Consider the following 144,179-nt stretch of genomic DNA (forward strand, 5'->3'; position numbering starts at 1 on the left):
TACAACCAGACTACAGAGCAGCTTCTTCCCTCAGGCTGTGAGACTACTAAATGCACCATCTACAATCAATTAATCAATCAAGAGGGAATCACACTTTAATTTCATTATTCAACCTGTTGTATAATGACAAATAAACTTCCTTGTATCCTTGTATCCTTGTAGTATTTGCTATAAGGCCAACGTCATATTTGTGGGTCGCCCACAATGTTTCTGGGACTCCCTTAAGTGCAGGATGGTAATTTTGTAGAGAGTGCGGGTCAACTTGAGCAAACATAAAATAATCAGGCTCAGCCAAATGTACTGTTCTTTGTGCAATAAATACAGAAGTATAAGGATACCATTCAGCCTCAAAAAGATTGCTAGTTCTGATGCCTGTTTCAGTATCTGTATACCAATCCATGAAATTCCATGAAAAATTACAGTTGTACTGTGAGGGACCAGGCAGGCATGCACAAGGACTTGCAAGTTACTTAAAAAAAAAAAAAGGTATTTATTTAGCCAAAATATAAAGAAAAATCCATAATTGGTGCAATAACACAAAAAAGCAAAGATACTTAACAAAAAGTTCTAGGCCTTAAAATGAGGCAAACTAAACAGAACTCAACTCAGACAGAATGGCAACTTAACCTGAACTGAACAAAAGATGAACTGACCTAACAACTAGACACACAGGGTGAACTTAAATACTGGTTGATCAGACCAATAACACAAAAGGGGGTAGATCAAGACAAACTAACTAAACAAAAGTGCATCAAACAAATGTTCAGGTTTTAAGAAAATACAGAAAATAATTAATAACAAATTATACTATATAATAAAAATCAACTTAAAGGCGACATGCTGTACACTTTTCCAGGGTTTTATTTTAACTGTTGATATCCCCAGCAGTGGTTTGAGTACCTGTGGTCCGCTAAATATGGTTTTACAGCTCCTCTTGCTTGCCTTTCTCCTGGAGCTCTGGCAGCACGGTTCGTTTAGCCAATCAGAAGAGAATCAGCAATTCTCCACTGATTGGCTGACTGTTTTCTGAGTGACATATGGATACAAGGATACAAGGATACAAGGAAGTTTATTGGTCATTATACAACAGGATGTATAATGAAATTAAAATGTGGTTCCCTCTTGACTGATTAATTGATTGTATAAAAAATAAAATTATTAAACATGGAGGAGTGCAGATGGTGCATTTAGTAGTCTCACAGCCTGAGGGAAGAAGCTGCTCTGTAGTCTGGTGGTATGGCAGCAGATACTTCTGTATCTTTTGCCTGACGGCAGCAGGGTGAACAGGCTGTGGCTGGGCTGGGTGTTGTCTTTTAGGATCCTTTTGGCTCTGCACAGGCACCTCACCTCCCCGATATCACTGATGCTTGGTAGATGGGTACCAATGATGTTTTGGGCAGTTTTAATCACTCGTTGCAGAGTCTTCCTGTCCTGGGCCGTGCACATCCCATGCCAGTTTGTGATGTTTCCATTCAGGATGCTTTGCTCCTTTGTAGAAGTTGACAAGAACTTGGCGTGGGAATTTTGCTTTCTTAAGTTTCCTTAAGAAATACAGCCGTTTCTGAGCTTTTTTAACCAGGGCAGAGATATGTGAAGTCCATGTCAGGTTCTCTGTGATGTTGATTCCCAGGAACTTGAAACTGCTCACCTTGCTCCACCTCAGCTCCATTGATGTAGACAGGGTTGTGTCTTTGCCTCCTTTTTTCTAAAATCAACTATCAGCTCTTTGGATTTGCTGACGTTGAGCAGTAAGTTGTTTTCTGTGCACCATTCTGCAAGATGGTTGATTTCCTCCCGATATGAAAACTCATCATTGTTGGAAATCTGTCCGATAATGGTGGTGTCATCCGCAAACTTCACAATAGAGTTCTCTCCATGTCAGGGGTTGCAGTCATGGGTGTACAGCGTGAACAGGAGGGGGCTGAGCATACAGCCCTGGGGCGCTCCGGTGTTGAGCACTAGAGTGGAGGAGGAGAGACTGCCAATCCGAACTGACTGGGGTCTGTTTGTGAGGAAGTCCAGTATCCAGTTGCAGGGAGTGGTACTGATGCCCAGAGTGTTCAGTTTTCCAATCAGCTTCATGGGGGAGATTGTGTTGAAAGCTGAGCTGAAATCAACAAACAGCATTCTGGTGTAGGTGCTGCTTTTCTCAAGGTGAGTGAAGACTGAGTGGAGAGCAGTGGAGATGGCATCCTCTGTGGATTTGTTGGTTCTGAATGCAAACTGCTGAGGGTCCAGACTGGCAGGGATGTTGTTCTTTATGTGCTGGAGAACCAGTTTCTCAAAGCACTTCATCAGGATGGGGGTGAGTGCCACAGGGCGGTAGTCATTTAGATCAGACACTGCAGACTTTTTAGGCACAGGTGGCTGTCTGGTGGCTGTCTTGAAGCAGGTGGGAACAGTCTCCTGTGACAGCGATATGTTGAAAATGTCAGTAATGACATCTACTAGCTGGTTGGCACATGTTTTTAGTACACGGCCAGGGATGTTATCAGGCCCAGCAGCTTTACTCATATTCACTTTCAGCAGGACTTTCCTCACATCCACTGTGGATACTGACAGTGGCCGGTCCTCTGGAGGCGGAGTAGACTTTACAGCTGACACTCTGCTGAGGAGGTCAAAGCGTGCATAAAATGTGTTTAGCTCGTCTGGTAACATGGCCTCACACATGATGGGAGCGCTCCTGCTTTTGTAGCCTGTCACACTTTTGTCCGCCTGCCACAAGTCTTTGCTGTTGTTGGTGTTGAGGTCTCTCTCCAGTCTCTGCTGATGCCTTCGCTTTGCCTCCTTGATGCCAGCTTTCAGTTTTACTCTGGCAGTGTTGTAGGCTTCTTTGTTGTAGCTTTTTTGGCTCTACATAGAGCTCTCACCTCTCCATTCATCCAGGCTTTCTCATTAGGGAATGATTTAACTGTCCTTATTTTTACCACATCATCAGCACATTTGCTGATGATGGTCGGGCCAATCACAAGCAAGTAACTGAAACCTACGTTGCTCAGCGGAGCTCAACGGTGCTCACCGTTAAACAGGAATTATCATCTTATATGGATGTATATTATGTATGATTGTCATGGGTACCGCTGAGCGTGATGTTACAGACCTGTTAACAGCCTACATCATCGATAAGCTGCGTGTGCAGTTTGGTAACAGAAGTACTACTATTTTGCCCCAGCCGGACAAGTTAACAGTGCTAAATAATACCATCAGCGGCATCAAAATGTTAGGTCGTTGTGTGTACAGTTGTCAAAATCGGTATTCTAAAAGACTCAGGTTCTATAGGATACCTACCGGATCACGACCATTTCAAAGCAACCAAAGGTGGCTGTGGCTTCAAGCTATCATGTAGCTGCTTGTAGACTGGACTGAGGACACGATCAAAAATGCTTGCGTATGCGGTGCCCATTTTATATCAGGTAAGGTTATGTGTCTACTCTCTGATTTCACTAGAAAGCCTGGTTTGCATAAACACCAATAAGTATCTTTTAATCGACTTCCGGTTATGGCGAAGAGCTAGACAGTCACGAATTTTTGAGCTCTGCTGCTAGCTTGTAATAAATCCTACAAAACTAACCAGAACTTGAATTAAACTTAAATAATGTGAATACCAGTGTACTTGGACGTACAAATGCCAAGAAAGGACAAGAAAAAAGACAAACAAATGCCTCAACAAGGAGACGAACACTCGGAGGGAGAAGAAATGAGCGACACCATGTCACTCGTGGAAGATGACATTCAGGGAAAAGACGCCGGCGAATCCCAATCAGACGAGAAAACCAACGACGATATCATGAAAGCCATAATTTCATTGAAAAGTGGTCTTTACAAGAAAATCGACGTTGTGCAACTAACAATCACCGATGTGAAAAAGCAGGTGCAGGAATGCACGGGGCACATTGCACATGCTGAACAACGGATTTCAGATGCAGAAGATAACGTTAATGAGCTACTAACTAAAGTCAGCACACTGGAAAGCACCGTGAAAACCCTCACCAACAAAGTTGACGATTTGGAATGTAGAAGCAGACGCAACAACGTAAGATTGGTGGGCTTACCGGAGAAAGCAGAGGGCCAAGATACCGCTGCGTTTCTGGAGAGGTGGTTGCCCGGGGCCCTGGGGCTGGAGCCGCGGGAGGCTCCGGTAATTGAACGGGTGCACAGAATTGGCACTCTTCCTTCTAACTCAAGCACGGGATGTCCAAGGACTCTCATAATGAAATTCTTGAATTTCAGAGACAAGGAGCAAGTGCTGAAGGCAGCACGGATCAAAGGGAAAATCCTTTATGCCAACGAGCAAGTTCGTTTTCACCCGGATCTCTCCGCTGGAGTGCGCAAAATGCAGCGCAGCTACGATGAGGTGTGAAAGAAGCTGCGCGACAAGGGGATCAATAAACACAGGATCATCTTCCCAGCGCGGCTCCTGGTGACGCATGATGATAGATCTCACCTTTTCCAAACTCCGGCTGAAGCAGACAACTTTCTCCAGTCTCTGAGGAGTTAGAACCAGAGGATGGGGTCTCTTGTTTATTTATTTCTTTTTTTTTATGGCTGTTATATTTGTTTATCCCTGTTGTGAAAGACTGGAATTAAAACGAACTGTAGGAAAAAAGAAGAAAAAAGAAAAGACTGATGCAGCTAAGTATTTAGTTACTTGAGAAATTTACCCATCCTCACTGATGAATAACAGGTATGTGACAGCAAACATTATTGCTCACGTTCTGTCAGTTAGTTTAATTGCATTATTCAAAATAAGAAATAGAGTTTAAATGGTTAGTATTTCACTGTAGTTACAAGCAGTAAGAGTTTAAAAAAAGAGTACAGAGAGATAGCTGGTCTTACGTTTGGACCAATTTTCATAAGTGGTTGTTAAAGAAGAAAGGGAGGAGAGGAGATGTTTCCTTGGCAGCATGGGGGGGGGAGTTCTTTTTTTTATGTACTTTATTTTCTTTTTTATTATGCTTCCTCTGGGGATGTTTTCTCAAATGCACTATCAGTACAAACAAAATAACTCATGACGGATAGTTTTAAGCTAAAAATCACCTCATGGAACTGTAGAGGCTTGAATAAAATTGCAAAGATAAAGCAAATAATGAGCAGGATAAAATTTTTACAATCAAAAATAATCTTCCTGCAAGAAACTCATCTGCTAAGTGGGGACACCTCTAAGATAAAAAGAAGATGGCAGGGCCAGGTGTTTTCTGCTCCTTATACTACTCATGCTAGAGGAGTTATGATATTGATCCATAAGTCAGTCCCCTTCCAAATTCATAATGTTATAAGGGATCCTGGTGGTAGATATATCATGGTCCAAGGTACTCTGTTATATGAAAAGATAAATTTGATAAATCTTTATGGGCCAAACGAAGATGACCCCAAATTCTATAACAATTTATTCCTGACAATTTCAAATCTCTCTAGACACTATGTAGTAGCTGGTGACTTCAATTGCACACTAGAGCCGTCTAAGAATAGATCATCAGGCTTTGATAACACTCATACCAGGTCAAGGAAGACAATATATAATTTTATGAAAGAATTAAATCTATTGGATATATGGAGATATGGAAATCCAGACGCGATGGAGTACTCCTGCTATTCTGGCACTCATAAAACTCATTCACGAATAGACTTTTTTCTAGTCTCAGCACTACTTGCCTCCAAAATTAAGGAGTGCCAGTATAGCAGCATAGTTCTATCTGACCATGCAGCAGTATCCTTGATATATGAAGATGTTAAGCTTGTAAGAGACCCCCCAAGATGGCGCTTTCAACCACAATGGCTTATGGATCCTGAATTTGTAGATTTCATAGCTAAACAAATTGACCTGTATTTTGAATGTAACACTTCTGAAACTTCGGCTAGCATAAGGTGGGAGGCATTTAAGGCCTTCATTAGAGGTCAAATCATTTGTTTCATTAGTTCTAAAAAAAAAAAAAAGAGAGCACAGCTTGAAATGAGGACGCTAGAAGGGAAAATTAAAAAACTTGAAATTGATCTCTATCAAAATAAATCTAGCTCACCAGAAAAGCATACAGAACTTCTTGCTCTCAGATCTCAGTATAATGAACTATCAGCTAACAAAGTAGCTGCCAACTTATTGAAACTCAAACAATCATACTACGAACAAGGGGAAAAATCTGGGAAGATATTAGCATGGCGCATTAAACAACAACAAACAGAAAGGTCAATTAACTGTATAGAAGCTCCAAATGGGGAAACTATTGTGAATCCTGAAGAAATTAGTGAGTCTTTCAGAGTTTTCTATGAGAGACTGTATAGCTCTGAATGTTCTCCCGATCTGGATGGACAGACAAAATTTTTGAATGACCTTAATATCCCTAAACTCTCTGAAGAGGAGAGTAGGACATTAGATGAAAGAATAACAAAACAAGAGATAGCAGATGCAATAGGCTCTATGAAGGCTGGAAAAGCAGCAGGCCTTGACGGTATTCCCATAGATCTATATAAAACATTCCAGTCCAAATTACTGACACTCTTATTGGAGATGTTTCAGGAAGCCCTCAGGAATGGTCTCCTTCCCACTTCCATGAGGGTTGCCCTAATTACATTGCTTCCAAAACTGGGAAAACCAAATACAAAATGTGAAAATATGCGGCCAATTAGCCTCCTAAATTCAGATACAAAAATATTATGCAAATTTCTTGCAAGAAGATTAGAAGGCCAGCTCCCTCGGCTGGTGGGACGAGACCAGAATGGATTTATCCAAGGTAGACAAGGATTTCATAATGTCAGGCGAGTACTGAATATTTTACACAGTCAAAGAGCGGCGAAGAACACAGCCTTGCTTTCACTTGATGCGGAGAAAGCCTTCGACCGAGTCGAATGGCCTTATCTGTTCGAAGTGCTTACTTCTTTGGAGACAGATTTTGCAAATGGGTCAGACTGCTTTGCACAGAACTCACTGCAGAAGTCTTAACCAACAATGTGGTCTCTAAACCCTTTAATATTTCTAGAAGTTGCCCACAGGGAAGTCCTCTATCCCCATTATTGTTTATTCTTGCAATAGAACCACTTGACATAGCAATTAGGACAAGAACAGATATTTACGGAATTTTGGAGGGTCAGGTGGAGCATAAGATAGCACTTTTTGCTGATGACGTAATTTTGTTCCTTAAAAATTTGAATAGTTCCATTCCAGCGCTTGTAGGTCTTATTGAAAACTTTGGGAAAATATCTGGATATAAAATTAACTAGTCAAAATCTTCTATAATGTTACTTAATGAATCAGATAGGATAAAAGACAGTGTTCATGTCTCTCCCTTTAACTCCACAGATAATTTTACTTATTTGGGCATAAAAATTCTTCCTGAGGTGAACAAAATTTCTCAAATCAACTATGACTCACTGCAGGAAATTACAACCTCATCTCTAGAACGCTGGACATCATTACCAATTTCAATGATTGGCAGGATAAATATCCTAAAAATGAACATTCTTCCTAAATTCCTTTATTTATTCCAAAATATTCCCCTACCCCCTCCCTCTTCCTTGTTTACCAGAATTAGAAAATTGTTTACCAACTTTATTTGGCAAAACAAACGTCCAAGATTACGTTTATCTTTAATATATCTACCATATGATCGAGGAGGCCTTCAGTGCCCAAACATCCAGTGTTACTACTGGGCAACTCAACTGCGATCCATTATGTTTTACTTCTCCTCTGAAAACATCCCTGCTTGGATAGACTTAGAATCCTGTTCGGTGAGGCCTAGCTTACCACTGAACTTGTTTTTGTATTCAGGAGATCGGAAAAGTCTGAGGAAAAATACAGACAACCCTATTGTATTGAATATGATTGATATTTGGTTTGATACTTGTAAATATTTGAACATCAATCCGTCTTGGTCTCGTCTTAGCCCTATTTGGGGTAATGCCAATTTCAAACCAGGGAGTAATGATCCAGGATTTCGAACATGGGCTGAAAAGGGATTAAGGAAAGTACAAGATATGTACAGAAAAGATGATGTATTTATGTCCTTTGCAGAAATATCAACCAAATATAACATCCCCAAAACGCATTTCTTTAAATACCTTCAAATTAGGAATTTTATATCGTCCTCTCAAAACCATAAATTGGACATACCTAGTACTTCCTCTTTAGAGAAAGCAATTATAGGACATTGTTATGATAAAGGTTTAATTTCATCCCTGTATGATTTACTCATATCCAGGTCTGATGAATCTTCAAAACATAAATTGAGACTGTGGATGGAAGATATAGGTGATGAAATATCACTACAAGACTGGAAAGCGGCATGCAAGAAAGCTCAGAAACAAACAATTAACAGTAATCTGAAACTTATTCAATATAAATGGCTGATGCGTACATACATAACCCCGGTCAAACTACACAAGTTTAATAATGACATCCCTGATACATGTATTAAGTGCAATGAAACAAGAGGAACGATGTACCACTGCATATGGGAGTGTGTGAAAGTAAAAACCTTCTGGCAAGATATTATTAACACGATCGATAAAATATTAGCTAAGAAGTTACCACTGGACCCCAAGCTATTCCTTCTGGGCATATATCCAACTAACCCATACTTACAAAGTAAAGAATCTAGATTTGTAGATATGTGTATATTACAAGCTAAACGTGTCATTTCCCTCAATTGGAAAAATGTTGATGCACCAAGAATTGGAAGATGGATTAAAGAGATGGCATCAAACATGATATTGGAAAGGGTTACATACATTATTAAACGGAAACAACGTGTTTTTGATGACATCTGGAGACCTTTTATGAGTTTTTTAAGATATGATGTTGATATTGGTAACTTGCTCCAGCAAGAGGAGGCTATGAGGGAGTAGAATGTCCATGCAGTATGATATAATGTCCTGAGAAACACCCTTGAAATCCACCAATGTTATAACTGTTATAAGTATTTGTCTTTTTTTTTTTTTTTTTTTTTTTTTTTTTAATTTATTTATTTTTATAGTTTTAACATATTTTAGCTATTAGATGTGGGGAAGAGGGGAAGGGAGGGAGAATGAGGAGAAAAAGTTTGCACTGTTTGTTGCATGTAATGTATGTTTGATTTACTGTACTTTGCAAACAAAAAACTAATAAACACATGTTAAAAGAAAAAGTATCTTTTAATGTTATGACCAGGCTTGCAATTAACACTTGCTCTGTCTCACTTTTGTAAATGACTAACATGTTTATAACTTCTAAATTAATAAACATTTTAGCATGTATCAAAGCGCAATCAGGTCTTAGGTGCAAATAAAAATTACTGGCTTCTGAAATTATGACCAAATTGCCACTATGTAAAGATTATGAAAAGTTAGCGGACCGTACATGTTTGAGCCCGACACAGATCCCGAACCACAGACGGCAGGAGACACCGAACCACCTTAAATCCATTTATTACAGGATGTTACTGTCTTGATGAGACAGAGAAAAAAAATCACGTACCAGTTGCGGAGTTGACGTTGGTCCAGACAATGTGGGGACAGCAGTGTCCATTTCCTGTAGTGTCTTCACGAAACCGGCATTGTATATTGTGTTTGGTTGATTAAACTGTTGGCACTGAACAGACGAGCAAATTTGGACTAAAATCCTGTGGGACCCGGAGAAAAATTGACATCAGCCACTGGTCTCTAACGTATGTTTCTTTTGGAAGAGTGTGCAGTGAAACATAAGTCTTCTTGCATTCGTCTGTGGTGTAGCAATGTTTCTTCGGCATGTTGCTAACTTGTTAGCTTGTTATCTGGGGAGCGGAGGTGGGCTAGCTGCACTTCCTGCACTTCCGCCTCTTTATGACATCATAAAGAGGCGGAAGTGCAGGAAGTACAATCCGCTTGTTTTACAGGGAGAGTTTCAAAGAACAGGCTGTGTGCACTTCTCCGTTTATCACAGGTTTAATAGGTTCCTCTTTTCCTGCCTGGACCACACACCAAGAACTAAAAGGTAAGTCAAAGGCAACAGAAAAATAAACAGAACAAATGCTTTAACATTGACATTCACAAGTAACTAAAATGTGCACGCTAACAAAATAGAAACTGTGTAATGTCAAATATTAATAAAGCTATGAGTGTGATGTAGTACTGGGCGATATGACCAAAAATTTATATCATGGTATAAATTGCATCCCTCACGGTAACGGTATATATTGCGGTATAAATGTTGCAGTGTAAAACTTATCATGGAAGTGTTTCTAAATGGGTTTTTTAGACCTTTTGCAAGGCTAAATTGTTTTAAAAACAATAACAACAAAAAAGCAAAGATATAATGTAATTTTTTGAGCATTTATTGTGCAAAAGAACAAGAGAGGTACGGATTTAGAAGTACAAAAATTCTCACAAAAATAAAGTGAATATTGTAAACTGTTCTCTTGTGCAAAAAGTGTCACAGAACATTTGGTTTAATATTTAAAATTAGCTGCAAACATAAACACTGAACTTTGGTTCCTCTAGTCCAAAGTGCAAAATTTTGGACTAGAGGACTTTGGGGGGTTACGACGGATCTTTTGTAGCACAGAGGAGATATGTTGCTCGGTATGTAGTATTATGAGTTGTAGAACATAATTAATTATCTTGAAGGAGTAGATGTTTACCAGTAAACTTAACAATACACTATATTGCCAAAAGTATTCGCTCGGCTGCCTTCACACACATATGAACATGAGTGACATCCCATTCTTAAACCATAGGATTTAATATGATGGGGGCCCATCCTTTGCAGCTATAACAGCTTCAACTCTTCTAGGAAGGCTTTCCACAAGGTTTAGGAGTGTGTTTATGGGAATTTTTGACCATTCTTCCAGAAGTGCATTTGTGAGGTCAAACACTGATGTTGGACAAGAAGGCCTGGCTCTCAGTCTCCGCTCTAATTCATCCCAAAGGTGTCCTCTCGGGTTGAGGTCAGGACTCTGTGCAGGCCAGTCAAGTTCATCCACACCAAACTCGCTTATCCATGTCTTTATGGACCTTGCTTTGTGCACTGGTGCACAGTCGTGTTGGAACAGGAAGGGCCATCTCCAAACTGTTCCCACAAAGTTGGGAGCATGAAATTGTCCAAAATGTCTTTGTATGCTGAAGCATTCAAAGTTCCTTTCACTGGAACTAAGGGGCCGAGCCCAACGTCCGAAAAACAAGCCCACACCATAATCCCCCCTCCACCAAACTTTACACTTGGCACAATGCAGTCAGACAAGTACCGTTCTCTTGGCAACCACTGAACCCAGACTCGTCCATCAGATTGCCAGACGGAGAAGCGTGACTCGTCACTGCAGAGAACACGTGTCCACTGCTCTAGAGTCCAGTGGCGGTGTGCTTTACACCGCTGCATCCGATGCTTTGCATTGTGCTTGGTGATGTAAGGCTTGGATGCAGCTGCTCGGCCATGGAAACCCATTCCATGAAGCTCTGTACGCACTGCTCTTGAGCTAATCTGAAGATCACATGAAGTTTAAAGGTCTCAAGCTATTGACTCTGCAGAAAGTTGGCGTCCTCTGCGCACTATGCGTCTCAGCATCCGCTGACCCCGCTCTGTGATTTTACGTGGCCTACCACTCCGTGGCTGAGTTGCTGTCGTTCCCAATCGCTTCTACTTTGTTATAGTACCACTAACAGTTGATTGTGGAATATTTAGTAGCGAGGAAGTTTCACAACTGGACTTACTGCACAGGTGGCATCCTATTACATTACTATTACAGCACCATGCTGGAATTCTCTGAGCTCCTGAGAGCGACCCATTCTTTCACAAATGTTTGTAGAAGTAGTCTGCATGCCTAGGTGCTTGATTTTATACACCTGTGGTCATGGAAGTGATTGGAACACCTGAATTCAATGATTTGGATAGATGAGCGAATACTTTTGGCAATATAGTGTATGTTAAATTATTATTTGTTTTAAAAATGTAAATTACTTGTCAAACAGACCTAACAATTCAACTATGAATGAATGAGCAGTAGTATGCCTGTGATAACACAGATTGAATATGAAAAATAAGCCGAAGTGATACTGCTTCTTTGAATAGACAAGCTAAGCCAGTGTGCTGCTGTTAGCCAGTGAAACTAGAGCGGAGTGGCACCTCTTCGCTTTGTTACACAATCTATGTCAGTGCGCTGCTGTAGCCTGGAAATTTTCTTTGCCTTTTGGCTCGCACGGTGCCGGTGCAGTTGTTATTATGTCAAAAAAAAAAAAAAACATTGGATCTGCACGATTCACACAAGTCACCCAAATGGCCACGAAAAAAGCGAGTTGCGCTTTTCGGCGCGCTGTTTGCATCCCTGTTAAACCCGAACCACGTCCATATCACGGATGTGGCACCGTTTTTTTTGACCAGCTCCTCCCTCTCCGCTGTCACTGTGCTTGCGGCCATTTTCACACAGTGGCAGATGCGATGACGTCATTGACGATACCACGGTAGAGCACAAATCTCTACCGTGGCTCAATTTATATAGTTTCTACCGTCATACCGTGTATAGCGCGCAGCACTAGTGTGATGTATGAACAAAAATATGTGTCATGTCATTTATCTGTTTACTATATCTATGTGCATGGTGACTGCAAAAATGTGCACAAGCTAAATGAAACAGAAATGAAGTGGTCAAAAAAGGTCTGTGGAAAAGGCAGTGTGGTGTAGGGATACTTAGAATTTGTGTGGCAGCACAGTACCCAACAGGAAACACCACTTTGGCCACAAGAGTGATTTTCAGTCGCGTAAAACAACATGGACATAGCTAACTGTATTTGCAGTTTGCACGTTATGGCAGAGCTTTATACATATAAAATGTGCAATTCAGTCAGCTTTTGGCTGTTTTTGTTGGCATGCAAAAGAGTCCTATATTAGTTAGCTGCCTAGTGTTACAATCGTTAGCATAACTAGTTACTTAAATCTCATGCTTTCTTCAATTCGATGTGCTATTTTTGAAGCTTGAGATTTCTATCTGTCTATGCCTGTCAGACTGTGGCTTTATGTGATTGACTGTGGCTTAATGTGATTCTTTAAAATGGGTGGCTTTGCAATTTTTTTGCCGTTGCGCTAGACTTTTTTCCCTTTCTTTTTCTTTTTCTTTTGCTTCTTCTTTGTCTCGTGGCCCAGCCCATCGGCCCACCAGGGAAATCCCCGGTTTCCCCATAAGCCAGTCCACCCTTGGTTTCTAGTGATTAAACAGATGTTGTCTTTCATGCTCTAAGTCACTAATGAGCTAAATATCATGCCCGGTGTCAACTCCTTGGTTGCCACAAAAACCAGCACCAGGCAACCAGCCTGCCTTTACTCTGCACTGTTAAGGACACAAACACAGGCTGCAAAAAAAAAAAAAAGTCTCATCCTCACTGTTCAAATTTTGTTTTTTCTTGAAATAAAATATTTTTTTTAAAAAAACTGCCACTGGGATGAGATACTCCCACTTGTTTCCAATGCAAATCCAAGCCAATGTTTCCTGAATTTTCTTGAATCAAGTGTAATTTTCTTGATCCTATTGGGCTGATCTGCCTTATTCTGTTACAACATATTTAAACCTGTTCCCAGAAAAAAAGAAAAAAAAAAAAAAACATTGAGCAAGTGAAACTACATTGGAAACAAGTGTGATTATCACATCCCACTGGCAGATTGTTGTTTGAAGAAAAACATGACTTCAAAACTCAAACTCACATTTAGTCTCAGAAGAGACTAAATGTAATTACTTATTACTTAAATTTCTTAATTACGTTTAGTGGAATGTATTTTGCTATGAATTATGTTTGTTTCTGATGTAACATATTTAATCAATTTATCTGCTTTCTGTAACAAAAATGGATTTTCAAACAAGACGTGCTGGGCTCTCTGGCATTTAGAATGTGTCAGTGTCACATGGTTAGGTTTAGGTTGAGGGTAGCAGTAGGTTTATATAAGGCTAGGTTTGTCTCACTTTTGTAACATAATGGTAACTAAAAAAAAAATAACACCACTCTCACTAAACATGGGAATCAAACTCAAGCTATCCACCCACAAGGTTATTATCTTTAACAAAAACTAATAAAATCACAAAAACTAGGTGTGACAAAAACATTTTCATCACCTGACATAAAAATAAAAACAAAGCCGTTCTAAAAATCAATAACTAACTGAAACTGTATTGCAAGTTTACAAAACTAACTAAAATAACCTAAAAGTATGAATGCCTTTAGTTTTCATCTTTCTCATCTTATTTCATACATAAGCCTGATATTTTGGGTGGTGCCAGTTGTTGAGCAGTTTTACACAATGAAGGGCTAATGTCCTCCTGTTGGCATAGTTGGACAAGCGAGCACCTGAGTCCGTCCACACCTGGCATCATGACAGTGCCAATGCAAAACTGTAATAACATTGTCCACCACTCCGCCTTCCCCTATATTATCTATCTATCTTCAGTGCATTCAGATAGTATTCAGACCCCCTTCACTTTTTTCACTTTTATTATATTGCAGCCTGATGCTACAATCTTTTAAATTAATTTTTCTCTCATTTTCTCTCATTAATCTACTCTCAGTACCCCATAATGACAATGTGAAAAGAGAATTGAAGAAATTTTTGTAAATTTATAAAAAAGAAAAAACTGAAATATCACATTGACACAAATATTCAGACTCTTTACTCAGAACTTAGTCGAAGCACCTTTGGCAGCAATTACAGCCTCGAATGGGTATGATGCAACAAGCTTTGCACACCTGGATTGGGGGATTTCTGCCATTCTTCTTTGCAAATCCTCTCAGTCTCGGTCAGGTTGGAATGTGGACCGTTGGTGGACAGCCATTTTCAGGTCTCCCCAGAAATGTGGGATAGGGTTCAATTCAGAGCTCTGGCTGGGCCACTTTAGGACATTCACAGAGTTGTCCCTAAGCCACTCGTTCGTTGTCTTGGCTGTGTGCTTAGGGTCACTGTCCTGTTGGAAAGTGAACCTTCGGCCCAGTCTGAGGTCCTGAACACTGTGGAACAGGTTTTCATTGAGGATATCCCTGTACTTTGCTCCATTCAGCTTTCCCACAACCCTGACCAGCCTCCCAGTCCCTGCTACTGAAAAACACCCCACAGCATGATGCTGTCACCACCATGCTTCACTGCTGGGATGGTATTGGGCAGGTGATGAGCGGTGCCTGCTTTCCTTCAGACATAATGTTTGGAATTGAGGCCAAACAGTTCAATCTTAGTTTCATCAGACCAGGGAATCTTGTTTCTCACAATCTTAGAGTCCTTCAGGTGACTGATGGATGATGACTGAGGTAGTTCCTTTGACCTCATGGCTTGGCTTTTGCTCTGATGCGAATTGTCAGCTATGGGGCCTTCTATAGAGAGGTGTGTGCCTTTCCAAATCATGTCCAATCAATTTAATTTAGCACAGGTGGCCTCCAATCAAGGTGTAGAAACATCTCAGCAACTATCAAGAGAAATGGGAGGCACCTGAGCTAAATTTCAAGTGTTGTCTGAATACTTGTGTCAGTGTGATATTTCAGTTTTCCCGTTTTAATAAATTTGCAAAAAATTCAAAAATTCTGTTTTCATTTTGTCATTATGGGGTACTGAGCGTAGATTAATGAAGGGGGTCTGAATACTATGTGAATGCACTGCTAGTTAGCTAGGTAGCTAGATAGATAGCTATCTGTCTATTTCTCTCTCTCTCTCTCTCTCCAAATATATATGTATGTATATATACAGACACACCTCATTCAATGCGTTTTCTTTATTTTCATGACTATTTACATTGTAGATTCTAACTGAAGGAATCAAAACTATGAATGAACACATGTGGAGTTATGTACTTAACAAAAAAAGGTGAAATAACTCAAAACATGTTTTATATTCTAGTTTCTTCAAAATAGCCACCCTTTGCTCTGATTACTGCTTTGCACACTCTTGGCATTCTCTCCATGAGCTTCAAGAGGTAGTCACCTGAAATGGTTTTCCAACAGTCTTGAAGGAGTTCCCAGAGGTGTTTAGCACTTGTTGGCCCCTTTGCCTTCACTCTGCGGTCCAGCTCACCTCAAACCATCTGGATTGGGTTCAGGTCCAGTGACTGTGGAGGCCAGGTCATCTGCCGCAGCACTCCATCACTCTCCTTCTTGGTCAAATAGCCCTTACACAGCCTGGAGGTGTGTTTGGGCTCATTGTCCTGTTGAAAAATAAATGATGGTCCAACTAAACACAAACCGGATGGGATGGCATGTCGCTGCAGGATGCTGTGGTAGCCATGCTGGTTCAGTGTGCCTTCAATTTTGAATAAATCCCCAACAGTGTCACCAGCAAAACACCCCCACACCATCACACCTCCTCCTCCATGCTTCACAGTGGGAACCAGGCATGTGGAATCCATCCGTTCACCTTTTCTGCGTCTCACAAAGACACGGCGGTTGGAACCAAAGATCTCAAATTTGGACTCATCAGACCAAAGCACAGATTTCCACTGGTCTAATGTCCATTCCTTGTGTTTCTTGGCCCAAACAAATCTCTTCTGCTTGTTGCCTCTCCTTAGCAGTGGTTTCCTAGCAGCTATTTGACCATGAAGGCCTGATTGGCGCAGTCTCCTCTTAACAGTTGTTCTAGAGATGGGTCGGCTGCTAGAACTCTGTGTGGCATTTATCTGGTCTCTGATCTGAGCTGCTGTTAACTTGTGATTTCTGAGGCTGGTGACTCGGATGAACTTGTCCTCAGAAGCAGAGGTGACTCTTGGTCTTCCTTTCCTGGGTCGGTCCTCATGTGTGCCAGTTTCGTTGTAGCGCTTGATGGTTTTTGTGACTCCACTTGGGGACACATTTAAAGTTTTTGCAATTTTCCGGACTGACTGACCTTCATTTCTTAAAGTAATGATGGCCACTCTTTTTTCTTTAGTTAGCTGATTGGTTCTTGCCATAATATGAATTTTAACAGTTGTCCAATAGGGCTGTCGGCTGTGTAGTAACCTGACTTCTGCACAACACAACTGATGGTCCCAACCCCATTGATAAAGCAAGAAATTCCACTAATTAACCCTGATAAGGCACACCTGTGAAGTGAAAACCATTTCAGGTGACTACCTCTTGAAGCTCATGGAGAGAATGCCAAGAGTGTGCAAAGCAGTAATCAGAGCAAAGGGTGGCTATTATGAAGAAACTAGAATATAAAACATGTTTTCAGTTATTTCACCTTTTTTTGTTAAGTACATAACTCCACATGTGTTCATACATAGTTTTGATTCCTTCAGTTAGAATCTACAATGCAAATAGTCATGAAATTAAAGAAAACGCATTGAATGAGAAGGTGTGTCTAAACTTTTGGCCTGTAATGTATGTGTATATACACACATATCTATATCTATATCTATATCTATCTATCTGTCTATCTATCTATCTATCTGTATCTATATCTATATATAGATATAGATATATATGTGTGTGTGTGTGTGTGTGTGTGTATTTATATATGTATGTATATATATGTGTGTTTATGTGTGTGTGTGTGTGTGTGTATCTGTATATATAAATGTATACTTTGTACTGATTACAAATGTATATGTGATACATCTCAAACAAACATAACTTGCAACAAATAAAATTTCCCTCAAAATGTAATTGAAAATTCAGTTTAGTTGGGATGGGAGCATATTTTTGGGGACCGGGTTGGGAAATTGTCAAACTTGGAGGTTTTCACAATACTGGCAACATCAGAGAGGCAGCTGGTGCGACACAAGTACCCAGAGGGCTTTGTGCTTATCTACAGAACAACATCTGTTGTTGTACTGACAGTCATTGACAATAATAATAATAATGATAATGATGATGATGATGATGATGTCATTCTGTTCCTGTAGGTGCTGTAACCACCAGATGCTGAATCCTAACCTTGTCACCGGGGACTGAACATACACACATAGAGGGCTGGTCTCACCCTTAGCCAACATGGCGTCGGACCTGCCCATTAGGACAGAGCAGGAGGAGTTACAGAGGAAAGCCAGTCAGGTCACAGATGATGTAAGTGAGTGTTTTCAGGCTGCGGGCCAGGTTATTAAATGTTACCTCTCAACCAAAACCTGAAAATCCTCAGTATCTTTTCCTGTGTATTCTTCAAAATATCACACCACAAAATAGAGGCAGTGCGTCTCGCACTGTAAACTGGAGTATTTACACATAAAAATGATCATTGCACAGGATGATTGCACAGAGAAATGTACAAAATACAGTTTTTAATAGAGCATAGAGGATTAGAGGTTGGAATCACCACGATACAATATTATCTCGATAAGTAAGTCACAATATTATAGTATTTTGATTTTAACCCTTTATAGGGCAAGTGACTATTTTTGGTAATTTCAGAAATTTTACATATCAGGCCCACCCCCTGTCTCAGTTAGTTCAATAATCATTCAGTCTTCACCCAGCCAATCAGCAAAGATCGCTCTACATCCCAGGTCACATGATTGTGGCATTTGACCAATCTCAATGCCTTTGATTTTCTATTACAAAATGAAAATTTTAGAAATATTTTATAGAAGTAATAAAGTCCTGTCATGTTCTCTAATAACAGTCTAGGGTTGTTTTTTTGAATTTCAAAGTATTTCAATGAGTGCCCTATAAAGGGTTAAACATTTTGCCATATGCTAGAATATTGCAATAACATGTATCGCAATATTTTGGGATTTATTATCTTTTTTCAACTGCAAATTATGTCCCCAAAGAGGAAGCTTTGTCAACATCAGTTTTATCTAATAAGATGTAGTTTTCATTCTGTTCATCTCACTTCAAACATCAATACTTCACAATACAATATTGATACTTGCTGGACGTGTGTTGATACAATATTGACACACAAAATATCACAATACTATGCTGTATCACCCCCCCCCCCCCACGCACACCGCTATTAAAGATATAGTTGGAAGGATGTTGGAACTATACAAGGTGTTCTGACTCCTGTCAGTAGTTGAAAGGGAAAGAAAGTTAAGTTTTCCCCCTGGTGGTGGTTTTAGGTTACTGTGGCTTTAAGGTTTTTCCAGTGTTCATGTATAGGCTACACTTGTCTCATCACAGAGTTGGTTGTCTGTGCCTTGGAGAGGAACCAACAGTAAGTTTATTGCCATTTTATCCAAATTCATTGCATCATTTAATGCATTAACGTTAGGCTGACCAACATTACATTCGCTGGCGGAGCTAAAGCTACCTCCTGGAACTTTGCCTTACTGCCCGTACCAAGCCACCGCCAGTATGTGGAGGTAGCTACGATGTAAATAAAGCTAACGCTAGCTTGGTGGTGCTCGTCTCACCCACAGCATCCTCACAGTTGAAAGCAAACTTCTCGTCAATATTTTGTTTATTGATGGTTTGTTTACTAGTACTACATCGTTTAAACTGGCACCGTTAATGTTATGTGTTGAAGCAAGTGTTATTGTAAACGGCAGTGCCTTATATTGTTTACAGAGAAAGGTTTTTGTCAAAGTGTCAAAATTTGGTTGTTAATCTATTTTGAAAGCATTTCTGAGCATAATAAGAACAAATCATATACAGTGTGTTGATTTCCATTGCTTATAAGTGGCTCCAGTCTGCAGTTAGTTAAGTTTTATTAAGAGGATGTTGAGAAGGTAGCCAAATTAATTTCCACCTATTGACTGAAAACAATAGTTGACAAGTGTGATGCTTGTGATTTTTGGGACCATCTGCATGGTTGCAGTTTATTTCCTTTCATGCTCCGTCAAATTGCCATATGAGGAAAGTGATGTAGACTGCACTTCAGTTTCACGTTGCATGTATTGTACTGTAATATCTCCTGTATTTACATTGTCTTGCAGTTTTACAAAAAAAAAGAAGATTCAGTAAAGGAACTTCTGTTAAATCTACTGGGTCTTTTGTTCGCTATCTGTCAGCTAGGACAGAATACAAGGATACAAGGATACAAGGAAGTTTATTGGTCATTATACAACAGGTTGAATAATTAAATTAAAATGTGGTTCCCTCTTGATTGATTAATTGAATGTATAAAAAAATAAAATGATCAAACATGGAGGAGTGCAGATGGTGCATTAAGTAGTCTCTCAGCCTGAGGGAAGAAGCTGCTCTGTAGTCTGGTGGTACGGCAGCGGATACTTCTGTATCTTTTGCCTGATGGCAGCAGGGTGAACAGGCTGTGGCTGGGGTGGGTGTTGTCTTTTAGGATCCTTTTGGCTCTGCGCAGACACCTCACCTCCCCGATATCATTGATGCTTGGTAGATGAGTACCAATGATGATACGGCTTTATAGAAAAAAGTTCAGAATATACACAACAGCTCATAGCCTAATCATCATCGTTAGAAAAACTATTTACTGGATTATTTTATTTTCAGACAAATTCTAAACATGTAAACTGATGGCATGTGAACAAATCGACCTGTGTGGAAAATAAAACATTGCATCTGTTTTGGATTTGAGCAACACAGAAATAAAATGAAATTATGTTGTCATGTTGGAATGTGTTCAAATATAGGCCATCATAATGTTCTACATCTTACGCACACCTTACAAATTAAAAAAAAAAATGAATAGGTGCCTAGGTAGTAAACACAATGTTTATTGCAGATTTATGACTATAATAATTTGACACACAGTGCGATCTCAAATCAATCTTCTGGATTCCAGCTTTCAGATGATGAATACCACCTCTATTTGGGATCCAGTGTTGACCTTAAGATCCCATGTTCCCTCACTAAAACTGGTCTAAGAAAGGGCCAGAATGGTAAGGGTGTATGTATTGAGGAAAAAAATACAGCTTTGTAATACTTGATTGAGACTCGAATACAAATATGCTTCATACTGTAACTGTTTGGGCCAGCTGCACCTGCCCATGTTTAAAGAATATGTGAATATATATATGTACCTGTATGAATGTATTAGTCCACGAAGGGAAACGTCAACACAAACTCTGAACATCCTTAAAATGTTTCACCTTACACAAAATGTTACAATTAAAACATGTTGTCAGGCAGAGGCTTGTGTGACAGAAACCACCTGACCTGGACAACCACAGCACAGAGGAGAACGCAGTGTGTGTGTGTGTGTGTGTGTGTGTGTGAGGGGAATGTCCCTTTAAGGATACCTGGCTTACCTGGCCATCATGGAGACAGCTGGTCTCCCGGGCAACTGTCTGAAGAGAGACGCCAGGAATCGATGAGCTCACACACACACACACACACACACACACACACACACACACACACACTCCCAGCGTAAAGGTTACTGCAGGTCAAAGCCATTTGTCACTTTTTCATCACCTCAGTAGGGAATTACCCAGGGATCGGCACGATCTTTATACACACACACCAACACATCTCTCACTGTGGTTGTATGACTTATCGTTACAGAGTAAATTCTGTGTTGTGGTTGTTAAAAGAAAATTAATCTTGACTATTTTAAGTGTGATTTAAATTTCAATATTGAAGCCACTTTTTCAAAACTATTCATACACCAACATGCATCTTGGCCAAACAGTTAATCTCACCTCCAAAACACACTCAAACCACCAAAACACTTCATACATGTCTTAAAATAAGCTTGCTGAACCATAACACTGGCAACAGTTATTACTCAGAAAACATACAAAACATGTATACACTCATAACACATTGAATTAAAAAACATGAACAACAGGGAACATCACATAAATCTAAGAACATCTGATAATGTGGATGGTAGTCATAAACCTTCCTGCTCCATGCAGAGAAAAACTCCTCCATGGGGTTTTGGAAGGGGGAGTATGGAGGCAGGAATAGCACTGATATAATCGGATGTGCAGTAAACCAGTCTGTGGCTGCAGCAGAGTGATGGAATGCAACATTATCCCACACAACAGTAAAGGTAGGGGAGTTTCTTGCCCCTTGACTTCTTTCCTCCGCTGGCACAAGTAGATTATGCAGGTCATCCAGACAGGAAATGAACCTCTCTGTTTTGTAGGGGCCAATGAGTGGTTTGTGTAACAGCAATTGAAGCTATCTAGTGTAGTTTCAGGAGCAGGACCACACCACAACCACGCCTCTTCCGGCATTGCTTAAATTCTCCTAACCCTCTCCTCCTCTGTCACTCTCATATTCTGCATGAGAACCGAGACCTGGCAACTTCATGCCCTAAACTCGTGCAATCTGCACCTTAACTTAACCTGACAACCTTTACTCAGCAGCTGCTCACCTCACTCCAGCATGGACTTTGTTTCCCTCTCCCCTTTGGATGACAACTTCTTTGACTGCGATCAGGACTATCAAGCCCAGAGTTTTAATCAGCCCTTCTCCACAATTCCAGCACCAGACGAAAGGCATCTATCCGCCGCTTTCCGCCATCCAAAATCCGGTCAGGAACCTAGCGGACACAGTTTCCTCCATAGTGTGTATCCCGCCTGGTTCATCTCTGCTCAATATCCAAAATTATTTCAGTCCATCATCATCGTCGGACGATTCCTCCACGTTCCCAAGCCTTCCTTCTCCACCGAAGAGAGGCAGAAGCAAAATAAGATCAAGCCATCATCGCTGCCGCCGCCAATCTCCCACTCCGTCACCCTTGAAGACATCTCAAATTCCCCGCCATCAGGGCAACAACTCCGGCCTCACAACGCGTAGCAAGTCGCATCGTTACCACACTCCAGCAAGGTCCCCCGATGGCCAAATTCCAACTGGACCGTAGCAGCTCTTCAGAAAACATCACGTCCTAACATCACCGCCTCCGCCCCAGTTAAGGGAACAGTGCACTGACACCCTTCAGCTCAAAGTCAGCAGAAAGAAGCACTCCAGAATAGGGATGCTAACCGGTGGCCGTTTGACCGGTTGTTGACCGTTTGAACTTTAACCGAATAATCTTGTCGGTTAAAAAGAAGTTGAGTCAGCCTGGAATGTGACGTGCGTTTGTTCACTTCGAACAGAATTATGATGCTTTAAGGGGACTGGTACGCACCGGTACGGAGTACCGGCACGTCTCAGTTTTAGCCTGTAGCGTATTGGGAGTTTTTACGGCGTACTGGGACTTCTCGTGAGCCCATAGTGCCCTGTCTTGCTCTATGTCTCGCCTTGTGATTTGGCTATACTACATTACCCAGTGTGCACTGGTACATGCCACACACCTGCCCCTCACGAGCATATGCTCGTGAGACGTTCACTCGTAAGGAGGTCTCGCGAGTCGAGTGTGCCAGAAAGCATAGAAAGGGTGTGAAGAAGAAGAGATCTCGCGGACGTTGAATGTAAACATCAGTTTGATTTCCCGGTTGGTTTGGGGTGGTTTAGTGAGCCCACCTACCGTTATTACAAATGTTGGCGTTTTGTTATGATAGAAGCAAACACAGCAGTTTGTTATTTAACCCAGCGATGTCGGCACCGACAGGATTCTGCATGCCTACTTTACATAACGATTTCTCCGTGACCGCTTGTGATATTCAGAAACTTAAAAAAATGTCTGAAACTGTTGTTTGTTGCGGTTATTCTTTTAAAGTTTACAGACAGTCAAGTAATATTCTTGGTTAACCGAAATAAACTGATTAATGAGGCCCGGTGGTCGACCAAGAAAATTTTCCATTTTCGCCATCCCTACTCCAGAAGAAAGAATGCATTAGATCTAGAACAAAAAACACCAGACAGCCCCCTTCTTCTTCCTCCAGAGCAGACAACCATGGGATATCAGCGCCCTTCACAGCTCTATTCCAGCAACAGCATCAGCTTCCTCCAGCAGAGGCTTCTGGCACCAGGATGGCAGCACCCCCCGCAACCCTATTCCAGCAACAGCAACAGCTTCCTCCAGCAGAGGCTTCTGGTACCGGGATGCCAGCACCCTCCTCAGCCCTATTCCAGCAACAGCAGCAGCTTCCTCCAGCACAGGCTTCTGGCACCGGGATGCCAGCGCCCCCCGCAGCTCTAATTCAGCAACAACAACAGTTCCCTTCATTCAGGGCTCCTGGCACTGGGATGCCAGCGCCACCTGCCACTCACATCCAGCAGTCGCAGCAGCTTGCAATAGCTGGGGTTTATGGCACTGAGATGTCAGCACCCAGTTTTACTCTCCTTTCCTAAGGCCTCCCTCTCCAACCTACCTCAGCTCACCTGGCATCCAGCTTTACCCTGTCTACAGCCCGTCCTCCTATATGTCATCCAAACTCCCTCATCTCTTATCCTTCTCCAATTCCCACCAATAAACAAATCATTGATGGTAACTACATTGATCTTGCCCTCCTTATCTTGCCTTCCCTCCATCAACCTCCAACCGACAGATTTCTCGAGGGGCCTGAAGGGAACCTCCGCTTGAAAGATAGACATCCTACCCACTCCAGAGAACTCACCCCAACTGAGTTCACTTACGCTTTCTCTCTCTTCCGAGACATCATCTTTTCTCAATTCCCCACCTGTCTCCAGGAAATGGATGGCTTCCTGGCCATCATTATCAATTTGGCTCTTCGTTTCGGAGGCAACAGATTTTATCAATATCATACACTCCTGTTCAAAATCTTAAGACCAGTTGAGAAATTGCAAGAATTTACATTTTGCACTGTTGGGTCTTAAAAAGGTTCTAAGTAGAGCTTCAAAATGCAAAAAGAAGAAATGGGAGCGAGACAAAAAAAAAATTTGAGTAAGAAATTTATTGCAAACAACCATTAAACTGAAATAGGCTGTTCATCAGCTGATCAAAAGTTTAAGACCACTGCCTTTAAAAGCCCAAATCTTGGCAAAAATGTGAATTCAGTGTCATTTTCTGTCAGGTATCCACACTGTCATTTTGATCAGGAGTGTATCATTTTTCTTCCAAAGTGGCAGCCCGACTTCAACAGTTCAACTAAGATACATACTGGGGCACACTTGATAATGAAATTTATTGCTGCATCTTTGCCACCCATGCAGCCCTTCCATGCTCCCTGTGCAGCACGCCTTCCTACCCAGCCTCCTCCTGCTCTATCCCCACCCACACCAAGCCATTCCAGAGCCAAAGAGCCTCTGCTTTCTCCTGCTTGTCACCAGTAGCCCCCCTAGCGCCTATAACTCCAAAACCAGCATCAGCAGTCCCATCTGTCATCTTCTCCACAACCAATGGCATAGATAAAAAAAGGCAGGCCCATCATGCTCCAAGAAGGTCCGACCATCTGCAACAACTTCAACGATGCAGGATGCAACATGTCTCAGTGTCGCTTCCTCCATGTCTGCTCCTTCTGCGGTGGAGGTCACGCCTGCCCAGCATGTCCTCACAACCCCACTCTACAGAAGCTAGGTAAGCATTTATCCATGCCTGTTAACATTTCTACCTTAGCTTCAGCACTTAAAAATCACCCCGATCTAGCATTCGTCCTGTTCCTCATCAAAGGTCTTCAAGAGGGGTTTCACCCGGGGATTTACACTCAACCATCCATTTCTTTCGAATGCAAAAAGCTTCAGCCATTAACGATCCAGAGTCCGTCAATCACCTCCTTGCCAAAGAAGTCAAAGAAGGCTTCATGATTGGTCCATTCACCCATCCCCTGTTTCTGAACTTTCGAATTAGCCCCCTCGGAATTGAAACCAGGAAATATTCCGGGAAAAAACGCATCATCACAGATCTTTCCGCACCCCACGGCAGCACTATCCCCAGTATTAACAGCCTGATCCTGAACGAAGACTTCTCCCTTCACTACGCTTCTATCAACCATGCCATCTCCTTAATCAAACTCACCAGGAAAGGGTCCTGGCTTGCAAAAGCGGACATCAACTAGCACCTTTAAGGTTCTTCCCATCCGTCTGCTGGCATGGCAAATGCTACTTTGCTGTCAGGCTCACTTTTGGGTGCAAAAGCAGCCCCAAGCTTTTCGACACCCTGTCCCAAGCACTCTGCTGGATCCTGTCCAACAATCACAAAATTCCGTATCTCATCCATCTCTTGGATGATTTTCTCATAATTTCCCCACCCTTGTCACCACCAGCTTCGGGTTTGGCTACAATCTGCAGTCTTCTCTGACGTAGGAGTGCCTCTGTCTGCCGAGAAAACAGAGGGCCCCTCCACATCTATGGAATTTCTTGGCATTACTCTGGACACAAACCTGCTGCAAGCTTCTCTTCCAGTCGCGAAGCTCAATCGAATCAGCCTCCTGATTTTGAACTTCCTCCTCACCCCTCACTGCACCAAATGTCAACTTCTCTCTCTCTTAGGCCACCTCAACTTCACCATCTGTATCATTCCTCTGGGGCAAGCCTTCATCTCCCACTTGCTATCCATTGCCGCTTCTGTTCCATCCCTGCTGGACTTCATCTCCCTGGACAGTTCCAGTTGGGCCAAACTCTGTCTGTGGCTGAACCTCCTCTCAAACTGGAATGGGATTACCTTCTTTTACGATGACCATCTGACTCACCCTCATGACATTAACCTGTATACTGATGCTGCTCCATCTGCCGGTTTTGGGGGTTTCTATGATGGAAGATGGTTTGCAGCAGAATGGCCCCCAGAGCTCACTAGAGAGTGCGAGACGACATCTTCAGCGCTCTTCGAAATATACCCCATCGTAGTCGCTGCCATCCTCTGGGGCCATGAATGGTCTCGCAAGTCCATCTTCCTCTTCTCAGATAACCTGGCAGTCGTTGACATCATCGACAAAGGTCGTTCCAATTCGCAGTTTTTCAGCAGTATCCACAGATTACAGATTAAATAAAATAAAAAAGATACAAATAAAATAAAATAAAATAAAATAAAGAATAAGATCTAAGTACAACAGAATAAGATCTGAGTACCCAACCCCGTGTGCAAAAAGTAATGTGCAACAGAAAAAAACGTGTGCATGGGTGTATAAAATGTGCATAGAGGTAGGTCAATGTGCAAATTTAGAAGAAATATACAGTATACACAGATGATAAATAGCAGTAAGCAATATAAACACTATAAACAAGGATTATAAAAAAAAATAGAAATATGAACAATTTAAACAGAAGTATGAACAATTTAAACAATTTAAACAGCCGTGGAAAATAACCTAACCTGAGGAACACGACCGACCGAGGTTCAGAGTTAGTGTGAAACCATGAGACCAAGACCGTCGACAGAACCTGACGCCCGGTACTGGGAATTCAGGAACAGTCAGACTTGATCCAGCCTCATGGAATCACCCCTTCCCCTCCAGTCTTTACGTGTTATCTACCAGTTATTTCCTCCGGGTGGAGTTAAAAAGCCGCATGGCGTGAGGGAGGAATGATTTCCTCAGTCTGTCGGTGGAGCAGGACAGTGACAGCAGCCTGTCACTGAAGCTGCTCCTCTGCCTGGTGATGGTGCTGTGCAGTGGATGCAGTGGATTGTCCATGATTGACAGGAGCCTGCTCAGCGCCCGTTGCTCTGCCACAGATGTCAGGTTCTCAAGTTGTGTGCCCACAACAGAGCCCGCTTTCCTCACCAGTTTGTCCAGTCGTGAGGCGTCCCTCTTCTTGATGCTGCCTCCCCAGCACACAACCGCATAGAAGAGGGCGCTCGCCACAACAGTCTGGTAGAACATCAGCAGCAGTTTTTTGCAGATGTTGAAGGACGCCAGCCTCCTGAGGAAGTACAGTCGGCTCTGTCCTTTCCTGCACAGAGCCTCCGTGTTGGCCGTCCAGTCCAGTCTATCATCCAGCTGCACTCCCAGGTATTTATAGGTCTGCACCATTTCCACACAGGCACCGTTGATGCTTATGGGCTCCGGGTGAGGCCTGGTCCTCCTGAAGTCCACCACCATTTCTTTTGTCTTGGAGGTGTTCAGGTGGAGGTGGTTGGAACCGCACCATGCTACGAAGTCCTGGATGAGTTTCCTGTACTCCTCCTCCTGTCCACCGCTGATACATCCCACAATGGCCGTGTCGTCCGCGAACTTCTGCACGTGGCAGGACTCCGAGTTGTACTGGAAGTCCGACGTGTACAGGGTGAACAGGACTGGAGAGAGTACAGTCCCCTGCGGCGCTCCTGTGCTGCTGATCACAGTGTCTGACCTGCAGTCCCCCAGTCGCACATACTGAGGTCTGCCTGTCAGATAGTGTCATGATCCATGCCGTCAGGTGTGAGCCTACTCCCATGACAGTCAGTTTGTGACCGAGCAGCTGGGGCTGGATGGTATTGAAGGCGCTGGAGAAATCCAGAAATGTGATTCTCACAGCACCACTGCCCCTGTCCAGGTGAGAGAGGGATCGGTGTAGCATGTAGACAATGGCGTCCTCCACTCCCACCTTCTCCTGGTACGCAAACTGCAGAGGGTCGAGGGCATGGCTCACCTGCGGTCTCAGATGGGGTAGCAGCAGCCGCTCCATGGTCTTCATCACATGTGACGTCAGGGCGACTGGCCTGAAGTCGTTCAGCTCTGCAGGACGTGGCTTCTTTGGGACTGGGACGATGCATGATGTTTTCCACCGCAGTGGGACCCTCCCCTGCTCCAGGCTCAGATTGAAGATGTGCTGCAGAGGGTCTCCCAGCTCTGACGTGCAGGCCTTCAGCAGTCGTGGGGATACTCCATCTGGACCTGCAGCTTTGCCGGGGCAAAGCCTCCTCAGCTCTCCACACACCTGGGCTGCTGTGATTGTGGGCAGAGAGGGGGTCTCCTCATCGCATCTGTCCACTTGTAGTGGGGGGAGGGGGAGCAGATGGGGGTGTGGGGGGCAGGGTGATCAGAGGTGAGAGTGAGATGGGGTGGTCAAACCTGTTGAAAAAGTTGTTCAACTCGTTTGCCCTCCCCCCGTCCCCTTCAATGGTGGCCCCCTGCCTGGATCTGCAGCCGGTGATGATCTTCATCCCATCCCACACCTCCTTCATGCTGTTGTTCTGCATCTTCTGCTCCAACTTCCTTCTGTATTGCTCCTTTGCCTCCCTGAGCTGGACTCTGAGTTCCCGCTGCACGCGTTTTAGCTCCTGCTTATCACCGTCTTTGAAGGCCTTCTTCTTCTGGTTCAGGAGGCCTTTAATGTGACTCGCGATCCAGGGCTTGTTGTTCGCATAGCAGCGCACCGTTCTTACAGGAACAACAACATCCATACAGAAGTTAATGTAGTCAGTGGTGCAGTCTACAACCCCCTCGATGTTCCCGCTGTGCGAACCCTGCAGTACATCCCAGTCAGTAGTGCCAAAGCAGTCTCTCAGAGCGTGCTCTGCCTCAGGAGACCACTTCCTGAATGATCGTGTGGTTGTGGGTAGCCTCCTCACCTTTCGTTTGTAGTGAGGCTGCAGCAGAACAAGATTATGGTCAGCTTTTCCCAGTGCAGGCAGTGGGGTGGCCCTGTATGCATCCTTTACATTTGCATACAGCAGGTCAAGAGTCTTATTTCCCCTGGTGTTACAGTCCACATACTGGAAAAAAGCAGGAAGTGTATTGTCTAGGGTCACATTATTGAAGTCCCCGGAGATCAACACAAGCGCCTCGGGATGCTGTGTTGAGAGTTTATCAACAGCGGAGTGGATGACATCACACGCGACTTCCGCGTCGGCTCGAGGCGGAATGTAAACAATGACCACAATAGCGTGTCCAAACTCTCTGGGCAAGTAATAGGGACGTAAACTTACGGCCAGAAGTTCTATGTCCCTGCAGCAGAAGCAGATCTTCACACTTACATTCCCAGGGTTACACCACCTTGTGTTCACGTACACCGCGAGCCCCCCTCCTTTCCGCTTCCCGCAGGCTTTGTTGTCTCGGTCCGACCTGACTGTGCTGAAGCCGGGTAGCTCCACGTTAGCATCTGGGATGCTAGTCGTTAGCCACGTTTCAGTAAAGCACAACAAACTGCACTCTCTGTAGGTCTTGACATTTTTCACCACCACAGCCAGCTCGTCGATCTTGTTGGGCAGTGAGTTCACATTCCCTATGATTACCGCAGGTACCGTAGGTTTGTATCGCCACTTCTTCTCCAGCCGCTTAGCCTCCAGCTTAGCGCCGGCTCTACAGCCTCGGTACGGTCTCCTCACCTCGTCAGGTAAATGTGGAACCACGCCGACACGGGACTTGGTCTTCAGAGAAAGTAGTTGAATTCTCAAGTAAACGAGTTTCACCGGGTGAAGATCCATAGTCAGGTAGCACACGGAGGTACGAAAATAAAAAACGGAACAACTCAACAAAAAAGTAAACAAAAAAGTAAACAACACGGACATACACGGAGCTGCTGAAAAGGCTGCCACTCGCGTCGGCGCCATTGCTGACTCTCTCTCCTGTTTCTTGTTCCAGAAGTTCAGAAGCTTGGCCCCTTATGCAGACAACTACCTAACACTGGTTCCTCCATATTCAGCTCTGACGTTCAACCTGTAAACCTCGCCTTAATACCACTGATCATCGAATCCAGGAACTCCATCATCAACAGTCTATCACATTCTGCACTCTCATCCAATTGGACTGCTTGGAAGTGCTTCCATCGCTTCCACTATCAGTACAACTTAACCTTCCCATCATTCGACCTCGTCACCTTGACCAGTTTCATCACCTATGCCCACTCCTCATTAGCAATCGGAACTCTCACCATCAAAGTATACCTTAGCGGGATAAGCTTTTTCTCCAAGCTCCTAACTGGCTCCCCAGGTCTAGCCTCCAGCCATCCTCAAATAGCTGATTTATCGTATTTCTCAGACGACACCATAGTGTACTACCTTAAGCAAACCAAACCAACCAATCTGGACAGCCGACGCGAGTCTTTTTCTTCAAAGTCCAGTCACTTCTGAATCCTTTAGAGTCTATTTTGAACTACCTGGAATTCCGTAAAGCCCAGAGCCTTTCACCATCAGATCCCCTGTTTGTCTCCGAATCTGGACACGTAGCCACTCGCTTCTGGTTCCACCAGCACTTTTGCCAAATCCTCTCCATGTCTGGCATATCCCCAGTCCACTACTCTGGACACTCTTTCCGCATTAGAGCAGCAACTTCAGCCTCCTGTAATGGCATTCTAGAACACCTAATTCAAATCATGGTCATCTCAAGCGTATCACTGCTACATTCGTTCAGATCTCAAAGATCTCAGATCTGCTCAGTCCTGTCTCAAGTAATGAAGCTTTTTGGGAGTTCGTTGTGCCCAGGAGCTACGGTGGATTCCCTAAGAAGCTTCTCCATATGTAGCCGAACTAGAAGATCTTCAGTCAAGTTCACAATTCACTTTGCAATAAATCGTTCAAACATATCTTGTTGGTGTGGTTTTTGCTAGTGAATTGAAGCTATCTAGCGTAGTTTCAGGAGCAGGACCATACCACAACCACGCCTCTTCCGGCATTGCTTAAATTCTCCTAACCCTCTCCTCCTCTGTCACTCTCGTATTCTGAGCCCCTTCCTCCCACCCTGTTTTCTCTTCCTTCTCCTTTCCCATCCTCGTAGGGTCCTGAGGGGGTTCGTCGTGCCCGGGAGCTACGGCGGATTCCCTAAGAAGCTTCCCCACACTACAAGATCTTCAGTCAAGTTCACAATTCACTTCACAATAAATTGTTCAAATGTATCTTGTTGTTGGTGTGGTCCTTGCTAGTGAAACCATCATTGGACAGTGCTGTGACATTGTGATGTTAGCTCCTCTCTGGCCTGGAACATACACAATTGGTCTCTGTCCAATCACATTTACAAGGATTCAAGGATACAAGGAAGTTTATTCGTCATTATACAACAGGTTCTCTTCCTGGGTCGACCACACTGCTTGCGGTGACGTCTGGTCCAAATGTTTTTGAATGTCAGAACTTGAGATGCTGAGAGCAGAGATCATCTCAAGGTCTGCTGCACTCAATCCAGTCACCGCACCTCTCCTTCCGATACTGACGAGCGTGTCACCATCGTAAGCAACACGATTCCCAGCAATAAAAGCGAAAGAATCGCTCCTTTTTTGCCTTGCCATGTTATAAGTGGCATGTTTTTGCCATGTTGAATCCAGCTTCCTCCACAAATATGGATATATGTGCAATTTGCCTTGCTTCCATCTCCATTACCCTCTAAAATGCAGTAAATCCACAGTTTTACAGTATTTTAAATTACGCATAGCTGTGTTTGTACTAGGGCCCGACCAATTTATCAGTCAGCCGATTTAATTGGCTGATTATAGCCATTAGTGAATAATCTGTAATCGGCCAAAAGTTGGCTGATTGACGCCGATGTTAACACATTTTTCCACCAGTAAAATTCAGGGAATATGGTGTTTTCTTAGAAGTAATGTCCTTGCGTTACGTCTCCAGTAGAGGGCGCTCCGATTCCTTTCACATCCCGCTCCACAGTCCCCCCACAGTAGAGTGAAGTAGTGAGAAGCCTGAAGAGCCCACAGCGCATTTACTGAGCCGGGCGGTTTGCCTCAAGGGTAAGTTTATAACTAGTTTGTGAAATAAACAGTAACTCAATAAGTTTCCCATTTCCCATGGCGTGTCTCGTTGTGTCTGTCACGCTTGATTGATATGTTAGCAAGCTAAAGTTAGGATAACCTAGCTTAAATATTACCTTGCTAAGCACTTTGCATGCTAGCAGACTAGATAAGACCGGAGCACATTAGGATAACACGCCGTCGCCGTGCAAGAACCCCTGTGGGCTGCATTTATTTACAGCAGTGCACTGACTGTGTTTTTTAACTTATGGCGTTGAGGAGGAAAAAGCGTTTCTGCATGTTTAGAGCAACATCAGAGAGAGGCATTTCAAATCATGTTTTACCAGAGACTTTTATGACGCTGTTTATCCACCTACCTATTATCTACAGATAATAATTTATTAATAATATGTAATTTATTACACTCACTGACCACTTCATTAGACACTGTGCAATGTAATGCACAGCAATAACAGCCCTACCATGAATTCTACTTTAATAAATGTATTACTTTGTAAATGTTGACACTGTCAGAGAGACTTCTTTATGTTTACTGAGATGATAGTGGGTGTTGCTGTTGGTGTGCAGAGCAGTATATTGAGAGGTGTTCAGAGTATTTTGACTCTCTGATGCATGTAAGTGAGGTTGACAAAATATCAGACACCTCAATATGATGTCCCTCACACCAACACCCACTACCACCACAATAATAACCATAAAGAAGAATTATCAGCTTTCTTACAGTCAACAATATTTTAAAAGTAATAGGTTTAGTGTAATGAAGTGGCCAGGAGTGTACACGCCATATTCATGTGAACACAAGTAAGACAAATGCTTCATGTCTGAGTTTCAAAATGGCCCACGTAACTAGACAGATTTGTAACGTTATTTTTTAACTAATGCGTATTATGTCTTACTGTTTTTTTACAGATGGCAAAAGAAGCTGGATGCAGTATGGTGTGGGACTACTTCACCAAGGATGTCACTGGTGAAGCTGTCTGTAAGATTTGTGCAGCTTCTGTAAGCCAGGGATCAAGCAAGCAAAAAGCAAAAAACAAAACCAACCTATGGCAGCACCTTAAAGCTAAACATGATGACATGATGATACTGCCTTTTTGCACATATTTTTGATTTGATTTATGTTCAAATTGTTCATATGCTGCTTGTTCCACACAATTTCTGATAATAAAAGTATTTGAATATAGTAAAATGTTCTCCCTTCAATTAATATCTTTTTAACAGGTGTTTGGAACTATATTTAAGCCATCGAAAGCAGGTATTTTGTCTTTTTTTTTATTTGAAAAATGTAAAAAATTAATCGGCCGATATATCAGTTATCGGATTTTTTTTATTCCCTAATATCGGAATCGGCATCGGCCCAAAAAAATCCATATCGGTCGGGCCCTAGTTTGTACCCTGCTTTGTTATTGAACAGACATCTCACCTGGACATATTTACACCAGAATTCTGTCACATGTTCATCGTTTCTCTCAAAGGTGTACAGCTGCTTCTTTTCTGTTTTCTGTTTCTCAGGACTCTGGCAGTTGTCGTTTGGCTGACCGTATTCACATTCCCAAAAGTGATATTGTCTGCCAGAACTCTGTCCTGAATTTCCTGCAGTTTTATTGTGTTGTTGCCAATTACCATGTTAACAATGGCAATTTCCTTTGCATCTGAAAATATTCTGCCTCTCTCTCCTGTGAAAGCCAACCTTTGCATCCTTCTGTAAAACACAAAATAATCAATACATTTCAAAATATACAGTACAGGCCAAAAGTTTGGACACACCTTCTCATTCAATGTGTTTTCTTTATTTTCATGACTATTTACATTGTAGATTCTAACTGAAGGAATCAAAACTATGAATGAACACGTGGAGTTATGTACTTAACAAAAAAAGGTGAAATAACTGAAAACATGTTTTATATTTTAATTTCTTCAAAATAGCCACCCTTTGCTCTGATTACTGCTTTGCACACTCTTGGCATTCTCTCCATGAGCTTCAAGAGGTAGTCACCTGAAATGGTTTTCCAACAGTCTTGAAGGAGTTCCCAGAGGTGTTTAGCACTTGTTGGCCCTTTTGCCTTCACTCTGCGGTCCAGCTCACCCCAAACCATCTCGATTGGGTTCAGGTCCGGTGACTGTGGAGGCCAGGTCATCTGCCGCAGCACTCCATCACTCTCCTTCTTGGTCAAATAGCCCTTACACAGCCTGGAGGTGTGTTTGGGCTCATTGTTCTGCTGAAAAATAAATGATCGTCCAACTAAACGCAAACCGGATGGGATGGCATGTCGCTGCAGGATGCTGTGGTAGCCATGCTGGTTCAGTGTGCCTTCAATTTTGAATAAATCCCCAACAGTGTCACCAGCATAACACCCCCACACCATCACACCTCCTCCTCCATGCTTCACAGTGGGAACCAGGCATGTGGAATCCATCCGTTCACCTTTTCTGCATCTCACAAAGACACGGCGGTTGGAACCAAAGATCTCAAATTTGGACTCATCAGACCAAAGCACAGATTTCCACTGGTCTAATGTCCATTCCTTGTGTTTCTTGGCCCAAACAAATCTCTTCTGCTTGTTGCCTCTCCTTAGCAGTGGTTTCCTAGCAGCTATTTGACCATGAAGGCCTGATTGGCGCAGTCTCCTCTTAACAGTTGTTCTAGAGATGGGTCTGCTGCTAGAACTCTGTGTGGCATTTATCTGGTCTCTGATCTGAGCTGCTGTTAACTTGCCATTTCTGAGGCTGGTGACTCGGATGAACTTGTCCTCAGAAGCAGAGGTGACTCTTGGTCTTTCTTTCCTGGGTCGGTCCTCATGTGTGCCCGTTTCGTTGTAGCGCTTGATGGTTTTTGCGACTCCACTTGGGGACACATTTAAAGTTTTTGCAATTTTCCGAACTGACTGACCTTCATTTCTTAAAGTAATGATGGCCACTCGTTTTTCTTTAGTTAGCTGATTGGTTCTTGCCATAATATGAATTTTAACAGTTGTCCAATAGGGCTGTCGGCTGTGTAGTGCCCTGACTTCTGCACAACACAACTGATGGTCCCAACCCCATCGATAAAGCAAGAAATTCCACTAATTAACCCTGATAAGGCACACCTGTGAAGTGAAAACCGTTTCAGGTGACTACCTTTTGAAGCTCATGGAGAGAATGCCAAGAGCGTGCAAAGCAGTAATCAGAGCAAAGGGTGGCTATTTTGAAGAAACTAGAATATAAAACATGTTTTCAGTTATTTCACCTTTTTTTGTTAAGTACATAACTCCACATGTGTTCATTCATAGTTTTGATTCCTTCAGTGAGAATCTACAATGTAAATAGTCATGAAAATAAAGAAAACGCATTGAATGAGAAGGTGTGTCCAAACTTTTGGCCTGTACTGTAAGTATTCAGTTATCACGGAAAGATGCACATCTCACCTGTTGTTTTGTCGGAATATTCATACTATTGATGCAACTGTTGAAACCTGCAGATTTGGTTGCACCCTTAAACTGGCTTCTCTCAAAGAGAGACCACAGTTTACAACATGGTCAGTAATTGCAGACCTTATCTCATCAGAGACCACCACTCTTGGTCTTCCTCTCCTTTGTCCTCTACATATTCTCCCTCTCCTCTCCCTTACTCTTCTTTCCGTGATTCATGTTTTCAAACAAAATCATTCTGAATTCATCCCTGTTTGTCTATGCTTTGTCTCTGAGAAGAACCTCTGCTTTCAGCTGAAATTGCAATCAGCTGTACTTATTCTCGTAGAGAATAAGTATTAAACAATTTTATAAACAAAATACAAATGGTCAAACCATCAGATTTTCACAGCTATGAGCTCTTATTCTTACAGAAAAAATATTCATACAACATGTAAATGTTCACTGCAACATAAATGGTCTATCATTTTATTGTCATGAGTGCTGTTAACCGCATTACCATACTAGTACCACATGCTAGCTACTTAGCATCTTACATTATCATTAAGCCTGTACAGAGCATACAGCTATTATACCTCACTGGCCGCATTAACTCACAGGAGTGAACAGGAATCTTCAGCTTTTTTCAGCTCTCACAATGCTTCTATCTCCAGCTTACAAGTCTTCTTATAACTGCTTAATTTGATGAAAAATAAACTTAAATACAGCAACAAACTTAAACATCTTCCTCCGTGGCTCTAGCAGGTTTTTGTGCACTCTGCTATCCCGGATGACTAGCGGTGTTGCAATAAAAAAGGTCATACCGCATTGCAGCGCCTTAATATAAGTTCTGCCTTGTAAATATTAAATAGAGCCGTGTTAGAACCATGTTTTTAATTCTATTTATGCTTTTCACAGAAATATAATATCAAACGTAATTTATTATTCTATTTAACTAAAATACATCAAATTAATTTCAACTTATTGACCTTTTATCAACTTAATTATTTTGCTGTATAACTGCCTCTGACAGCAGCTACAGTAATTATTATTATTAAAAATATTAATATCGTGACTTGTGTGTTTTCTCTGCCTGGCAGTCCCTGGAGAGTACACGACGGATGATGCAGCTGGTGGAGGAGGTATGAGCGCACACACACACACACACACACACACACACACACACACACACACACATACAGTCCAGGTATAAATGTTATAAAACTGGCTGTTATTTCTCTCTCTCATTACGTCATGTTCTGTTGTCTAAACTATGAAAGCTTTAAGTTCAAACTTATATTTCTGCCACCGTCACCAAATATGTAGATGTCAGTAACAGTGTTTGTACACAGGAAGTTAGTTTCCATTGGACATGGTGCTGCTGCTGTCACTGTCATAATACAGTAGCCTACTATAACTTTGTTACGACCCCGTCTAGGGGTAACTGGGGACACAACATGAACGATGCAGCTTCCTCCACTCCAAAGCCGATTAACACTTAATTGACACAATGATGGCCAGTGAAACACACGTTTATTTACAATGCCAGGTATTAAATGATAGCTTTGGGGTGGACCCCGGCCAAAATAACAAACAAAAGAACACTAACGAAGAGACGGGAGATGACCTACAAAATAAACAGAAAAGAACATACACAGACAATACAACAGACAATATCAAACCCTATTGCGACCTCACACACACTCAACACACGCAGGCGGACAGTCGAGTTTCGTTTTAGGATCGGAAGAAGAATGCCCCGTTCCTCCTCCACCGGTCTCCTTATATAGTGCCGGCCCCGCTGGCTGGTCCAATCCCGGCCGTCCTTGAGCAGTAATCGGACACCAAACCACTGCAGAAACATATATTAGATAGAATTACGACCATAGGTCATAACAAACTTGTAAAACAGTTGTTGGGCATGCATATAAATAGAGTTTTATTTATTAGGTTAGGCTCGTCTCACATTTGTTCAGAACGCAGCTTTCCTAACAAAGACAGAACACAGGAACACATCACTCCGGTGCAAGCCTTCCTTCACTGGTTAACTGTTCATTTTAGAGCAAATTTTAAACTTAACCTATCAGGCTTACATGGAGAAGCCCCTAAATATATTTGATGACTGCTGACAAGCCCCCATGCCTTGTCTTTCCTTTTGGTTTCTTACTCTGATTTACTCTAACTTGTGATTTTTGGGTTTCACTGCTTTTATTCTGTCTTCGATCATTTTTTTAGTACCACTGCGTATTTGTTATTCTCATTATTTCTACTTCTTTTATTGTTCCTTTAATTTATGCCTTTTATGTCACATTCTTACATTGCATTATTGTGAAGCACTTTGTAAACTATGGTTTAGAGAGGTGAGCTATAAATAAAAACTAACTTACTTACTCATGAAAACAAAGAGCTGGACCTCCAGAGAGTGAGCCAGAGAGCGAGAGAGGCAGACAGAGAGTGGAAGAGGGAGCACCTCATCCCTAAATGTCATCATCACTATCATGTTCCATCCTAATACAGGATGGAACATACTGTACATTACCCTGTTGGGTTTCCACCACCGCTGCTTTCACAGCAGGAATTGCCCAAAGACACAGGGAGCTTCTGCCCTGACCTGCAGCTACATGCTGACACAAACTTCTGCTGCACATTCAGTATCCAAGACTTTACTGCCTCAGTGTGTCCGTGGCAAACAATAAGAGGAGCAGTATCATCCACACTGCATAGACAACATGAAAACATAAAAGATCTTTCACATTTTTATGTCTCCTTTCTTAAAAACATCATCTTATCTGTCTTCATTTCTTTAGTAACAGTAATGGTCTTTCACTCAAGAAAATTCTGAGGAAAATTTTATAGCTATTTCATCATTTTCTTCATCACATTATGCCCAAACATAATTCATGAGCACATATATGGAAACTATACTGCACCTTATGCGGATGAGCTAGCCAGCTAAACCTGTAGCCTAACCTTTTTTCCTCTGTTTTACAACGGTAATTTTCTAATTTTTGTTGTTATGTTACTGTTAAACATATTTTATTTTGTTTTGCTGCAGTCTACCTTCTATGCTTTTTATTTATTTATTTTTTTTTACATTTCTTTAAAATTAATCATCTTTACAAAAGCTCCAACATCTTTTGACAATAAAGAATATCTTATCCTTATCTTCACTGCACAGAATCCTGTGCAAAACCTGCATCTGCAATACCTCAATTCAACATTAACCTAATGTATGCTCTCCAATGAAATGAACACATTTTCATTAGATAGCAACATTTTCCAGTGTTTGAAGTGATTTCTTAATTAGCCTGCATACCAATTAAAGAAAGAAAAGAAAATATTAGGCTACAAATGGAGCAATAGGTACAAAAAGGACTGTCATTTTTAGCATATGGTGCCAAAGTGTAGATGAAAGGACAAAAACAAACAAATAAAATGCATCAGTGGATGATTATCAGAAGAAAACATCAAGCAATGTACAATAACTCAAAGTAAAGCTACGCTAATGTACAATCTATTAATGTGTGTGTGTATGTGTGTGTGTGTGTGTGTGTGTGTGTGTGTGTGTGTGTGTGTGTGTGTGTGTGTGTGTGTGTGTGTGGGCGCGTGTGTGTGTGTGTGTGTGTGCGCGTGTGTTCCCCCAACAGAGTAAAGATGCTGGGATCAGAGCTCTGGTGATGCTGGATGAACAAGGAGGTCAGTTTCCTTCACTCTGTAGTTCCCTCCCCATGTGGGAGTTTTGTGAGTTTAATTCAACAAACATTAACAGCAGTAACATCCTGCTCTCACACAATGTCGTTCTCTAAGGTCTTGTTCAGAATGCCAGCCCAAATCCATTTCTTATTATATCCAGATTGTATCCAGACTGACTTTAGAAAGTCTGGATAGCACACCTTGCCAGGTGTGCTGCACTGTAAGAACAGCATGAAACCTGTTTCTCACAGAGCAGCTGGGGCACATTGAGGAAGGCATGGACACCATCAACAGGGACATGAAAGAGGCAGAGAAGAACTTGACAGACATGGCACAGTGCTGCAGTCTGTGTGTCTGGCCAATCAGGAAGTACACTATATTGCCAAAAGTATTCACTCGTCTGCCTTCACACGCATATGAACAGATTTAATATGATGTTGGCCCGCCCTTGTGGAAAGCCTTCCTAGAAGGCTTTCCACAAGGTTTAGGAGTGTGTTTATGGGAATTCTTGACTATTCTTCCAGAAGTGCATGTGTGAGGTCAGACACTGATGTTGGACGAGAAGGCCTGGCTCGCAGTCTCCGCTCTAATTCATCCCAAAGGTGTTCTATCGGGTTGAGGTCAGGACTGGTATAAGGACTGTGCAGGCGAGTCAAGTTCTTCCACACCATACTCACTCATCCATGTCTTTATGGACCTTTTTTGTGCACTGGTGCGCAGTCATGTTGGAACGGGAAGGGGCCATCTCCAAATTGTTCCCACAAAGTTGGGAGCATGAAATTGTCCAAAATGTCTTCGTATGCTGAAGCATTAAGAGTTCCTTTCACTGGAACTAAGGGGCCGAGCCCAACTCCCGAAAAACAACCCCACACCATAACCCCCCCTCCACCAAACTTTACACTTGGAACAATGCAGTCAGACAAGCACCGTTCTCCTGGCAACCACCAAACCCAGACTCGTCCATCAGATTGCCAGACGGAGAAGCGTGATTTGTCACTCCAGAGAACACGTGTCCACTGCTCTAGAGGCCAGTGGTGGCGTGCTTTACACCGCTGCATCCAACGCTTTGCATTGCACTTGGTGATGTAAGGCTTGGATGCAGCTGCTCGGCCATGGAAACCCATTCCATGAAGTTCTCTATGCATTGTTCTTGAGCTAATCTGAAGATCACATGAAGTTTGGATGTTTGTAGCTATTGACTGCAGAAAGTTGGCGACCTCTGCGCACTATTATTTATTTAGTAGTGAGGAATTTCATGACTGGACTTGGACAGATGGCATCCTATCACGGTACCACTCTGGAATTCACTGAGCTCCTGAGAGCGACCCATTCTTTCACAAATGTTTGTAGAAGTAGTCTGCATGCCTAGGTGCTTGATTTTAAACACCTGTGGCCATGGAAGTGATTGGAACACCTGAATTCACTGATTTGGATAGCTGAGTGAATTTCTCCTACCGAGGAGAAATTTGGTCAGTTGCAGTTTCTCAATTTCTCAGGAGAAGAATATACACTATATTGCCAAAAGTATCCACTCAAAACTTAATGCAGCTGGGCACTGGGGCCATCAGGGCTTAGCTTGTCTCTGCTCAGCTCAGTTTGGCACAGCTGAGCAGAGCTGAGCTGTTTGGTGTTTTTTTTAAATTCATTTTGTTTTAGTTGCAGTTTTCAGCCATAGACATTCATGTGTTTTGGGTGTTTGGTTGATGGTGGCTGCTTTACCAGTTTTGGGCGCCTCAGTGCAAATAGTTGGTGAATTTTCTTTTCTTTTTTCACCCCCACCCCCACTACCACCACCACCACCACCACCATAGAGCAGCTGGAGCGTATAGAGGAGGGCTTGGATCAGATCAACTCTGACATGAAGGAGGCTGAGAAAAACCTGACAGACCTGGGCAAGTGCTGTGGCCTCTGCTCCTGTAATAAGTAGGTGGAAGGGTGTGTGTGTATGTGTGTGTGTGTGTGTGTGTGTGTGTGTGTGTGTGTGTATCTGTTTGCGCACCTGTGTGTGTGTGTGTGTGTGTGTGTGTGTGTGTGTTTGCACACCTGTGTGTGTGTGTGTGTGTGTGTATGTGTGTGTGTGTGTGTGTGTGTGTGTGTATGTTTGTGTGTGTGTGTGTGTGTGTGTGTGTGTGTGTGTACCCTAGTGCAGCTCTGTATCCTCTGTGGTATCTCCAAACAACAGAGGACTAGGCTTTCTACCGATCGGATTGGCTATATCGGATTGGCCGATATTTTGCATTTTATACAATTTGTGTGGTCGGTTGTAATGTCTTAATTCGCTGATCCGATCAATGATGTCATTATTGTCTTGAAACTTTTTGCAGATGCTCCCGTTGCATTGTTTTATGTCTCATTTACTCCGAAGAAGTTCCACACCACCGCCATGTTAGTTTTGAGGGCTCTGAGATATATATATATATACACTACTCACAAAAAGTTAGGGATATTTGGCTTTCGGGTGAAATTTACGGAAAATGTAAAAAGTTCACGCTACAGTGATATTATATCATGAAAGTAGGGCATTTAAGTAGAAGCATACACTGGTGATTTCCTCATCTCAAACAATTTCTTGAAACAAAAGCCAAAAACAGTGGTGGGTATACCACAACAAAAAATTTCAATGTCAATAACTTGTCATGTGCCCTTGAGCATCAATTACAGCTTGACAACGACGTCTCATGCTGTTTACAAGTCGACTTATTGTCTGCTGAGGCATGGCATCCCACTCTTCTTGAAGGGCGGCCTCAGGACATTGAGGTTCTGGGGTACAGAGCTCTGAGCCTCTACACAGTGACTCAGCTGATCCCATAGGTTTTCTATCGGATTCAGGTCTGAGAAAGTGCAGGCCACTCCATCTGAGGTACCCCAGTCTCCAGCAGCCGTTCCCTAATGATGCGACCTCGATGAGCTGGAGCATTGTCGTCCATGAAGATGAAATTAGGCCTGTGTTGTTCATGCAGGGGCACAATGACTGGATTAATAATGTTATTCAGGTAGTATGGGCTTATCACTGTACCATTCACAAAGTGTAGGGCAGTTCTGTACTGACTAGACACACCTGCCCACACAGTAACACCACCACCACCAAAGGCTCGTCTGGTGACAACAGTGGCTGATGCATAGGGCTCTCCTTGACGTCTCCAACATCGTTGGCCATCATTTCTGCTCAACATGAATCGGCTTTCATCAGAGAACAGCACTGAGGCCCACTGGTCCCTCATCCAGCGTAAATGCTCCCTGGCCCATGCAAGACGATGACACCTGTGCCTGGTGGTGTGGTCAGGTACCCTTGCAGGTCGTCTAGCACGCAGACCATGCTGATGTAAACGGTTTCGAATGGTCTGACGTGACACTTGGGTGCCTCTCACCTCCCTTAAACGTGCCTGGAGTTGAGTGGCATTCATCATCCGGTTCCGCAGGGCACTGTTCACAATGAAGCGGTCATCAGTGTGGGATGTGGCCAAAGGACGTCCACTTCTATGCCTTTCTGTGACTCTTCCAGTCTCTCTGTATCTCTGTTGCAACTTGCTGATGACTCTCTGTGACACTCAGTGGCCACTTCCGTCTGAGAACATCCTGTTTGAAGCCTCGCAATGGCGAGGTGCTGCTGATCAATTGTTAGGTGTCGTCTTAGTCTCATGATGTCAAAATGTGAACAGTTTGAAATTTGAAATTTATTTATTTGGATAAACCCCTTGAGATGCATCATCTCGTTTTCAAGGCGGTCCAGACATATAAACAAACATGGACTCAACAAAGTACAGAATACACAGAAACAAACAAATAAACAGAAAACAAAACAATACAATGACAAATGATAACAAAACAACAATAAATACATTAGAAAAAAAAAACAAAAAAACCCCCAAAAACAAACAGTAACAGAAGACAATCCACAGATAACATCATGATGACATTAGGACAATACAACCATAACATGGCCATGGTGGCAAGTACAGAGATACCGAGCAACAGCAATTAAATTCACCAAATCATGGGGATCGAGGAGCTTCAATGAAAGCAAGAGCAGGCCACCTTAAAGTGAGAAGACAAAGAACTCATAAATATACCAAACGAAGAAATAGATCTGGTATTGGAAGGTAAGTTATTCCAGTCTGTTGGTGCTTTAAACATAAATGATCTTCTGCCAAAAGATTTGTTAACACTAGGAACAATAAAATAAGGATGGGTAGAATGTCTAATATGATAATTTGATGTATACGGTATAAGAAACTGCTGTAAATAAGGTGGATAATTAAAGTAAATGCATTTAAATATAAGTTTTAACCAGTGAATGTGTCTTCTCACAGTCAAAGATGGCCAGTCGAGTCTATCATACATCGTGCAGTGATGGGTGGAATAAGGACAACCAAGGACAAATCTACAGAGTCTATTATATGCTATATTAAGGGAAGCAAGATCTGATTTGTGAGCATTTTGATAAATGACATCACAGTAATCAAAGATTGGTAATATGAGTTGGGTGGCAAGTTTCTTGCGAACCATAAATGTGAAACAGTTACGGGAGCGATATAACAGATTAATGCCAAAATTGACTCTCCGTAGAACATGATTTATATGGAGTTTAAAAGAAAGTTCAGGTTCTAGCCATACTCCAAGATATTTAAAACTGTCAACTTTAAGGAGAGATGAGCCGTCAATACAATTTATGACGCAGGGACCAGGTTTAGACTTCAGTTTTTGCTTAGTACCAAATATCATAATGAAGGATTTTGATTTATTGAGCAAAAGTTTGTTACAAAATAACCAATCCTGAACTGAGGTAAAATCAGATTGAAGACAAGATTGAATTTGTGGTATGTCAGGAAGGGATGTGTATATGACAGTGTCATCAGCATAAAGTTGAACTTGGCATTTAGCAAGACATGATGGCAAATCATTAACATATATAGAAAATAAAAGTGGGCCCAAAGTTGACCCTTGCGGAACACCACTTTGCTGAATGAGCAGATCAGTTTGGTATCCATTCAGGACTACACACTGTTTTCTGTTATGCAAGTATGCGCAAAACCACTTGACTGCATTGGCAGAGAGGCCTATATTGTGAAGTTTGTCTAGCAACAAATATCGATCAACAAAATCAAAGGCTTTAGTTAGATCGATGAATATCGCACCTGTGAGCTTGCCTTTATCTGCAGCAGAAAACACATCATTTGTAAACTTTAAGAGGGCAGTTGTTGTTGAATAGTTGGACCTGAAGCCAGACTGAAATGGTGATAGTATGTCGTTAATGGAGAGGTAGTAGGAGCGTTGATTATAAATTAACTTTTCAAAAACTTTAGCAATGGAACAAATTATTGAAATTGGTCTGTAATTATTGGTGTCAAGTACATCGCCTCCTTTATGGAGTGGAGTGACGCGAGCGCATTTCCAGACAGCTGGTAGCTCACAGGTGGACAACGAGAGTTTAAACAAATCAGCAAGTGGATATATTAAAACATGAGAAGCTAATTTGATGAACCTATTCTCTAGACCATCAAGTCCTACACTACTGTTCTCTTTCAGATCATTGATGGCGTGCTGCACCTCTAATGGAGAGATTTTCCTAAAAGAAAAGGAACTGGAACATACAGAGCTATTGCTAGAGGTGCACATAGAATGGTAGGATTCAGGAAGTAATGAAGAACAGATAGTTGAGAAGTGCTGATTGAAAGTTTGGGCAATAGATAATGAGTCATGTATAATAGTGTTAGCAGATCTTATTTTATTAATAACATGTTTATCAGATGTGCTAATAACATTTTTAATTTTATTCCAAAATTGTTTAGGGTTCTTAAAGTCTGAGGTAAGAGATTCTTTGTAATAATTGGATTTTGCATTGCGGGTTTTTGTTTTGCTCATGTTACACAATTGCCGGTACACTTCCCAATCAGCATTATCTCGTGTTCGGCGAAAGGTTGCCCAGGCCTTATCCCTCTCTCTAAAGAGACTGATAAGTTCAGAATTAATCCAAGGGAGGTGTTTGCCCTTAACTTTAACAATCCTCCAAGGTGCATGTTTGTCAATAACTTAAGAAAATTCTTTGAGAAGGAAATCCCACGCTTCCTGAACATATGGTATAAGTTGGTATCTGTCCCAATTGATATTTATCAGATCATGAATAAACAGATCAATGTTCAATTTTTTAAATTGTCTGATTTTAATCAATTTAGGGTGTAATTTAAATAATTTAATCTTCCATACACAAAAAATAATTGAATGATCACTAAAGCAGTCAGACATGATACCGGCCTTTAAGAATCTGTCAGAGTGTGACACAAGAATCCAGTCAAGTAGAGATTGAGTTCTAGGTGTGATTCGGGTTGGCTCGTTAATTAGTTGAGTAAGACGTATACTATTAAATAATTTTATTTCTTTATCAGATGATTTATCCAACCAGTTTTTGTTAAAGTCACCAAGTAAGATTAATTCAGTGGTACTGGGGATGGAGTTAATGGTGGAGATCATGCAGTTGAAGGACTCAGCTGGCGCGGAGGGTGGCCTATATATACTACCAATGGTGAGACATTTATTCGCATGAAAATTTATCTTGATAAATATACTTTCGAAATGTAGAGGGTTAGTTGTAGGAACAACTAACTCTGTCACAAGATCAGAGGAGACATATATAGCCACCCCACCACCTCTGGAGCACCTGTCAGATCTATATAGGACATAATTTACAATATTTACAACACTATCGGGGATGTTATTATTGAGCCAAGTCTCAGAGAGTGTAATAATGTCAGGTTTATGTAGGACAACCCATGCACGGAGTAAATCTATTTTAGGCAATAGACTCCTTATATTCATATGAATTATTTTTAATCCCTTAAGTTCATCCAACTTGGAAACAGAAATTAACAGTGATGCTGTTAATAATCAAATATGAATGCAGTACCAGGTTGTATAGATTGCAATATTCATTATTTACTGTGGAGCAGACATGCAAGACAAAAAAGTACAAACATAAAAAATAAACAATGAATAAAAAAACATACATCAAGAAGGCACAGTAGCTCCAGAAACCAATTCCCAGAACATTTCCGCAAGTAAGCCGAAATATGTGGGTGCAGACCATCAACTAAAATTAAAGTTCAGTCTGCACTGATAAGAGGGGAGAAAAAACGTAGCTCCTGCATGTATGTCCAAATAACACGAATAATAGCTAATAATAGTCACCTCCAGGGGGCAGTGTCACAAAAGTGGACTCTATCAAGCAGAAAACCTTAAGGCGGAAATGACGTTATCGACGCAAAATGTAAACAAGAGTAACAGAAGGAGACAGGTAAAAAGTAACCTGTTGCGTCCGAAGATAACTGAGAAACAAAAGCAGTGTGTCAACACATCACCTTATTACATCGTAACTTTTAAAGAAGATGAGCCCAAAAGAAAATGAGACTAATGGAAAAAGTCACTTTGTTTAAATAAATGGACCTTCGTAAGATAGTCATAGCTGCTAGCTAATGATAGCAGCTGCTGGCAACTAGCAGACAAAAGTCTCACCTCAACGGCACTTTGTTATCCAGGAGAGTTTGTAATGGACATGAAGACCGCCTCAGCGTCTTTGTGGGTGAAGAATCGTTTTTGTTTGCCATCAATAACAACACACAGCGTGGCGGGGTAACGGAGAAAGAACTTCAGATTGAGTTTGCGGAGCTTACGTTTGACTGGAACATAGCTCCGACGCCTCTTCACCAGATTAGGACTGAAGTCAGGATATATGAAGATGCGCTTCCCATTGAACTCCAGATTAATCTTCTCCCTGGCAAGGCGAAGAATTTTCACCTTGTCCTGGAAATTCAGCAGCTTGATCATGATAGATCGGGGGCCGGGTCGATCGCTTTGCCGAGACGTCGGGGACCGATGCGCCCTTTCAATGATCACCGGAGTGGGAAAGGCATCTCGCCCCAGGAGCTGCGGGATGAGCCGGGACATGAACCCGATAATGTCGCTGCCTTCAGCGGATTCCTGGACCCCAACGAAGCGGAGGTTAGAGCGGCGGCTCCGGTTCTCCAAGTCATCTACTTTGTCCAACAGGTAAGAGTTGTCTTTCTCGAGCTGCTTCACCCGGACGACCAACTCCTCAACATTGTCCTCGTTAGCCCCAACACGTTGTTCTAACATGTGGACTTGTTCACCCAAAGTTGTCATGGAATTTTGAATGCTGGTTAGACTGGATTGAATGGGATCAACTTTGGAGTCGAAATGAGAAAGCATGTCCTTCTTGCTCTGCTGAATGAAGTCCCACAAAGTTTGCAGCGACATGCTTCCCTCCATGTTAGCAAACTCAGAAATTAAACAGATCCAGCAACAGTTTAGATCACTTTAAGCACTGGTAAACTTAGACAAGGGCAGTTCGTTTAGATCATGAGGATCAGTGACAAAAAGAAGGCAAATAAAGCTACTTTTACTAGAAACAAGCAGACGAGCTTGAGACACGTTCACTCACACTGCGGCCATCTTGGATCCAAAAGCATGATGAGGAGGACTGTTTAAATACCAATTCTAATTGAACAGGAAATTTATTGGTCGATTCATGGATCAAACACCTGTTGTGAATTTTGCCGTTAAGCTCCTTGTTAGAGAACAGCAACTTGTGCAAAAAGTACTGAAACATTGAACAGTTGGACATGTGCATTCAAAAGTTTACAAAGGGTCACATTAAGTTCACCTGTAAAGGTTATAATGCATTTTAGGTTCATCCTGAAATTTCACCCGAAAGCCGCATATCCCTAACTTTTTGTGAGTAGTGTATATGGTTTTGTGGTATTTTTTTAAGTGCTGGAACAAGTTCGTAGTGTTACCCCGTGAATAGCAATGCTAGCACGGCATGTTCTGCACAACACCTGCTGCTGCGCAACATCTTTTTTGAAACCAAAATAATTCCACACCACCGACGTGCTGTTCCTCTTTGAGATTAAAGTCTCACTTGTGTCAGTTTTTGACTGCTTCGTTGAGCCAGAGGCCATTGCACAACAGGTTAAAGGGCAGGATGAAAAGTTGGTGCGGCTGAGAGCTCCACTCGCTTTAGCTCGCGTCTCGTGACCAATTTGTAATCGGGCAAGTTGCGGTTAGGAAATTATATATATATATATATATATAATGTGTGTGTATGTATCTCTCTCTCTCTCTATCTATATATATACGTATATAGATAGAAAGATATATATATATATATATAGATAGATAGATAGATAGATAGTACAGGCCAAAAGTTTGGACACACCTTCTCATTCAATGCGTTTTCTTTATTTTCATGACTATTTACATTGTAGATTCTAACTGAAGGAATCAAAACTATGAATGAACACATGTGGAGTTATGTACTTAACAAAAAAAGGTGAAATAACTGAAAACATGTTTTATATTCTAGTTTCTTCAAAATAGCCACCCTTTGCTCTGATTACTGCTTTGCACACTCTTGGCATTCTCTCCATGAGCTTCAAGAGATAGTCACCTGAAATGGTTTTCACTTCACAGGTGTGCCTTATCAGGGTTAATTAGTGGAATTTCTTGCTTTATCAATGGGGTTGGGACCATCAGTTGTGTTGTGCAGAAGTCAGGTTACTACACAGCCGACAGCCCTATTGGACAACTGTTAAAATTCATATTATGGCAAGAACCAATCAGCTAACTAAAGAAAAACGAGTGGCCATCATTACTTTAAGAAATGAAGTAGAATAATTGTAAAATACTGTTAAATATTCATCCCTCACATGTAAATTAACAGTAAAATTGGTCAGTTAACAATAACAGTAGATAACTGTAATTTAACAGCATAAAACAGTATTTGTAATGAATTGCTGTAAATTACAACAGTATCTTACTGTATTTTATAATTATTGTAAAATACTGTTAAATATTCATGCTTACATGTAAATTAACAGTTAATGGTCTGTTAAACAATAAAAAACTGTAATTTAACAGCATTAAACAGTATTTTCTGTCAAGCAGTGGAGACAGGCGCTACTGTATGATCCCTTGATGATGATTGTGGGGTTATGTTTCTTTTCTTTTTTTGATGATAGCACTTCTTTATTGATCAAACTTTATTGATCTAACCCTGAACTTGACTTTGGAGAGCGTAGCTCTCTATTTTGATGAAACCATATGCTGATGATAGAAGTTATCAGTTAAATAAGTTAATGCTGTCGGTTCTGGAAAACGGTGTTAGAGTGAGTGCTCTTCTTTGTCAGTTCTGGTTCTTGGTTCTTGAAAACAGCGTCAGAGTGAATAATCTTACTGTCCACTCTGTGCTACGCTGCTTCTCGGTGTCCTCCGCTAGCTTAACCTGCTACTTTTCCTCAGTTGAACACAGACAGGTGAATAGTGGTGAATGTGTGTTGGTGCTGAATGTGTTTCTGCCCAAGGTATGAGCACTTGAAGGCAAGTACAAGAAAAGTCAAGCTGTGTGTTTATTTTAGGACTTTTGGATGTTCACTGGCTGTCACAATGAATATGAGGTAGCCTATGGGCTGGGAATTTGAGTAGCCTGCATAGTTTTTTTTAATTGGTGAGGATTTATACGAATTAAATGCAAAAATAGCAGGTTTTATAACACACTGCCATATACTGTAAAATTACCATATTTCATAGCTATCCGGAGGCGTGGCTCAGGAGGTAGAGCGGTCGTCCGGTAACTAGAGGGTTACCGGTTCAATCCCCAGTTCCTCCATAATGTGTCGAAGTGTCCTTGAGCAAGATACTGACTCTGTCCTGATGGACAGCTAGGCGCCTTGCATGGCAGCCTCTGCCATCAGTGTGTGAATGGGTGAATATGAGGCAAAACAGTGTAAACCGCTTTGAGTGGTAAGTGTCCTAGAAAAGCGCTATAGAAATACAGTCCATTTACCATTTTACTATCATGTACTGTAATCCAAAAAACGGTATTGTTTGATAAATTACGGTAGATGCGCTGTAAAATTACCATAACCCTGTTACCCTACTGTCGTGCTGTACTCCAAAAACCGGTATTATATTGTTTGATAAATTACGGTAGATGCGCTGTAAAATTACCATAACACCCGCCGTTATCCTACAATCATATACTGTAATCCAAAATACGGTAATATACTGTTAAAATAAATAACAGTAGATTGATTGTAAAATAACAGTAGAATACTGGCGTCCCTGCTGCCAGTATTTTACTGTTATTTTAGGGCCCACTCACATTGGCAAGTTTGGGCTCGTATCGTGCTAAAGCCAAAATCCCCCCCCTCCCCAGTCCCCGGCTGGCCTGCACTCACATTACCTAAAGCCCAAACGCGCCCAAGTACGATTGCCCCCGGTGTGCACGTCATCACGTTGAAATACGACACAGGCATGGCCCAACGTCATTATAAATCAGTAGTTCAAATACATTCATCATGTCTTCCATTTAACTAAAAAACGTTTTTGTTCATTTTAATCAGACATGGGATGTTTATTTACCTTGACAGTTTCGGAGGTAACATCCTCCTTTTTCAGAAAGCATCCAACTGACAGCCGGAGCGGCACCTGTCAGATCCGGCAGACCTGACCTGACCGGGTGGCCGCACACTGCGCGGTACCGCGGCCAGTGCCGGTCGGTGCCGACGCGGTGCCGGCCAGCACCAGGTCTGCCGGATCTCCGCACACAGACTGCTGTACTTTCATTATAAACCGACTTTTGTTTATACGCGGTTGCAGCAGCACAACGGACAATGACACAGACAACATGGTTGATTATTGATTGCGCAACGCGGCCATTCGCCGGTAATCAAGCTGCGCACATTAAACAGTTTTGCAGAGGCAGGAGGAAAGTTGCATGATTTACGTCCGCGCACTGCGTGCGTGACCGTGCATGTGCTCGTGTATGCGCCTGTACCGCGCTGAAGCACACCCCCTCCAACCTGCCAGAGCGGGGGAAGTGTACTGTATTCAAGCACGATACGGAGCGATCACACTGGTCAAAGAATCCGAATTTTAGGGGCAATCGTGCTTGGGCGCGGATCAAACTTGCCAGTGTGAGTGGCCTCTGAGTGGCCTCTTACAGTGAAATTCCTTACAGTGCATGCTGACAGGGCTGAACAAAAATGAGAACCCAAACGCACGACTCAACAAGAGTTCAACTAAGTAATTTAATAACAAAGTATCAACTGAAATTCACAATACAAAGGAAGTAACAAGGAAAAGTATCAACTCAAAACTCAATACAAAGTAACAACTGAAATTCACTATGACAAAAGTATCAAAGAAACGAGAACAAAACTATGACAAAACAAAGTAACAAAGGAAATGCAAAACCTGACTTGACTTGGCAAAACTTGACTTGACGTGATGTGACAAGGAACATGGACGTGGAAATACAAAGCAGGACCAGACAAGACGAAGCAGGACGAACTCGCACAGGACAAAGGGAAACACGGACTATATATACACACAAGGTAATGGGGAACAGGTGGAAACAATCAGGGCGTGGCAGACAATCAGACTAGAGGGAAACACACAAGGGGAAGGGCAAGTGACCTGACACAAGAGGAGTGGGATATCAAAATAAAACAGGAAGTCACGAGACAAGACACAAGAACAAAACCTAACAAAACAAGACATAATTTTCATGGCATGACAGTACCCCCCCCTCTAGGGACGGCTCCTGACGTTTCAAACAGTCTCTAGGGCACAGGGATGGATGGCCGTCGTGAGACAGGGGGAGGAGGAGGCCAAAACAAAAATCTCCAGGGCGGAAGTCTATGGACGAGGCGGTGCTCTGGCAGACGACCAGGGCGCAAGGATCCATGGACGAGGCGGTGCTCTGGCGGACGACCAGGGCGCAAGGATCCATGGACGAGGCGGTGCTCTGGCGGACGGCCAGGGCGCAGGGAACCATGGACGAGGCGGTGCTCTGGCGGACGGCCAGGGCGCAGGGAACCATGGACGAGGCGGAGCTCTGGCGGACGGCCAGGGCGCAGGGAACCATGGACGAGGCGGAGCTCTGGCGGACGGCCAGGGCGCAGGGAACCATGGACGAGGCGGAGCTCTGGCGGACGGCCAGGGCGCAGGGAACCATGGACGAGGCGGAGCTCTGGCGGACGGCCAGGGCGCAGGGAACCATGGACGGGGCGGAGCTCTGGCGGACGGCCAGGGCGCAGGGAACCATGGACGGGACGACACTCTGGCGGACGGCCACAGTGCTGGCGGTCAAGGCGGGCCCACCCTGGATGGCGGCAGTGTGGGTGGCACCACACTGCAGAGCGACCATAACGTCCTGCAGTGCAGACTTGGGACAGAGGCAGCAACAGCAGCAGTGTGGACTGGGGACCGCTGGGCAGCGGCGGCAGCGTGGACTGGGGACCGCCGGACAGCGGCGACGTGAACTCTGGACCGCTGGACAGCGGCGACGTGAACTCCGGACCTCCGGGCAGCGCCAACGTGAACTCGGGGACGCCGGGCAGCGGCGACGTTAACGTGGACTCGGGGCCGCCGGGCAGCGGCGACGTGGACTCGGGGCCGCCGGGCAGCGGCGACGTGGACTCGGGGCCGCCGGGCAGCGGCAGCGGCGGCAGCGGTTACGTGGACTCGGGACCGCTGGGCAGAGGCAGCGGCGGCAGCGGTGACGTGGACTCGGGACCGCCGGGCAGCGGCAACGGCAACGTGGACTCAGGACCGCCGGGCAGCGGCAACGTCCACTCCAGGCCGCCGGGCAGCGGCAACGTCCACTCCAGGCCGCCGGGCAGCGGCAACGTCCACTCCAGGAACTTGGACAGGGACTGGGGTCTGGGCAGCCAGTCGGGCTCGGGGAACTGTGACATGGACTGGGGCCGGGACAGCCAGTAGGGCTCGAGGTACTGTGACTGTGACATGGACTGGGGCAGTGGGTCCGGCTTGGGGAACTGTGACAGGGACCTGGGCAGCCAGTCTGATACGGGGAACTGGGACAAGGGCAGTGGCTGGAACACCCAGTCTGGCTCGGGGCACTGGGACAGGGGCAGCCAGTCCGGTTCGGGGTACTGGGGCAGGAACCAAGACCGGGTCCGGAACAGCCGGTCGGGCTTGGCAAACTGTGACATGGACTGGGGCAGCCAGTCTGGACCTGGGAACTGGGACCGGGGCAGCCACTTGGGTTCGAGGTACTGTGACAGTGACATGGACTGGAGCAACCTGTCTGACTCTGGGAACTGGGACTGGGGCAGCCAATCTGGTTCTGGGAACTGGGACAGGTACTGCTCGGCTGCTAAGGCTAGTAGCTGGGCCTGCTAGGTCGCAGAGGCTAATAGCTGGACCTGCTAGACTGCAGGGGCCGGTAGCTGGAATAGCTAGGCTGCTTGGGCTGCTAGGACTGGTAGCTGGTCTAGCTAGACTGCTAGAACTACTATGACTGGCAGCTGGGCTAGCTAGGCTGCTTGGACTGGTAGGGCTGGTTGCTTGGCTGCTTGGACTCATGGGACCGGTAGCTGGGCTAGCTAGACTGCTTGGACTAGTAGGGCTGGTAGCCTGGCTGCTTGGACTGGTAGCTAAGCTAGCTAGGCTGCTAGGGCTGCTATGGCTGGTAGCTGGGCTAGCTAGACTGCTTGGACTGGTAGGGCTGGTAGGCTGGCTGCTTGGGCTGGTAGCTAGGCTAGCTAGGCTGCTTGGACTGGTAGCTAGGCTAGCTAGGCTGCTATGGCTGGTAGCTTGGCTGCTTGGACTGGTAGCTGGGCTAGCTAGGTTGTTTGGACTGCTATGGCTGGTAGCTTGGCTGCTGGGACTGGTGGCTTGACTCACTGGGCTGTTGGGGCTAGTGGCTCGACTCACTTGGTTGCTGGGGCTCGTGGCTCGACTCACTTGGTTGCTGGGGCTCGTGGCTTGACACACTGGGCTGCTTGGGCTCTGGGCTAAGCTTGCCAGGCTGCCGAGGCTGATGGCTGGGCTGCGACTAGCACGCTGTAGACCCGCAAGCCGGCGCCTGGCCAGCTGGTGGCTACGAGGGCCCCCAAAGGCCAGTCGGGTTCCCTGAAATGGGCTCTGGAACGGAGCAGCAGGACAGGCAACAGGGAGCTGCTGTGGCACATGAGACTGGGGTGCAGGTTGGGAGGAATCTGGAGTGTCTGGTGAGGTGTTCCGCAGGAATTTATTTAGTCTGTCACGGACAACATCTAAGTGGGGAACAAAATGACTCACCCACGGCCTCTCTTTAAACCAAAGCTGTTGGATGTATATTCTTTTCAGGAGATGAGCCTCCTGATGGGACTGAGCCACCATGAGGTTCTCCACAGACAGTTCGAAATCCAACACTTTTTCAAAAAACAGGCGTTGCTCTGCTGGATCCATGATAACTGATCTGAGTCGGCTGGGTTCAGACTGGCGAGTTCGTTCTGACAGGGCTGAACAAAAATGAGAACCCAAACGCACGACTCAACAAGAGTTCAACTAAGTAATTTAATAACAAAGTATCAACTGAAATTCACAATACAAAGGAAGTAACAAGGAAAAGTATCAACTCAAAACTCAATACAAAGTAACAACTGAAATTCACTATGACAAAAGTATCAAAGAAACGAGAACAAAACTATGATAAAACAAAGTAACAAAGGAAATACAAAACCTGACTTGACTTGGCAAAACTTGACTTGACGTGATGTGACAAGGAACATGGACGTGGAAAGACAAAGCAGGACCAGACAAGACGAAGCAGGACCAAACAAGACGAAGCAGGACCAGACAAGACGAAGCAGGACCAGACAAGACGAAGCAGGACCAGACAAGACGAAGCAGGACGAACTCGCACAGGACAAAGGGAAACACGGACTATATATACACACAAGGTAATGGGGAACAGGTGGAAACAATCAGGGCGTGGCAGACAATCAGACTAGAGGGAAACACACAAGGGGAAGGGCAAGTGACCTGACACAAGAGGAGAGTGGGATATCAAAATAAAACAGGAAGTCACGAGACAAGACACAAGAACAAAACCTAACAAAACAAGACATAATTTTCATGGCATGACACATGCACTTACTAAAAACTCAAGTTTTTGTGAACCAGGTCTTAATTCTGTCCACCTGCTGCTTTAAAGCTTCCATTTTGTTGCCTGTTTACTTTGCTGCAGGGACTAGTGTAGATAGCAGTTTACAACAACATGTGTGGACCAATGCTGTACCCATACAGGAAAGTGCATCATGTCTCCATCATGCTTTGAATTGGTGAATTGTCCAAGTAGCTCATAGGGTTTAAGGGGACATGAAAACCCTTCTGGAAGCCATATTGGAGATCTTCAGCTCTCTGAACAGCAAATGTCTGTATGTGTCAACATTTCTATCTCAAATAGCTAATTTCTGCTCAGTTTCTGACTGGGAACTAATCATTTCATCACTGATCAATCTGATTTATTTTGTGTTTCGATAATGTCAGCGTGTTAGCTTAGTATCTGCTCAGCTAACGTAGCTAGAAGAAGCTAGCATTTCTATGCTTACAGTAACATAAATAGCCTGCTGGCTAGTTAGCGAGTTAATAAATAGATTGTTCATATTAACTGAACTGACTTGTGTCAAGCTACATAGCTTTTAGCTCAACCTATTAGTGCATTGGACTTCTAGTTGTTCTAATGATTCAAAAGCCGTGGGTTTGAGTGCCAAACAGAGTCCATGTATTACTGGGGTGAAAGTCGTCCCAATTTCAAGCTGGATGTCCTGAATATCGCCAAATATCTGTAAAACACTCAAATGTCCTGGTTCTCAACATTCACCACCAAACTGTTGCTTTTTTTCATTATTCATGCCCACAATTTGACACAAACATACACATATAGATAGATAGATAGATAGTTAGATAGATAGATACTTTATTCATCCCACAGGAAATTCACAGTTTTTCAGCAGTATCCACAGATTACAGATTAAATAAATCAATAAAAAAGATAAAAAATAAAGAATAAGATCTAAGTACAACAGAATAAGATCTAAGTACAACCCAGTGTGCAAAAAGCAATGTGCAACAAAAAAAAAAAAAAAAAACAGAAAAAACGTGTGCATGGGTGTATAAAATGTGCATAGAGGTAGGTCAATGTGCAAATTTAGAAGAAATATACAGTATACACATGATAAATAGCAGTAAGCAATATAAACACTATAAACAGGGATTATAAAAAAATAGAAATATGAACAATTTAAACAGAAGTATTAACAATTTAAACAGCAGTGGAAAATAACCTAACCTGAAGAACACACGCTCTGACCGAGGTTCAGAGTTAGTGTGAAACCATGAGACCAAGACCGTCGACAGAACCTGACGCCCGGTACTGGGAATTCAGGAACTGTCAGACTTGATCCAGCCTTATGGAATCACCCCTTCCCCTCCAGTCTTTACGTGTTATCTACCAGTAGTGCAGTATGTGTATAATGAGAGTAATATATATCTAATATCTAATATATATATCTAATATATCCAAATGTCCAGCATTTCTGCTGAATCGAATGATACCAATTTCAAAGCAATCTGACCTCTACTTCAGATGCTACATTGTGCTCTACAAGCACTTTATAGATGTCTTTGTCTGCTGAATCCAGTACTTTCAGGGTTGAAACAGCTGCAAACATAGTAGACGGTAGGCCGAAGGACGCTATCTGCTTTCGTTTTTTAAATGATCGATCCTCAGCGATAGAGTAACTGCTTTTTTCACAGAATATTAATATATTTTTTCTGAACAAGTTTCCGTTTGTTGGCAGCCTCAATTCGATCACGTTTTTATGAAAACTGAACTTATATTTGATAAATGACTCAGGCAAACGCTATGGAGAGCTATACCGCAAATCAGTCAACAAGTTCCAGCATCACCTGACTTGAAGTCTGCCAACGATATTTGTCAAAACAGGAAGTAAATATGGCTACAGAAGCGACGCTACTGCTGTCTGGTAAGGTTGAAATATCTTTTTAAATACATAATTTCATGTTATAGCAATACTCAGTATGCTAAATCTTTGTAGTTACTACTGGACACCCGCACAAAGCACTTTAATCGTATTTAAACAGCCTACTATACACTGTAATGTAACAATAGCATGCTACCATGTTGTAACACCAGAATGTAAATTGGCCTCTTTGGTTTGTAGCTCTGTGGAATTAAACTGTGGACATGTTTTTTAATCCAGACGAAACCAAGGCTGTATTACAGCAAAGTTAGTTTTATCCTCACTTATATAAGTGACCAGACAAGACAGAGACTGAAGTGGTAAACATAATATTTATACAAGATTTAACCTGAACTGAATATCACTTAACTCACAGAAACAGAAAAATAACAAACAATAACAATCTTAACTGCCCAAAGGCAAAAAAACATGCCTACACATAGGCTTAGCTTGAAATATTCTCACAGTCTAAACACAGACACGTCTGTGCATAGTAGCCCATTGATTTTGCATGTACATCTCCCTTTCACACATTGTGTTTTTTTACAGGAGCAGTACACAAGCTCCAAGATGCCAACAGGGGCTGGGGATAGTGTAATCCAGTCAATCCCAAAGAAGTCTCCCTCGATCTTCCAGTCATGGGCCATTGGCAGGGGTATGTCTGGCTGACTCTGCAAGCACCTCCTGTATATGGCTGCCTGGTAGTTTGCCCGCTGACAGTGTTTCCATAAGGCATCCCTGTTTGGCGGTAGACTTCTGTGTGTGCACTTTCCGCTTTTGAACAGTTTAGCTCTTGCGTAGTTGACATCTCTACAGCCTTTGAGGTCATAGAGGGCACATGTAAAAGCTTCAGTTGCTTCATACAAATCTGGTGTGGGTTGAAAAGATGTTCCCAACTTCCTTAATGTGACACAGTGCTCTTTTTCAGATAGCAGTGTTTTTATCGCCTTCACTTTACCAACGCCATGGAAAGCACTCACTGTATCACAGCCAGTGAAACAGTGGAGACCAATCAGAGCATCAGAGGCTTCATCACCATCACCATGGCTGTGTATTCTCTGGACATGAATGGAGCGTTTGTTTGCCCCCTTCCCTGTGTGGAAGTACAGGTTTGCTCCAATTTCTTTGCAGAAACTGATGGTTAGTACAAACACATCAGTGTCAGGACTGTTCACCACAATATTTGAGCTGTACTGTGAGGCATGAGCACAGTGAAGTAACATCCGAGTGTCTGCCTCCTCCTGCATTGTGGACAGCACTGGCAGTGGTAAGACCTCAAGCTCTGTGCCACTGTTGGCCATTCTGATTACGTGACACTCATACCCCTTTTCCACCAATGAGGTTCCAGAGCTGGTTCGGAGCCAGTGCCTGACTTAGCACCGGTTCTTTGTTTTTTCCACCGCCCAAGCACCGGCCAAACTGGTTCCAAATCGGTTCCAGGCAAGCACCAACTTCGAGCAGAGGCTAAACAGGGGCCAGAGAAAGAACTGATGACCCACCATATCATTGGTGGGCGGGGTTACAGACCCAAATGAGAACAGCGATTGAGATTGAGCAGTAAGTTGTTTTCTGTGCACCATTCTGCAAGATGGTTGGTTGATCCCAATACGAAAACTCATCATTGTTGGAGATCTGGCCGATGATGGTGGTGTCATCTGCGAACTTTACAATAGAGTTCTCTCCATGTCGGGGGTTGCAGTCGTGGGTGTACAGCGTGAACAGGAGGGGGCTGAGCACACAGCCCTGGGGGGCTCCAGTGTTGAGCACTGGAGTGGAGGAGGACAGACTGCCAATCCGAACTGACTGGGGTCTGTTTGTGAGGAAGTCCAGTATCCAGTTGCAGAGAGTGGTACTGATGCCCAGAGTGTTCAGTTGTCCAATCGGCTTCATGGGGGAGATTGTGTTGAAAGTTGAGCTGAAATCAACAAACAGCATTCTGATGTAGGTGTTGCTTTTCTCAAGGTGAGTGAAGACTGAGTGGAGAGCAGTGGAGATGGCATCCTCTGTGGACCTGTTGGTTCTGAATGCAAACTGCTGAGGGTCCAGACTGGCAGGGATGTTGTTCTTTATGTGCTGGAGAACCAGTTTCTCAAAGCACTTCATTAGGATGGGGGTGAGTGCCAAAGGGCGGTAGTCATTTAGATCAGACACTGCAGACTTTTTAGGCACAGGGATGATGGTGGCTGTCTTGAAGCAGGTGGGAACACTCTCCTGTGACAGTGATATGCTGAAAATGTCAGTAATGACATCTACTAGCTGGTTGGCACATGTTTTTAGTACACGGCCAGGGATGTTATCAGGCCTAGCAGCTTTACTCATATTCACTTTCAGCAGGACTTTCCTCACATCCACTGTGGACACTGACAGTGGCCGGTCCTCTGGAGGCGGAGTAGACTTTACAGCTGACTCTCTGTTGAGGCGATAAAAGTGAGCATAAAATGTGTTTAGCTTGTCTGGTAACGTGGCCTCACACATGATGGGAGCACTCCTGTTTTTGTAGCCTGTAACACTTTTGACTGCCTTGCACAAGTCTTTGCTGTTGTTGGTGTTGAGGTCTCTCTCCAGTCTCTGCTGGTGCCTTCGCTTTGCCTCCTTGATGCCAGCTTTCAGTTTTGCTCTGGCAGTGTTGTAGGCTTCTTTGTCACCTGACTTAAAGGCAGCTTTTTTGGCTCTAGATAGAGCTAGATAGAGTAATATGACAAAGCTTCTCTTTTTTCCAGAGTTTTATCAAATGGGTTCATCATGTGTTGTGTAGTTGACAGAATGTTCTGAACATCTTTTTCATCCTGTTCCTTTCTTTTTTCATCCAGCTCTGATCTCTGTCTCATTGACATGCTATGCCCAGCCATGTCCTTGACCTCCATTGTGATGGCTGCTCTCTCGTGCTGTGTCAGTGTCCACCTGTGGACTGCACCTTTGTTCAGCGAAAAACCTGTAAGCCCACCTTTAGTCTTTGAGTCCCTGTTTACTGTCTGTTCTATTACCTGGTCACATGCAGTGCATGTGAAAGCAAATGTCTGCTGCCTCTGTGCAACAAAGTCACCTGACTGCACCTGTGTGTAGATTTTTGGATGAGTTTCATTTAAGATGTTCATCTCAAGCCAGTATGCTGATATGTATCTACTGTAATTGATTCTGTCATAGGAAAAGAACCATGGAAGCATGATACGGAGACTGGAAAAATGCAGACCCCAATTTGCCTCTTGTGTGGCCCTGATGAAGCAAAGGAGGTCTTCCACCATTTCAATCTAGATAGATAGATAGATAGATAGATAGATAGATAGATAGATATACTTTATTGATCCCAACCAGGGAAATTCTGGAATTCCAAAATTGGAATGTCTTACTCTCTTGTTGTTTGTGTAATTTTTCATAGCCTTCAAGGATTGTGTTAAACTCCTGTGATGTAATGATGGCTTGGAATTCTTCTCTGGGGAAGGCTCTCTGGAGATAAGCAGCCACTTTCAAAGCAGCTTCACAGCAGTATTGAGGTAGGGTCTCAAGGTATGCTTGCCAGCGTAACCTGTGTAGTGCCTCACATAGCAACTTGTGGCTTCAGATGCTTCTGTTATAATGGTGGCCTGTAACAACTCCCACCACAGACCCAGCAGTAATAACATCAGCCTCAATTAGGATGTCTTGTAAGCCAGCAAATTGGGGACAAAATGCTTGCCAATACAGGACAAGAAGGCCATACAGGTGTGAAACTCACCCATTCTCACTGTAAGTCTTTCCTTGTATGTTTCATTTTTCCACCGTATCTCCTGAGCTTTGGCATAGATTGCTTGGTCGAAGACTAGAGCTATCTCCTGTAGTCCTAGTTTGTTTGCAATTTCTGTTGATCTTTCAAGGATTGTTTCTACTGTTCCCAGTTCTGTAGGACTTGAATCAATCACTGGAAGGTATCCAATGTTGGTTGGTGGTGGAATTGGACCTCTGTGAATGAGTATGTTAAAACCAGTCCATCCAGGAAGGACTTCACCATGGACTGCGGTTTTCATGAGGAAGTAAGCACCATCTAATGTTTGTGCCGCTTTCATGGCATGGATGTGGGTCTCTAAATTCAGTTCAACTCCTTTCCCAAAATGTTCTGGGCCTGTTCTCTTTCCTCTTATGTGTGTTTCAAGGCGAGCAGAGGGTGGATCAAGAGACCTCTTTCTTTTTTTCTGTAAACACTGGATGTCAGGGCCCAGGGTACGTTCATCACATGAAGTAATTTTTTGAATGATTATACCATTTGTATTGTGTGTGGTCCCCTTACCAGATAATGTTTCCTCTCCAAAATCTTTGTTGTCCCAAACAAGAGTTGCTTGCATTTGCACTTGTATGTTTTGGGGAATGTATGTGTCACCTCGTTGTATTTGCAGATGCTGTGTCATGTTCAAGCACCTGTGAGTTGGAGGAACAGTGCCCAAGACCGTTCAGTAACCCTATCAACTGAGCTGATCCTGTCATGTGTCTAACAGCCATGGCCAAGGCACAGTGTTTCAGCACGAGCCATCTCCCTTTCATTCTAAGTCTCATAACATCCTGGCAAATTGATACAACCTTTGCAGAATCATCCACGCTAACATTCACTCTTTCATTGTCAGAGGAGGGATCTGTTGTCATGGCTGTACTCCAGACAATGAAATTGAAGAGCTTAGACATTGTAAGACAGACATTGTAAGTTGCTGTTCCGTTGGTGGCCATCTGAGTTTAGGGGTCGTTTTACACATGTCCATCATGGTGTCTTTCAGTGTCATGGCTGCATGCTACAAGAGTTTTGTCTCATTTGTGTCATCTGTTTCAGGTGTTCTTGTGTCATCTTCATCTGATGATGATGAGGATGATGATGATGCTGAAAAAGATGATCCAGCTGTGGAGCACTTCATGTGGTGTCAATTCCTCAATATAGACAAAGTCATGTTTTGATAACCTCTGAAACTTCAGAAAAGGGTAGGACTTTTGTAGTCTCATTTTTAGACTTGTAAGTAGAGATGTCAATTCCCTCTGTTTCATGGACACATTTCTTGAACAGTGCATTTAGCTTTGAAAGCTTGAATATCTTTTGTTTCTTCAGCAACCTCTCCTCCACGACTGTTATACAAAAATGATAGTATCCGGTCTGAAACTGGTTGTTTCCTGTGCAGTCATTTTCATCTGTTTTGTACAGAAATACAGTGTAATTTCTATAGCATCTGAAATGATACATTGCTTCTGAGGCAACAAATACGACAAATACGATCTATTCCACGACAAATACGTGGAATAGATCTACCAGCTGTCAGTGTTTCACGTTGTTGGAGATTCTCTTTAACCCTCTTCCGGTTATGTTTTGAGTGAAATATTTCTCACGTTTGCAGATTATGCACTGCCTTGGAAGGAGATAGGGTACTCTCTTTAGGTGACTGGGAACTTCTGTTGTGGCTGAGCGGAGAACTCTAACCTAGTGGCGGCTTGTCATTTTCACTTGTAGTGTGTGCCTCCTCATCTAATACATTGTGAGTAACAAAATGGGTAGGGGGTTAGTTGTATTGAAAACTATGTGAAGACTGTGCAGATTGTAGTAATGCTTCCAAAGTTAGTTAGTTTTTTCCCTTTATTTCTGTTATTATCTGCACTTTTACTTTAATATGGTTTTCAATGCAAGGCTGTCATTTGTAGTGGAGTATTTTCACTTAAAGGATCTGAATACTTTCCACCACTGTATGATATGATTTTTATCAAAAGAAAATTGAATGTGCTGTCCAAAGTAAAATTTGTGATGTTGTAACTTTCAATCTGCTGTACTGCCCTTTCTTTCCTCTTGCGAGCTCTCTCTGTTTCTTTTGTTGGCATATTGCATATAGCACTCTCGGTGGTAACCAATATTAGCTGGCACACTTGGAATAACATAACGTCTTTTAACCCTTCGGTGCATAGCGGTCACTACAGTGGACAACTGTTTAAAGTCATTTTCTCCTAAATGCAATGGTTTCTATGGTGGAATTGCATATCAGCTGTTAGAATGCTCTCTGCTGCTCCCCCCATTGAGGTTTATGCAGAGACTGTTAATTCTTGTTGCTGAAAACATATTAATACTAGTATCATGACATGGTAATACCAGTCCTGCATCCTTAAAGAAGTATGGAGACTCACAAAAGTGTTCAAAACACATAAGAAAAAAATCTTGACTCAGGCTTTCATAATTCATGCATCAAAGGGTTAAATCATATTTCTGTACAGCTACTGCTGCTACTTGGCTTTCCTTAGTATTAAGGTCGACCCACTCCAAAGAACGTTTTACAAATGTTGCTCAACTTTCAACTGAAAATTGTATGATTTTTGGGTTTGTGCTACCTGCTACATGCATACAGCACCCCATATTTTCCAGATAAGGTATACACGTGTGTAGTTTTACGGTATGGAGATAACAAATAATGAAGAAGTAGAAGGAGAAGAAGAAGAAGAAGAAAACTCAGACTCATCAATTGTAGGCTATAGTAGTTTATTATTAAGTCATGCTTCTGAACAGATCAAGTTACACACCAAAAGCTTATAAACTAGTCAGTTTATGGTCTATTATAAATAACTTACGAAAATTAATCTTGAATATTAGAACAATATGAGAAGACTACATATAAAAATCTCAGCACTTTTAAGCACCTGCAAAAGAATTTACAGTCTGGTTATACAATTACAGTACAGGCCAAAAGTTTGCACACACCTTCTCATTCAATGCGTTTTCTTTATTTTCATGACTATTTACATTGTAGATTCTCATTGAAGGCATCAAAACTATGAATGAACACATGTGGAGTTATGTACTTAACAAAAAAAGGTGAAATAACTGAAAACATGTTTTATATTCTAGTTTCTTCAAAATAGCCACCCTTTGCTCTGATTACTGCTTTGCACACTCTTGGCATTCTCTCGATGAGCTTCAAGAGGTAATGACCTGAAATGGTTTTCACTTCACAGGTGTGCCTTATCAGGGTTAATTAGTGGAATTTCTTGCTTTATCAATGGGGTTGGGACCATCAGTTGTGTTGTGCAGAAGTCAGGTCACTACACAGCCGACAGCCCTATTGGACAACTGTTAAAATTTATATTATGGCAAGAACCAATCAGCTAACTAAAGAAAAATGAGTGGCCATCATTACTTTAAGAAATGAAGGTCAGTCAGTCCGGAAAATTGCAAAAACTTTAAATGTGTCCCCAAGTGGAGTTGCAAAAACCATTAAGCGCTACAACGAAACTGGCACACATGAGGACCGACCCAGGAAAGGAAGACCAAGAGTCACCTCTGCTTCTGAGGACAAGTTCATCCGAGTCACCAGCCTCAGAAATGGCAAGTTAACAGCAGCTCAGATCAGAGACCAGATAAATGCCACACAGAGTTCTAGCAGCAGACCCATCTCTAGAACAACTGTTAAGAGGAGACTGCACGAATCAGGCCTTCATGGTCAAATAGCTGCTAGGAAACCACTGCTGAGGAGAGGCAACAAGCAGAAGAGATTTGTTTGGGCCAAGAAACACAAGGAATGGACATTAGACCAGTGGAAATCTGTCTGATGAGTCCAAATTTGAGATCTTTGGTTCCAACCGCCGTGTCTTTGTGAGACGCAGAAAAGGTGATCGGATGGATTCCACATGCCTGGTTCCCACTGTGAAGCATGGAAGAGGAGGTGTGATGGTGTGGGGGTGTTTTGCTGGTGACACTGTTGGGGATTTATTCAAAATTGAAGGCACACTGAACCAGCATGGCTACCACAGCATCCTGCAGCGACATGCCATGCCATCCGGTTTGCGTTTAGTTGGACGATCATTTATTTTTCAACAGGACAATGAGCCCAAACACACCTCCAGGCTGTGTAAGGGCTATTTGACCAAGAAGGAGAGTGATGGAGTGCTGCGGCAGATGACCTGGCCTCCACAGTCACCGGACCTGAACCCAATCCAGATGGTTTGGGGTGAGCTGGACCGCAGAGTGAAGGCAAAGGGGCCAACAAGTGCTAAACACCTCTGGGAACTCCTTCAAGACTGTTGGAAAACCATTTCAGGTGACTACCTCTTGAAGCTCATCGAGAGAATGCCAAGAGTGTGCAAAGCAGTAATCAGAGCAAAGGGTGGCTATTTTGAAGAAACTAGAATATAAAACATGTTTTCAGTTATTTCACCTTTTTTTGTTAAGTACATAACTCCACATGTGTTCATTCATAGTTTTGATTCCTTCAGTTAGAATCTACTATGTAAATAGTCATGAAAATAAAGAAAACGCATTGAATGAGAAGGTGTGTCCAAACTTTTGGCCTGTACTGTATATTACATAAATGTGTTGATGATGATGATTCTATACCATATTTATAAACGTAGTCGTTTGTTGTGACCATAGACTGTATGATTTTGACACAAGAAGTAGATAAGATGAGCTGTCAGTCTGCTTCCTCACGGTTAGCGTGTTTACACTGGGGGCCCTACTTGCGCCGTGCGCCATTGGTTCATATTCTAAAAGCTACAATCAGATTGGTTCGTCAGCTTCAGTTGTCCCGCAACTTGCCTGAGCAGAGCGACAATTAAAAGTCAAGTTTGTCAAAATATATGATTAAATCAGAGCTGCCAACAATTTTTCCTAGACTCTATAGAATTGTCTAATGCTACACAGAAAAAAACTGTGTACTCTATCGATGGGGATCGATCAACACGAACACGAAAAACGTGTTCAGCCCACCGTCTACAGCTGACAGAGAATGTGTCACACTCTGTGCTTGTGTTTTGTTTTAAGTATTTGAAACCTGAGCAAATTTACTTGATTTCTTTCAGAAATATGGGGGAACAGGCCATGAGCAAATTAACAAGAAATGAGTCAAAACTAAGCAAGTCAAGCTAAGTAAAAAAAATGTTTATAATTATTATATTACCGTTACAGTAATTTCTACCCCCCTAACAAAATTGAATTAAATTAATTTCATTCAGATTTCATTCAACTAAATAAAACCTTTCAAAATAAAAGCTAATGGGTTTTCATAACATATGTACTGAAAATCAGTACATATGTTACACCAATGTAATGCTTGTGTTCTGAGTTTTCTAGTAATGATGGGAATTCCGGCTCTTTTTAGAGAACCAGCTCTTTTGGCTCGGCTCCCAATCAGGAGCCGGCTCCCGACGTTCACTTCAAAGAGTCGGCTCTTAGAGCCGGTTCATTTGCGAACGATCCGTCACTAAATTAGCGTCGTAGATGGGCTCTGGTTGTAATGTGAGTGCTGGCCTGCAGCGGGGAAAAAAATACAATTAGTGTGGTTATCACTGTAGGGCTAATTAAGACTAGCTCAACTATGCTAGTGTTGGCTAACATGTTAGCAGTAACATGATTATCCTGCTGGTTAGCTAGCTAGCAGACAGTTTGCTCATGTTAGCAGTAACATGATTTGCCTGCTAGCTAGTTAGTTGGCTAACAGTTACCTGGCTAACGGTTCACTCATGTTAGCAGTAACATGATTAGTCTACTGGCTAGTAAGCTACTAAGTGTTCAGAGGCCTGTACCATAAAGCTGGATTAACATACCCGGGCTTTCTCATAGTTATCTGGCTTCACTTAACCAGACATCTGCACTCCGGATTTTCGGTACCATAAAGCCGGCTATCAACTTGCTAATTCAACCCAGGCTTTTCCCATCTAGATCTGTGCACACTCACATAAATAGGGTGGTGTTTGCTGCATACGACCAATCGCAGACAAGAAAAAATCCACCCTATTCCACCCAATCCACCCAATTACACACACACATAAGGTAATGGGGGACAGGTGGAAACAATTAGGGCGGGGAAGACAATCAGACCAGGGCAACACACAAGAGGAAGGGCAAGTAACCAGAAACGAGAGAGAAGTAAAATTTCAAAATAAAACAGGAAATCACGAGACAGGACATAACACTTAAATTTTTTTCTTTAGCATGACACAAAAAGCAACACAGATGCAGCTGCCAAGAGCTGCAAGGAATGCTGGCAAAAAATCGCCGACTGTGTCAATGCGTAAATTAGTGCAATTATAATATTACTTCCCCACCATGACGGCACGAGTAGATCTGACTACAGTAACATTGGTGTGTTCAATAAATTAATGTGTCTCCCACTCAGCCATACACTCCGGCAGAGGAACTGGCCCTCTCAGTGAGGGTCGACCCTCTCTGGACCTCTGCCCTCAGTTTGAGTTTCGTCAGAATCGTCACTTTGATTCAACTGATTTTGATATTTCATTTTATAAACCATCTGACGCCTCGTGTTTATTCTGCTGGTTAAAATATTATTCCACTGTCACTTAAAGACTGTAAAACATTTGGCATCAACTCTCATGTGGACTTTTCAGGGCAGACCCCCTAAATACTAAATATGAGCAAACTAGTGGAAACCTAAAGGAGCCCAGAGGCTGGTGTGTATTTTATCAGACTTTTATTTAACCCTCTGAATTAATTTCCCCTAATTTATTTTCAAAAATATTTTTAAAAATCACGACATTAGTCTACAAGATCAATTTTTGGTTGGACAGTGTAGAGTCATGAGTTAAAAAAAAAAAAAAAAAAAAAAACAAGAAGAATTCCTTCTTCTTTTCAAACTTGAAAAAAAAATGTGAGAGAAAAAAAACAATTAAAATAAGAAGTCTAAGTAAAATGATTTAATTTTATAAAAGAAGAAGAAGAAAGGGGAAAAAATACTCGGCCTAACTTGGAAAAAAAGGTGCACAAGTTGTGCACCTAGATCAACTGGGTTATCATCAAATGGGCAGGCCATTTTCCAAGAGAGCTGATTGGTCAGTGGCTGCGGCTTTTATACCTGCTGAGCTCTTATCCTGAACTTAACCTGCTCCTGAGCAGGTTAGGTGTTCAGCGTATGTTACCGTGGCAACATAAACCGATAAAAAGTAAGCCACCTTTATGGTACAGAAAACCCAGGGTTAAGCCTGAAGTTAGCTCGCAAAGCCGAAATCCAGCTTTATGGTACAGGCCTCAGGTTAACTAAGCTGACTCTCTTCATGTTTTGGAGTAGAGACTGGGGCTAAAGGCAAGATAATTTACTGTGTCACAGTAAGGTACATCAGGAAAACAAATCAACCTTATCACACTGGTCACTTTTGCTGAGAATGTCAGCTGAATGGATCAACACACACCAGAACAACAGACTGATCCACGTTTTATGTACAATTAATTAACAGACATGATGGAGACACAGCTGGCTCATAGCAGGTTGGTGATAGTACTGTGAAGCTTCTTACTGTGTAAAACAAAACATATATAATGATATGTATACAATGATATCATAGACAGAAACAGTATGGGTACAGTTTGGTTCTGGTGCAATGAAACATTTAGTAGGCTGAACACACGAAACGGTAACATAAATAAAGGAACCATGTATTCATTCTCATTCATTCATTCATTCATTCATTCTCTCTCTCTCTCTCTCTCTCTCCCTCTCTCTCTCTCTCTGTCTGTCTCTCTCTGTCTGTCTGTCTCTCTCCCAGACTGAAGGCTTTTGAGGAGAGCGGCACGTACAGGGCGGTTTGGGGCGGAGCCTCCAGTCAGGACGGCGTGGTGTCCAATCAGCCACCTTCATCCCGTGTCGTTGATGAGAGGGAGCAAATGATCATGAGTGGAGGACACATACGGAGGTGTGTGTGTGTTTGCGGGGGTGGGGGGGTAATGTGTGTGTGTGTTTGCTCTCTATCACAACAGACTGACATGTATCACCAGTCACACAAGCAGCTGGCCAAACAGTGGATGTCATTTGCACACACTCTCTCTCTCCCATTCATACAAAGACACACGCGCGTCATGCACACACACACACACATACGGCTGTAGATTTAGATTTAATTGACAGCTTTATAATCTGAGTTAGACTGTCTTCCTCCCTCTGTATTTCATTTCATTCCTCTCTCCTCAGGGTGACTAACGATGCCCGTGAGGATGAGATGGAGGAGAACTTGACTCATGTTGGCAGCATCATCGGGAATCTGAAGAGCATGGCTCTGGACATGGGCAACGAGATCGACATGCAAAACATCCAGATTGACCGCGTACGGGGCAAGGTTCGTACAAGTCAAGTACACAGAAAAAAACAATGTGTCATTTTAACACATCTGCGACACACAGACACATAAAAAGACAGAAATGTGTTGAAATGACATCTGCTTCTTTATAGTGTAGGTTTAATAAACAGATTCAATAAACAACAATAAAAAATTGTGCCAGATTAAAAATTTTAACAATAAAAACTGTAAAGATTTAAAACAAATAAAAACGCAATAAAATAAATAAAATATAATGTAATGTATTATATTTGTATATTTTATATTATATAAATATATAAGGATTAAAAATAAATATGAAAACCAATGATTAAATTGAAAAACTAGGGCTGTAACATTACTTCAACATAAAAGCACACACCACAATGAACACCAGTCCATGAAGCATTTTCATAGGTAATGAATGGAGCCTTTAGAGGAAAACAACACAGGGATGTTTTCTGTTTGTTGAGGGGATTATTCACAATTATATGTCACCAAATAAAAAAAAAAAAAAAATCACAGTGTGTCACCAAATATCACCAGACATCACCAAATATCGTGCTCTAGTTATTTTTGTGTGTTGCCATATAAAGACGCCCAATGAGGAACCATCATGTCAACATATCCGAATTCAGAGGATTTGAACTGTCAGCCTTTCAGGAACAATTCAGTTCAGATCAGTTCAGTTCAATAAACTTTGTTTACCCCCGAGAAAGCAATCAAGATTGCAGGAATAAGAACACTCACACAGTAACATAAAAGCATATAAAACAGATAAAAAAGGGCTGGGCATTCATTTAATGTATATCTTACCGATGTTTTCATATGAAACTTGTAATATTGTGATATGGTATAAGTGTTGTCTTTTCCAGGTTTATAATTGCTGCATTGAAGTAAAAGAAATGCAATTTTCTGAACTTATTTGACGGCACTGGCTGTTTTATGATTTGTCTTTACCTGATGAATCTCTTGTGGGTAGATTTCTTTCTACAATATGGATATGAAGATATTTGGTCAAAGATATGGTGATATTTGATTTTGTCTGTATCGCCCAGCTGTTAGGATATGGGGTGAGTTAGGATGTTTGCTGGCTCATGTTATGATGTCAGGCTTTGAAGCTGGTGGCCTTTTATTTTGAAGCAGGTGTTGACTATGCAGGCGAGAAGCTTCTTGTTTTTGATGTCAACAGAATGGAACTGGATTATAAATTAAAAGGCTGTTGTGCTGTCTGAGGCAGTTTGTGTTGACAAACAGCGTACAGGGTTGCCACTTACACTCCTGGTGTGCAGTCCATGCAAAAATCACAGAAAGGAAGAAGTTGTGGGTCGTACACAGGTCTGTCCATCGGCTAGTTAAAATCTTTTATTTAGGCTTTTACAAGCATTTGCACAGAGCGCTTTCGGCCATCCGGCCTTCATCAGTGTGAGTTACCAGGCAGTGCCTGCACTGATTTATCAGCTGTGGTGCAGAGCAGGTATGCTAAATCAGCTACTAATCACTGTCACCCATCCTGGAGTGGCAAGGAGGTCCAAGGCCCACACAAATTTTTTTCAGATTGGTTCATATCGAGCCCACCAAGCACCAGACATTGATATGTTCAGCTCTCATACAGCCCAAGTTCTTTTTGGCTATGATCAAGTAATAAACAAATTGTCATATATATATAAGTAATACAGTGGCGAAAAGTATTCACCCCCTTGGCATGTTCCTATTTTGTTGCATTATAGCCTGTAATTTAAATGGATTTTTATTTGAAATTTATGTAATGGACCTAAAAAATTAAAAACTGAAAAGTGGTGGGTATATACAGTTGTGTTCAAAATAATAGCAGTTCAACATCACTAACCACATCAATCACTGTTTTTGGTAGAAATTATATTCCTACATGGCAAATAATTTACTAGTAGGTGCAGTAGAGTAATAGAAAACCAACAGATCCAACAGTCATGACTTGCATGCTGCTGATTCTGTGTAACTGAATCATTAATTGAAAGGGGCGTGTTCAAAATAATAGCAGTGTGGAGTTCAATTAGAGAGGTCATTCATTCTGTGAAAAAACAGGTGTCAAACAGGTGGCCCTTATTCAAGGACGAAGGCAGCAAATGTTGTACATGCTGGTTATAGTGCATTTCTCTGAAAATCTGAGTAGAATGGGTCGTTCCAGATATTGTTCAGATGAACAGCGTACTTTGATTAAAAAGTTGATTGGAGAGGGGAAAACATATAAAGAAGTGCAGAAAATGATAGGCTGCTCAGCTAAAATGATCTCAGATGCTTTAAAATGGCAACCAAAACCAGAAAGACGTAGTGTAGCAGTCCCCCGGAGTAAAAACGACTGAGAGTCTCAACTGATGCGTAGTTCTCTTTATTAATCAAGCTCCAATTCATACGACACCGTGAAAACTGCATTGAAAAAGATATGCAAACATTTCACAAAATAGCGCACCCACAAATAGCACACAAAAATATTATGTAAATAAATAAAATCACTACGCTAAAATTTATACACATGTAGTCATAACAATCAAACATACCTCCTTGCGCTCTCCAAGGAATGCACATATTAAATACCGTAGTCCTTCTTTCAGCCATAAATGTATGGAAGACAGGCAAAAGATGAAACTCAACAATGCAAGAAATGCGTGCGAGGTGACAATAAGCCAGCAGGCCCAAACGAGGTGTTCACCTGCTGGCTGCCTTGAAAGCTGTGAACTACGGAGCTACCGGGACAAATTTCAAATGGCACAGGTGAATAGCTTCCGGGTCACACATAAAGGTCACTCAAAACAAAAAACAAAAAACACATTCAAAATGTTACAAAATAAATTACAGACATGCCCAGAAACAATCCCATATTATTATTGATTTCAAGTAAACAAACACAAAATCCCATCTAGCCTATATGGTCCTTTACACGTGGAAGAAAACAGAAAGCTACCATTCGAATAGATTGAAGAATAGCCCAAATGGCAAAGACTCAGCCAATGATCAGCTCCAGGGAGAACAAAGAAGGTCTAAAGTTACCTGTGCGGCGTATGTGAAGCCAAGCTATGGGCAAGAAGCCCCCGCAAAGTCTCACTGTTGCAAAAACGACGTGCTGAAGAGGTTACAATTTGCCAAAGAACACATTGACTGGCCTCAAGGGAAATGGCGCAACATTTTGTGGACTGATGAAAGCAAGATTGCTCTTTTTGGGGCTAGGGGCCACAGACAGTTTGTCAGACAACCCCCAGACACTGAATTCAAGCCACAGTACACTGTGAAGACAGTGAAGCATGGTGGCACCAGCATCATGATACGGGGATGTTTCTCATACTATGGTGTCGGGCCTATTTATCGCATACCAGGGATCATGGATCAGTTTGAATACATCAAAATACTTGAAGAGGTCATGTTGCCTTAAGCTGAAGAGGCAATGCCCTTGAAATGGGTGTTTCAACAAGACAACTACCCCAAACACACCAATAAGCGAGCAGCATCTTGGTTCCAGACCAACAAGATTAACGTTGTGGAGTGACCAGCCCAAACCCGGACCTTAATCCAATACAAAACTTGTGCGGTGACATCAAAAATGCTGTTTCTGAGGCAAAACCAAGAAATGCAGAGGAATTGTAGAATGTAGTCCAATCGTCCTGAGCTGGAATACCTGTTCACAGGTGCCAGAAGCTGGCTGACTCCATGCAATACAGATGTGAAGCATTTCTCAGAAACCATGGTTATACGACTAAATATTAGTTCAGTGATTCACAGGAAAGCTAAATCTTCAAGCATTTTTCAGTTTATACAGTAAATGTTTGAGTTTGTAAAAAAAAATGCAGACACTGCTATTTTTTTGAACAGCCTAATATTCCTTTTTCTTCACTTTCTGTAGAGTAATAACATATTTGATACATTTTTCTTCATGTTTTGATCTGGAATAGAATGTGCAGTGTTCCCAATGCATTTGTGTGTATGGAAATAAAAGCTATTATAAGAATTATGGACTTTACTCACTTTTTTACACACACTGCTATTATTTTGAACACAACTGTATGTATTCACCCCCGTTGCTATGACGCCCCAACAAAGACCTTCAGAAGTCACATAATTAACTAGAATTGTGCAGTTTCTGGGGAAACTGCATGGGCAAGCTGGAAGAGTAACCGCGGCGCACGGTTTCCGAGCAGAAAATAAAAGGTATCATGAGAAAGGTTACGCTTTGGGCTTTCAAACTGTGTCAAAATTATGTTTCAACTCCCAAAAATGTCCGAGATTCGGCGAGTTCAAAAAGTGTGTGTTTCTCCCTCTCTCCCCAGATTCTGGGTTCCAGATATAATGGGAGTCTATGCGGGAGAGAGCTGGCACTCCTGCCTCGTTAAGTGTCACCGTTTAAAAAGTTGAAGCTACTTTGCTTTTGTTTTTACATTTTTCAAAGCACAACTAGTTTTCCTACTACTTTACCTGAATTTGTGCATGTGGAGTGAAAACTGTGGGGGGGGGGGTCAAATTAAGGTTTATTTTGACGTAATAATAATAAGAAGAAAGGAGAAGAAAGAAACAGAGCAATTAAAGCTGCAAGCAGCGTTGGACGGGCCCTCGCCCCCCCGTGTATGTCGGGGACGGCGCGCGTGTCGAAGTGCAGACATTCGTCTGTTTGTGCCAGTGTTAAGGGTATTTTTCGGTGCTTTTATTTTGAAAGAGTTTTGGGCTTTTATTTTGAAAGGCCGCGGAAGTCCTAGTGTGTGACCGACACGAGTACTGGCAGCTGTGGCGTGATCACACCAAAATGCAGGCAGACAGAGAAATCCTCATTCAATCCAATGGAGAAATCCAGAAAACCCACCCCTGTTTGAGGTGTCACAGCTCGGTCACCGTTTGAGTTACAGACTTGATTCAAAGCTTAAACGAGTCACGAGACTCGGATCTATAAATCTCCCATTTACATGATTTTGCTATCTTTTACCGTTTTTTAGTTATGGCAGTTTTAGTTTGAGAGTGTTTTCTGCTGCCTCTGAGCTCTTACAATGGGTGTGTATTGCGCATTCCTGAGGCAGCTAGAGTGAGTCACATGTCCAGGCAGAGTGCAGAGCAGAGCACACCAGAGTCAAAAATGTTTGAAAACTCTTCACAGCTCCCACAAACTTGGTCCAATCCACATCAAAACTACATATTTTTGTAGGAATTTTTGTCCTCTTTCCATCTGCGTAGTTTTCAAAGCCGTCAGACTTTTACTTTAGACTCCAGGGGCTTAATTAGTGCCAAAAGTCAGCCTCTGCACACCAAACTCCATGGGAAAAAACGAGGCGTTGGTTTTGGCCACTCCGACTTTGAAGGCTTATAAAATCCAAACGAATCGAGTAATGACGGAATCTTTAGCAACTTTTGTTCAGCACTGTGTCCTCTGTCATCTGTTAAATTTTCAAGCCGCTGACATTTACGCCCTGGGAGGAGATAGATTTTCTGCAAAGCGGAATTTTGGGCGAGAACGTGACTTTGCAACGCAAATTGCAGACTTCCTGTTGGTTTTAGAGGGGGGGTGTCGGCGCGTGATTTGTAGGGCTTGATGAGACCTACATTTCGGCATTGGTTTGGTGTTTCTATCACATTCCTGTGGGCCGCAGCGGCTGCCTTTGTGTGCCTAGGTGGCGCTACCGAGCCCATTTTTGCACTTAGGGGGTCCGTTTGTCCATTTTATCAAATTTTTCGCCAGACCTGGCCTGCGTGCCGAATTTGGTGGGTTTTTGAACATGTTTAGGGGGTCAAATTAAGCGTTATTTGGGCGTAATAATAATAAGAAGAAAGAAAAAAACGAAGCAGATACAATAGGGCTTCGCACTGTTCCAGTTCTCGGGCCCTAAAGAAGAAGGAAAAAACGAAGCAGATACAATAGGGCTTTGCACCGTTCCAGTGCTCGGGCCCTAATAATGTAGCCTTCTCTGATTAACCATGAAACAAAGAACAATGTAGCCCTCTTTGATTGAACATGAAACAAAGAACAGTATAAAGACCAATCAACCACATGTTTAGCTAATTGTCAGCAGCCTCTTGCACATCTGTATTTTGTTAAATAATTAGAAAATATGTATAAAGCCAAATTGGACGCAAGAAAAACTCCTCCTTCTTGCACAAATTGTACATGAAAGGAAGGATATTATAGAAGGGAAGTTTGGAGCAGGGGTGACATCTTCTTAAAAGCTCAGCCTCATTTAATGCTTCAAAAATATTGACGCGATTATGACGCAGATTACCGGCGGCAGCCATGCTGCAGTCCTTTCTGAGTTGGTCTTAGTGACTTAGGAGTCCTCTTGACTACCCTTAACCTGTCACAGGGTTAGGGGCTACTTTCAGCGCAAAGACGCTTTGTGAAATTCTCTTAGCAGAGAAACATCAGAGTCCTAAAATTAGGACTGACACGCCCATAATTTTTAAGAGTTTCTCTTAAATAGACAAGTTAGAAGCCTTAAAATGTTTTCCGAATACAGGCCCTGATCTGAAAGGCCTCAGAGTCTGCAACACCACAAAGCAAGGGGCATCATGAAGACCAAGGAGTTCTTCAAATGGGACAAAGCTATGGAGAAGTACAGATCAGGGTTTGATTATAAAAAACAGGACATCAATCATAGAGGCAAGAAAGAGAGCACAGATAACCGAGAAGGAGCTAGATAGCTCCACAGTGCAGACTGGAGTATCTGTGGAGTATCAGTCTACTTCAAGCCACAGAATTGAGCTCCAAGTTTTATGTTTTTTGTTTGTTTGTTTGTTTGTTTTATTTCTTGTTTGTTGCACAATAAAAATATTTTGCATCTTCAAAGCGGTAGGCTCCCAAGAACCTGGAATAAATAATGTAAGGCAACAATATAGGGACAATGCCAAGGGGATGAATACTTCTGCAAGCCTCAATACATAAACAGCTGTTAATGCAAATTTGTTCAGTGGGTGTGTATTTGAAAGTGTGTGAAGTGATGTGTGTTCTGCAGTGAAACAGCAAGAAAATCAAGGCCATATAACCACTTTGCAGTTTGTAAACTATACATGAAATTTTACTGTTGCTGTCCAGTGAAAATTATATTTTGTATCATCAGTTTTATGATTTTCATGTTTTAACTTAAAAAAAGAAAGAGTATTTAAATGCTCCTCTGATGGGCTAAGAATGTTCTACAAGCCTTGGAGTTGTGAAACCTTTACAAAACTGATTACATAAACTGAAAAATGTAGTCATCAACCTTTGTTTCTGAAAAGTTTATATTAAGGAGATAAAAGGTTTTCGTTTGACAGCAGCAATATGGAAATCATGACCCAGCTCAATTAAGCTTTATTTATGTTGCATCTTTCATACAAACATGCAGCCCATAGTGCTTGACATTGCAGGATTATAAGAACACAAAAATAAAATTAAATTAAAATTGAAACAATACACAACAATTAAAAAGTATGCTAGAGTGAAAATTACAACACTGAAAACTATAACATGTCAATAACAAATAAGTCAGTAAAATCAAATAAAAAATAAAATCAAATAAAAAGATAAGAAGATAAAAATAAATACAAAAACCAGTGATTGAAATTACAATAAAAACAATAGGTCAATAAATTGAATTAAAAATAAAATAATCACAAGGATAAAATAAATATGAAAACCAATAATTAAAACTGCAACAATAAAAACTATAATATCAAAAACAAATACATAAGTCAATAAAATATAATAAAAATAAAAAAAATAAAATAAACATCAGGATAAAAATAAATATCAATGATTAAACTGAAAAACCAAGGTTATAAAAAATACAAAAAATAAAAAAATAAAAAATAAAAATAGCCAGATTAAAGGAGTAGGTCTTTAGCTTCCTTTTAAAAATAAAAAGTGAGCTTGCCATTCTGATATCCAGAGGCAGTTTGTTAGACTGTTTAGCTTTTACATGGGCTGTTATAGAGGCAATAGAGCCTCTACATACACACACACACACACACACACACACACACACACACACACACACACACACACAAAACTCCTCGCTAACGTACTAATTAGTAGAAGCCACTGAAACATGTTCCACACAGGGGATATAATGTCGGTGCCAAGCAACACGTCAAAGTCAGCAAGGTTTTTTTTTTTTTTTTTTCCACAAACAGATTCAATATAGCTATTCTTTGGTGGCTAGGGTTAGGGTTAGGGTTAGGGTTACACTTCACATACACATAAGCATAAGCATGAGTGCATCACTCTCTTTAACACATTCTCGTGTTTGGTTTGTCCTCCTGCAGGCCGTCCTCAATGTGTCGCGTATCGACGCTGCAAACCAGAAAGCCAACAACCTCATGAAGAGATAGGACTCCGTTCTTCTTCTACTTTGGTTTTACTGCCGTTTTTCAAGCCTCATGCATTCTAGTATTTACCATTGCTGTTGTATGGTGTGCCAATGTGTACCACTGTCACCCCTTTCACATGCAATCTTGGCTTAAATCCCAGACTGAAAACCCATCTTTGAAATAAGTGTATCCATAACCAGAAATCTGCTATAATATTCCTTCAGGGAGCCATTGTGTATCTGTGAAATTCAGTTAGTAAATGCATTGTTTATCTCTTACGCTATCACTGTATCATTCCAGTAATACCAATATGGGGACTTGTGCTGTGACAATTTTTATAATATTGTCTCTACATTATAGGATTATTATATCATGACGCTTTACAGGTATAGCAGGTAAAGATCACGCTCTACGAATTACAGTACAAAGGAAAACAAAGAAACCCAACAGATTCCCTCCTGAGCATGCTCTTGGCAACAGTGGCAAGGTAAAACTCCCCTTTAACGGGAAGAACCCTCAGGTAGAACCAGACTCAGGGCAGGCGGTCATCTACCTCTACCGGTTGGGTGGGGAGGGGAGAGAGAGAGAGAGAGAGACAAAGAGACAGAGACAGGGAGATAAGGACAAACTATAGAGGGGGACAGGAAGAAGAAAAAAGAAAGAGGGAAGAGGAAGATTAGATAAGAGGAAAGTGTGTGTGTGTGTGTGTGTGGGGGGGGGGGTTATAGAGGGGGACAGGAAGAAGAAGAAAGGAAGAGGGAAGAGGAAGATTAGGAAAGAGGAAAATGCTCAGAGCATGATATGAAGTCCCCCGACAGTCTAGGCCTATAGCAGCATAACTAAGGGCTGGTCCAGGGCAACCTGGGATGGCCCTAACTATAAGCTTCGTCAAAAAGGAAGGTCTTAAGTCTACTCTTGAAGTTAGAGAGAGAATCTGCCCTCCGAACTGAGACAGGAAGTTTGTTCCACAAACGTGGAGCCTACAATTGGAAGGATCTGCCTCCCATTCTAGTCTTAGAAATTTTGGGAACTATCAATAAACCTGCATTTTTTGGAGCGCAGTGCTCTGGCAGGGTAATAGGGAAGTATGAGCTCTTCATATATATATATATATATATATATATATATATATATATATATATACACACACACACATACACATACATATATATACATATACACACACACACACACACACACACACACAACCAGAGTATTTGTATATGTTAACATCATGGTGCAAATCACCCTCTCTTTAATTCTGAAATGTTCCATAATAGTGGTTGGAACAGTTGAGTGATGGCGCCCTTCACAGGCAAACCTGGGTATTGCACAATGGGAAGAAACACGTATTTGTGCTGAGAGGAAGAACTGTGGTGACACCAAGCGGACAAATGTGAAACCTGCGTCTCTTCCTACCCCCTCTTTTCTCTCCATCTTCCCTCTTCTTCTTTCTCTCCATGTTGATATAAAATGGAGGTGAAATAAATGACTTCTAGTTGTTTTCCCCAATCAAGTCAGAAAAGAATAAGTCAGTTTTTTATTTGCCCGCATTGCCTAAAATGATGCTGATGAATTAAGATGCACTTTATTTTGCATTTTGTGTATCTTTTATGCTAAATTACATTTTTTTCAGTACAATTTTCCCCTCTAGCTGCCAGAGTGGTTCTTACATTCATACTGCTATTATGATGTGACTGATAAGGCCATTTTCCTCAGCTAAATGGATCATATAATATTGCATATTTGGAGTTGCACTATTCATAGTATACGTCATAATACACTGAAACTGATGACCTTTTGCTGACCTAAATATAGGCCGCCATGCCTGTTACATAAATAGCAGGTTTGGAAACCAGATGCATTTATTAGTGTGCATTTTGTTGTTTTATTGTTATGAATACAAAACACTGCATGAGAAATTTTTTTTTTTTTTTATAATAAAACTGCATGAAATGTTAAGGTGCGGCCTTTAACTAATTAATGTTGTCATGACTGGGTGTATGAATGTGTTGGGACTGTAGGCGTGCTGGAGGAGGTAATCACTTTTTCTTATGAAATGCCAAAAATACGAGTTAAATTTGCATAATTCGTTATTTTTTTGGTGTTTGACTCTTTTGCGTGGGACTGGGTTGGTGCACATGGTTGGTAACTAGGACAATTGGGGGCGCGCCGCAGGCTGGTTTCTGGAAAATGTTGCGCGTTCTAGGGAGGAAAAAAAAAATATGTCGCGCTGCGGCGCCTGCGCAGTTTCGTTCTTCTCGTCTCTCCGAAGTTTCGGGATAACCACGGAGGAAGGAGGGGAGAAAGAAAAAAAAAACGTCATTTACACTGGTAGTTATTTCCTCCATATTCTGCTTTTCACACCACACATCGTGAGTAAGTTCGTTTTACGAATTGCGTGCACGTTGTCTGTAGCGAACAAACGCGTCTTACTCCCGCAACAGCACGAAACGAGGAATACAGCGGTGGAGCTAGCCGACATTTCGTCCTCTATTTCGGCCGCCGATAATCACGTAGCAACGGCGGTATTCTGCGTAACCGAGCGGGTCACAGAGACGCAGCACCGGGGCTTCGACACCCGCTGTACATCCTCGGTTCGGCATCCGCTGGTTCACAGAATTAAATCCGCATCCAGAGAGATAACACCAATGTTTTTACGGCGTGCCGACCAGCCCATCATGCTAACCGAGATGGCGGAATATGTGGGTTGCTCCCTCGGCTCTTCGGCAGCTGGGGGCAGGAATCGCTGAGCTCTACAAAGACGTGGTGAGCTCGCAGCTGATTGGTTCGGCCGGGTCACGTTGTCGACGTTGACGTAATATTGATTTAAATTATAGGTTTGCCAGTGCCAACCAAGGAAGACCCCAAAATTATGCTTTTGTTGTCTTACAATTAGGCACATAATATTGCAGCATGCTTATTCTTTGTTTTAAAAATGTTTTAGTCTGTATCCATGCCTATAGGAACTGCTGCTGCTGCGGCCCAATTTCCTGCTGGGGTCATTGAAGTTTCACTAAATTTAACAAGTTTATTCAGCCGCACGTAATTAAATAGTGAAATTTGGCATTGTAGTGCAGGAATTAAAATCTTCAATCTCTTGTATCTTCTCTATGAGCATTAACACATAACTTAGCTCTCATTCTGCAACCTTTATTTTGAAAATAACTTGATTAAGACCGCAATGTAAGAGACCATGGTGGACCCATTGTTTATCTTAACCTCTCTGTTGTTTTGACTCCTTTCCTTCACTTTCTGTTTTTGAGTTAAATAATTTAAGTTCTTGATTTTGTCATCACACTTTTGTTGGCCTCCTGCAGTCACACAGGTGTTTTTAGTCCAGGCTGAACTGGACTGGACTGGGTGGGGGATCTGGCCCAGGCAGTCCTGTAGGGCTGTGGATCCAAACTCTGCACCCAACTGGACCATAGTGGGCTGGAAGAGACAGGAGGAAGAGCAGAAATCATCATGTCAGGCGTGTGGCGTGAGGAAGATGATGAAGAGTACAAGGTGGGAGGAAGAGGAGGGTCCAGGTCCAAACCCAGGTTCTCCTTCACAGAGATCAAACTGCTCCTGGAAGAGGTGAAGAGGAACAGATACATCATCCTCAGTGAGTAGGATGGCGGTGTGTGTGTGTGTGTGTGTGTGTGTGTGTGTGTGTGTTCCTGTAGAAAATTGATTGTGGTAGCAGAGATATTCAGAGAGCTTCTGCATTGGCACACCAGTTAAAGTATGAGGACCAGAGGGGAGATATTCTGCAGTTTATTGTCTTTCTGAAGGATTTCTACTTTTCCACTTTATTAGTTGACTATTACAGATGATTGAAGGGCTTAAAGACAAATCAAAATATTAATCAGAAATTAAGGGTCATCGTATTAAATCTTAACAAAATCACAAAACTCATTCACCTTTAAACAAAGATACAGCTATAATAACAACTCTCTCAAATAATGCATCCAATTCACAGTCAACTTGATGCAATATGACATGCAGTCCAACATGCAACAGCAAACAAAAGGAGAGATTGAGCATTGCCTGATCTGACCTGTTGTGCTTTGTAGCAGGTGTGTGGTTCTGAAGCCGCTGGGTTCAGATTTCAACCTTTACATGTTCTCCCGGTGTTCACCTTGGTTCCTCCCACAGTCCAAACACTTGCAGGTCAGGTGACTTGACTGGCTCTAAATTGGCCACAGGGGTGAATGTGTTTGTGTGTTCACTCTATGATGGACTGACCTGTCCAGGTTGTTTCCCTGCCTTATTCCCAATGCAAGCGGGGATAGGCACCAGCTCCCAAAGACCCTTATTAGGACCAGGTGGGTTTAGAAGAACAGATTTCAGCTCTGATGAATCACACTGCACTCCTTTATGTGAATGTCTCATGTTTGGTGACCCTTTGACCTTTTCTCTATTGGCACATCACCAGGCTTAATTGGGTATATAACATTGGGATCTTGTTTGTAGCATGACTAGAGACAGGACATGAGTTTGCCAAAAGTCCTAATTCCCTCTACATGTGTGCAGTTTATTTTATTCATGACAATCGGCCGCTGCAGTTGGTGCAGAAATACTTTATTGATCCCAAAGGGGGAATTGGGTCAGTGGCAGTTGCCCAGATTCTCAAGAGCAAAATATGTACAGTACAGGCCAAAAGTTTGGACACAAATTTCTTAAAGTAATGATGGCCACTCGTTTTTCTTTAGTTAGCTGATTGGTTCTTGCCATAATATGAATTTTAACAGTTGTCCAATAGGGCTGTCGGCTGTGTAGTAACCTGACTTCTGCACAACACAACTGATGGTCCCAACCCCATTGATAAAGCAAGAAATTCCACTAATTAACCCTGATAAGACACACCTGTGAAGTGAAAACCATTTCAGGTGACTACCTCTTGAAGCTCATCGAGAGAATGCCAAGAGTGTGCAAAGCAGTAATCAGAGCAAAGGGTGGCTATTTTGAAGAAACTAGAATATAAAACATGTTTTCAGTTATTTTACCCTTTTTTTAAGTACATAACTCCACATGTGTTCATTCATAGTTTTGATTCCTTCAGTTAGAATCTACAATGTAAATAGTCATGAAAATAATAAAACGCATTGAATGAGAAGGTATGTCCAAACTTTTGGCCTGTACTGTATGTAAGCATAAATGAAATTACAGGAAATAGAAAAGGATAATAAGAAATATAAAAAAAATATGCATTCGTAATTTGTGAAAGAAAAAGAGAAAGAAAAAGTGTGCATAATCCCTACAGTAATATTATGACAATATGGACATAAGAAATTGAGAATATGTAATGGTATACCTATACACACCGGGGTATTTGCACTATTGAAAGTTCTACAGGTGTAAAATCATTGCTTATAGTTAAATTTATTAGTTAAATAGTTGAACAAACAGTAAAATGTTGCTACAATTCTGTAATCCGCTAACTCAGGATCATATAGGTACAGCTCTACTTTGAAGTGTTTTACACCTAGTGAATGCAACTGGTAGGGGAGAAGACCAGTAGTTATGTGGGGTTTGAGAACCTGAGTTTAGACTTTCACAGGAAACTAATATCACTCTCTCGAAACCCAAACTAATGAAATTTTTAGCAGACCTTAAAGGCAGGGGGAACTCTGAGGTAGATCAGTCCTAAATGAAGGATTCATGTACAAAAAATATATTGAATACACTCCAATATGATTGAACATCATATTGGAAATGGAGGACAAAGTCTGGCTATAAACTAACGTATCTAACTGGACTTGATATCATTCTACGTGTTAAACACGTCACTATGGGATGTAGCAGCAGCAGCAGCAGCTGGTAGCAACACAGTGACTACTGTCTCTTTGTGTGGCACGTTTTTCATTTACACATCAACAGGAATGGACCGATTTCCCACAGTACTTTGCAGCTGCTGTGGGCCACAAGAAAGAACAGAAAAAAAAGGCTTAAAGTTTGTCATTTGTGTCTTTATTTGCATTGAAACCAAAATCAAAGTTGAGTATAATTTCCAACTATGACATCTGCTGGCCAAAACTGATGTTGCAACCAGTGAGGAACAGACAATTTTAAGGGAAATTACATTCAGAATGTATTATATGTAATTGTTCTTCATGCTATTGCAAGCCATTAATTTGCATTTAATGCTGTGTTGTTGGCATGTAAATAAACTTATGCAAAATTAACTTTTTCAACACAATACAGACTCATTTGAAAAACTTACTAGCCTTGCATGTGAAATAGAAAGGTGTGATAGTAATGTCAGTGTTTCAGTCATCTGGGATCATAGTGTGAGCTGGGTTTCATGCAGAAAATGTCACCAGTAGCTCTGAACAAAGCAACACCTGACTGGCCAAAGATGCCCTCCATCTGTATATAAGACTCCCTGAAAGCTGGCTTGGCATCACCTCGCACACACTGATGTAAACTGTGCCACCAAAGAGTTTGTAGCTCCATTGTTACTAGAGTTGGCAGAACAAGCAATAAAGCACAGAGAGGCATGTGGATAAAGATGAACTGTAAGGATGATGATGATGATGAGCAGAGCTACTTTTATCGCTGGACGGTTGGAGCAGGCTGGTTGCAGATGAGTGGTGTCTGGCACTGCACACTGGATGCAGATGTCAACCAGTAGGGGGAGACAGTGATGCGCATTTAAATTTTAGAGTAACAACAGTATCTGTTGGTTCAGAAATGTTGAAATTATGACAAGAACTGCTGAGTTTCCCTATGGCCATGTCAAATAAATAGCTGCATTTTTACGTTCTTTGGTTTGGAGCGAGAGTCCTTCACCTCAGTGATCCTTATAATGATCATCTTCCTGTTTTGTTCTTTTTCTCTGTCTGTCCCTGCGTGTCTACAGAGAAGTTTAACCATGGTGTGTCAGCTGAGACCAAGAAACAGACCTGGGCTGAAATCACAGAGCAGATCAACGACCTGGGAGAGAATCGCAGAGAGGTTTGTTCACATGATCATTATTTTTATTTTTATAGTAGAAGCTGTGGTCAGTATGTTTTGGCTACATTCTGTTTTTCAAACTTTTTTTTCAAATGACAATTATTACCCAACGTACCGTCACATACAGTTATATATGACTTTATTCCATCCCAGGAAACAGTAGTTTTCTCCACATACGGCCTAGGTCTTTGCTTTTTATCAGTATAGCAGCAACTGACAGTTTCTGCAGTTTTACTGAAATCAAAATGATCAGGGGCCTCATTTATAAACATTGCATACGCACAAAACAGGGCCTGAAATTGCCGTACGCCGCTTTCCACGCAAAGGTTGTGATTTAAAAAAAAAAAAAAACTTGACGGAAAAATGTGCAGTCCTCCACGTAAATTCTGAACCATCCGTAAGCCTACGCACATCTTGGAGACTCCAATTGAATCCAAACTGCATCATGATTCGTCTCACACATTTATTTACACTCCATATCAAACGTTAATTGTAAATCCACTTCATCACAAACATTCCAAACAGCAGTGATATTTGTGCTCGCGCCACTGAGCCATAACTATTGCATAAGGAACATGCATTTAAAAAAAAAAAAAAAAAAAAAAAAAAAATATATATATATATATATATATATATATACACACACACACACACACACATATATACATATATACATATATATATAGTAATGAGTGTAACTGATGAAATTATTATCACTGGTTGACAAATTACACAAATGACCTTAAAGAATTGCAGCACAGTGCGTTCCCCTGTCACACTTCCGTCTTCAAATCATGCCAGGGTGGTGGATATCACAGATTGAAATGTAAATTGTGACAAGTTTTGAGGCAAGCAGTCTAATTGCTGTAAACATATAAATACCGTGGTGACACTCATGCGTAATGTTGCGCGATGGATGCATTGGCACTGCTGGAACATTGTGCAAATGGGAGGATCAGGAGGGAACAAGTTTTCAGAGACCATGAAGATTTCCTGGCCCATAATGATTTAGATTCCCTAGAGCAATGCTTTTGGATCTGTGTGCTGAACTGGGTCCATTATTAGAGAGGCCGACCCGGTGGAACCACGCTGTCCCTGTTCAGTTACAGGTGTTAAAACCCTGGGGTTTCTGGCAACCGGCTCTTACCAGCGCAAATTGGCCGACAGGTATGTGTTTAATATTATCAACAATAAAATGTTCAACTCTCTGCCTGAAGCCACTTTTGGGAATAATATAATTCTGTGACATTATCCATAGGTGTGGGATATCGCAGCCGGCTCTGAGCACACTAATGCCTGCCGTCTTGGATGGCATTGTTAATGTGACCAGTCGAGTCGATACATCAGATTTCCCTTCACTGTGGGAGGACAGGCCAACAATAAAAGGCAATTTGCAGCAGTGTCCGGTTTTCCAAATTTGATCGGCGCAATTAACTGCACTCATATATTGCTATAAGGGCTCCATGTGACAATGAATGTGTGTGTTAATAGAAAACATGCACATTCCATTAATGTACAACTCATATGTGACCCCAGCATGCACCTGACAAATTTAGTGGCACGATGGCCTGGCTCAAAACATGACTCCTTCATCCTGACACACAGCTGTGTAGGGAACAGACTGCAGGCAGGCGCTGTGCATAATTGCTGGCGTCTTGGGAAGTCAATTTAAAAAAAACAAAAAACAAACTTATTGTAGAAATTCCAACCAATCAAGCCTGACGTACTGATGCACTCTGCTATAACCTGCAGCCTCCAGCCTGCCAGTAGCCACTGTCACCTGCAGGCTGCAGGTGACAGTGGCACCTCGATTTCTGTCCCTGCGTTCCAAATCGCATACTTATACTTTTTACTTTTAGTAGGTACTGCAGCTGCCCTTACAAAGTATGTAGTTTAGTATGTAATATGCATGCATATGCATACTATTGGGACACACTACATACATCGTCCCTGAAGTCCACCCCTCTCGCTCACTTCCACCACCGTCCGTAGCGCCACATTTGAATGTTGTTGTCAAAATGCCACTGCTGTTTCATACTGCGCTGTCCTCTGTCATATTTATTATCTTCTGTCTTCGTGTCGCTTCTGCTGTCACTGAGCGAGTTTTGTGTGATATGTGTGTTTTGTTGTCGTCCGTATGTGGGCGTGGCCTGTACATGCAACTCAGTCAGTGCGACGTAACGTCCGCTGCACAAAGGATTGTGGGTCAGAATGGCCAGAGCAGCATGCTGAAATCCATACTGCGAAATCTGACCGGATATAGTAGAACATCCTGATACTCTTGGCATACTGCATCTGACATACTATGTATTGGGACACACTAAGTCTTTTTTTCCCTACTAAATAGTATGATAGTATGAGTATTGGAACGCAGGGCTGATCTGTAAAATTCCGTTTTTTTCCGCCTTTCTCTCCCAGGTTGCCATGATTAACTGTAACACACCATTGGTCAGCTGGATCATTTACATACGCATCAATATTCATAAGGTGCTTTGCATTGGCCATTTATGGTTGAATGTGGGCGTGTAGTGGGCGGAGGATGAGACGCAATCTTGTCCGCAAACTTTCAGGTGGTCTGTGATTTATAAAGGGAAATTGCTTGCAGGTGTGCGTACGCATGGTTTTATAAGTCTGGGTTTTTTTATGCGTATGCTATTTTTGGCTTTTGGGCATACGTACACTTTTAGTATGGATCCTACGCAAAGTTGTATAAATGAGGCCCCAGAGCAGTAGAATCTGAGCAAGTGTTCGTTTACTCACTTTCAGTTTTATTGAAATCAATATCGGACATTACAGGCCACATTTTGTCAATCAGTGCAGTCTGAGGTTTATTTTCCCACTAAGTGCTGTAAGAAGACATAGACCTTTTTTCCCCCATGTTAAAAGAAATTATCAACAGAAATTATCAAAACAAAATGTTGCTGATCTGCACACAGGTTGCAAACAGTACAGGTCACACTGAAATGAGACAAATAAATGAGATAATTAGATAAATGAATCAATTACTGTGAAAAAGGAAATTTATTACTGGTGTTCTGTTTCTCATCACAATTCACATCACATGAGTTATGTTTTACTTCAGCTAACATACACTATATTACCAAAAGTATTCGCTCACCCATTCAAATGATCAGAATCAGGTGTCCTAATCACTTGGCCTGGCCACAGGTGTATAAAATCAAGCACTCAGGCATGCAGACTGTGAAACAAGACATTTGTGAAAGAATGGGCCGCTCTCAGGAGCTCAGTGAATTCCAGCGTGGAACTGTCATAGGATGCCACCTGTGCAACAAATCCAGTCGTGAAATTTCCTCGCTCCTAAATATTCCACAGTCAACTGTCAGCTCTATTATAACAAAATGGAAGCGTTTGGGAACAACAGCAACTCAGCCACGAAGTGGTAGGCCACGTAAAGTGACGGAGAGGGGTCAGCGGATGCTGAAGCGCATAGTGCAAAGAGGTCGCCGACTTTCTGCACAGTCAATTGCTACAGAGCTACAAACTTCATGTGACCTTCAGATTAGCCCAAGTACAGTACGCAGAGAGCTTCATGGAATGGGTTTCCATGGCCGAGCAGCTGCAGCCAAGCCACACATCACCAAGTGCAATGCAAAGCGTCGGATGCAATGGTGTAAAGCACGCCGCCACTGGCCTCTAGAGCAGTGGAGACGCGTTCTCTGGAGTGATGAATCACGCTTTTCCATCTGGCAATCTGATGGACGAGTCTGGGTTTGGAGGTTGCCAGGAGAACGGTACATTTCAGACTGCATTGTGCCGACTGTGAAATTTGGTGGAGGAGGAATTATGGTGTGGGGTTGTTTTCAGGAGCTGGGCTTGGCCCCTTAGTTCCAGTGAAAGGAACTTTGAATGCTTCAGGATACCAAAACATTTTGGACAATTCCATGCTCCCAACCTTGTGGGAACAGTTTGGAGCGGGCCCCTTCCTCTTCCAACATGACTGTGCACCAGTGCACAAAGCAAGGTCCATAAAGACATGGATGACAGAGTCTGGTGTGGATGAACTTGACTGGCCTGCACAGAGTCCTGACCTGAACCCGATAGAACACCTTTGGGATGAATTAGAGCGGAGACTGAGAGCCAGGCCTTCTCGACCAACATCAGTGTGTGACCTCACCAATGCGCTTTTGGAAGAATGGTCAAAAATTCCTATAAACACTCTCCTCAACCTTGTGGACAGTCTTCCCAGAAGAGTTGAAGCTGTAATAGCTGCAAAAGGTGGACCGACATCATATTGAACTCTACGGGTTAGGAATGGGATGGCACTTCAGTTCATAGTATGAGTAAAGGCAGGTGAGCGAATACTTTTGGTAATATAGTGTACTTCCACCACAACTGAGAAGGTGAATTAACCATTGGGCCATGTTTTATTCATAGATAATCCTCATACCATGAGGTCAACTCCCCACTGCAGGTATATAGATCATTTTAAAATGACTCATAAAATAATGAAAATGGTGTTTATTGTTAAACATTTCTTAGCCACCATGGCTTATGGACAAAATAGTACTTTCCTTCCAGGAGAATGAGTGGCAGCAGGGTTATCAGTAGCAGTAAGAGGTTAAATGCGAAGGTTACGTCTCCTCTGCTGGAAATGTTTTTCTTTTTTCTATCAGGTGCGTCAGATCATGAAGAAGTGGGCAGACCTCAAGTGTGACGGAAAGCGGCGCATGGCAGCCCTGAGGGGCCCCAATGGGAGCAACCTGAGGAAGAAGAATCTGGGCCCTGTGGAAAGGATGGTGCATAAGATACTACTGATGAGTCCTGGAACAGGTAAACAGAGGTGGGGTGTAACATGGATCCATGGACACATGATGTCATACGCTGGCATTTAGCGGCACCAAGTGCAGTGTTTCTGCAAGCTTCAACAAGGAAAAAATGGAATTGTTCGATTTGACTGCAAAGTACAGAGAAATGTGAAACTGACTTTGCCTATGGAATGAATGCGAAAATGATTTCGCAGTTTTAGTGACACCATTTGTAAGACCTTTAGATCTGAAATAAAGACTGAGTTTAACATTTTTTCCAGGACTTTTGAGGCCTTGAATGTAAGTAGGCTTAATCAGATATTTTTAGTCAACACACTACCATTTTCCCCAGGATCTGAAAGAAGTAGTTCAGTGGTTCCCAACCCAGTCCTCAAGGACCCCCTGACCTGCAGTTTGGGGCTGCGTTCCAAATCGCATACTTCTACTTTTTACTTTTAGCATGTACTGCAGCTGCCCTTACAAAGTATGTAGTGTAGTATGCAATATGCATGTGTATGCATCCTATTGGGACACACTACATACATCATCCCTGAACTCCGACCCTCTTGCTCACTTCTGCCGCCGTCTGTAGCGCCACATTTGAATTTTGCTGTCAAAATACCGGTGCTATTTCATACTTCGGAGATGCAGCAAATTGCCTCTCCCAGAGCTCGCCAGAGACATGCACGTGCTTGTTGTGTACGTCTGCTGTCACTGACCGAGGTGAGTGCGTTATTTGTGTCATGTTGTATTCCGTGTTTATATGTGGGTGTGGGTTGTACACGCAGCTCAGTCAGTGCCACGTAACTTCCGCTGCGCAAAGGATTGTTGGTCAGAATGGCCATAGAAACATGCTGAAATCTGACCGGATGTAGTAGAACATCCTGGTACTCTTGGCATACTGCATCTGACATACTATGTATTCGGACATACTAATTCTTTTTCTTGCATACTAAATAGTATGGTAGTACGGGTATTGGAACGCAGGGCCTGTTTCAGCTCTACTCTTTCACACCTGATCCATTTAAGGGCTTCATGCTGATTGGCTGAAACAGATCTACCTGAACAGGACATGCATGAAAGTGCATGGGCCTTAATTGGGTCAGGTGTGCAAGATTAGAACAACGGAACAAAAACCTGCAGAACGGGGGCCTTGAGGACTGGTTTGGGAACCACTGAAGTAGCTTGAGTTGTAATTGTTGTCTGCCCACTACTGGTTAGATGGCCACACTGCACTGAAATTGAATTTTGTCAGAGTGCAGGGATTAAAGTTCTCTGTCTCTAGACAGATTTCCGTTAGTTGGAAAAAGAGGGGGAAAAAAAAGACCAAAAAAAAAAAAAAAAAAGTTGCACGTGCATTTTGTTGTGGTACAGTTTTGACTATCCAATGAAATGATGTTAGGCATTAAACTGACGCTGTAAACCAATAAAGCCAGCCAGAGCCTTGGTATTAGCCAATCAGAAACAGAGGAGGGCGGGTTCACCCCTGCCCCTCAGGGAAGAATCAGAGCTCCGTTTCACAAAGCAGGTTTAGTGAAAACTCTGAGTCTGTTAACCCTGAAATGAGGGAAACTCTGAGTTTTCCGTTTCACAAAGGGAGGTAACTCAAAGCAGAGAAAGAGGGGTAACTCTAGCCTGTTTCACAGAGGGAGGTAACTTAAGCTTTCGGTCAGTTACCGCAGTAACAGACTCCATGAAACTAACCTGGTCAGGACCAGGTTTTTCTCATGTGTCCGCCCTCTTTCAGCCACACACGCCCTGCGTTCCAATACTCATACTACCATACTATTTAGTAGGAGAAAAAAAGATTTAATATGTCCCAATACATAGTATGTCAGATGCAGTATGCCAAGAGTACCAGGATGTTCTACTACATCTGGTCAGATTTCGCAGTATGGATTTCATCATGCTGCTCTGGCCATTCTGACCCACAATCCTATGCGCAGCGGACGTTACGTCGGACTGACTGAGTTGCGTGTACAAGCCACACCCACATACGGACGACAACAAGACACACATAAAGCACAAAACTCGTTCAGTGACAGCAGCAGCGACAGGAAGACAGAAGATCAGAAATATGACAGATGACAGTGCAGTATGAAACAGCACCGGCATTTTGACAACAACATTCAAATGTGGCGCTACAGATGGCGGCGGAAGTGAGCAAGAGGGGTGGACTTCAGGGACGATGTATGTAGTGTGTCCCTATAGTATGCATATGCATGCATATTTCATACTAAACTACATACTTTGTAAGGGCAGCTGCAGTACATACTAAAAGTAAAAAGTATAAGTATGTGATTTGGAACGCAAGGACGGTATTTAACTTCCTCATTCATTCAGTCAGCAGGCGAGTTTTGGCGTGGCATATTAGTTCTGCCGTCTGTTATTAAAAAAATAATAATAATAATTTTAAAAAAAAAAACAGTCAGTAGGCATTTATTAGAAGTCCATTAGTAGTTAGGTGGCGACTTTTTCACAAACATGGCATGTCCTTTCCACAACGATCCCGTGGATGAAGGTGCAGTGTTACTGCACAGAGAATTAAATATTCGTCGGGAGATGGTTACTACAGCTGCTGTCGCCGACTTTTGCGATTGGTCATTTATCTTTAACACGAAGAAGATTCCCGTAAATTTCCACATGCCAACATGGACGCATTGATAGTGAAGGAAGGCTCTGACATTTCAAAAATAGATCAAACTGTGAAAAACAAATGGAGATGCATTGGGAAGCGATCGCACGGCAGAAAAGGGGCCATTCTTAAAGCGCGGTGCAGCGCATTGCAGGGGAATATGAACTGGCCTGAAAAAAAATTTCAGTCAAAATATTTCTTTTGCTTTAATCCCTGCAGTGTTTTCGTCCCATTTGGTTTTTTTTCTCTTTTTGTTTTGTCTTTCTCATTGGTATTAAAGGAAAAGACTCCTCGAAATAACCAGATGCATGAAAAACCTGGAATTGTTTTAGACATTTATTTTCACATGATACACTGACTAACCAGACTAACCAGTCTAGTCTAGTGAATGAACTGATGAAGCCACTTGTATAAGGGGTGAAACGTCTTCTAAGACATATAACTTCATTGATTAGATAGGTAAAAGACTGTGTTTGAGAGTGGCGCAGAAGCGAGACAGATGTTAGCAGTTACAGGATTTTATTTTGAAAACAATGCTAAAATAGAAGAGGTAGAGCAAGAACATGGAAAGGGAAAAGAGGAAAGGTTTTCATGGTTTTATCTTTGGTCCCCAGACATCGACAGTGATCTCGACTTTGGCGAGGATGATGAAGAGATGGCAAAATGTCGACGTAAAGTCCCACCCCCCACCGCCTTCTCCTACCTCAACATGACAGACACCAGCTCGCTGCCTCTGCCAGGGGGAGCCTCCTTTGACCTCTCTCCTCTCTCCTCGCCTGAGAAAGACCTCAGCGGTAAGCAGAGCTGCAGCCAAGACACAGGAATGTAGTTTTTTTCCATCAAGTTAGTCATTTGTCACCATTTGAGCTATTTCAAAAGCCAGCTAGATTGTTAGAAACATAGAAGATAATGGTGGCTGGTTATCTGCCAAAGTGGCTTGTAGACTGTTTTAAATGTTTGGATATTGGTATCAAAATATTTCCAGACACCACTGGTGGATGCACCAATCTGATATCCAGTATCCAGGTGGTTTGATTAACATCCAGTCTGGTTATAAATGTATTTACTTATTATGCAAATGGTCAATTTTACTGTAAAAAAAGTATTTTCTGCATACAGTTGTCCACCATGTAAATGTTGTGTTAGTAGATGAAGTGTTAGGGTTAGGGTTAGGGTTAGGGTTAAGAGGACAACAGCCCAGTTAATTGCATTATTTGTTTTGTAATGAACATTTTATTGCAATGTTAAAACAGAAACAGGACAGACATGAATCAGTTCACTTTAATCAAAACTGAAAACCTCCACTCACAAAAGGGGGTCAGGGTAAAAAAAATACACACACGCACACAGACACCCACCCACAACAGACCACCACCACACTGACATTTCATCTAAGAATAAACAAACACATCCATTTAATACACTAAGTTGACCACTGGGTTACAGATAACCAGTTGGTGAAAGGGCCCCACGTAATCATGTATTGGTCAAGTTTATTTCGCAGAGAGCAGGTTACTCTCTCATAAACACCCAACTGAGCGATTGTTGTAGTCCATTATTCGTAGTGAGGTGGGTGTTTCTTTCTCCAGTGTCTCGGTAATATCCATTTAGCCTTTGTAAGAGCCAAAATAATCCATCTCTTTTTGAAGGAGGAGAAGTCAGAGTCCTGGAGCTTGGTGGTTGAGCCCAAGATAGACAGTTTTGTGGAAATTTGGAATTTTTTGTGCAGGACCTCAAAACAATCTCTTGAATATTTTTCCCCGAGTCCTTAAGTGTTGGACATGTCCAAAATATGTAGTATATAGGCACCATTTCCTTCACATTTCCCGCAAGAGACTACTGGTAAAAGGTTCCATTTAAACCCTTTAAGTTGTTGTAGTGTCCGATGCCACCTGTGTATTATTTTCAGTTGGATAAACCTATTGCCCATTATGACAAAGTATGAACTTCTTCTTCTTTTTTTTTTTTTTTGTTTACTCTTTATTCATGAATTTTCAATTTCTTCAAAAAAAAACAAAAGAAAGACACAATCTCACACACACAGACAAAAAAAGAGGTCAAAGGTCAGAGATGGTCATGGGACAGTCAGTATAAAAAACAACAAAATGTCTTCAAGATAGTGAAGGTACAGTAAGAAAATAGAAACATACATCAATTATGCGAGATCTGTTACACTGTTCAAATATGCTAACCATTTCCTCCACCTTTTTTCTCCCAATTCTTTTTGGAGTCTTAAGGAAAAGAAGATGCAGCTTTTTAACAGTGCTAACAAACAGGTCAGCAACAGGATAGTTTTTCTGAGGCCAGTTTTTTGTAGTGACCTTCTTACTACCTGCCAGCAAGATCTTAAGGAGATAAGAGTCATCTGTGTCCATGTCAGCGTGTATATGACCCAAATAAAGGAATATAAAAGTTGCATCAATGTCAAAACCAAGAGTCTTTGAAATAATAATTGCAACTTCCTTCCAGAAGGATTGAATGGCTGGGCAAGACCAGAAAAAATGTGCATGATCAACCATAGTCCCACCACATTCGCTCATAGCATAGCTGTGTACCGGTTTGTTTGGATTTCTGTTTAGGAATAATTAAGAAGTGGATCTGTTTTTTTTTTTTTTTCCAACAGAAGTCTCTCCAGGTCAGGGAATTAGTGGAGGATGACTGTGTTTTCCATGCGTTCATTCACACACACAAGGATACAAGGAAGTTTATTGGTCATCATACAACAGGTTGTATAATGAAATTAAAGTGTGGTTCCCTCTTGATTGATTAATTGATTGTATAAAAAATACAATTTTTAAACATGGAGGAGTGCAGATGGTGCATTTAGTAGTCTCACAGCCTGAGGGAAGAAGCTGCTCTGTAGTCTGGTGGTACGGCAGCGAATACTTCTGTATCTTTTGCCTGATGGCAGCAGGGTGAACAGGCTGTGGCTGGGGTGGGTGTTGTCTTTTAGGATCCTTTTGGCTCTGCACAGGCACCTCACCTCCCCAATATCACTGATGCTTGGTAGATGGGTGCCAATGATGTTTTTGGCAGATTTAATCACTCGTTGCAGAGTCTTCCTGTCCTGGGCCGTGCACATCCCATGCCAGTTTGTGATGTTTCCATTGTCAGGATGCTTTCAGTCGCTCCTTTGTAGAAGTTGACAAGAACTTGGCGTGGGAATTTTGCTTTCTTAAGTTTCCTTAAGAAATACAGCTGTTTCTGAGCTTTTTTTTAACCAGTGCAGAGATATGTGAAGTCCATGACAGGTTCCATATGATGTTGATTCCCAGGAACTTAAAACTGCTCACTTGCTCCACCTCAGCTCCATTGATGTAGACAGGGTTGTGTGTCTTTGCCTCCTTTTTTCTAAAATCAACTATCAGCTCTTTGGTTTTGCTGACGTTGAGCAGTAGGTTGTTTTCTGTGCACCATTCTGCAAGATGGTTGATTTCCTCCCGATATGAAAACTCATCATTGTTGGAAATCCGGCCGATGATGGTGGTGTCATCCGCAAACTTCACAATAGAGTTCTCTCCATGTCGGGGGTTGCAGTCATGGGTGTACAGCGTGAACAGGAGGGGGCTGAGCACACAGCCCTGGGGCGCTCCGGTGTTGAGCACTAGAGTGGAGGAGGAGAGACTGCCAATCCGAACTGACTGGGGTCTGTTTGTGAGGAAGTCCAGTATCCAGTTGCAGAGAGTGGTACTGATGCCCAGAGTGTTCAGTTTTCCAATCAGCTTCATGGGGGAGATTGTGGTGAAAGCTGAGCTGAAATCAACAAACAGCATTCTGGTGTAGGTGCTGCTTTTCTCAAGGTGAGTGAAGACTGAGTGGAGAGCAGTGGAGATGGCATCCTCTGTGGATCTGTTGGTTCTGAATGCAAACTGCTGAGGGTCCAGACTGGCAGGGATGCTGTTCTTTATGTGCTGGAGAACCAGTTTCTCAAAGCACTTCATCAGGATGGGGGTGAGTGCCACAGGGCGGTAGTCATTTAGATTAGACACTGCAGACTTTTTAGGCACAGGGATGATGGTGGCTGTCTTGAAGCAGGTGGGAACAGTCTCCTGTGACAGTGATATGTTGAAAATGTCAGTAATGACATCTACTAGCTGGTTGGCACATGTTTTTAGGACACGGCCAGGGATGTTGTCAGGCCCAGCAGCTTTACTCATATTCACTTTCAGCAGGACTTTCCTCACATCCACTGTGGATACTGACAGTGGCCGGTCCTCTGGAGGCGGAGTAGACTTTACAGCCTTTACAGGGGGGATTTACTCCAATAATATAACATGTTAAATTATTATTATTATTTTAAAAATGTAAATTACTTATCAAACACACCTGTGAGTTGATATAATATAGTTAAAAACCATATTATGCGTTTTTATTAATAAATAAATGCCCAAAAAATTGTATATTTTGTCTCCATCAAGCTAGTGAAGTGCGTTGTAGATGGTAGGTTATATTTAGGATTGAAAATAGAAATCATGTTTTGAAAGCCTTTGTCTTCCACCATGGAGAGTGGGCGCATATCTGTTATTAGCATGTTTAAAATGCTCTCAGTCAGCGCTGCAGCTTCTTCAACAGTGCAGTGCGGTGCAGTCCGGACAAAGCTGTCCATCCGCTGCCAAGATGTACTGGGAAAACAGACAGAACGAAAAGAAATGAACATAACGCACAAGGTCATACTGCCATCTAGCCCTGCTCACTTAAAATCCAACTAATTACATATCTGCTTTAAGCAATAGCCTAGAAGATGTGTTCATGTGCAGCATTTAAAATTTACTGGGGCCATTTTGATGTTTGAGTTAAGGTGTGTGTATGTGTGTTGGTGTGTGTGGGTTTGTGTCTTGGCTATTCTCCTGCACTGCTTTCTTTTCCCACAACATTTGGACTAGCCTGTACCTTTTGTCATCGAGACTTGCGTTATTAGACTACCACAAATGCATACATTCTAACTAGCGCTGCTGTGATTCTCAGTTAGCAATCACGTTAAATCGGCAAACATTTATGTTAGGCTAATGTTGAGTGGAAGACGGGTTTGTGCTGGCTTCGGATGAGCTGGTCTTGTTCACAAATGGATGCTTTCTGTTCAGATCCTGAAGCATCGACGGAATGCTGTTGTGGTAGGCCAGTTCAACTTTGCAGTACACGCATTGCACGATATTCTTGTGTTTTTTTTTTTTTTTTTTAAGTTTGAAGTGATCCCAAACTTTGGACATTTTCTGCCTTTTGTGGGCAGTCTCTTCGCTCTCTGCCATAGCACCAACTTTTTGACTCTGCGTCGTGTGCGTCACTGTTTACAGTCTGTGTAGAACACAATCCCCGGAGCGGAACGCAAGTGATTACTTGAACAAAATAAGCGAAAATGAATCCTCGAATCCTGTAATCAAATTACTCGATTTCCCCGTGTAATCGTTGCAGCTTTATTAGGTATGTTTACCCCTAAATATTTTAAATAAAGATGAATACCAGTTAAAGTTATAGGTTGCAATGAATTCCTGTGTACGACTGTAGTTAAATGTCAGGACCTGTGTTTTATGTACATTAAGAACAAACCCTGAATAAGTTCCATATGTTTTCAACATTTCCATCAGCAGAGGGAGACCTGATCCTACATCCTTGATTGTGACAAGCACATCTTCCACATATAGACCTATTTTGTACTCCTCTCTTCCTATCATTATCCCCCTTAATCGCACCTCCTGTCGTATAACACCAAATCTATGTAGAACTAAGTAAAGGAAATCCTAAAAAAATGACTCAACAACTGTGAGTCTATTTGCCTGGTCTTGGTGTGTGTATAGGGTTCTATAATATGTTTCGAAAACTTTTTGTATACTATTCAAACTATTACGTTATTGGGTCTCTTATTCTATGAATAGTGTTTTCAGCTTGTTGTTTTCTCAATCTCCAGGCAATATACAGGGGTTTACGTCTCCCTTGTCATTATCCTGTAAATAATTGCTTAGATCTGACTATATTGTATCTCTAAAGGCAGGATCATTCAACATGCCAGTGTTTAGCCTCCACAGTGTTTTTCGCAGACTACCGTCTAAATGCAGTGTTAAACTCCTGAATGGTCTGAGAGGTCCCTCTGGCCCATACTGCATTCTTTTAATCTGTGCAGTTCTCTTTTGAACATAAAAAAATAATCTAATCTTGAATAAACTGCATGACGAGCAGAATAAAAAGTGTACCCTGGGGTAGTTCCATGCATGGCATGCCATGCATCCATCAGTCCCAAATCTGCTAGCATTCTATTTATACCTTTACTTATCGGGTTCTTCTATTTCTGCCTATTTGTTGTGTCTGAGGAACGAAGCAAAAAGTTGTAATCCCCACAAGCCACTAGAATCCCATGTGATTCTGATGCAATCAAACTAAATATTTTCCTGTAGAAGGTAGAGTTCTCATCGGGCCGAAAATTAAGACCTGACCCGAACCAGGCCCGACTGGGCCAGCCCGAGGCCCTACCCTACCCGACCAATTAGCCGAACTTTAGGCCTGACAGCCCGATAAAGCCTGAAAAAAGAAAAAAAATCGCCAAATTCGCCATTATTTAGCAGCGCCGGTGGCTCAAATTCTAGTAGCAGTGAGAGAACGGACATAATAGTTGGCAAAAGGCAGCTTCAAATGTTCAGTTGTTCATAAAACATAAAAGTAGGCTATTAATTTCTCCGTTCTCTACTTCTCTGTTGTAAAGTGTCTTTGGGTACTCAGAAAAGCGCTGTATAAATTAGAGATTTTATTCTAACCCCTGAGCCTACATAACATCATTCTGAGTTTCCGACTCACCTCTTGTCCTCCAGGGCCAGCAGAACTCTGCACGTCTTCAGTCGGACAGTATTGGGAATAAATAAATACTATAAAGGCTTTGTTTGAATCTTTGTTCTTCCTAAGTCATTATTATTGATTGAATATTAAGCAATGTATCAGATATCACACAGCAAACGATACTTTAACTCCATAATAATCCAACACTTTATTAAAAATATATAGGCCAGCAGCAGTGCAGTCTTGTAAACAAAATAAATACTGGCAAACTACAAACTAAATATCACTCTGAATGGCTAAATTGGTGGAGAAATTGGCCACTCTGTCACTGTCTGATTTATGACTCTGCAGAGTCTGCCAGCACAGCGGGATACTGCTGCAACTCTCTCTCACTTGTTTGCGCTGCGCTCACACAGCTGGTTGTCTGTCTGTCACTGAAAGTTTAGCCTCCAAATCCAATCCAGTCTCTCACTCTCTCCACCAGTCACATAAAAATGAAACGTCATAATCAATAACACAACACATAATTCTATTTTTTAATTTTAAAAAAAATCCCCCACAGAACCCGAAGTCCGACCCGACCCGACCCGCCCAATTCACGTAAATTTTAGGCCCGACCCAACCCGAAAATGTCGGGTCTTTTCATTTTAGCTATCATGTTGCTCCTTTTGGGTTATTTAAACCATTTACATTTAGTGAGACTAAATTATTTTATTGGTAATGCATAATTATATGTTTCAAAAATGCCATGGTGACTCGTCAAATCGGGGCTCAAATCGGGTCACTCGTCCAGTGTTTCCTGACCTTAAGCAAGGAGTCACATAATTGTTCCTGTAATAGTGTGAGTGATAACGCGATGATCTTTCTGTTGTAGCAACTCTGTGCCAAATAGCTTCGACCAGGGAGATAGCCCACCACTAACTTAACTTTCGATCTGGAACAAGCTTAGTTTGCCTCTTGCCCCACTATGTGGTAGCCATGTTCTTATATACTTTATATTGATAGCGTAATAGTACCATTTGAAATTGGGCAGAGAGAATCCCCCCTTCTTTATATTTCTTTATTCCTAAACGGTGTTGTGAGTTGCCCCAAAGAAAATCTAAAATAAGACTGTCAAAAGCTATGAAGCAGGAGTCAGGAATATTCAGAGGATGGTGGGATAATATGTAATAAATCACAGGTACAGTCATCATTTTAACAGAGTGTATTTTCCCCCCAAAGCAAAAGATGGATTTTGGTCCACCTACTGAAATCAGATTTCATTTTCGGAAGAAGTGGATTGATATTTTCTCTTACAATATCTTTTTAATTGGGAGTTATTTGAATGCCCAGGTATCTGATACCTTTCGAGGACCAGCAAAGCTTCCACTGATGAAACAAGGTGGATGAGCAATAACCCGATATGGGCTTTGCCTCTGATTTATCCCAGTTAACACGATATCCAGATAATAATGTGAATTCCTCAATACAGTTTTTGTAAGGTGGGTATAGACTTTTCTGGTTGAATTAGCAGCAGTGACATATCATCTATGTACAGTAAAGGTTGAGACAATTGCCCACTGTGATCCCATGAATATCTATATTATTGCCACTTTAGCTTCATTCAAAGTGTCTGAAATGTCACTTTCTGCAGATTCCGTATACAAATTTCAGATCATTGTCACAAGTGCCTCTGTGGCTGCAGTCAGCGCTGTAGTCAGCACTGTAGCCACAGAAAAAGTTGATTCAAAACAGTGCCAGCTTGTAGCTGCAAGTCTGCAGTTTCACCGCATTTTCAAATTGCAGCTCCGAGACAAAATAATCAAAGTAATCCAAAAAGAGTCTTGTGAGAGTGTCGTGCATCTTTTCCGTCCCAAAAACACAATTTAACTTTCAGTTTTATACAGGCAATCGACTGTGAACCCAGGAACAGGACTGACTGTTTATAGAGTTTTAGCTCTCAGTGCCATCTAGTGGTCAGAAATCAATGCAGCTTTATTGTGTGGTGTTCAAAAATAAATACTTGTGTTTACTAATATATTGTATAAGTACACGCATTTGATAAACCTGGTTACATGTTGATGTGATGTTGCTGTTTTCCAGGTGATCCTTTCCACTCCTCTCCTGACTTTGAGTTTGACATGGCTGAAGATGGAGGTAAGAATCTAGTTTTAAACATCAGGCGGTTTACGCCAAGCAATGCTGAAAATCCCCATGATGTCTAGATTGCTGTAGATTGTTGGTTACTAACCTGTCATTTTGTAGTTACCATCTGTTTTTTATGTTCTTTATTCAGGAGAAAACTTAATGCACATGCTTTGGCAGCTTTTGTATAAAAGCCATAGTAACTTTTAAGATGCGTTCATTGTAACCACGGATATTCCAGTGTTGCTGCAGCTTGTATTTTCATCCAGAATTTCTTTAACAAGATCAGCAATAGAAGCTTCAGTCTGGAAAGGTTCATCAAGCCTTCAGTCTCATACATTTTGTTTAAGATGAACCGCCGGATGTTGCAGCGATGTGTTATCAGACATTTTGTAGAAGTTTTTTTCCCCAAATGGTCGAAATCTCATTTTTGAACAAAATTCTTGAAATATCCTTTTGATCCCAGAAGGACTGTTAATGAAAGGCAAACAAAATTCAAAGCAGATTTAATTTGTAGAGGATTAGTTAAAATTGTGCTGCTGCAGTTTAAATATGTTAATGGTGACTGTTTATTGTTTTATGAAGTCCAGAGAAAATTATGTCTCTGTAATCTTACAGGTTACAAAACCATGGAGTGTTTTTTTCTGTCTGAGAGATAAAGGCCTTCATTTTAGCAATGACTTACATGCCGTGAAGAAGCAAATCCAGTATTATGGCTAATGTGAAGTTTGAAATGTGAATCAAAATCTAAAGTATCACCTTTTTTAACCTGTTGCTTTACTTTGAGGACAAAGAAGTGCAAGGCTAGACGTTTTTCATGTAGAGAAGTTTTTTTTTTAAAGAAGAGAAGATTCCTCTCCACAGTGATATTCAAAAGTATCTCTAGAAATATCTTTCAGCTAGAAGCATCTTTAAATAAATCTGTAAAACGGACATATTTCGTGTGTCCTTTATCAGATCGGACCATGGATTTCGACGACGATGATGATATGTTTTCCTACCGGCCCTCACTCCCCCCGCCTTCCTCCTCTGTTCCTCTGGACCCGCTCCCTGACGATGCCCTGCTGCGGAACAAGCCCGTCCACACCTACTCCCGAAACAATAGCAACACCAACCACCACCCCACTCACAGCCAAACGCTCCCCCGCCCTGCTTCTGGCCCATCTTCTTCCTCCTCTGTTTTCCCCTCAACTGCAGACTCGGATGCTGCCTCATCCTCCGTCAATGCTCCGCAGTCACCCTGCAACACCATCACCAACACCAACGGCTCTCCCTCTTCCCTCATCGCTCCCCCTTCTTCCTCCTCTTCCTCGCTTGCTCCACCACGCCCCACCTCCCCCCTCCCCTCCCCCCCCTCCCTCCACACCTAATCCTCCACATCCAGAGCCCTCGTCGTCTTCCATCCCTCTTCCTCCTCCACCTCTTCTTCCTCCCGTTCCTCCCGTTCCTCCCTTCTCTTCCGCTGCAACATCCTCCTTGATTGCTCTGGCCCCAGCCTCTGATTCCTCATCTTCCTTCATCACTCCTCCTCCACCTCCTCCTCCCCCTCTCCCTGGCTTCCCATCATCTTCCTCCATCTCTCATAACCGCACCCTCCACTCTTCTTCCTCCAGTTCTTCCTCTTTGCTCCTCCCACTGAATCGCCCCTCTGCCTCAGGCCCTGGCTCCTCTGATCCCCTCCCAGCGGGCGCGTCCTCTGGCCGTGCCCAGGACCATGTCGCCCACCTTGCGTCTCAGAGCCTGCAGCAGCAGCAGGCAAGCCGTGTGCTGCTGGCCTCGGTATCCCAGTCGCTGGAGACGCTGGCCCAGTCGGTGCAGCTGCTGGTAGAAAGTCAGCAGGAGTTTGTGCAGGAGTCTTTGATGCTGCAGCGGGAGACGGTGGATGTGCTGCGCGATTTCTCCAACACCGCCCTTACCATGCTGCGTGAGAAGTCCAGCAGTAGCCACGTGGTGACACAGGCCTCCCACTTCTGACCCCACCGAGCTCAAACAGCTGGTAGATTTTTAACGGAGATGTTGCACATGGGACGGGATGCAGCTGCATGCCGAGCACAGGGGAATTGGTTATTGCAGACTCACCAGCGTCTGCAGGTGATGACCATCATGTGGGGTCCTGAAATTACTGATGAGACAGGATACATTGTAAATGAGACTGATAATTTGACATTTACAGCCGCTGTGGCCAATGGACAGAGTCACTTTCCTGGTTTTGAGAGTAGACAAAGGCACAGAGGTGAGAAGCAATTTCAAGCCGTGAACTTATAGGACACTTTTTGGTTGCAGATGTATGATATGGTTTTTTTCCCTCGTGTACCCCCATGTGTCTTCTCAAGAGGCGTTTTTTAAAGAGGCCACGTTTTTCAAAGCTGCTGTGTATGGGAAGACTTTTTGAAACGGCGCCATCTGGCTGTTGGGTTTGATGACACACCTGACAGCACTCAGTATCTTGTGCTCCTCATGCCCTGACACCTTTTTGTGCTCTGTTCATGCTCACTACTGAGCAGGAAAAAAGCCTCCTATCTGATCATGGCCTTACACACACAAACGTGTGTACCTTTTGAGATGCAGCCATTCACTGGATGCAGAGGCATTGGGCTCCAGTGTGGTTGAAGGACATTTAAGACAGTGTAGTTAAAACTAAAGTTTGGTAGTTAAATTAAGAGAAATGTTAAAAAGTGAATTATATTGCCAATTTATGGTGCAGAGATGCTGAAGTTGAGTCATCCCCTCACAGAAGTACACACACACAGTCATGAAGATGAGCTGATGTGAGAACAGACTCCGTTTCTTCCTGAGTGCCCAGGAACACCTGACTGGGTGAGAGACTTTCACTAACCTGATGAGAGAGATGAGAGGAGAATATAAATACTAATCATGCAACTAAACTCCAAACTGTGGCAGTGCAGCTACATGTCATCAGTGTTGACACACACATATATAGCTGCTGCCTTGCTGCAGGGCACCTTGGCAGCCGGAGAGTCACCACATCTTCCCAGGCTGGTTCTGCCTGTGGCTTGCACACCTGTTGGAACAACCATTTGTTTCTTTGTGTTTGGAAGATGGAAAAAGTTCAACTTGATATGGCTACTGCTGAATTTCTGAACTACTAATCTCATTAGTTTCCTTGCTTTCCAAGCTCAGGACACAACAACAACAACAACAACAACAACAACAACGATAATATAGTGAACATAATAAAGTTTTATAATGCATTTGAAAGCAGTTCCAAAGTCCTTGACAGACAGGAAATGATAAATAAAGAAAAGCCGGACGAAGAATTATCAAACAAAAACAAAACTCGTGAGTGTGATTTTTCTAAAAATGTGACAGTGAAAACTGAAAGGAAGAAACAGTCATTAAGCCATGTGCCTGCTTGTGAAATCATGACACACCCCAATGGAAGGAGTTCCATTGGTTATTGCTGTGTCACGTCTGGAGGATCAGTATCATTGATAAATTTGATAAATTATTTCAAATGAAAACTTAAATGTAATTTCCTCTCAGTGGTCAGGCTGGAAGTTGAATCCTGCTGTTCTGAATGTCTTCAGGTTTCTCTCTGCAGTGACACATCTATCAGCTGGTTTGTCTCCTCTTATTGTCTCCTATTTTCAGCTCACAAGGGGCATGATGATACCCCTGGAAAAAAACTTGACTAAGTGGATGAGGTGTGTGTGTGTGTGGGTGGGTGGGTGTGTGGGTGTGTGTGTGTGTGTGTGTGGGGGGGGGGGGGGGGGACAGGCAGGCGGTGAGGCAGGTCAGACAGACCTCTCGCTTTACTGAAAGGTCTCAGGTGTGATTGAGTCCTTTTGAAGTGTTCTTTAGCAAGACACTGAACCTCTGGCTGCTCACTTGCAAGGCAATCTGGGTAAGAGAAATGCCTACAATCAAAATGAATCTTTTTTTTTAAACCAGCAGAATCTAGAGGTGGTGAGGGGATTCTGATGGAAAGAGTTGTGGAAAGTATTTCTGTAATTATAAATCAGTATAATTAGACTTTGTTTAATTGAAAGATCATTGTTGGACCAACTCTCACTCCCCCTTTGAACTCCACGTTGTATTCTGAATGTTGAGGAATTTGGTTTCATAAAAGTAATTCCTGTCACTTCCTGGCTGGTTGAGGCCTTGTTCAGACTGGAATCACATTGTTTCCAAATGTAATTCCAGTCAGATTTCTAAGGATGAGTCTCAGTCCAGACACTTTGAATCTAATTAGGGTGAACAAACAGTCTTTTGTGTCACTCGCAGCACGACACACAACAAATCCATGCTGCTGCTAACTCATAACTGCGTCACCAGCATGTGTAGTTTCTGACCTCTACATCATTACTATAGCAGCCCATGCAGATAGCTTGGTGCAGACAGTCTGCAGTCTGAACAAGGCCACAGTCAGAGCAGAGATCTTCCACCTCCAAGGTGGCTGAAACTGGGCTAAACAGAATCAAATGAACAGCGGTCAATGGGACTTTTCCAGAAAATCAGCTCTCTAAATGATAATATCTATCTATCTATCTATCTATCTGTCTATCTGTCTGTCTACTGTGCATTGGTGAAAATGAGCTGAGGTGAATGACACAATGAAAAAATGTTTTTTTTTTCCCCTCTGGTTTTGCAGCCAGTCAACAGCACATAGCATCATTTTACAACTATGAATTTCACCTCAGCTTATAATTATTTCTTCATTATAAATATTGGGGCCGTGGAACAGTGACAATAATAGTCTGATCAATACTTGGAACCGAATTCACTGATCATTTTGACCGCCTTATATTCTACTTTGTTTAGCAAGTGCTCAGCATTGCCTTCAATGGACAAAAGACTGAACTGCGCTGTTGGTCTCAGCAGCCTTTGGACGAGGTTCAAATTTAAATCACTACAGGCTTCGGTCCACATCTGTTTCAGGTTCACCTGGTTTAATGCTCTGAGATTCTGTTATGAATAAATCAGGTTAACAGGATGTTCCTGTCCACAGAAAACACTTGAGTTTACCCATAATGGTGGGCAAGTCTCAGATGGTGACTTTTCGTTATCACAGAGCCACAGCAGTTGGTAACTTTTAGGATTATCAGTCAATTTCCTGCCCTGCAAATAATGTACAATAAGCTTCAGCTGACTACTCCTGCAGGTTAATCTCCAGTCCCACAGTCCTTCACTTTGACCTGATGCCTCAGCAGCCATTTTTTGTCACTGTTCTCAGTTTCATTTGCAGAGTTCTTGCATATTTATGGAAATGTAATAAAATAATTAAATAATTTCCAAGTCCTTATTAGCTTGAAAATTGTCACTTATTTTCTCAATAGTTGCTTGGTCCTTAAAATGTCAGTAGATGGTGAAAAATGTTGGTCAGTTTTCCCATAGCCCAAGGCGATGTCTTCAAATGTGTCATTCTGTTAACAACCCAAAGATATTTCGTTTACTGTCAAGAAATTAGGAGATACTCTCATTTGAAAAGCTAGCATCACAGGAATTGATTATCAAAATAGGTGGTGATTAATTTAATATTTGATAGCTAATAGATTATTGGACTAATGCTAAAGTCTTTCACATCTTGCATATTCTGATTGGTCTTCTAAACCTGGAAATGTATCAGTCCTGTTAAATTAAAGCCTAGATTATTCCAGAGAAATCTGAAAATGGATCTTTATCTACACACCAAAACAGAGTTTTCCTTACTTTTGAAAACATTCTTCCAAGTGGGTTGGTTTCATGTTTTAGCAAAGCATGTAAGAACAGGAAAAACATGGTTTTCATGATGAATGACATTAAATGTATGACTGTTGTGATCCTAGCTGGGTCCAAACCAAATGAGGCGTGGACTGCTGGCTCAGATTCAGCTGTGTCTTCATGTGCTCTTAAAGGACCATTCCACTGATTTTGAATGCTTGGGCCATCTACTACACTTTCCCCACATTGTAGATATATAGATGTACTTTATTGATCCCAAATTGGTAAGTTCTTGTGTTCAAGCAGCAGGTTGTTCAGACATTGTACAGGAACAATGGTAGACTACACAAAGTATACCTGTCAACACTGGGAGAGAGAAATATATATCTTTCAAAAAATTAATCACAACACTTAAAGTGGATTGATACAAAGAATAGAAGAAAAAAGAAAAAACTTAGTCATAAAAATGTATACGAAAATATAAAATATTTGAACTTTTGCATAGACTGTAATGAAATACATCTATAGAATGCATATATAATATAGACAAAGTCATAATGTTAATTTTATATTAATTCATGTTCATATTAATAATTTTAAGAACAATCTCCACGTGGCAGTCCCTGGTGGCCAGTGCTGGGTGGCAGAGACTAAAATTTCTTTCTTTGGGCCTTGGATCCTGTTTTAAATCACTTAAAAATTTAACAACTACATTGACTAGAACCTGTGACCTCTTAATGTTGATGATTTCATTCTAACAAGCTGATCGTCCTGTCAGTCAGTCAGTTCAAACTGCAGTACAGAACTTTCCAGTCCCGTACAATTTGTCTCCCTCTTCTAGTCAGTAAAACATACCTGACTAGAAGGACATTTATTTACATGTTTTAATGTGCAAATGTGCAAAAACAAGAAAACTAATCGCCCTCCCCCCCTCCACACACACACACATGGGTTTTATGACCCATGGGCCATGAAGGAACTCCAGGGGGTACGTGAGGTTTTTAAAAATTACACAACATGTAGAACTGACCAAGCAATCTGATTGATCAATCAGATGTTTAGAATGTGCTCAAATGAGCATGATAGTACAGTTAGCCCTGCTCAAATGAAAAATACTGAATCAATCACTGAAAATATTAGGCTACTATTGCCCGAGTCTGTGTGGTTTCCATGGCAACACGAAATGTTTCACCGAAACCCGCAGCAAAAGCTGGAAAAAAAGCTGGATCAGCTGGAGAGGTCAGGAAACGAAGCCGGTACGGCCTGGTCAACGTCTTGGGCCGTCAAATGTCTACAAGATTACCTCACAAACACCGGGCAAACAGCTGATTTCTCAGTAAGTAAAGAAGAGCTAAACAAGATCCTCCATGAATTTTATAGAGCTTGAATTTCTATAATAAAGAGAATCAGCACCAGCACCAGAGTCAGCACCACGGACAGTACCTGCTGGGGCGGATTCAGCACTACGGACAGTACCTGTAAGAGTTTCCACGGAGATGTGCGGCTGTAACTTTGTTCTTGTTATTAATGTGTTAATGTTATCATTTATTAATTAGCCTATTAATCGTTATTAATTTGTTTATTCTTTATAAGTTGCCTAGGCCATTGATTGATTACTTAATGCACCACTGCACTCCTCCATGTTTAATAATTTTATTTTCTACACAATCAATTAATCAATCAAGAGGGAACCACATTTTAATTTCATTATACAACCTGTTGTATAATGACAACAAACTTCCTTGTATCCTTGTATTTAATTGATTTGTCAATTTGTTTGCATCTGTACATTGAAATGAACATTTAATAAATCAACACATCTGTGAAAACTGTCTTTATTTCAGAGGTAAATTGATAACAGCCTGAAAAGGTGATTATATAACTCTGTTCAGCCTTAATGTGCTGCTTAGCCACATTAATTGGAGCTGACATTAAATTGGAGTGACACACCCCCAGCTGAAATAAAACATCTGCCGGTGAGTTTATGAAAAGACAGATGTTTGTTGTGGCACCGACACTGGAAAGCAGTAGCCTGTATTTAAATATAATTGTTCATATAAGTTGGATGTAAATAAAAATCAGCTGTGCTGCTGAGTCGTTGTCACGGCACCTTTTAGCTTAAAAATAACTGAGAAGTCGGCAGGAGTATAACTATCAGTCCATGAAAAAAATTTTTTTTTCCAGCGGATATTCTAGTTACAACATGATTGAGCTAGCAGAGCAGTTTTGTGTGTGGTATTTATTCAGTTTTGGGGAATCACAATGTCTAGACAACATGATAAGTCCAAGTTTGTTGGCTGACAAGGACTTGTTACCGTCAGATCTCATATTTTCCGCTGAAACGGAGAGAATACTAGCAAAAAACTTTTATATTTTGAGAGCGACATTCCCACAGTATGAATACATTTTGATTATACATTTTATTTTGTTGGTAATAGTTGTATTATTACACTGCATTATTACACTCTCGTGTAATAATGCTTAATTGTATGCATGCAGATTGACGCTGACGGTCATTGACAGATTTAACAATTATGAAGCTCCTATAATGCTTGTAGGCTACCAACCATGCAGGATGAAGCTGCTGAAAATTGTTTTGTACAGCAGTCTGTGTGCGGAGATCCGGCAGACCTGGTGCTGGCCGGCACCGCGTCGGCACCGGCCGGCACTAGCCGCAGCACCGCGCGGTGTGCGGCCACCCGGCCACCCGGTCTGCCGGATCTGACAGGTGGCGCTCCGGCTGTCAGTTGGACCTTTCTGAAGGAGGAGGAAGTTACCTCCGAAACTGTCAAGGTAAATAAACATCCCATGTCTGATTAAAAGGACCAAAAACGTTTTTTAGTTAAAAGGAAGACATGATGAATGTATTTGAACTACATTTATTTATAATGACGTCGGGCCATGCCTGTTGTTGTCGTATTTCAACGTGATGACGTGCACACCAGGGGCAATCGTGCTTGGGCGCGTTTGGGCTTTAGGTAATGTGAGTGCAGGCCAGCCAGGGACTGGGGAGGGGGGGATTTTGGCTTTAGCACGATACGGGCTCAAATTTGCCAATGTGAGTGGGCCCTCAGTACACGAGTGGCTTCTTTCTTCTTCTGGACATTCCAAATGGTTGTACTGGCCATGGTCAATGATTGTGCAATGGCTCTGATTGATTTTCCATCTTCTCTCAGCTTCACAATTGCTTGTTTTTCACCCATAGACAGCTCTCTGGTTTTCATGTTGGATACACCTCTAAGTATAAATGCAGTCTGCACAGGCAAAACCCAAATCTGAAACTGAGCGTAGACATTCAATGCTATTAATTGTTTGAATAAGCTATGTAATCAGACACCCCTGGGCAACAAAACACACCTGTCAGTCACATGTTCCAGTACTTTTGCTCACATGAAAAACGGGTGGGTTCAAACAAAAGGTGCCATCTTCTAAGTTGTGTATCAGATTCAGATGTAAATACCTGGAAATAAAAGCTGAAATGTTGATCTTGGGTCTCATATTCATCTTTTGATGTCAAACCCAAATGTTTTCACTTTATAGCAAAAATAAAGGAATTGGCTTCACTGTTCCAATACTTTTGGAGGGGAATGTATTTTCCCCGGCATGATTTACTGACAGGCACATCCACAGGCAGCCCTGTGTTGCGGCAGCCCATGTACAGCTCATACATTGCCCCTCCCCCACTAGCAGAGTGCATGCATCAGTTTTTTTTTAAGCCTGCCAACAGCATCAACTCCTTTGAAAGGACGGTAAGTTTTAAACTTTCAAAGGATTTTTTGTAACTGTTTAACTATTCTGAATTATTGCCTTACACTTTGAAAGTGGAAACACGAATACCAAATGCATGCTCTATAAAAGTGCTTGCAACTGTATTTAGCAAGTTTGTGCATCAGAAATGGAGAACGGTGTGGTATATGCGTGTGTGCCTGCATAATATATGATTCCAGTAGGTGGCAGTGGCATTCCATGAAACCCATGCATATTGAACATCCGATGCACTTGTACTTGACTTCTGTGAGTAAAGGCCGCTCCTCTGAAGTAGCTGGCTGCTAGCTTTCTTTTCCCATTCCTACAATACAACATATTGGCGACGAGGATGGCTCTGCTCGGGATTTCGCCACCTCCAACATTTTTACAAAGCCCGGGTGAGCCTATGGTGCCTTTCGAAGCATGGATTTGCATGTTTGATAACTACATGCTTGCTCTGGCGGACAAAGTGGAGGATAAGAGGAAGCATGCTTTGCTAATACACACGGTTGGCGCGGAGGCACAGCGGATCTTCTACACGCTGCCGGGAATTGGGGATTCTTAAGAAGATGCACTACAGGCATTTTTTGTGCCAAAATTGAATGTCGTCATGGGGCAGAACAAGTTTCGCCAGAGAGCTCAAAGAGCTGGTGAGTCCACAGCTCAGTACGCAGCTGCTCTGCGGGAGCTAATTGTTACATGTGAGTTTGGGACATTATCTGAAGACATGATAAGAGACCAAATTGTGGAGAAAACGTCCAATGCACGGGTCAGAGAGCGTTTGCTGCTTGAGGATAAGCTTACACTTGAAAAGACTTTGACTATTGCTGCTCAGATCGAAAATGCAGTTGCTGAAGCTAAAACAATAGCTTCATCAGGAGGAGCAGCCGAGGCTGGTGTCGGCATGGTGCGCGGGAATACTTTTCGTGGAGAGAAGCAGAGGCAGCAAAAACTCTCCAACAATGGTCCCAGACCGCCTCCAAAGACTGCTGTCTCAACGGCTCCTGGTAAGACATGCTACAGATGTGGCTCTTCAGCGCACGTTGCAAATTACCCCAAGTGTCGAGCTAAATCGGTCACATGCAGACAGTGTAATAAACCAGAACATTTTGCCAGAGTGTGCAGGAGCAGGACTGTTCCATACAATGTGGGAGAAGTTTCCAGTGACTGTGTCACAGTGCTATTAGTTAATGAGTATGATGCAATTGCACAGAGCAGTAAATTAATGTGCAATGTCTCCAATGAAGGCTTTAGGTGGCCCTACAATTACGGCTGATCTGATGGTGGATACCGGGTCTGGTGTCTCTATTCTCCCAGAGCACATGTACAAGAGTCACTTCAGTCATGCCCCTCTCCTAAAGTCCACAAAAACACTGAAGACGTACACAAAGAAACCCATACCCATGCTTGGTTGTTTGGAACTGGTGGTGACATACATGACAAAATGCACGTCCCACTACATTCATATTGTCCCAGTTTAGGCATGGATCTCTTCAATGCCCTGCACCTTGAGATCAGAGAGGGCCGTGTCACTACTAAAACATCACCTGTTGTCCCTGTACAGTACACAGCTGCTGAAACTGACGCTTCAGATACTGGAACAGTCAATGGATTTGTTAACAAAGTCACTGTGAGACCTGAAATACAGCCTGTGCAGCAAAATCTACGTCATCTGCCTTTCTCCATTTGTGATGCAGAGTCCCAGGAGCTACAGAGACTGGAAAAGGACGGCGCCATTGAACACATCAACTCCTCACCATGGGTTTCACCCATAGTAGTGGTGCACCGAAAGTCAGGTCAGCTCAGGATATGTCCAGATCAACGTGAGCCCAACAAGGCTGTGGTTATTGACAGCTATCCGCTGCCACATATTGAGGAGGTGTTTCATGAGCTACGAGGAACACAGATATTCTCCTCTATTGACCTACAAAATGCATATCATCAGGTACCTCTGCACCCTGAGAGCCAAGACCTTACTGGTTTTATCACTCATGATAGACTTTTTCGGTTCACTAAGGTTCCCTTCGGTCTCGCATCAGCCCCGAGTGCATTCCAGAGGATGATGTCACAGATTTTGGCTGGTTTGGAGGGTGTACAGTGTTATTTAGATGATATTATTGTGTATGCTGACACTCCTATGCTGCATGAGGCACGACTCAAAGCTGTACTGCACCGACTGAACAACAGTGGACTGAAAATAAATGTGGAAAAGTGCCTGTTCAGAAAAAATGAACTGTCATTTCTGGTTTATGTCGTTTCTGCTTCAGGCATCCGTCCCAACCCAGACCATGTTACTGCTATAACAGAGTCTCCCCCCCTCGTGATGCCATGGCCCTATAGTCCTTCCTGGGCCTCACAGGGTGGTATTCGAAGTTCATCCCCTGCTACAGTGCTCACCCAGATGCATGGACACACTGAAAAGACTGTTGCATTCGACTTTGCAGCTGTTACTACAGAGCAGTTACATACTGCCTACCAAGATTGCCCAGTGCTGCAGCAGGTTATGGCTTATCTAAGAAATGGTTGGCCCTGTGCAGCTAAAGGCCTTGATCCTGCCCTTCACCGTAGAAGTACCGTGTACAGACTGAGCTGGCTGAACTTGATAAGGAAAGATTCCCCCGACTCTTCAGCCACAACTCATACACCCTAACCCTAACCTAGGCATAGTGAAAACTAAACAAAGACTTAGAGAGCTCTATTGGTGGCCTGGTATGGATTCTGATGTCGAAGCTGCCATTAAGTCATGCACCACCTGCTCCCAACATGACAAGACCGCCATACCCAGAGCTGCCCCACTTCAACCGGTGCCCCTTCCCAGTGCAGCTTGGGAAAAACTTGCCATGGATATTGTGGGCCCATTCCACTCTGCTTCACCTGACTGCTGTTTCGCCATCACATTGGTGGACTATTACAGTAAATGGCCTGAAGTAGCATTTACCTCAGATGTTACATCTGCTACTGTCATTGCATTTTTGTCTGCTGTTTTCAGCCATGAAGGCAACCCTCTTGAACTTGTGACTGACAACGGCCCTTCATTTGTGTCTGCTGAGTTTGAGGCCTTCTTAGCAGCACAGGACATTACATACTGCCACAGCTCCATCTACTATCTGCAAAGTAATGGAGAAGTGGAGAGATAAAGGAAGAGTATTAAAGGACTGTCTACAAACAGCTGACATTGAAGGTCGGCCATGGAAGCCCTTTGTCACGGACTTCCTCCTCACGTATAGAGCAACTTTCCAAGCCTTGACTCAAGTTTCCCCTGCTGAACTTCTGCATGGCCGTCCATTCCGCACCAAGTTGAACATCAAGAACATTGCTTCACCTTGTGCATCTGCTCAGCCTGAGGCCGTGAGGGACACTGTGACTCTGAAACAAGCCAAAGTAAAGTGCTGAAATTGATACAGGTTGACCAGAAGTTGCTATATTTATTGTTTATTCCATTCCATTCCATTCCATCTTCTGCCGCTTATCCGGGGCCGGGTTGCGGGGGCAGCAGTCTAAGCAGGGACGCCCAGACTTCCCTCTCCCCAGACACTTCCGCCAGCTCCTCGGGAGGAACCCCAAGGCGTTCCCAGGCCAGCCAAAAGACATAGTCCCTCCAGCGTGTCCTGGGTCTTCCCCGGGGCCTCCTCCCGGTGGGGCATGCCCGGAATACCTCCCCAGGGAGGCATCCAGGGGGCATCCGAAACAGATGCCCGAGCCACCTCAACTGCTTCCTCTCGATGCGGAGGAGCAGTGGCTCTACTCCGAGCTCCTCCCGAGTGACCGAGCTCCTCACCCTATGTCTAAGGGAGCGCCCGGCCACCCTGCGAAGGAAACTCGTTTCGGCCGCTTGTATCCGCGATCTTGCCCTTTCGGTCATTACCCAAAGCTCATGACCATAGGTGAGGGTAGGAACATAGATTGACTGGTAAATTGAGAGCTTCGCCTTTCGGCTCAGCTCCTTCTTAACCACGACGGACCAGTACACCAACCGCATCACTGCGGAGGCTGCACCGATCCGCCTGTCAATCTCACGCTCCATCCTTCCCTCACTTGTGAACAAGACCCCGAGATACTTGAACTCCTCCACTTGAGGCAGGACTTCTCCACCAACCCGGAGAGGGCATGCGACCTTTTTCCGGTCGAGAACCATGGCCTCGGACTTGGAGGTGCTGATTCTCATCCCTGCCGCTTCACACTTGGCTGCAAACCGCCCCAGCGCCTGCTGAAGGTCCTGCATTGATGGGGCCAACAGGACAACATCATCTGCAAAAAGCAGCGATGAAATCCTGTGGCTCCCAAACAGGACTCCCTCCAGCCTCTGGCTGTGCCTAGAAATTCTGTCCATAAAGATTATGAACAGAACCGGTGATAAAGGGCAGCCCTGCCGGAGTCCAACATGCACTGGGAACAGGTCTGACTTATTGCCGGCAATGCGAACCAAGCTCCTGCTCCGGTCGTACAGGGACCGAACAGCCCTTAGCAAAGGGCCTCGGACCCCATACTCCCAGAGCACCCCCCACAGGGCACCACGAGGGACACAGTTGAATGCCTTCTCCAGATCCACAAAACACATGTGGACTGGTTGGGCAAACTCCCACGAACCCTCGAGCACCCTCTGGAGGGTATAGAGCTGGTCCAGTGTTCTGCAGCCAGGACAAAAACCACATTGTTCCTCCTGAATCCGAGGTTCGACTATCGGCTGAATCCTCCTCTCCAGCACCCTGGTGTAGACCTTCCCGGGTAGGCTGAGAAGTGTGATCCCCCTGTAGTTGGAACACACCCTCCGGTCCCCCTTCTTATAAAGAGGGACCACCACCCCGGTCTGCGACTCCAGAGGTACTGTCCCCAACGGCCACGCGATGTTGCAGAGGCGTGTCAGCCAAGACAGCCCCACAACATCCAGAGACTTGAGATACTCAGGGCGGATCTCATCCACCCCCGCCGCTCTGCCACCAAGGAGCTTACAAACCACCTCAGTGACCTCAGCTTGGGTGATGGACGAGTCCACCTCTGGGTCCTCGGCCTCTGCCTCCTCAACGGAAGACGTGACGACGGGATTGAGGAGACCCTCGAAGTATTCCTTCCACCGACCGACAATATCCCCAGTCGACGTCAGCAGGGCCCCACCTGCACTGTAAACAGTGTCGGCAGAGTACTGCTTCCCCCTCCTGAGGCGCCGGACAGTTTGCCAGAATTTCTTCGAGGCTGACTAATAATCCTCCTCCATGGCCTCCCCAAACTCCTCCCAGCTCCAAGTTTTTGCCTCTGCTACTGCCCGAACTGCGGCACGCCTGGCCTGCCGGTACCCGTCAGCTGCCTCAGGAGTCCCACAGGCCAACATGAACCGGTAGGACTCCTTCTTCAGCTTGACGGCATCCCTTACTTCCGGTGTCCACCACCGGGTTCTGGGGTTACCGCCACGACAAGCACCAGAGACTTTGCGGCCACAGCTCCAAACAGCCGCATCGACAATGGAGGACGAGAACATGGTCCATTCGGACTCAATGTCCCCAGCCTCCCTCGGGAGCTGGGAGAAGCTCTCCCGGAGGTGGGAGTTGAAGACCCCCCTAACAGAGGGTTCAGCCAGGCGTTCCCAACAGACCCTCACAGTACATATGGGCCTGCCACGTCTGTCCAGCTTCCCCCTCCGCCAGCGGATCCAACTAACCACCAGGTGGTGATCAGTTGACAGCTCAGCCCCTCTCTTCACCCGAGTGTCCAAGACATACGGCCGGAGATCAGATGAAACGACAACAAAGTCGATCATTGACCTCCGGCCTAGGGTGTCCTGGTGCCACGTGCACTTATGGACACCCCTATGCTCGAACATGGTATTCGTTATGGACAAACTGTGACTAGCACAGAAGTCCAATAACAGAACACCACTTGGGTTCAGATCGGGGAGGCCGTTCCTCCCAATCACCCCACTCCAGGTATCACTGTCGTCGCCCACGTGAGCGTTGAAGTCCCCCAGTAGAACAATGGAGTCCCCAGTCGGAGCACTATCCAGTACCCCTCCCAGGGACTCCAAGAAGGCTGGGTACTCTGCACTGCTATTCGGCCCGTAGGCACAGAAAACAGTGAGAGCCCTCTCTCCAACCCGAAGGCGCAGAGAGGCGACCCTCTTGTTCAGGACACCCTAGGGTGTCCTGGTGCCACGTGCACTTATGGACACTCCTATGCTCGAACATGGTATTCGTTATGGACAAACTGTGACTAGCACAGAAGTCCAATAACAGAACACCACTCGGGAGGTGAGCCCGACTATTTCTAGCCGGTACCTCTCAACCTCCCGCACAAGCTCAGGCTTCTTCCCCCCCAGCAAGGTGACATTCCATGTCCCCATCGCCAGCCGTTGCATCCAGGGATCGGGTCGCCGAGGCCCTCGCCTTCGACTGCTGCCCAATCCACATAGCACCGACCCATTGTTTATTGGAAAACTATTTACAGAACAGCCTCAGAATTGAGCTTCAGATCAATGTTTTTGATCACAATAGTAAACAAACTATTCACAGAACAAGCTTTTTATAAACACAGAACATGAATATTATTAAGTGCATCAGTGAATACAACACATGCAGTAGGCAATTATGAAGTACTAGAGAGAGAGAGAGTGTGTATATAGGCCTATATATATCTATGTATATATATATATACATATATATAGAGAGAGAGAGAGAGAGAGAGAGAGAGATTAGCTTGTAATATTTATACTACTATATTTATATTTTATGAACTACAGTGAGAAAATGTCACTCTCGGTGCATGCAGCCAAAATAAAATACAAATAATAAAGTACTTTGTGTGTTCAGCTAATGTGTGTGTAAATGGTGTGTGTGTGTTAAGACTGTGACTCTGCACCGCGTCCGGTACGAGCAAAGTTTTCCAACTGACTTTACAGTGGTCCCTCGTTTATCGCGGGAGTTACGTTCTAAAAATAGGCGAAATCCGTGAAGTAGTCAGCTTTATTTTTTACAATTATTATAGATGTTTTAAGGCTGTAATACCCCTCACTACACATTTTATACACTTTTCTCAGACAAGCATTAACATTTTCTCACTTTTCTCTCTTGTTTAAACACTCTCAAAGTTCAAACCTTCGTAGAAAAATAAGTCCAGGACAACTGTATATCAAAAACCAGCTGGTAAGAGAGAGCAGAGAGAGAGCCAAAAAGTGAGAGACGTAACGTGAGTCGCATTCAGCCCCAACCCTTACCCTAACTCTGCTCAAAAGCACCGCGTCTGTTACCAATCAAGTTTAGCAGAAACTCTACTGACTATCAGTGATTACAGACCGAGGGAAGAGCGAGCTGAAAAAAACCTGACTGCTACTGAAGAGAGACGTGACGTGAGCTGTCAGACCTGAGTGAGTGACAGCTGAGGTTGTCTGTGTGTGTGTGTGTGTGTGTGTGTGTGTGTGTGTGAGCGGGGCCCACGGCATAGGGGCAGGGCGCTGTGTGTGACTGGCCTATCACACAACGTGGACACAGTCAGCTACCTAATGAAGATTTTCATTCATCACAAACACAGATATTGACTCATTTTACTCGGATCATACTCGTACTCTGCAAAAGTGCTTTATCCATACCGGATACTTGTTTCAGCTGAGTATCCGGCTCAACCCTAGTAATAGGCCCTGAACACCTTAAAAATGCGTTATCTAATAATATTGTTACCTTGGATAGTATCGCACTGGCCTCCAGCAGCACTACAAGGAAGCTTGGAGTTATTTTTGACCAGGATATGTCATTTAACTCCCACATTAAACAAACTTCTAAGTCTGCCTTTTTTCACTTACGCAATATTGCAAAAATCAGGCAGTGAAACTAGTCCATGCATTTATTACTTCTAGGCTAGATTACTGCAACTCCTCACTCTCAGGCTACACCAACAACTTCAGTTGATTCAGAATGCTGCTGCACGTGTATTGACCGGAAGATGACCATATTAGCTTCTCTGCATTGGCTCCTTGTAAAATCCAGACTAGAATTTAAAATCTTCCTTCTCACTTACTGGTCAGGAACCATCTTATCTTAATGAGCTCATAGTGCCTTACCACCCCACTAGAGCACTGCGCTCCCAAAATGCAGGCTTACTTGTGGTTCCTAGAGTACCCAAAAGTACAATAGGAGGCAGAGGCTTCAGCTATCAGGCTCCTCTTCTGTGGAACCATCTTCCAATTTGAGTTCAAGAAGCAGACAACCTCTCTTCATTTAAGAGTGGCCTTAAAACCTTCCTTTTTGCTAAAGCTTATAATTAGGACCACGGGCCGGCTCTGATGGGATCATCAGAGCTGGCCTGTGATATAAACGGTCTATGCGGTTGCTTAGGGCCACAACCACCAGAGGGGCCACACACTCACTGTGACTTGGTGTTTCTACTCTTACCATAGACTGTATAAATATACTCATACAAACACTGCAGTGTCGGACTTTCACAAATAAAGGCTGTGTTGTGGCTCTTAAATACTGTTAATTAAGCCTTTGTTAACCTTTCCTGCTTCCGTACTCAGACCATAGTCAGAACGCACAGGGGAGACTTATTTTCTGCTCCAGGGCCGAAGTTGGTAGTAAACTTCATGGGTTAACCCCCCCTATCTTTATGGCTGAGTAGCCAAGTAACACACACAAACCGGGCTTGAGTCTTGGGGAGTTCCTGCATTTATTTTTCTGACAAAAACTCTAAGGACACACACCTTATTTCTTCTCATTTGCAGCTACCTTTACAACATGCTTGGCTCCAGTCGCCAGCTTTACTGACACACACAAACTCCCAACTGCGCAGCCAATGCGCAGCACATAGCGCACTGTACTATCCCTTAAAGGGGCCACGGCACCTGTATAACACCTTGATTACAGCTGCAACATGGGTCCTCAACGGAAATGTAGGAATGGTGCTCAAGGGCGAAAAAAGAGAAGATTGGAAAAGGAAAAAAAATGGCGAGGGATAAAGGTTTGTTATTGTTCACTGAATCTGAAATTTGAAGCATAACATAAGTTAACAAGATATCCACCTTGATTATATGGCTAGCTTTGATTATTAGCTAAGCTAACTTACTTAGCCTACTAATGTGTTTTTTTCAACATTATAATTTGTATTTTGATTTTGAATGAGTTAAACTGAGCCACAATAATTTAACCTGGGAAGCTGTCTGGGAAGTAATGAATGTTATCTGTTTATGATTTTAGCAGAAATAGCTGAAATCATTTAAAACAAGCTTGCTGATTTCTTAGTCTTTGTTTGCTACCTAACGTTAGCTAACATGAGTAGAATGCATCGTCATTTATGAATCATAAAGGCTACAGTGGGTTAGTTAACTAGCACCCAGTGTTTTCTTGCAACATGAAATATTGGTGATTTAGTTTATTATATTAATAAACAATCTATCAAATGTCCAAATTGCCCCAAATTGTTCCAGACTGCTGATTAGCGTTTTAAATGTAAATCTTTGTGGACATTTTAATTGGATAATTTGCAAGTTTTGAAAAAATTGCGTTTGTGTCATGATTAATATATAAGCCTGACAGATTCATGTAATGTACACTATATTACCAAAAGTATTCGCTCACCCATTCAAATGATCAGAATCAGGTGTCCTAATCACTTGGCCTGGCCACAGGTGTATAAAATCAAGCACTCAGGCATGCAGACTGTGAAACAAGACATTTGTGAAAGAATGGGCCGCTCTCAGGAGCTCAGTGAATTCCAGCGTGGAACTGTCATAGGATGCCACCTGTGCAACAAATCCAGTCGTGAAATTTCCTCACTCCTAAATATTCCACAGTCAACTGTCAGCTCTATTATAACAAAATGGAAGCGTTTGGGAACAACAGCAACTCAGCCACGAAGTGGTAGGCCACGTAAAGTGACGGAGAGGGGTCAGCGGATGCTGAAGCGCATAGTGCAAAGAGGTCGCCGACTTTCTGCACAGTCAATTGCTACAGAGCTACAAACTTCATGTGACCTTCAGATTAGCCCAAGTACAGTACGCAGAGAGCTTCATGGAATGGGTTTCCATGGCCGAGCAGCTGCAGCCAAGCCACACATCACCAAGTGCAATGCAAAGCGTCGGATGCAATGGTGTAAAGCACGCCGCCACTGGCCTCTAGAGCAGTGGAGACGCGTTCTCTGGAGTGATGAATCACGCTTTTCCATCTGGCAATCTGATGGACGAGTCTGGGTTTGGAGGTTGCCAGGAGAACGGTACATTTCAGACTGCATTGTGCCGACTGTGAAATTTGGTGGAGGAGGAATTATGGTGTGGGGTTGTTTTTCAGGAGCTGGGCTTGGCCCCTTAGTTCCAGTGAAAGGAACTTTGAATGCTTCAGGATACCAAAACATTTTGGACAATTCCATGCTCCCAACCTTGTGGGAACAGTTTGGAGCGGGCCCCTTCCTCTTCCAACATGACTGTGCACCAGTGCACAAAGCAAGGTCCATAAAGACATGGATGACAGAGTCTGGTGTGGATGAACTTGACTGGCCTGCACAGAGTCCTGACCTGAACCCGATAGAACACCTTTGGGATGAATTAGAGCGGAGACTGAGAGCCAGGCCTTCTCGACCAACATCAGTGTGTGACCTCACCAATGCGCTTTTGGAAGAATGGTCAAAAATTCCTATAAACACTCTCCTCAACCTTGTGGACAGTCTTCCCAGAAGAGTTGAAGCTGTAATAGCTGCAAAAGGTGGACCGACATCATATTGAACTCTATGGGTTAGGAATGGGATGGCACTTCAGTTCATAGTATGAGTAAAGGCAGGTGAGCGAATACTTTTGGTAATATAGTGTACCTTAAATGCCTTATATTTAAGAATAAAAAAATAATTTAAATCCTAATCTTTTAGGGGCATTACTGAAGTTCTTTAGAACATCTACTGCTGCAGCAGAAGAAACACCATCTTCAGCTTCTTGCTTTGTACTATAGTTTACACTTGCAGTTTGAACTTTATTTGTTGGTTTGTTGCATTTACTGTTTCAATATGTTCACTTTATTTAGCATTTTGAATATTTTTGATTGGGTTTTGTAACTTCTCATATTTTAATATATTTTAATATACATTGTTTAAAATAAATAAGAAATTGTTAATTCATTTGTCCATTTCTCGTGTGTGTGTGTGTGTGTGTGTGTGTGTTCATATTCATGCAGTTATGAGCAGTGTGTGCGTGATTTGATGGTTGTGCTGGATGTGCTTTGGGGCCACAAACAAAATCTTGTTTAGGGCCACCAAAGTCGTAGGGCCAGCTCTGCATCCCGTAGTTATGCTGTTATAGGCCTAGACTGCCAGGGGTCCTCCCATGATGCACTGAGCTCTCTCTCTCCTCTCTCTCCTCTCTCCTCTCTCTCCTCTCTCCTTCCTCACATATCCATATGATACCACGATGTGGGATGTGTTCTGTGAGGACCACGGGGAGGACATTGACAGTCTCACCAGCTGCGTCACAGACTACATTAATTTCTGTGTAGACTACACAATACCCACCAAGACAGTAAGACTGTTTGCAAACAATAAACCATGGATCACTCCTGATATAAAAGCCCTCCTCAAGGATAAAAGGAGGGCCTTCAAGTCAGGGGACAGGGAGCAGATGAAGACTGTGCAGAAAGAACTGAGGAGGGAGATTAGAGAGGGGAAATGTAGCTACAGGAGGAGGATGGAAGAACAACTGCAGCAGAACGATGTCAGTGGGGTCTGGAGGAGTCTGCACTCAATCTCAGGACATTAAAACTCCAGACCTGAGCTGGCTGGAGACCAGGAGTGGGTGAACGACCTGAACAGATTTGAACAATCAGTCACCCGTCCCCCCACCCCAACCAACCAACCCAACCAGCCCTGCTGCCACCTCCCCAGACTGGAACCCCAGCTACTCAAAAGATCGACCCCGGGCGCCACAGGGGACCCGTCTGGCCCCTCTCCTATTCACCATATACACAGCTGACTGCACCCACTATACAACAAACTGTCACCTACAGAAATTCTCAGATGACTCAACCAACAACGGAGACAAAAAGGAGTACCGAGAATTGAACCAGAACTTTGTGGCCTGGTGCCAGCAGAACTGCCTACGGATTAACACTGGAAAAATCAAAGTCATCCCTCCTTGTCTGGTAAATAGATAGATAGATAGATAGATAGATAGATAGATAGATAGATTTACTTTATTGATCCCTAACTGGGAAATTGTCATGTTACAGCAGCATCAATAGAAACCTAAAATAAAGTTATGCAGAAGTACAGGGTGACCCAAAAAAACAGGAACTTTTTAACAATCCAATAAAACCAAGAGTGATGGAAGAAAAATATTTTATTCATAGTACTTGAAACCTGAAAACATGCCATTTAAGAAACAATGATGGAATTTTCATTTTTTAAAAATTGTGCTGCCACTTGCTCATGTCTGCCAATATGCAGTTCAAAAATTCCCGTTTTTTTGGGTCACCCTGTATATACAATAAAGACTAAATATATACAATAAAGACTAACCTAAGAATATGAGATATGAAATGTGTAATATACAAACGGTTGTAATGGATAAAAAAGAGTTAGCGTGAAACCATGAAACCAAGAAACATCCAGGGAACGGACATTGAGATAATGGACTCTTACAAGTACCTGGGTGTTCACCTGAATTAGAACCTGGACTGGACTGTCAACACTCAGGCAATATAAAAGTAGGACCAAAGCAGACTCCACCTGCTGCAGAGACTGAAGTCCTTCAGAAGTCCTCCTGAGGACCTTTTATGACTCTGTGGTTGTGTTGGCCATCTTTTATGGTGTAGCCTGCTGGAGCAGCAGCATCATGGCAGCATAAAGGAAGAAACCCAACAAACTGGTGAAGAAAGCTGGCTCTGTTCTGGGCTGCAGCCTTGATCCAGTGGAGGTGGTGGGGGACAGGAGGATGATGGACAATGTCTACCTCCCATTACATGAGACTGTAAGATCCCTAGGGCCTGCTCACATTGGCAAGTTTGGCCCTGTATCATGCTAAAGCCAACCTCCCCCCCTCCCAGTCCCCGGCTGGCCTGCGCTCACATTACCTAAAGCCCAAAGGCGCCCAAGCGCGATTGCCCCCATTGTGCATGTCATCACGTTGAAATATGACAACAGGCATGGTCCGACATCATCATAAATCAATGTAGTTGAAATACATTCATCATGTCTTCCTTTTAACTAAAAGACGTTTTTGTTCCTTTTAATCAGACATAGGGATGTTTATTTACCTTGACAGTTTTGGAGGTAACTTCCTCCTTCTTCAGAAAGGTCCAACTAACAGCTGGCATGGCACCTGTCAGATTAGGCAGGTCAGACCTGACCAGGTGCTGCGGCCAGTGCGGTGCGGTGCTGTGGCTGGTGCCGGCGCGGTGCTGTATTCGCGGTGCCATTCACCGGTAGGAAGATGGCCGTCCACCCACAGCCAGGTTCTGCTCGACGTTTTTGGCCCTGTTAAAGGGTTTTTTTCCTTGCCACTGTCGCCCTGTGCTTGTTTTTGGGGGAGATTTTGGTCCCTGGATTTGGCCAATATTTGTTGAGTTTCTATAAAGTGCCTTGAGATAACTTTTGTTATGATTTGTCACTAAACAAATAAAATTGAATAGAATTGAACTGAAATTCTGAATAGGCCGAAGTCACATCAGTGTCTCTTCAAACTCCGGATGCTGATGATAATATTGTGATTCTGGGCTAAATCACCAGGATTTCCCTCTTCCTAAATCCCATAGTAGAAGAAAAACTTTTTTTTCCCACATAAATTTGTGACTCAGAATTGTCGAGTTTTTATCTCATAAAATTATGATTTTTTTCATAAATTTATGACTTTAATCTCAGAATTTGAGTTTTTTTCTCAAATTTGTGACTTTATAATAATAAATAATATAATCAGAGAATATCCAAGTTTTTTCCTGAAATATTACTCCCCTACCCCAGCCCTGTATGTTTTTTTTCCCTAGTGTCACCAATACACCGTTGTACTTTAATAAATATCTTAAATATCAAAAATATTTTTTAAAAAAAAATCATCATCTAAATAAGACCACGCACACCTTCTTCAAGAAAAATACCTTTTAATTTCATTATAAATCCACATAGTTGTATCTATGAAAGCATAAAATCCCCATTTCACATATCGGTGTATTTTTTTTCCTAATTGTGGTTGTTTGTTTCATTATATTCAAAGTAAATCATGGGTATCAAATCATCGAAGACTGTAAGGTGTATGTCACATACAAACACAGACACTGTCAAACGGCAAAGAAGAGGAAGAGAGTGGGTGGGGGCAGGAAATCCAAGATCTACTGGCCATCTTTTTAAAACCTCTTGAAATGATTCTTGACTGCCAGCTTTTAAGTAGTAGGAACACATTATAATCCAGTTCAGCAGCGTCTCATACAGGAATATCTGAGTTGTGTCAAAACAGAATGTCATAAATCACCATCATTTTACTGTCAAAGGCAGAGCAAGAACTGTGTGCTTTAAGTTCAGGGTCGAACATCCTTAGGTGTTCCTCAAGGCTCCTGGGGACACCAACATTTTTTTTTTTTTTTTTTTTTTTTATAATCCAACATCGAGAGAACCAATCCACCATGGACGCAAACACTGATTATTTCAATATCATCTAAATCATCCACAGCCGGAAGAGTTAGATTGATAATACTGGAGAGTATACTATTCAATTGTCCACAAAAGTGAGAAGGGGAGGGAGAGAGAGAGAGAGAGAAAGAGAAAGAGGGTGGGGTGGGGGTGGATAAGATGAAAACATACAATTAAAGTGCCAGAAGAGTTCACTGTTAAGTTCAACAGCTTGTTATTATTAATGCTTTGAGACAAGACGTTGACAATGTGCTCATATTTTTCAGTCCAAGACCAAACATGTATATTCTCTTCAACTGCTAGGAGATATAGATGTGCTTCAGAAGTCAATATTATTTCTCCCAAACAATATCGGAATAATGCTGTAGTAAAACTGTAGTAATCCTTTGGCATATGACTGTATGCTAGAGAGGGAGAAGAGCGGTGCCACCAACCATCAGCAAGTGTGAAACCACAAAAAGGACCTTCCAGGAAACTGCTTGAAATTGTCAAGTCCCAAATCCTGAATAATCCAAACTGTGTATTCCTGGATCATGCAGAATCTGCCAAAGGTCGGATTATTCCATATGAAGCAGGGAAGGATTCAAACCAATGTCTGTCAGAGCCCCATTCAATACTTCCATCAGAGTTAGGGAAAGATTCAAAATCATATTCCCTAAGATCCTCAGCTCCACAGATCCGTAGGTTTGAAGCTCCATACATCAGCAGGGTTCAGACCCTGACATAGATCAAGGGGTCCAATGCCACCGGATTGATGTGATGCAGCTTTCATCCCGGGAGAATTTTATTAGGTTGCATATACAGATGGGTGGGTTCCCCTACAGGTTCTCTGATCCACACATCCCATCTGGTTCTGGAGGGAGTCTCATGCAGTATGCTGGGTCAAATCTCGTCTCACTGGGGTTTACTGGAAGGATCTGACCACATAGCCTTCTGGGGTAGCAGAATTCACCTGGGGCAAGAAGAGAGGGCAGGAGAGGGATGAGTTGTTTTAGTGACTGACTGATTATTGGATTTAGCAAACTAAAGGTGCATTCAAGTAATGTTTTTTTTTTTCCATCCCACAGCACAAATTAACCAAAGCCCATAGAGGGAGAAAGCTGAACCATAGCCACTGGCTGCAGTTCAAAAAAACAAACAGTGCAGTACAGTCTTTTGTCTATCAGGGGCAGTGCTGAGCTTTGTCAAAGGGCCTAAACACTCCAAATATTTACCAGTACCTGGACTGTTGATGTCATTGTTATACGGCCCATATCGGAGTTATAGAGTTATTGATCAAATCCAGATCCAGTGAGATTTCAGGTCTTGAAAGCTCACTTTCCAGTCCATGCAAGCTCAATCTCTATGAATTATGTTCTATGGTGATACAATACATCTTTACTAGACATTTAGCTAGCTAGCTCATCAGTTACCAGACAGCCCAATACTGATACTAATCATACTAATATCAAGTGATTAAAACGTGTGAGTTTCAGGTGATACAGTGGTGAGTATGTAAGTCTTTTTTGTCACCTGACTATTAAGTATCAAAACTGTTAAATTGAAATAAACTGTTACCACTTGTTTGTTGTATTCTGAAAATGGGAAAATATTGGAGTACTTGGTTGCAAGACAAATTTTTATGTATTTGGACTAATAAAGTACAGTTCAGGTCAGACCTGTCAATGTTAGAGGTCAATAAATGTCAGACATACTTAATAGTGTGTACATGCTTTGAATTTTTAAAGGCACATGCTTACTATATAGTCAGAAAATGTGGAAAGAAAGCACATTCCAGGTCATTTTCAAATCTGAGGATAAAATACTCACATTTCACCTTTTATTTGGTTTATATGTGGATTTGCTACCTTTTCATATTTTTTTGAATACGCCTGTTGATTTTTGGGTTAAGCATTCCACTGAGAAACATATTGCTGAAGCGCAACCTTCTCTGATAATAGTGTATGTCTCTTAAGCTCACACTGGAAGGGATGTCAACAAACATGATGTTGGGGCAGCTTAAAGAGCATGCAGCAGTTTATATATTCAAACACTTTTTAAAAGAAAACAATGCTGTGGTCCAGATAGATCTACATCCCTGCTGTAATTTGCTGCAGTTTTGATCATTTCTGTTCTGTTCAGCTGTCTGCTGCAGACTTGATCTTGTTCAGCAGTTTGTCTAGCTCTTCTGCATCACCTATCGTGCTGCTGTAATGAAGCTGTCTAACTTCAGAAACACTGGGGCTTTCTGCTTCTCTCTGTGAGAGAAGTGGAGAGGAGAGAGAGAGGAAAAGAAGATGGGGGGACAAGACAGAGGAGAAAAGCAGAGGAGATGAGGAGAAAAGGGGAAAAAGAAGAGGAGAAATCAGGAGAGATGAGAAAACTGAGAATGTATAAGGAGAAGAATAAAGGGGAAAGCAAAGAGCAGATTAAAGGAGAGGAGGAAAGGAGAACAGAGGAGGAGAAGAGGAAAAGAAGAGGAGGAAAATGCTTATGTAAGCATAGAAGAAAAAGCTTACATAATGTAGTGACAGCAATCTGCATACTGAGAGATCAGGTCTTTATATAATGAACCAATAAACACAATGATGCTGTTTACTGAGACTTTTCTCTCTTTCTCTCTCTCTCTCTCTCTCTCTCTCTCTCTCTCACCCTCTCCTTCTCCCTCCCCCAGTATGCATGTTTCTGCTCATCTCGCAGAAGTTGTTCTGTTATGGCTTTTCTGGTGGAAGAAGTGTGTGTGTGTGCTCTCACCTCTCTCTCTTCTCCCTCCAGTGCTGTGAAGCTGAAGTAAATCTGAAAAACACACAAAACCACAAAGAACATTCTTTTTATTGCTCAGAAATAGACAGACAGACAGACAGACAGACAGGGCTCAATGACTCATCCGCACATCTCTCTCTGCTGTTTTTCTCTCTTTTTTTCTTTTCCTCTGTCTCGCTCACTAAGTTTAAGTCCGTAATCCCTCTCTTCTGTCTCTTCTGTCTGTCTCTCTCTTTGTCTCAGCCTCTCTCTCATTCTCTAACTCCATAATCCCCCCGTCTCTCCTCTGCCTCTATTTTTTTTTTATCTCTCTGTCTCTCCTCCTCCCCTGATGTAGAGTTCAGTGTTGTCAGTTGGAGCTTAAAATGACTCCGGCTCTGTTATTTTGCAGAAACAAGTCAGTGTTTTTTTTTTTTTTTTTTTCATTTGCTTTCACTTCACTCTGTTAATAATATGCATTAGCAGGATGTTATATAGCTGTCCTTTTAAATTTAGGATAGAGTTGGGACGGGTACTAGAATATCCTACTCAAGTTGAAGTGCTGTTACTTTGATTTTTTGTTTCAATTTAAGTAAAAGTTCAGGGGCCAGATGTATAAATGCTGCGTATGCACAGAAACATGCATATGCTGTTTCCTACGCAGAAATGGCTATTTATAAAAAAGAATGCACAGTGAGAATGTGCGTACCTTCCCACAGACTTCACACAGAGTTTTGGCTGCAGGCTGGTGGAGAAGTGATAAAAAATAACATGAAAATGGGAATTTATGCCACATTATGATTGTAAATTTATTATTTCAATAAACTGAGAGTCCTTAATAAACAATTCATTGTGTTTATATGATTTTGTACAACTATTTATTTTTAAAAAATAAATGAGTGAGAAGTGAGAATATGTCTGTTGCACTGCATCACATAATACAGATGTAATTGATGGATGGACTGATTTCAAGGCACTTGTGTAATCAGTTAATAGTCATTACAATGAGTTATAAACAGGATGAGCTGTGCGTAATGGCTGTGCTTAATGACAGTGATGGTGGCTTTGGCGCTGGTAAAGGACCTTGCTGTCCTTTTAGTTGCCATGTCTAAAAAAACGAAGGAGTAGCAACTGGTATTTATGTGGAAATGAGCTAATTATAGGCCTTTCAACCTCCATTTATGGCTGATTGTGGGAGTGGGCATGAGGCTCATACATGTGCCACCAATTACAGAAAAACACTGAGATTTATAAAACAGACGCATGTGTATATAAATCTGACCAAAAGAATTCATGTGCATATTTCTGGCTTTGAGCATACACACAGTTTTAGTCATGAATTGAACAGAGTTTTATGCATCTGGCCCCAGGTGTAAAAATGTAACTTTGGTGACAGTAAAAAGTGTGTAATTTAAAATGCAGTGGTAGTAGAAGTTCATTTCTAGAAAAAGAAAACAGCACTTCATCATTTGTTCAAACTGGATTCTTTTGAAGTGGAAAAATGACAAAGTAAAGTTGTCAGACAAAACAAAGACAGATTCCTCCTCTCTTCTTTTCTGCTAAATCAGGGCAGGGTTACACTTTTTCACACCTTTTCAGTGCAACTTTTGTCATCTGATCACACCAGATTGCATTAGCTGTAATGTCTGTACACTCTGAGATTGGATCTCACTTCCATTTGGATCCGACCAGACAGACCACATATGAGGGTGCCCTAGCTCACATTGAGTTTGTGACTGAGGTGTGGACAGCATGTGGGCACAATTTATTGATACATACAGTGGAATATATCCAAGCAGGCAGGTCATATTGAAGTTTCAAGTCTAGACACACAGACACATATAACGTAATCCGATTCACATGACAAAATAACATTCATAACATCACATAACATTCTGATTAATGGTGGATGGGTTGTGGGTGGGTGAACTAACTCTTGAAAAGTTTATTAATATTGTATAAAATATTTATTGGGTTTATTAGGGCTCAGTAACATCAAGCATCCACAGTTTGCAGAAACGCAAAACGCAAATGTACTTTTGAGGAAATTGGGCTGAAAAAGCATCACTAATGATGAGTCATTGCTCGCTTTTTGTCCCGTTTTTTTTTTTTTTTTTTTTTAAATGATGCTTTTGTTGCCCATGTTGGTCACTCTTGCACAATATTACAATTCACTGATGTCTTTTTGTTAGTCAGTTCCATTGATAAACTGTCGAAGCCATAGATGTGATTACTTCCCCAAACAATCTTTTAATTACAAACATGAGATGGTTGTAATTACATGTTTATTTATTTATTTAAAAGGGACAGTGTACATTCATGGACATTTCAATATTGAATTAAAATGTAAGTGCACCAGAATTAGCTAGATTAGCTAGTTTTCATTCGCAGTCCCTTGGCAGGTCAAGGCAGAAGACAAGTAAAACAGTAGAAAGAAAGAAGGAAATAAAAACAACAGAAAAAAACACTTAAACCCACTTGGTTGGAATTCAAGCAATCTGCTTCCAACTGGCGCCCCCTGTCAACTGCAGCCCACACAATCCCCCTTCTTTTGCTGCTTTGACACCACTTTACAACAGCAGCAGTGAGTATGCAAATCCATTAACCATTTCCTAACCATTTCCACAGTTTGCCACTTTCTGATGCCAAATCTGTTCTCTGGGATTTTACATGGAGGCAAGTAAAATACTGCAGCAAAATCAATCAAACAAGCCAACAAACCAACCAACCAACCAACAAACAAACAAACAAACAAAAATGTAAAGCACAAGAAAAGGTAATACTTTATTTGGACTGTCACACAGTTGAGTGTCGATGCTTCACTTCACCTATCAACTTATCAACTTAATATCAGTTGACCTCTAACTTAGTATCAGCTTTGTTGATACAAATTTGATCCTAAGCTGACAGTCCAAATAAAGTGGTACCAAAGTAAAGCTATACACAATTAAAAAATACACTCTTCTTTTTGTGTTTTGATTATGCTTAATATGAAGTTTATTATTAATCAAATGAGTTTTCTTTTGATCCTTCTGTATTTCTAACAGCAGGCTTTTGCACATGTAAGCCAAAGAAAAAAAATATTTTTTTGCATGCAAAAAATAGACAATAAAGTTGAATTGGGTTAGAACAGCGCCACACTTCTGCAGCAGTGATCAATTTTGCCCTGCCAAGGCACCTTTGAGCAAAGTGAAGGACAAACACTGAAGGTTCGCCGACTTTCCCTTTTCCACCAGAACCTGGTGCTAGTTCGGTGCTGGTGCTAGAGCCAGTGCTTTACTGGTTCCAACAAAGAACCGGTTTGCTTTTCCATCGACCAAGAGCCAAGCAGAGCCAAGTCAGAGCCACGTCATGGCGTCAGCGTGAAATGTGATCACGTGGGTGCGGGTGTGCGAGACGCTCGCTCGGGAATAACCAACATGGACGACAAATGGACAACCCATCGTAGTGATGCAAATACTGCTCGTGTCTTTACAAGCCTACATTGCGATCCAGAGGCAAAAAACGTAATTATTGCTAGCTAACCATCATATTCGTGGTCGGAGCGAACGACAACTACGTTTAGCTATACGTTTATAGCGGTCTGTAACCCTGCCCACCAGTGGCGTGGTGGGTCGCGTCATTGGTTCTTTCTCCGGTCCCTGTTTAGCCCCTGCTCGAAGTTGGTGCTTGCCTGAAACCGATTTGGAAACGGTTTGGCCCGTGCTTGGGTGGTGGAAAAACAAAGAACTGGTGCTAAGTCAGGCTCCGAACCAGCCCTGGAACCTCTTTGGTGGAAAAGGGGTACTAGATGTATGAGGGGAAAACAAGCTATGTATCTGTGCCATTTTGCAGTCTGACCACTAGGTGATCCTGTTACACTGTGCAAGACCATGGCTGCCTCACCATGATACCACAAAGTCTCTGTCTATGTCTCTCTACCACCTCTTTCTCTCTCTCTCAGATAGTGTCATCAGCATGACTGTATGGGACAGAGCTAATGTGTGTGTGTGTGTCTGTGCACGTGTGTCTTAGTGCAGCAGCTGCATGAAAGCTAAATGTTTCTATTTGTGTAGTTTGTTTGTACCTGTGATTGTGTGTCTGTATCACTGCCTGTATATGCATGTATGTTTCAGTGTGTATCAGTATTTTGTGTGTGTGTGTGTGTGTGTGTGTGTCTTAAGGGCGAGGCTACTGATGCTATTTGGGAGCAGTGAATCAGGCCGACTAGTAGCCACTAGCTCAATTCATCTGGATTGAGAGGAAGCAGTTGTGCTGAGATTGTCTATGTGTGCTTGTGGGGGCTGCTGGGATTGCTGCCATGGCAATGTGGGAAAATAAAATACTAGTGTGCTGAGGCATGTGTTTGTACATGCACAGTCATGGACGAAAGTATTGGCACCTGGAATTTTTCAAAAAAATACACCATTTCTCCCAGAAATAATTGTAATTACAAATGTTTTTGGTATACATGTTTATTCCCTTAATGTGCATTGGAATGACACCCGGCCAGAAAAGTTTAAAAAGAGAGAAAAGTCGTTGTCTCTAGTGATTAGACAATGACTGGTAGAAAAGCACAGGTGGCAGTACAGAAATGAAAGAGAAAAAAATACAAAAACTAAGAACGACACGGGAGCTGCTGCAACAGGCTGCCATCTTGCACGGCGCCTCACACACTGACTACGTTTCCATGCACACCATATTCCGGTTCGGGTCAATATTCCGGTTAAGGTAAATGTGCTGCGGCAACTGGAATATTCCGTTTACATGTTACTTGGCATGTTCCTGTGTTTCAGCATATTCCATTCTCTTATGTAATGTGACACTCAGCCACAGGGCAGCAGTGCACGTATAGGCGTCTGGTCTGCCGGAAATAGAGAAGTCTTCTTCTTCTTCTTCTTCTTCTGTCGCTATTTCTGTGTTTTCTCCTATTGATATACTCAGTAATATTTAAGTCTTTCATTAGCTGAAGGCAGACTGCAGTCTCCTGGCTCTTGCTGCTTTTCGCCATGCTGTAGTGTGCGCCATGTCGTTTTCCCCGCTTGCAGTAACCATAGCAACAAAGACGCCCCAGAATTCCTTGCGAATCAAGCATGCGCAGTGATGACTGAATATTCTGGTTCGGGGCATTTTCCGACTAAGGTGTTTACATGCCTCAATATTCCAGTTGGAACAGGCATATGCCAGGGGTCTTATTCGGAATTCTCTCCAACCGGAATATGACCTTAATAGGTTTTGGTGCGTGTTTACATGACACGTGCGCAACCGGAATATTGAGAATATTCCGAATAATACCAGAATATGGTGTGCATGTAAATGTAGTCACTGTTTGACAGTTGCTCTCTCCTATAACAACATAGAAACTTCTTATCTGCACCTGATTGGACCAACACACACAACATGGCAGTTCTTTTGTAAACTTAGTATTATGACAACAGTTCACTGAAATGTGTTTATGAAAAAAAACTGAAGCAGAAATAAACGCTGCAGCTGCTGAATCTGTCTTCATTTCAGATTGACAATGGTTAGTTTAAAAGTTTCAGAGGTGGCCGGTTGCACTGGATGACAGTAATTTGCATAAAATAGCTTATATTTCAACTTAATACAAATGAGGAGATGCCAACATGACGTGCTATCTCTCCAAACGCAACGCAAAGGAACAAGAATGCATCGCACAGCTGTTTACATAGACAATGAATGGGAGGAGTGGAAATGACTGATCCTGTGGGGATATACCATCAGTGCTGAGATTGTGGACACAGCTGTAGACACAGAACCCATTCTTAAAATTTATGTTTAATTTGAATATTACCTGCTACAAGAAAACAATATTGGTGTTGCTGTTTGATGTTCTTATTAACACTTTGGGGGAAAAAAGGTATCTTATCAAGTCAAGAGGTAATGGAAAAGGCTAGAGTTGGGGAGAGATATGGCAATTAGAACTAAAGGATAAGGGAGGGAAACAGGGTGTGGGTGTGGGGGGCAGAGGGGGAGGAGGGGAGGCAAAAAGGGAAGAGAAAGAGAAAAAAACAAACAAAAAAAACTGTCAGGATATTTTACTTTGGATTCTTTTTTTTTCTTCTTTTCTCTTTCCAACATAGTCAATATCATGCCAAAGAATGTAAAACACCATCTGTGACCAGTGTAAAGGCACAGTGTCCACCAGCGGACACTGTGTCAGTGTCATGTTCGGGACTCTCAAGTGCCGCTAGTGGACACAGTGTCCACTAGCGGACACTGTGTCAGTGTCATGTTCGGGACTCTCAAGTGTCACGCATTGAGCGTGACAGTCACGCTTTAGGGTCTTTTGTCACGCACTCCTATGGTGTAGCCAATCAGAAAGAGAAGCACTACTGTATCTGGGTAAATCTTAATGCAACAACCAATGAAACAAGCACTTCTGCTACAACCGGTGGCATTCCCTGAAAGTTTTATTTTCTCTGGAAATTACGACTGGATCATGAGCTACGAGCATCACAGAGACCACCAGAGTATGCGAACAGAGTAAGTCATAAATACTCACACATCAGCGAACCATCTTAGGTTGTTTGAATCACGGTAGTCAATAAATAAAAATGATTTCACTGTGACAGACAGCGGGTTTGTTATGTTGGCTGACCAATGGTAACTAGCTGCTAGTTAAATAGAAACTGCGTTCTGCTGCTTTGTGCTGAGCTAGTATACCTGCTGCTGAAATAGTGTTTACGATTAGTAAACGTCGTCGTTTACAAAATTAACACTGCTGTTTTCATAGGTCACTTTTAAAATCATGTCATATTTTATGATCATAATCCTGGCCATGGATGCATTAATCATTACATATGTCTTTCAAAGATGTCAGGTAAAAAGGCAAAGCAATCAAGCATCCTCTCATTTGCCATGAGAGGAAAGCCCCCTAAAAAGCCCATGTTAGAGGAGACAGTGCAGGTGGAACAGGAGGAGACAGTGCAGGAGAAAGAGACAGTGCAGGTGGAAGAGGAAGAGACATTGCAGGAGGAAGAGGAACACACAGCGCAGGTGGAAGAGAAAGAGACAGCGCAGGAGGAAGAGAAAGAGACAGCGCAGGAGGAAGAGGAACATACAGTGCAGGTGGAAGAGAAAGAGACAGCGCAGGAGGAAGAGAAAGAGACAGCACAGGTGGAAGAGATGTCCGAGATGGCTATGGAGTCAGAAGAGACCATCAAAACAAACATAAAAAAAGTACCAGGAGCAGCCACCTACAAGAGCCAGTGCCAGTGACTGCAGAAATGAGTGTCCAAGAGGTCAAGGTACATAGCACATTACATCCAAAAGGTTACAATGTTCATGAATACCATTTATCCAAAATAATACAACCAATTCTATGTTTGTGGCATATGATATATGAGACATTCATCCATGACATGGGCAGAACACTGCTCTGTAATGTATTTTTGTTGTTACTAAAATTCAGATTTTAATGGACATGTAGACATTCAAATGTGTAGTCAGCAGAGCTAAATCTTTTTTCATTTGTTTCTGTTGCAGACAAGGAGAGCTGAAGTGAAAGTTGCCGTAGCAATGGTTCAACACAAGGTGCCGTTTGCTGTGGCTGACCATTTCAGCCCCTTGTACAGGGAATGTTTCAAAGACTCTCCCACAGCTCAAAATTTCAAGAGTGCTAGCACAAAAACTACCTGCATCATTAATGAAGCAGTGGCACCACACTATAAGAATGAGCTGGTGATGAAGATGAGGGAAAATCCCTTTACACTGGTTACAGATGGTTCAAATGACACAGGTAGGCTATACCTTTGACAGCTAAATTGCCTGTTTCTATTTCCTCATGTTTAAGTCATACAAATAATACACATCCAGTGTATGGTCAGGAAAACCCCAAAATTTACATTCATGGATGCCCCTGCCATAATCCATAACACTGCCAAACATGCAGGGGAGAGGTTTTTGGAAGTAAGTTTCAACATGTTTGCTTTTATATTAAATATCTGTTAATGTAAGGTGAAATAATTAATTTGCTGTAAAATGACATCTTTGCACTCATATCATGTTCTGCAGATATCTGGATTTGACACTGAGGACCTTGTGGTTGACGTTGGATGTTGGTTTAAGGGCAGCACGAACCGTAAAGGTTACTTGAAAGGTTTGTAATTCAATTAGCTACAGTGTTGTACAGTTGTCCCTCGCTATAACGCGGTTCACCTTTCGTGGCCTCGCAGTTTCGCGGATTTTTTTTAGTGCAATTTTGCATGCTTTTTTTTTTGTTTTGTTTTGTTTTTTTACAGAGCATTGTGTTCTGCGTCCTGATTGGCTAAGGGAGAGCCTGCGCATTGTGTTCTGTGTCCTGATTGGCTAAAAGACTGTAGACCATTGTCAATCAATCTCCTCCGTGCCGTGTCTCCTGTACAGTACAGAATGCGTTCATTCTATAATACTGGACTTATTTTTCTACGAAGGTTTGAACTTTGAGAATGTTTAAACAAGAGAGAAAAGTGAGAAAATGTTAATGCCTGTCTGAGAAAAGTGTATAAAATGTGTAGTGAGGGGTTTTACAGCCTTAAAACATCTATAATAATTGTAAAAAATAAAGCTGACTACTTTGTGGATTTCGCCTATTGTGGGTTATTTTTAGAACGTAACTCCTGCGATAAACAAAGGATCACTGTACACCAAAACTGAAGAAACATCGAGTTAACTTTGTTTTTCTTACATATTTTATCAGAATTTTGTGAACTCCATGGCAGTGAGTACATGGAAATGCTACTGCACATTTCTGTGAGGTGGCTGAGTTTGGAGATGTGCATCACCCGCATTCTGAAACAATATGGCCCACTCACCAGCTACTTCAAATCCTTAAGTAAGTCACTCATTATATTGACACTAGTTCAGGATAGTTAAATGAGACACCCAATACTAACAAACTGTCTATTTGCAGATGAGAAATAACCAAGGTTCAGAAGGCTAGTGGAGGCGTTTTCCAATCCCCTGACGGAAGTCTACCTCCTGTTCTTTCAGGCCACATTGCCAGTGTTCTCTGCACTGAACCTCCTTCTCCAGAGAGAAAAGGCATCTATATTCCAGCTATATGAAGAGGTAAATGGGAGGGTTGGTGGGCTATGTTTGGCTATTTTTGTGTCTCCTTTCTTATGTGCAACACTCCTTTGAAATATAGGTTGTGTTATTTTGTCATTTGTGGATTCTGTGCACTATATGCCTCCCTTGATAAATGACTTTTGCAGAATGAAAAAAGTCCATGACATCCCCCACAAGGACCCACTGCACCAACTGCCAGGTAATGCTTTGAAGTCACATAGGGAGATAAACCTGTAGGCTTATTGACAACAAATAAAAAACATTTCTATGGATTAAGTGATCTTTCTGATGATGGAAAATGGATAAAAAAAATAAAAATAAAAAGTATGTATTAAACCCAAAGATATTCTATAAGATGCATGTATTTGACTACCTTTCTCTACTGTATGTCTACTGTCTCTCTGATAGGAGAAAAACTCAATGTGGGATTCATCACCAGAGCTACACTCAACAGGCTCCTTGAGGCTGGAGAGGTCACAACACAGAAGGCTCAACAATTCCAGCAGGCAGCACCAGCCTTCCTGGTCAGAGCTGTGGAGTATGCCATAGATAAACTTCCTTTGGAAGATGCTCTCCTGAAGCATGCCAGATTTGTTGATGTGCAAATGAGGGCTGAGTGTGGGGTTGAAGATGTCCTCTACTTTATAGACAGGCAAGGGTTTTCACAAACTGACTATATCTTTTTAAGTTTAAAAAGATGATGATCATGATCACAAAAGAAATCTGTCTCTCACTGCATTCTAATCAGTCTTGTACACATTGTGCTTTTTCTAAGATATCAGGAACTCCTTCCTTTTAATGATCCCAAGGAACAGGACCAAATAGCTGAGGAGCTTATGGACTACCAGCTAATGGACACTGCCATGCCCCAGGACCCAACATCATTTGACGTTGAGGAGTTTTGGGGAATGATGTCCTCAAAAAAGAACAAAGTAAGAAATATTTTGCACACAACACAACTTGCTCATTTTTAATATAAAAGGAAAACATTTAAGTAATAAAGGCCCTTGGTTCCTTTTTTGAAAGGTGACTGGCTTGAACCAATTTGGGAAGCTTTCAAAGATTGCAACCTTGATTTTAGTTCTTCCTCACTCAAATGCGGATGCCGAGAGGGTATTTTCAATGCTGGGTCTCAACAAAACATCAACTCGGAATAGCTGGTCTCTGGACGGGACATTGGCCTCCATCATGACCTTGAAAATGGCAGGACTTGAGCCGAACTGTTTTAAGTGGGAGCCAACAACACAGCTGACAACCAGACCTTGGCATCTGACCTGAGAAGAAGTCTAGAAGCACTCAAACAGGAGAACAATGTACTCTGTGCTCAATTAGCCAAAGTGAACGATGATGCTGAGAAGAGAGAAAAGAGCCTCACCAGACAAATCCAACATCTGGGAGACCAACTCTCATCAGCCCCCAAAATAACAAGTGCAGAGACACAGACTCCCCCTGCCAGTGCCCCAAACCTCTGCCTTGTCTCTGACCCACCCTCTCTGCTCTGCACCCAGCTGAACAGCACCCCAGCACCTCCTGATACAACCACACAGCCAGCTACCAACAGCCAACCCTACCCATCCCAGCCTCCCTCCACCCAGCCTGAAGAACAAGCCCCACAAGTGGTCCTGCTGACTGACTCAAATGGGAAATTCCTGGACACAAGCAAACTATTTCCTGGAAAGAAAGTGCTGTCCAAACGCTGCAGCTCCACAGGTCAGGCCATGAAGCTGTTGAAAAAGGAGACCCTCAAAAGCCCTCAATGCCTAGTGATCCACACAGGAACAAATGACCTGGACAAACTCCGTAAGGACACCGCTGAGGCAGTGAGGAAGATGGCGGAACAGGCCAGTAGGGAGTTCCCTGACACGCGCATTGTGGTCTCCACCTTGTTACCCAGGACAGACACCCCTCCTCATGTCATTCATGACATTAATATGGAGATCAGAAGAGGATGTGCCACCTTACCAAATGTCCAACTGGCCCTCCACCCAACTTTTGGCACCTGGGACCTCTATGATGGACTCCACCTACACAGAGAGGGGGTGAGAATATTTGCAAAATCCCTCAAAGACACAGCCCTGGGACCCAGCCCCTCCATCCCCTCCTCTACAAGGAGCTCTAGAGACTACCCCAGACCTCCTCCTCCCCATCATCACCCCGGGATCATCCCTCCTGCTGTGAAGAGACACAACAGCTCAGCCTCGCCCTCCCACTCCCCACAGGCCCACCACCTCACCACTGTGCAGCGAAACCAGAGGCCACCTTCCCCCTACCCAGCCCCTGGCCACCAACCTCGTCTACAGCATCAGCAGAGGAGCTACGCAGCAGCACCTGCCCCTGGTCCTCCTCCACACCCACAACAGAGGAGCTACGCAGCAGCACCTGCCCCTGGTCCTCCTCCACACCCACAGCAGAGGAGCTACGCAGCAGCACCTGCCCCTGGTCCTCCTCCACACCCACAGCAGAGGAGCTACACAGCAGCACCTACCCCTGGTCCTCCTCCACACCCACAGCAGAGAGGCTACGCAGCAGTTGCAGCTCAGCCCACAGTCACAGTCCCTTGCTCCACTACCTCTGAGTTGGGATACATCAGAGAGATGCTACACACCCTGTGCACACGGCTTCTGCTCAGCTAAGACATACACACCCGAACACATTAGTGCTTAAGTAATAGAACAGCATGGAAATGTACTGTATCATTAGAATAGTAATAATAGCAATAGTAGTAATCAATACACTTGTAATATTAGTGAAAATAGTTCATACCTCTTGTAAAATTCATTATTCAGTACCATAAATGTATAGATAGCTGTAGGTGTTTTCATATTTGTCTCACTATACAGGTTCATTTTGACTGTTTTAATGCGTTCATTTCATATAAGCTGCTGGAATATCCAGGGTCTCCACTCCTCAACCTTTGAGCTGAAGAGTGAAAACCCAAAATTCATGAAATCTATCAAAGATGTCGATATAATAGTGCTAACAGAAATATGGTGTCACAATAATGAACTTACTCACTGTCCCCCAAGATATAATGAAGTCATGGTGCCCTCGATAAAATTAAAAAACATACGCAAGGGAAGAACATCGGGAGGGATCATGGTGTGGTATAAAGGAAATCCTTGCTATCAGATCTCACCAGTAAAACAGGGTAAATCACACATTTGGCTAAGATTAGACCAAACCCTGGGCATTACTGATAGGGATCTTTATCTCTGTGCTATTTATATACCCCCAGCAGATTCTCCTTATTTTGACGAAGACATTTTTGAAACTCTCCACTCAGAAATTGCTTATTTCCAGGCCCAAGGAAAGGACTGGAGACCTGAATGGACGAACAGGAACTGAACCTGATATCATCGACCCACAAGGCAACAACCATGTGTTTGGTCAGTCTGCCCCATTCACCACACCAACTGTCACACGTCAGAGCAACCTTGACTCTCAAATAAATCAAAGTGGCAGGGAGGTAGTGCATCTCTGTCGGGCCTTAGGCCTGTACATCGTTAATGGCAGGTTCAGAGGGGACTCTTTAGGGAGATTCACGTTCTCCTCAGCCCTTGGGTCTAGTGTCGTGGACTATGCAATCACTGACATGGACCCCGCCACTATCAGTGCATTCACTGTCAGACCACAACCAAATAAACGTGTTCCTCAAACTTTCAGGTCACATAAGTGACACTAAAAGGGAACCCAATGAACTGTACAAATTAAATCCTACTTATAGATGGGACCCAGACAGTGGAGACAAATTTTTTATGGCCTTGAACTCACCTGATCTAATAAATTACATAACAATATTCAACAATAATCAATATACCCCTACGAGAAATGGTGTAAACAAGGCCATAGATGATATTAATATGCTATTCCAAAAAGCAGCTATTAAAGCTGACCTTAAACAAAAAAGGAAGCCTGTTAAAAGGCAAAACACAAAAAAATGGTTTGATCAAGAGTGCAAGACGATCAGAAAGGACCTGAGAAAAATAGCAAATGAAAAACATCGGCAACCAAACATCCCAGCCCTGCGCATTAGGTATGATGAAATTTTAAGCAAATACAAACGTACAATAAGGAACAAAAAACAAAATTATACCCACATGAAACTTGAAGATATTGAGAATGCCATAAATCAAAATCAATTCTGGGATATGTGGAACAACTTGAACACAAAGCAACCACAAGCAGTACCTATCCAAAATGGTGACATCTGGAAAGCACATTTTGAAAATCTGTACAAAGACATACCAATAAATCAAATTAACTCAGATCAATGCATCATGAAAGAAAAACTCCAAACATTAGAGAAAACAATTAAAGACAACCAAAACCCCCTTGACTTCCCAATTACTTGGGAAGAACTGATCACACAAACAAATACTCTCCAGCCAAGGAAAGCTTGTGGTCCAGACAGCACTAAAAACGAAAAGCTTAAATGCAGCACCCCACACATGAAAGGTGCAGTGTTAAAATTGTTCAACATCGTACTACAGTCAGGACATTTTCCTGACATCTGGTGCAAAGGGCTGATTTCCCCAATTCATAAGAGTGGGGACAAATCAGACCCTAACAACTACCGTGGCATCTGTGTCAGCAGCTGCCTAGGTAAACTATTCTGTAGTATTCTCAACAAAAGAATACTAGATTTCTTAGAGCAACACTCTGTTTTGAGTAAAAACCAAATTGGCTTCCTCCCAAAACACCGCACCACTGACCATGCATATACCCTTCACACTTTAATCAACAAACATGTACACCAAACAAAAAATGGTAAGATATTCACTTGCTTTATTGATTTCAAGAAAGCTTTCGACTCTATCTTGCATGAGGGGCTCTATTACAGACTCCTACACTGTGGTATAGGGGGCAAAATATATGATCTGGTTAAATCAATGTATTTAGAAAATAGATGTGCTGTTAAAACAAACCAAATTCTTCACCCAGAGAAGAGGCGTCTGTCAGGGCTGCAATTTGAGTCCAACTCTGTTCAATATCTATATAAATGAACTTGCTGTCCAGTTGGACCAATGTGCTGCTCCTGGCCTCTCCCTCCTAGATCGAGAGGTGAAGTGTCTGTTCTATGCAGATGACCTTGTCCTACTGTCTCCTACTGAACAAGGACTACAGCAACAGCTGGAAATAGTAGAAAATACTGTCAGAACTGGGCCCTGGCAGTAAATATGAAGAAAACTAACATTATGATTTTTCAAAAACGCCCCAGATGCCAAGAAAATAAACACAAATTCACCATAAATAACCAGATCATCGAACATAGCATGAGTTATACCTACCTTGGTCTGACCATAACAGCATCAGGAAGTTTCAACATGGCAGTGAATGCACTAAAAGAAAAAGCCCGAAGAGCTCTAAATGCAATTAAAAGAACATTTTTATAATTTCTAAATTCCTGTAAAAATCTGGCTTAAAATATTCGACAGTGTCATCCAGCCCATTGCGCTATATGGTAGTGAAGTTTGGGGTCCACTCAGTCATCATAGCTATACCCACTGGGACAAACACCCAACTGAATAATTACACGCAGAAATCTGTAGATACATTTTACACGTCAACAGAAAAACACCAACAAACACATGTAGAGCAGAATTAGGCAGATACCCGCTGATAATTAACATCCAACAGAGAGCACTTCAATTCTTTAACCACCTCAGATCCAGCCTCCCTGACACCCTGCACTCCCAAGCCCTTCAAACCCAAGAGCTGAGCCCAGAAAAGAGTCCCCTATGTCAGCTGGTGCTGAGACTCAGCACCTCCCCTCAGACACACTCTGACCAGCCTCACACCAGCTCTGCTTCCCAAACACCAATCAGAGTCAAACAAATTATAACGCAGTGTAAAGAAACCTATCTAGCACATTGGAAAGAAAAAACTAAGAACCAATGCAGATCAGAATGTTATCTGGCCCTAAAAAGAAAATATGAGCTGGCAGAATATCTCTCCACTGTCAGAGACAGAAAACAGAGACAGATCCTCACCAACTAGAGGCTCAGTGACAACCAATTGGCAATCGAAAAAGGACGACACAAAAAGTCATGGCAACCAAAAGAGAACAGAATATGCCGCCACTGCTCTCCAGGTGAGGTGGAGACAGAGATGCACTTCCTCCTAAAATGTGAAAAATTCAAAGAAATAAGAAACACCTATTTTAACAAATTTAGCTGCAAAATCCCAGATTTCAAAGAGAGAAACGAGCTCTCCAAATTAAAAATCCTCCTGGGAGAAGGAGATAGGGCAGATCTTGCTGCCCAGTACGTATCCGCATGCCACAACCTGAGGGACACACACGTCACCAAACCTCACAATCAGCACAAACGGTGCCAATTTCCTTTGATCTGACATCAGTTGTGGCGGGACAGTCGATATGGAGATAAATTTATGTGCTGATTGAGATAGTAGCACTGAATAGTGTTTTTTTTTGTCGGTATTTAATGCATTGTTAATGTGCCTGACATTCCGGAAACCTGCCTGTGAGGTTTTGGTGACGTGTGTGCACTGCGCGCCGGTCAGCCAAACTTCCACTACACTGGCTCTGCCTCACCCAGGGCAGTAGACCTCCATGTCAATTGTGTAAACGTTCATTACGCCTTCACGCAGCGCATTTTAAAGGCGAGGACAGGGGCTCATTTGATTGGTTTAAAGTGAATCGGCTGTGTCAAACCCACTCCACGCCTTCTCTCCTCCTGCCGATAGGAGGGACGGTGGAGTACTTGCGCCACGGCGCATGGCGTGCCAAACTTTCAAAATCCATCTGACCACACCCAATTGGCGAAGCACAACTGCGCTGCGACCCCGCCTTGCCAGGTCTGCGAAACTAGAGCCCTATATGTTTGACCCATCTGCCACCCCTCCTGTCTTGTTTTGCAGTTTCTGTTGCTGCCTGTAGAGTATGTCATATTAGTGCTCTTTCATACTCCCATGAACACAGATTAGCAACATGCAATGTCACTCTGACAAGCTTTCCTCTGTTGGACTGACGCCTCTATTAGCCTACACACTTTGGGCTCTAGTTTGGCAGACCAGACGAGGCGGGGGCGTAGCGCAGATGCACTTCGCCAACTGGGTGTGGCCAGGCGGATTTTCCAAGTTTGGCACGCCGTTCTCTGTGGCGCAAGTACTCCGCCGTCCCTCCTACCGGCGGAGGGGAGGAGAGAAGGCATGGAGTGGGTTTGACACAGCTGATTCACATTTAACCAATCAAATGAGCCCCTGTCCTTGCCTTTAAAATGCGCTGCGTGAAGGCGTAATGAAAGTTTACACAGCTGACATGGAGGTCTATTGCCGCAGGCGGAGCGGAGCTCAGGAGACAGGCGCGGAGCAGAGACCGGCGAGCAGTGCGGACACGTCACCAAAACCTCACAGGCAGGCTTCCAGAATGTCAGACACATGAACGATGCAATAAATACCGACAAAAAAACACTATTCAATGCTACGATCACAATCAGCACATACATATATCTCCATATCAACTGTCCCGTCACAGCTGATGTCAGATCAAAGGAGATTGGCACCGTTTGTGCTGATTGTGAGGTTTTGGTGATGTGCGCCAGCCAGCCAAACTTCCACTGCGCCAGCTCCGCTCCGCCTTGCGCTGAAAGTAGACGTGGTTTCAGATGGCGAGCTTTTGGCGCACCTCGGCGAAGCGTTTTGGCACGAAACTGTCACTGCGCCAAGCCGAATCTGTCGGCACCTCCCCCCGCTGCGCCGCCACTCCCATCTCGGCGAACCTCCGCCTGCGAAACTT

At 42.7% G+C, this 144,179-nt stretch overlaps 2 protein-coding genes and 1 pseudogene across 2 annotated transcripts in view; 2 read left to right on the plus strand and 1 right to left on the minus strand.

The window, feature by feature from the left end:
• The first annotated feature begins 17,836 nt into the window (after window positions 1-17,836).
• LOC115370003 (synaptosomal-associated protein 25) lies at window positions 17,837-77,745 on the plus strand. The gene is made up of 7 exons (XM_030066780.1): window positions 17,837-17,937; window positions 36,680-36,721; window positions 39,227-39,275; window positions 41,084-41,195; window positions 68,603-68,749; window positions 69,025-69,169; window positions 77,396-77,745. Exons 1-7 carry the CDS (start codon window positions 17,866-17,868, stop codon window positions 77,459-77,461), a joined length of 633 nt encoding a protein of 210 aa, XP_029922640.1. The 5' UTR covers window positions 17,837-17,865; the 3' UTR covers window positions 77,462-77,745.
• Window positions 77,746-79,651: 1,906 nt separating this feature from the next.
• LOC115370004 (proline-rich receptor-like protein kinase PERK10) lies at window positions 79,652-104,352 on the plus strand (annotated as a pseudogene).
• Window positions 104,353-124,617: 20,265 nt separating this feature from the next.
• LOC115370000 (leucine-rich repeat and fibronectin type III domain-containing protein 1-like protein) overlaps window positions 124,618-144,179 on the minus strand; it is a 400,907-nt gene continuing 381,345 nt past the window's right edge. The window contains exons 12-13 of the mRNA XM_030066775.1: window positions 127,388-127,429; window positions 124,618-125,606 (exon numbers count right to left, since the gene is read on the minus strand). The gene's annotated coding sequence lies outside the window, so the exon portion shown is untranslated. The remainder of the gene's footprint in view (window positions 125,607-127,387; window positions 127,430-144,179) is intronic.

Source organism: Myripristis murdjan, chromosome 13 (genome assembly GCF_902150065.1).
Source record: "Myripristis murdjan chromosome 13, fMyrMur1.1, whole genome shotgun sequence".
NCBI lineage: Eukaryota > Metazoa > Chordata > Actinopteri > Holocentriformes > Holocentridae > Myripristis > Myripristis murdjan.

Bases quoted from the DNA above. Each gene is read 5' to 3' on its own strand.
- LOC115370003 (XM_030066780.1), top strand. From the start codon at position 17,866: ATGGCGTCGGACCTGCCCATTAGGACAGAGCAGGAGGAGTTACAGAGG. The intron at 36,722-39,226 runs GTATGAGCGCAC...TTCCCCCAACAG, and splicing joins TGATGCAGCTGGTGGAGGAG to AGTAAAGATGCTGGGATCAG. The intron at 41,196-68,602 runs GTAGGTGGAAGG...TCTCTCTCCCAG, and splicing joins GGCCTCTGCTCCTGTAATAA to ACTGAAGGCTTTTGAGGAGA.